At 41.9% G+C, this 139,555-nt stretch overlaps 7 protein-coding genes and 12 non-coding genes across 23 annotated transcripts; 5 read left to right on the plus strand and 14 right to left on the minus strand.

Annotated features, from left to right (window-relative positions):
* The first annotated feature begins 7,452 nt into the window (after positions 1–7,452).
* pdia3 (protein disulfide isomerase family A, member 3) lies at positions 7,453–14,795 on the plus strand. Its single transcript, XM_085778463.1, has 13 exons — positions 7,453–7,764; positions 8,914–8,992; positions 9,101–9,218; positions 9,360–9,467; positions 9,626–9,755; positions 9,874–9,990; positions 11,626–11,751; positions 11,852–12,034; positions 12,378–12,486; positions 12,737–12,865; positions 13,239–13,318; positions 14,035–14,092; positions 14,177–14,795. Exons 1-13 carry the CDS (start codon positions 7,631–7,633, stop codon positions 14,291–14,293), a joined length of 1,488 nt encoding a protein of 495 aa, XP_085634589.1. The 5' UTR covers positions 7,453–7,630; the 3' UTR covers positions 14,294–14,795.
* Positions 14,796–17,934: 3,139 nt separating this feature from the next.
* isg20 (interferon stimulated exonuclease gene) lies at positions 17,935–25,445 on the plus strand. Its single transcript, XM_085778464.1, has 4 exons — positions 17,935–18,013; positions 19,274–19,939; positions 22,020–22,220; positions 24,671–25,445. Exons 2-4 carry the CDS (start codon positions 19,304–19,306, stop codon positions 24,878–24,880), a joined length of 1,047 nt encoding a protein of 348 aa, XP_085634590.1. The 5' UTR covers positions 17,935–18,013; positions 19,274–19,303; the 3' UTR covers positions 24,881–25,445.
* Positions 25,446–30,009: 4,564 nt separating this feature from the next.
* On the plus strand, positions 30,010–37,542 carry rlbp1b (retinaldehyde binding protein 1b). The gene is made up of 8 exons (XM_085778465.1): positions 30,010–30,136; positions 32,282–32,321; positions 33,896–34,024; positions 34,743–34,947; positions 35,504–35,682; positions 35,896–36,054; positions 36,823–36,933; positions 37,311–37,542. Exons 2-8 carry the CDS (start codon positions 32,310–32,312, stop codon positions 37,437–37,439), a joined length of 924 nt encoding a protein of 307 aa, XP_085634591.1. The 5' UTR covers positions 30,010–30,136; positions 32,282–32,309; the 3' UTR covers positions 37,440–37,542.
* A 926-nt stretch (positions 37,543–38,468) lies between these two features.
* LOC146985472 (monoacylglycerol lipase ABHD2-like) lies at positions 38,469–58,612 on the minus strand. The gene is made up of 11 exons (XM_085778467.1): positions 58,514–58,612; positions 58,067–58,139; positions 57,164–57,397; positions 55,883–56,058; positions 54,801–54,968; positions 53,672–53,855; positions 53,303–53,395; positions 52,966–53,067; positions 52,802–52,871; positions 51,822–51,906; positions 38,469–40,641 (listed from the first exon to the last, which is right to left on the minus strand). The coding sequence occupies exons 3-11, from the start codon at positions 57,373–57,375 to the stop codon at positions 40,415–40,417; spliced, it is 1,317 nt and encodes a 438-aa protein (XP_085634593.1). The 5' UTR covers positions 57,376–57,397; positions 58,067–58,139; positions 58,514–58,612; the 3' UTR covers positions 38,469–40,414.
* Positions 41,576–41,647, minus strand: trnaa-ugc (transfer RNA alanine (anticodon UGC)). Its single transcript has one exon. It is a non-coding gene; the product is annotated as a tRNA-Ala (tRNA).
* Positions 42,369–42,440, minus strand: trnaa-ugc (transfer RNA alanine (anticodon UGC)). Its single transcript has one exon. It is a non-coding gene; the product is annotated as a tRNA-Ala (tRNA).
* Positions 43,021–43,092, minus strand: trnag-ucc (transfer RNA glycine (anticodon UCC)). Its single transcript has one exon. It is a non-coding gene; the product is annotated as a tRNA-Gly (tRNA).
* On the minus strand, positions 43,572–43,643 carry trnaa-ugc (transfer RNA alanine (anticodon UGC)). Its single transcript has one exon. It is a non-coding gene; the product is annotated as a tRNA-Ala (tRNA).
* trnag-ucc (transfer RNA glycine (anticodon UCC)) lies at positions 44,234–44,305 on the minus strand. The gene has a single exon. It is a non-coding gene; the product is annotated as a tRNA-Gly (tRNA).
* On the minus strand, positions 44,785–44,856 carry trnaa-ugc (transfer RNA alanine (anticodon UGC)). The gene has a single exon. It is a non-coding gene; the product is annotated as a tRNA-Ala (tRNA).
* On the minus strand, positions 45,445–45,516 carry trnag-ucc (transfer RNA glycine (anticodon UCC)). Its single transcript has one exon. It is a non-coding gene; the product is annotated as a tRNA-Gly (tRNA).
* On the minus strand, positions 45,972–46,043 carry trnaa-ugc (transfer RNA alanine (anticodon UGC)). The gene has a single exon. It is a non-coding gene; the product is annotated as a tRNA-Ala (tRNA).
* Positions 47,176–47,247, minus strand: trnaa-ugc (transfer RNA alanine (anticodon UGC)). The gene has a single exon. It is a non-coding gene; the product is annotated as a tRNA-Ala (tRNA).
* trnaa-ugc (transfer RNA alanine (anticodon UGC)) lies at positions 48,365–48,436 on the minus strand. The gene has a single exon. It is a non-coding gene; the product is annotated as a tRNA-Ala (tRNA).
* trnas-aga (transfer RNA serine (anticodon AGA)) lies at positions 48,840–48,921 on the minus strand. The gene has a single exon. It is a non-coding gene; the product is annotated as a tRNA-Ser (tRNA).
* On the minus strand, positions 49,698–49,769 carry trnaa-ugc (transfer RNA alanine (anticodon UGC)). Its single transcript has one exon. It is a non-coding gene; the product is annotated as a tRNA-Ala (tRNA).
* Positions 58,613–64,018: 5,406 nt separating the features above from the next.
* On the plus strand, positions 64,019–92,261 carry mfge8b (milk fat globule EGF and factor V/VIII domain containing b). Of its 4 annotated transcripts, none has more exons than XM_085778469.1 (11): positions 64,019–64,297; positions 74,710–74,832; positions 75,346–75,477; positions 76,224–76,256; positions 83,822–83,935; positions 84,600–84,781; positions 85,026–85,181; positions 85,815–85,959; positions 87,248–87,432; positions 87,524–87,679; positions 89,265–92,261. In XM_085778469.1, the coding sequence occupies exons 1-11, from the start codon at positions 64,228–64,230 to the stop codon at positions 89,406–89,408; spliced, it is 1,440 nt and encodes a 479-aa protein (XP_085634595.1). In that variant the 5' UTR covers positions 64,019–64,227; the 3' UTR covers positions 89,409–92,261. The 4 variants fall into 4 exon arrangements, with proteins under 4 accessions (XP_085634595.1, XP_085634594.1, XP_085634596.1 ...); XM_085778468.1 differs by having other exon boundaries at positions 64,090–64,297; positions 87,230–87,432; XM_085778470.1 differs by lacking the exon at positions 76,224–76,256 and having other exon boundaries at positions 64,090–64,297; positions 87,230–87,432.
* Positions 92,262–100,087: 7,826 nt separating this feature from the next.
* On the plus strand, positions 100,088–106,546 carry hapln3 (hyaluronan and proteoglycan link protein 3). Of its 2 annotated transcripts, none has more exons than XM_085778472.1 (4): positions 100,088–100,242; positions 102,816–103,211; positions 104,754–105,056; positions 105,756–106,546. In XM_085778472.1, the coding sequence occupies exons 1-4, from the start codon at positions 100,110–100,112 to the stop codon at positions 106,031–106,033; spliced, it is 1,110 nt and encodes a 369-aa protein (XP_085634598.1). In that variant the 5' UTR covers positions 100,088–100,109; the 3' UTR covers positions 106,034–106,546. The 2 variants fall into 2 exon arrangements, with proteins under 2 accessions (XP_085634598.1, XP_085634599.1); XM_085778473.1 differs by having other exon boundaries at positions 100,088–100,230.
* A 4,948-nt stretch (positions 106,547–111,494) lies between these two features.
* acanb (aggrecan b) lies at positions 111,495–129,536 on the minus strand. Its single transcript, XM_085778474.1, has 19 exons — positions 129,438–129,536; positions 124,481–124,559; positions 123,143–123,526; positions 122,586–122,760; positions 122,343–122,470; positions 121,937–122,230; positions 121,131–121,385; positions 120,463–120,637; positions 120,170–120,297; positions 119,268–119,561; positions 118,835–118,945; positions 118,586–118,693; positions 116,775–117,914; positions 116,562–116,675; positions 116,278–116,436; positions 115,108–115,190; positions 114,813–114,957; positions 114,480–114,662; positions 111,495–113,685 (listed from the first exon to the last, which is right to left on the minus strand). Exons 2-19 carry the CDS (start codon positions 124,551–124,553, stop codon positions 113,594–113,596), a joined length of 4,041 nt encoding a protein of 1,346 aa, XP_085634600.1. The 5' UTR covers positions 124,554–124,559; positions 129,438–129,536; the 3' UTR covers positions 111,495–113,593.
* Between the last annotated feature and the right edge of the window lie 10,019 nt (positions 129,537–139,555).

Here is a 139,555-nt window from a genome sequence, read left to right on the forward strand (position 1 = left end):
TTTAACTACCAGATTTTACCTGGAATTGAAAAAAAATATTTTGATTCTTCCAGATCTTAATAACTTGTTATGCCACATAAAAGATAATAACATAATAATATAACAATATCAAAATCTTATGATAGAGGAAAAATAGAGACACCAGATAAGCTACTCCTGCTAAATGCTAACTGGTGGAATTGAAATGTTTAAATCACATGTACAAAATGCATTTAAAGAGCTAGAGAAGAGTTTACTGAAGGGATTCCCCTTCAGCACCCGTTTTATCTTAGACTCTGTGTCTTCCCTTTGCTCAAACATCCAGGATCTTTGATATCTTAATTTATTATTCAAGGTCTGCACCAGTTAGTTACTAAGATTAGTTATTAAATTCTGGGTTTGTGGCTTATATTTCTGCTACACTTCCACACTTTTGTCAAAGATAGAGTCTCTTTTTGTTTCAGCTGAGATACTGGGGGGTATCCAATCAGCAGCCACCTTGAGATAGTAGATGTTAGAAGTGCTGTGTACTGCAAAACTATTTCTACACACACACAATCACAACCTGGCCATAGCTTCACTGACTGTCAGTCTGTCCTTTACCTGAGTGGCTACTCCAACTTTGTCTGGTCCCCAAATTCTATGTGGCTAATTCTGCCGTCTCCATGTGAGCTCCAAGTTTACAGTAAACGGTGGCTGGTCAGGAAGAAAGCTGCTCTGGTGTAGAGGATTAGCAGCTGACCAGTCAGCTGTGGATCTGCATGTCTGAGCCACAGAGATAAGGAGACTTTCTGAGGTGTTCCTGAGTGAAGTTTAGTAAGCAAGGTTTAGAGAAATGAAGAAGAGAATGTCTGTCATAGTGACACATTTTTTTCTTTTTGGATCTTAAGTCATGAGACAAACTGATTCCACAATAACCAGACAGACAGCCAGACTAGAAATCATCTGAACAAGTGAAGAGCAGTGTTGAGTACTGACACCTTATTTGTTTTATTCTATGCTCTTTAATTGATGACAATCTTTCATTATTATTCTATAAGGCTTGTCTTATTTTACAACTTTTTGTCAGGTATGGCAGGTATGACTGGATCCAAGAGCAGACACAGGCATGGAAACTGAAAAATATAATTTATTCAAATCACAGGGTGAAAAACAACTGGAAAGCAAAACTGAACAGGAACACAGGAACGCAGAGCACAAGCACAGAGGACGAACACAGACCATCCAACAAAGTGAAGTGAAGTCAACTTTATTGTCCCTCAAGGGGAAATGTGTTTTGGGCATAGTGCTACAGTCCATTGCTTCAAAGTGTTAAAAAGAAATTATCACATCCACACTGACACCAGACGCTGGTTTAAAAAGGTATGAAATAGTTTATAAGTTAAGACTGCACATTGCTCTATATTGCTCGACCTCTTTGTTCCACAGCTTATTGGAGGCTGGAACAAATGATAACTTAAAGCGTTTTGATCTGGTTTGTGGAATTCAAAATCTTCTCCCTGATGTGAGAAGTTTGTCTTCAGGGAACAGTGGATGTGTTGAGTCAGAGGAGTTTTCTGTGGCTTGTTTAACCGCCGCGTTGATGTGGAAACTCTATATGGACTCATCATTTTTCATGCCAATTAACTCCATTGCTGTCTGCTGACCAGCTTGTTCTTCAGCTGGATTGTGAGATTGCCAAACCAAGCAGTGATTCCACATCTGATGCCTTTAAGAATGGCTCTGTAACAGATCACCATGATCTGCTTGTTAGCATCATACATCCTCAATCGTCTTAAAAAGTTTAGTAGTTTGTTAGAGTGTCAGTTTGAGTTTTCCAGCAGAGCAGGTTGACCATATGGACCTCTAAATATTTATATACTGCCACCTGCAGACTCTGACCTTTAATGACCACTGGCTCATGTGTGGTCACCTGCCTTGGGTCAATTACCATTGCTTTTGTTTTTAACACATTTAAAATCAAATGATTTGTATCACACCATTTAACGAAGGTGTGATATCATCTTATCATGATGATATACTGGGGAGGACAGTGGTAAAACACTGACGTAAAATACACAAGGTGGTGCAATCCACACAGGTGAGACACAGGAGGTAATCACAGGAAGACAAGACAGGAACTTCAAAATAAAACAGGAACTAAACAGGGCGGCAAGACACAGACCATGACACTTTCATCTTTAGATTTTCAAATTTTCACCACTAGTCAGCAACCTTTCCCTCCCGGTACTACAAAGTTTACACAACAAACCTGATGAGGGCCCAAGGCCTAAAGGAAAATGAAACAAAAGAGGTTACATAGAGAGACAGACAAACTGTATTTTAGTATCATGTAGACATTCATGTTGTGGACAGGATGTATTATGACATATTCTATACAATGTCTTTAAAGGCCTACACCAACTGAGGCACTGTATGGCTGTGTGGATTCATACAAATGTAATGAAATATGTGTTTTGTGTTTTACAGTAACTTATGCAGAGGACTGTAGAGCAGGGGTAGAGCTGTTGTCAAAGAGCTCTCTCTGCTGTCATGGTGGGGTAACTGCAGCTTCAGCACTAGTCAAACAGGAACTGAATCACTGAGTTTGAAGATTGTTGACTTACTGTAATGTCCTCAATTATAAGAAAATAGTCTACAATAAGAGGCTGGATAGGCTTTTGCATGAAATGCAGACAAATGATCATCCATCTTTCAGGGTGGGGATTCTCAAAAGGACCCAAATGCAGACAGAACTCAAGAAACAGGTGGAAAAAACAGGATTTATTACTTACAGGGTAGAAACAAAAAGACACAATGGCAGAAACTCAAAGAACATGCTAAGGCAACTCCAAGCACAATACAGAGGATGAACACGGTACGAACACAGTACAGCGACAACAGACAACTGACAAAGGACAATGGGAAACACTGAAGTAAAATACACAGGGGACAAACAAGACACAGGGGGTGCAATCAACACAGGTGAGACACTGAACTTCAAAATAAAACAGGAACTCAACAGGGAGTGAAAGACACAAACCATGATGCAATCTGACCACATATTAGCTTTATTCAGTCAGATGATCTCTTTCAGATCTCTCAAAAGAAACTTAAAGTAGCACTATCGCAAATTCCAATACGTTGTTCGGCCACTAGATGTGGCCGGTGGTGCAGCGAATCAGATATAAACATCCTCGTCCTCTTTACATAGCGTGCCGTCAGAGAACTTCTAGGCTCTGGTGCCGTTAACAAAACATTACAAAAAGGAATTCTGCATTTGCTCCACAGGCACTACACCATTGGCTATATTTTGTGTACAGATAATTATGGCTCCCCTGGACCTATTTATTGTATATTTCAGTTTTCTAATTGCTTTTACTGCTGTATTTGTGATAGTGCTACTTTAAGCAAGAACCAGTCAGACAACCAGGCAGTACACAAGTTTAAAAAAAAAAAAAAAGGGCTAAATAGGCTAAGGCTGGACAGTATCATATAGTCATCATATTAGAGAATATTTAACAAAGAAGAAAAATACTTTTAAAAAAGAATTATGGGATTAGCTATATGAAATGAGAAGAACTAATGTCATCTACATAATCTCAGAGGAGGCCCCAAGGTGGAAATGTGTTACCTCACATTTCCTCTCCCACACTGTAAAATGAGTATGCCCCGTGTTCCCTCAAGTAACACCCACCAACACACTTAACCTGGAGGTGTCATTTAGGATTATGCACCACATGAGCACCATATAGTGGCACTAAAACCTCATTTTAATAATGCAGGAATGAAAAGTACTTCCACAGGGACAGTTTGTTTGCTTTCCAAAAACAGAGAACACACAAAATCAGGTTGTCAAGGGGTAAAGAAAATGAACAGATGAACATCAAAAAAAAAAAACCCAGACTCGCAGGTAATGCTACTTAATTTCTGAGAAAGGTTTGTTATCTCAGTAATGGTTTCAGTAGCCTTCACTAACTCTTGGGGGCTTTGGTTTTTCCACAACAGATACGTGGCACAAAGACGAGAGAGATATGGAGATCAACATGGTGATGAGGGTGTCTGACCTTTCCTCTGACATCTGAGCCAGTCTGTGCCTTAGTTTAAAAGCACAAGGGATTGAGACATAAAGACCGACAGTAAGAGCTGATTAAAGTGGCCACCGGTCATGCTGGCAGTTTTCCCTGAGAGGAATCTCAAAATAGGACCAGTGACAATGAAATGTGAATGGAGCTACTGTAGATTTGACCAGATGCAGACTGTGAGTGTCAGGGCTGCAGACTGGACAAGAACCAGTGCTGGCTGAGACAGAGAACCAACAAGAGCTGTGACAATTACTCTACATGTCTTTAATATGAAATAAATGCTGGTTCATTTTCAAGTACAAGTTCAAGTGTCATGTTTTGCATATACAAAAATATGCATACACAATTTATACACAGGTCAAAGGAAAACTTAAAAGTGATTCATAACTTTAAAATAGATAAATAAACACAAAAAACAAGAATAAGATAAGATCTAACTTTTGTGGATTTATGCAAAGCAAACCATTAGCTGATTAGTTGTGAAAACAATACTGTGGAAGTCCTATGTAAAAGATCATGTTTTATGACTTCACAAAGTTTTGCAATAAAATGTTGTTTACCTATTACTGCATGAGTAATAATTATCTAATAATACATAATAATATAACAGCCACATAACACTAGTACATATATTTAATTTCAGGGCTTCTACTGTACTTGTAGTTGTAGGTTTATTTGTGGTATTAGTATATTTATCAAAGTGAAAATTCTTGATTCTTCCTCTATTACTGGAACTTGGGGTGATTTTTATTGTTGATGAGAGAATTGAAGAAATGTTTTGATGGACATAGTTATAAGATGAAGACATATTAGATATTTAAATTCAGCCACACAGTTGGGACGTAGATTACTGCCCAACAACTCAACAATGAGCCCAAACATATGTGACCAGTTGTAGAGAATTGTCTTTGAGACATGAGCACAGAGTCCTGATCTCAACATCACATCGTCAGGATCACATGAACAGTCAGAAGACACAATGTGACAGACAAACAGCGGCATGTTCTGCATCATGCTTGGAACAACCATCTGCAAAGTAGCCGGAAAAACTGTGCACACACAAATGGTGCTGTTTTAAAGACAAATGGCTGACACATCAATTATAGAACTGTGCAGTTTACTTTGTACGGAATTTACCCCCCAAAACATTGAGAGAGGTCCTTTGCCTTAGAACATGTTTTTCTGTGCTTTTTGCACATTTAATAAATCATTTTGGTTTGTTGGTAGTATAAGATCAACTGGACTCCTGCATCTTAATTCTATTTTTATCAAACACAACAATGGAACTTTGTATGTAATTATCGATTTATACCTTTCTGTATTATCATTACTGCATGATGATTGAAAGCTTACTTGCCCTGAGGAGACATTAAAACTTTACAATGGTGGAGGAAGAACTCAGATCCTTAACTAAAGCATATATTCAAATATAATATTCAAAAACATTATAGAAATACACCAACCAGGATAAGTGCACTCAAAATTCTGCTTGAGCAAAAGAAGGAGGAGATCAAAATGTGCTGATATAAAAAGTAAAATTAGAAAATGCTTTTCGTCAAAGAAAAAGCATGTGATTGCTATTGCTGAAGAGGTGCTGAAAGGCTGAAGCTATAGAAAAGTAGAACTTGTAAGGCTGAAAGATTAATGGTTTTAAAAAGACTTAAAGCAGTAGAAATGTTAAAAAGCCAAAAGAAGTGGTGAAAATCCTGCATGTATAAGTGTAACAGCTGAAGGAGGCTACACTACAATCTTCATTATGTGAACAAACTGAAAGGTTTTTTAGGATAGTGTCCTACTGCTAGAGGTACAGGTGCAGTAGGAAACTGTGACAATGCAGCACAGACCAACGTCTCAATCAGAAACTGAGTACCACCTGGTACTCTGAGCAGAACAGATAAGGTCCAGTGGTTTTTGCTGGAGGAAATTTGAAAATGAGGAGTCTCCTTGAAACACATGGAGAGTGAGTTTACTGCATTGTTTCAGATTGCTATGTGTCAGAGATGCAGGAATGAAATAATGTAATAAATAAATATTACTGTAACATATCATATTTTACTGTGGGTACTTGACATAAATATCCTCATATATCCAGACATGTGGCTGGCTAGATAGATAGATAGATAGATAGATAGATAGATAGATAGATAGATAGATAGATAGATAGATAGATAGATAGATAGATAGATAGATAGGTAGGTAGGTAGGTAGGTAGGTAGGTAGGTAGGTAGGTAGGTAGGTAGGTAGGTAGGTAGGTAGGTAGGTAGGTAGGTAGGTAGGTAGGTAGGTAGATAGATAGATAGATAGATAGATAGATAGATAGATAGATAGATAGATAGATAGATAGATAGATAGATAGATAGATAGATAGATAGATAGATAGATAGATAGATAGATGGTGAGTAGGTCTTTTCCACTTAATTGACACACCTGCATTCAGGCAGGACCGTAGCCTATGTCCTCACCTGATCAGATTGTGTCAGCAAGTGGACATGAATGCTGCCTGTTGAATGAGCTGAATACATATCCTGAAAAAGCACAAAATATGAAGAACTAGTGAGCAAAAAAAACAACAACAATAGTGTGAAAGACTTCAGTATCTAATATCATTAATTACTGTATGCAGATACCTGTGCCACAGTGTTAGATTATGAAATCCAATAGATAATTTCTTTGTGCACAAGTTTTTTTATTGTGAAGTTGCAACCTTATCTTTCTTATTAAGATAAGATGACTCCATATAAATTCCACATGGCTTTACACAACTTAACCCAAATAGCTCTTATCAGCCACATAAGTTAAAATACCATGTTGCAGTGTTATTTTTGTATGTAAAATAAAGAGAGTAGTACTAACTTTACATGTCAAATAAATAAAGTAGCCATAGGCCTACAGGAATGTAGTGGAGCAGAGGAATAAAGGTGCATAAGTAGGTTGGGCCTCCTTCAAAACTGTACTGAAGTACAACTCCTGAGTACTCAGCGGTCAGTTTATTAGGTAGCCTACACCTGAGTGTACACACACCACTTCCCCACTTTCGTATTGTATGTGAGAAGTTCTGTTCTTGTCTGACAGTTTTCAACGCTACAAACCAATGGTGATGGCACTTCAGAGTGGATAACGTGTTTTAAAAAAGTGTAAATGAAGAGTAAAATCATTTGCAGATCATTAAAAACCTATGATAGCAATCAGATACGCACATAATCACTCTGTGAGAGTGCATGTTTGATTTTAGTCGACTGGTGATTGGTTCAGGGGCGATGAGGTTTAATTTCCCTGCTGCTGATTGGCTGAGCGGGGCAGAGCGACGCGGCGGACGGACCAATGGCGGGCTGCCACACTGTGGTAAGGAGCGGTCTCGGTGCCTGAACGTCTCCACAACCTCCTTTTCTTTCTCTTTCTGTTACCGACCAGTCTACTCCCGGCCCTGCCTGAGCCTGAGCGGACTGCAGCAGCCTGGGCTTTCACACCGCGAAGGAGAGCCGACGAAGCGGGGCTGCCTGCCACGGACACAGCTCGCTGGGTTTTTCTTTTGGTTTTGTTTAACAGCACGTTAAAGGAGGCTTTTAGCTAGCGTAGCGCCGCTCGACATGTTGAGGCTGCTCTTCTTGGCCGCCCTCGCCGGGTCCAGCCGGGCCAGTGATGTGCTGGAGTTCACGGATGACGATTTCGAGAACAAGATCGGAGACCACGACCTCGTCCTGGTGGAGTTTTTCGCCCCGTGGTGAGTCTTATTCACGCTTTGTGCAGCATCACGGAAGTATCTGCTAAAGTTGAACGAGCTAACTTGCTTCGTGGTTAACTTAACACTTCAACTAACGTTACATTCTCCTACACAACTTATAATACTGTGAATATTTGTCCGGTTTGCTTCCAACATCTTAATCCGTTATGCGAATTTAAATTGCATTTGACTCAGTCTATAATATTACCACAGTCGTTAAGTGTCAAATACTCTGGCTTATTGGCTAACGACCAGCGTTAGCCGGTTAGCTAACTTACAAGCGGAAAGATGCAAGCTAACTAGCGGTATAAGTAGACTTTGTAGTGGAGTAAGAATGAAGAGACTGGCACACTTTGACCATACTTTAATCTGTTAGGACATAACACAAGTCACACGCTGCTTATTTGTTGTTTTAAAGCTGCCCCGAAGCCTTTTCAATGAATACTACGTGCGAATCGGGGCTACTAGGAAGTTGGGAGGCGTGTCCTTTCGTTGTTGTAAGATTGTGATTGGCCAAGGAAGTTTTGGTGTCGACCGCCTATTGGTCCAGAGGAACTGTGACGTGTTCCCACTGTGCCAAACTTCAAACAGTTACAGATAGATGGAGTCGCATTTATTTAAAATCTTTATCATTTACACTTCTGATCTGAACTGGGACATTCTTCAGACAAAACTAATAAACCTTTTTGGCTTCATTATCTTTTTCATTTATGATTGCTGCTGCTGCTGCAATAGGCTACTAGAATTTCCCCATCATGGGACTCATAAAGGAATAGCTCATTTTATCTGTTTTTTTTGGCTTTCTCAGATTTTAGTCCACTGTTTTTTGGTGTTTGAACTTTTGGTGAGACAGATCAAGCAAAAGCAATTAGCTGTAATAAACTGTATACATAAAGTTAATAGTGATTTTTTTAAATATGTTTTATAAGTGGCATGTTAGCTTTAAGTAGTTGAAAAGTGACTTAAAGTATTTAATAGATACAAGTATGGCACACTGTTTACCACACATTTCCCAAAGCATAACCTGTATTGTATGAGATATTGAATTACCTACTGAAATCACTGGATCTCAGTCTGGATCTTTGCTGAGAGGAAACATGAGAACGGCGTATGTGTAACTTGACTGATCTATCTCCCCCTGTCCATTAGGTGTGGCCATTGTAAACGACTAGCACCCGAGTATGAGGCAGCCGCCACACGTCTGAAAGGCACCGTCTCCCTGGCCAAGGTATTGCATAATGCAGTTCATTTAACTTTAGCTGGTTTCCTGCACTCTGTACTCTGGTGCTCACACTGCACCGCCTCAGAAAGTGAATGATTTTCTTTGCCCTTCTAGGTGGACTGCACAGCCAACGGCAACATATGCAGCAAATACGGTGTCAGTGGATACCCGACCCTGAAGATCTTCAGGGACGGAGAAGAAACAGGCCCCTATGATGGTCCCAGAACTGCAGGTATTTGGATCTGATATGATTTGATTTGTGTATATATGGTGTCCATTTCTCACAGTTGCACAAGTACTTCATATATCTACTTTTTTTCTGTCAAATCATGGTCATCTTTTTATTTTTTCCATCTCCATCTTCTCTCTGTAGATGGGATTGTCGGCTTCCTGAAGAAGCAGGCTGGTCCAGCTTCTGTGCCGCTCAAGGCTGATGCAGACCTGGAGAAGTATATTGCAGACCAAGATGCAAGTGTTGTTGGTGAGTTTGAATTTGAACCATCCAGCTGGCAGTTTCTGTGTTGGCCCTTCACAGTAGATCTCAACTTGAACACAGTCTGGGTAGATTTTGACTGCAGCTGGTAAAATGGAAAGGTACGCGCATGCCGGTCTGATTGATCTTTCATCTTTCGTTGCCAGGGTTCTTTGCTGATGACAAGAGCACATCACAGGCAGAGTACTTGAAGGCAGCCAGCGCCTTGAGGGACAACTTCCGCTTTGCCCACACCAACTCCGAGGCTCTCCTTCAGAGCCACGGCATCGATGGAGAGTACGTAGCTCTTTCTGGTCCTCATCTAGAAATCACTCGTATCATGAGACAGTCGTGTTACTCGCAGTTCTGTTCCAGGGACTTGTAATTAACAGACTTTTCTTTCGTTGGTTCTCAGGGGAGTCGTCTTGTTCCGCCCACCACGCCTTAACAACAAATTTGAAGACAACTCTGTTAAATACACAGAAGACAAATACACCAGCAGCAAAATCAAGAAGTTCATTCAGGACAACATGTAAGTGTTGATTTTCTTCAGTTTCACATCCTGAAACATGTGTTCCTGTGATTCAGCAGCGATGACGGCTCCTTTCACTTACAAGCCACTCTATGTAATTGTAAAGCATGCAGTCATCCTGCATCGTAGTACCAGTACATATTTGCACACGTGGCTCAATGCCAACAGGACCTTGTTTAATTGGTGACTTGTGACATTGGTAACTCTGCAAACAGACTGCATCCTCCCTTCTGGCGGTACGGCCAAATAAAGCAGGAAAATGCATCTGCAGCAAAAGCTGTTTTTGAGTCGGAAACTCACAAATAGATGTAATATGCAGCCTGTGACAAAAAGAGATCATGAGCTGAAGCAGAGACACGGCTCTGTGTGTGACATCGGTATGATACATACTGATTCTGTGCAAATAAAACCATGGAGGATCTGACTGACTCCTGTGTAATACTGCACAGTCAAATGGATTATATGAAACAAATGGGAACTTATAATGAATCATTTCAGAGTGTAAAAAGTTGATCTGCTTGGCACAGTGTTAAACAAAGAGAAAGATTACAGTAGTTTTCTACCTGTCTCCTACATGTGCTTTACTTGTGTTCAAAGTAATGACGCAGCAGCCAGATGAGTTAAGCTTCCTTTAAAAAAACAATCAAAGCGAAATGCTCGTCTCCATGATGGAATGCCCCCATTTACTTGTTTTACTTTCACTTTGCACCAGCTCTGCCTCTTGTACAGGCCTAACTGCATGCCGCTGAAGTTGGCAAAATAACACTATGTTCTGGTTGTAGTTAAACCAGTTAGTTGTTATATAAAACAACAAGTAAAGAAACACAAATAAGGTTTAAGATTCAGCCCATGCATTCAAATGTGAAATAGAAATGGCATGTTCAAATGTACTTACCGGTAATTATGTAGTGAGTCCTGGACCCACAGAATTCCTATGCTCTTTAATTTTCTATTTTCTCTTATGTACTCAAGTAACAGATGATCTGTAAATTTAAGAGCAAACCCCAGACAATAAAGTAATCATGTTTCATCATTTATGTAATTTGGTTTAATGTAGTTCAGGCTGCAGCAAACACAACACACCTGAAGCTTCGACAGATGAGTTGGTCGGTCAGAAACCGCTCTGTACCTGACAGACTTTGACCCGATGTGTCCACAGTTTGCTCTTGATTCCTTCCTTACATGATAAAGACCCGATCACACTTTGACCATTTAGTTCTTTCTGTCATCATCTCTGGGAGCACAGAGTCACAGTGTGTGTGTCAGGTGTGTGAGAGGCTGCCCTGTCCCTCTGACACACCAGCTCAGATTGTGCAAGAGACGGTTTATTTAGTGATGACAAACAGGAAATCTGTCTCCCTGATTTCTTCAGGAAGAATCACTTGTTGGTATTTCAAAGCATTTTCAATTTTCTTTGTTTTTTAAAGTTTTATCCCTGGTTTTTGCTGGTGGTGACATTTGATCGTCCCTGGGACGCATAGTCAGTTGACTCCTCTTTTCAGTTTATAATGCATCAGATGCAGGATGAGGTAACTCTGCAGTAAATCATGTGTGTAGCTTCATTTCTCTAGTTGTCCAGCAAAGGGTTGTGCTTGTTGGTTGAACTGATCCATTCTGTCTTCTCTCTGAATCCAGCTTTGGCATGTGCCCCCACATGACGGATGACAACAAAGACCAGCTGAGGGGGAAGGACCTGATGGTGGCTTATTATGATGTCGACTACGACAAGAACCCCAAGGGCTCCAACTACTGGAGGAACAGGTAGCTTTCTGTAACTTCCTCAGCTTCATGCAGTGGCCGCTTTTGACTTTGAGTTGTACTTGTACTTGTTGCTAAAATGGACCAAACTGATATCTTCCAGGGTGATGAAGGTGGCAAAGAGCTTCCTGGATCAGGGCAAGAAGCTGAACTTTGCTGTGGCCAACAAGAACATGTTCAGCCACGACGTGTCTGAGTTTGGTCTGGACGGCAGCTCAGGAGAACTGCCCGTGGTGGCCATCCGCTCTGCCAAAGGAGACAAATTCGTCATGACTGAGGAGTTCTCGTAAGTCAAGATAACTCTCATTGATTGATGATGGAATACGCACCACACACATTATAATTATTATTTTTTATTAAACGTGTCTCTAACTGGCAAGTTCACTACACAACAAGGAGTTGCTGGTGTGTTATACTAGGGATGGTTTTCTAATATCAGTTGGGATTAGACCAGAACCTTTCCACTGGTTATAGATCATTCTTATTTATACGTTAGACTGTAGTCTCATAGCCAGGTCGGTGGAAGAGCTGATGTTACATCAACAGATCTATCAACACAGATTGCACTTGTGTTGAGTCTTCTTCCAAACACCCGGGGTCTCATTACCTGCCTCTTTATTTTCCAACAGTCGTGATGGAAAAGCTCTGGAGCGTTTCCTGCAGAGCTACTTTGATGGCAGTTTGAAGCGCTACCTCAAATCAGAGCCCATCCCACAGAACAACGACGGCCCTGTCAAGGTGAGACCAAAGATTCAGAAGGATTTGTTTGAACTTCCTGACACTGTCTTTCTTCAAAGGCCAGTGTGTTTCATGTATTTTAAGAATTGCATGATTCTGCTTCACCCTTATTGTACGGTTGACTTTCATCCAGGAGCAGAACTAGTGTCTGTTCAGAGCCTGTCAGACTTGTGTGTTGTAATAGTTGTGAATTAACACGTAGTAACATGAAATGCTGAGTAAAACTGTGTCATGTGCTGTGTGCCTTCAGGTTCTTGTGGCCGAGAACTTCGACTCCATCGTCAACGACGACAGCAAAGATGTGCTGATCGAGTTCTACGCTCCGTGGTGCGGACACTGCAAGACCCTGGAACCCAAATACACTGAGCTGGGAGAAAAGGTGAGGGAGTAGACTCCTAACTGATACTGCAAAACAGCAGCAGTTTATTACCCAGACCACAGAACAGATACGTGTCTGTACAGATAAGTTTACCTTGACAGCAACTTGAAAGGAACTGCACGTCGTCACTATTTTCTCCAAACCTGTAGATATTTCATGCTAGCGCTCTTATAGAGGCAGTAGTGTGCTGCTCGTCCTCCAACTAAAGCTTGTTTCAATTTTTGAGTCACTGATTTTAGGGCAATCGATGCATTAACTTGTCCAGAAACAAAAGAAAATGTTGTAATTGTCAGACTCGATTGAACTGAGTAAACAGTGTAGGAGGAACAAGAAGGGCACTACAATAAACAGTTTTTCTCTTCTGCTCAAACAGCTGGCCAGCGATCCCAACGTTGTCATTGCCAAGATGGATGCCACTGCCAACGATGTGCCATCTCCATATGAAGTCAGCGGGTGAGTCACAACTTCCTCAAATGTCATATTCAACTCTACCGCCGAAGCAAACTTTGACAAGTTCAGACACTCATTAAACCGAGTTATTAAATTGAGGTTTAACTGTGTATATGTAAGTATATCAGTTGTTCATTACTGTATGTGTGACCATGTCCTAGAGGAAATGTTTTATGGGGATTTCCTTTCTTTTACTTGCATGAAAACATGCATCCAAAAAAAAGAAAAATGTGTCACTCAGGGTTTCTTCACTTGGCAGAATCATAAGGGCAAAGTCATACTTTACATTTATGTGAAGGGTCTATGGACAAAATCTTGTTGTGATTCCCCGTTACTAAACTACAACTAAAGGAAAAAGTAGCCTAATGCATCTTAATCAAATTATCTATGTATCTATCTAAAGGATGGGTTTAGTTTTTCAAGTTGTGTGTAAATCTGTACTGAGCTACAGCTGGAAAAAGAGGAGGGAATTTAGCAGTAAGATCTAACTTTATTAGATTCCCACCCACTCATTTTTACACAGAGGGGATTGAGGAGTTTGTTCCATCACTGACATCCAAAGTTACTTATAATTAAATTAAAATTAAATCAAAAAACATTTCATTGCACCTGATAATTAAAACAGATTTGAGTGTCAACCTGTCCTTTTTTTATGTTATGTTTGGGAAGAAAAAGACTAATACATTACCATATTAATTTCTTCAATTTTTGCTTTTCAGATTCCCCACTCTTTACTTTTCCCCGGCTGGACACAAGATGAACCCAAAGAAATATGAGGTGAGTGTCACTCGGTGATCGTTAGAACAAGGTGACTTCACGTCTGTACTCTGCTGAATGTCCGTCTCACCGCTCTTATTCCAGGGAGGTCGTGAGGTGAGCGATTTCCTGTCCTACCTGAAGAGGGAGGCCTCCAACCCCTTGGTGATGCAGGACGAGCCCAAGAAGAAGAAGAAGAAGAAGGACGACACAGAGCTATAAAAAGCTCCAAACAAGAACTGAGCACCCACACACACGCACCCCACCATGACAGGATGAGGAGGGTTGGAGAAATCGTTGCAGAGAAAGATCTAAATTATATTCTACTCTCTTAGTGAACTACAGAATGCTCTGAAGCCAAGTCGAAAAGACGCGGCCCCCCCCTTTAGGTCCTCTGCTGCTCTGGGAAAACCATGGAAGGTGGAGAGGTGGTGGCCAGGGCCTGCCCAATGTTTAAAAACAAAAACAGATTTTTAGGGAAGAGGGGACAGCTCTTGAAAAATTGAGATTTTTATTTCCCGGTGGTCTGAATACTACACCTCAGGCTGATGCACTTTGGTTTGACACCAGTCTCCTATCATCTGTTGCTTTGGTTTTTGTTGTCGTCGTCTGTCGTCACAGGGGATATTGGTAATGGTGATTTTTTTTTTTTTTTTTTTGTAACATGTCTTTGTTTTTGTACATTTGGAAGGATTATGAAATAAAAAGGCCCACAAAACCAAAAGGAACTGTATGCTCTCATTCTTGAATGTACGTTTTGATACTGTTATGGCAGATGACAAGATAACTATGATATCTAACTAGGAAGTTAGTTAAAGCAGATATCATCGGCACGGCCGTTTCGGCTAATGCTGTGTTCAAGGCAGGCTTTTGAAACCGTAAGTTACAGCTTAGTTACTACGACTTGGTAGCGTTCCAGGTAACCCGTAGCTCGTGTTTTTACCGTCCTGTTGTCTGTGAAAGTTCCCTATAACGGCCACTCGTAACTTCCGACCCGTGAACTCGTACCAGATCGAACTGGTATGACTTCACAGGAAGGAAAAACACAAAGTACGAGTTTCCTTGAACGCACCATGAGTTAGCAGCCCCCGCCCTTGTCAGGCATCAATTGGTCCTCGTGCTACGTCACCACATTCACGCGCATCCCTTGGCTGCACACACAGCCCTTCATGCCGTTCTCTCCCCTCATTGGATAACACTTGTATCCCACAAGGAAAATTTTCTCCTCGGGTTACAGCAGAGCAGAGTGACGGAGAGACTCGTGTTTAGGCTGAAATACTTCATGTAAGTGATTGCTGACGGAAAATAGGACTATTTAGGACTTATATTAACAAAAACATTCCACTGATATCTGCTTTAAGCAGGAAAAAGCTTTTACATTTGAATGTTTTATTTAGCAGTTGAAAGTCAGAGGGCAGCACCCATTACTTTCAGTGTATCTGTCAGTCATGATTTTCTTCAAGATCTGATCCATCAGTGGTCTGCATGCACTCCTACAGTCAAAGGTGACGAACCAAACATCTTCAATATAACATCAACAGAAATGTTTTGGTTTTTTTTCTTTTTCAATTACAACATTTGTTAAGTAAGTTAACAAAAAGGACACCGAAAACAAAAGGCAATCAACAGGTCAATGCCTATGTTCCCACATTTCTAAGATTTTTCTCAAAATTAGTCCCTAACATGTGTCTAACCCTAACCGCCTGTGTTTAAATTGCACCAACCGACAGGAGGCTATACAATGCGAGGCCTCTGTGCTACTGGATATTGGATAAAAGGCTGGATATAATTGGCTACCAAATAGGGAGAAAAGGGATGAAATTTATTGCAAATTCATGAAAAGTGTTATTTGGGAGCATAGGGCCTAATTTGGAAAATAAATCCTGGATGTGGGGACATAGGAATGACCCCCAATGAACTATTTGTTCGCATGTTTCCTCACATTGATTTTCTACAATATAATAACCTTTAGGTTTACATTTCATTAACAAATGGAGCTATAGATAGACATGGCCATTTATTAGACTATGAATACAGTTAAAGCTCCATCAAATAAAATAGTTTCTTCCATAAGAGCCCACAGGTCCCCGGGCAGTGGTGTTACAGTGGGTTATCACAGAGGCGTTGCAACAGGGCAGGGGGCCCCCAGGGACAGCTGACATTGGTCAGTGACAACCTGATGTCACTGGCTGTGTACATCAAACGTTGTGCATAGTCAATCCAGTATCATATATAAAAATGCATTGCCGTTTCAAATTATTCTGGCTAGATCTGAAAAAAACAACAAGCAAGCAAGTGATAATGTACATTCACTGAGCGGACATTATTAAAGCAGAAGTAAGTGGTCCGGTCGTTTTCGCTAATGCTGCGTTCCAGGCAGGCTTTTGAAATCGTAAATTACAGCTTCAAGTCACAACTTACGACTTTGTAGCGTTTCAGGCAACCCACTCGTGTTTTTCCGACCTGTTTTACCTGTGAAAGTCACTATAACGGCCACTCGTAACTTCTGACCGGTGAACTCGTACCAGATCGAACTGGTACCACTTCACGGTCGGAAAAATACGAGTTTCCTTGAACGCACCATAACAGTCCTCGTCCCTACGTCGCCACATTCACGGCGTTCCTTGGCTGCACACACAGCCCTGCATGCCGTTCTCTCTCCTCATTGGATAAAAACTGTAGGATACGATAAATGTTTTCTCCTCGGCTCAGAGCAGAGCAGAGGGACTGACAGACCCGTGTTTCAGACCAAACACTCTATGTAAGTGATTGCTGTCGGAAGATATAACTATTTAAGACTTATATTAACACAAATATATCACTTACTTCTGCTTTAAAGTAAAATATATATTTCTTGCTAGAAATGTAATCAAAGGGCATTTTTATGCAGAAACTCAAAATATTGATTTTTACACTAAAAATTATAGAAATATTTGCTATGTTTATTGTTCTCATGGCCGGAAACTTGAGAGTTACGTGACTTGGACGCAAAACAATAGGAAATAAAATAGTCAGAAAAAATGTAACAGTCATACAATTTAAGAGCCGTAATTGTAAACCCTCTATGTTTTTGCACTGTGGAGTTTGGACCAACGTCGCCAAGGTACATTTTATATGAGACTGAGTTGGCATAGTATGCAGAACTGAAGCATCAATAATTTTTGGATTCATTAACAGTTAATGTTGGTGGTCCTGGGGGGCCTCCAAGTTACCTCTTGCCTGGGGCCTCCAGAGTGTCTAGAAACGCCCCTGGGTTATCATGTGACTCAAATGCTACTTTTTAACGATATATTGAAGTTTTTTTTTTTTAGAACTTTATTAAAAATTGTGCAAAACAATACAATTCAACACGACAACAAATATGATCGCCATGGGGTTACATGCATAAAGGCATTTTTTACAGATTGCATTATAAAAATATGTTGTAGAGAGCACATAGGTTCAAGGTCTTGATAGCTTTTGTGTTATTAGATTTTTCAATGGTTTTAATTTACTGCTTTATTTCGTTTTTAAATGTAAGAAAAAAAGGATTTTGATTTGTGTATCTACATTTATGAATGTGCCATTTTGATAAAAGGACAATTAGATTAATGATGTAGTATACTGTCTAACTTTGGTAAATGGAAAGACAGTGAAGCCAAACAGTACATTTTCAAAACAAAGGGGAAAATCTGGCTCAATAGAAAGAGAACTCAAATTACAGACATCTACCCAGAAACTGGTAGAAAAACAAATGAAAGACATCTTCAGGGGATACGATATATTGAAGTGTTTGTGATATTATCATGCAGCGTTTCGCGCCGAGCCTGCAGGCGGCGACATTGTGACGTGTCTGGCAGCTGTGCGCCTCGTGCTGGACGAAGAAGAGCAGCAGCCAATCAGAGGACGAGGACAGAAGTCTCGCCCAGGCATGTCCAGGCTGTACACGTGCCGCTCCGCAAGGTAACACGTTACTCTACCTTCTTTTTTATCGTCATGTGTTTGTTTTTTTTTCCAAATGTGTTTTCCTCTTTGTATTCTTGAATAACCTTTATACCTCCGCGTAACAACTTTGCTGGTGTTTAACGGCGTTTAGCGCCTCGTTTGACGTGGCTGTCTGCAGCTAACTTAGCTAAAACCACTGGAGTATCTGGCAGCTAAAGTTGGACCTAAATTGCACAGAACACAATGTACCGTATAAGTGTCAAACAGCTAAGTTACTCTTTCCTTACGACAGCTGGAGCAGACACTTTTACAACATTAGCTTCGACTGTACAGTAAGATGGTTATTTTATTTCCTATAGCAGGTGTTGAGTCGTGTGCACACTGCTCGGTGTGTTAACGACCATGTGAAAACGTGTCTGGTGATGAGCAGCGAGCTGATATTAAACAGTCTGAGTTTGGGACCGAGAAATAAAGAGAGAGAACTGTAATGATGCTCCACTTTATGTTAAACTATGATTCTGCTCAGCGACATAGTTAGCTGCAGATGTTTATCCTGGCTCCGAGGGTAACTTATTCACACTAGCTACAGTCAGAACAACGTGATCTAATGTTGCTGTCAATCACCGTCTCTGGGGTCAGTGCAGGTCCTGCTCGGTGTGAAATGATTTGAAGGTGTTGTATAAACACCGCAGTGAAGTTAGTTTTAAGTTGGATATTTGACAGACATTCGCTTCTTCTCAATACATTAAAAATTCATATAAAATATCACATGTGTTTAAATGCAATAACAACAGGTGTGTGTCATAGAGGAGGCTTAGCCCTACCATCCTGTGTTGATTTTGAGCCAACAGCTCACATGACCTGGGAGTTATTGAGCTCTAACGCTCATATTTACTGTATAAAATACATTAAAAATTCATATGAAATAGTAAATGTGTTTAAATGCAATAAAAAAAAGGTGTGTCAGGAGGCTTAGTCCTACCGTCCTGTGTTGATTTTGAGTCAACAGGTCACATAACCTGGGAGTTATTGAGCTCTAACACTCATATTTACTTTATAGAATATATAAAAAAATTCATGTGACCTGTTGGATCAAAATCAACAAAGGATGGTAGGGCTAAGCCTCCTCTATGAGACACACCTGTTTTTATTGCATTTAAACAAATGTAATATAATAATAATAACTTCACTGATGTTTTATTGGCCAAAAGCTTCAGAGTTAAAAGTACATAATTAAAGCTCTGATGATAACCTGGTTGTTTTGTGTTATTTCCATAGAAATGACGTGGCCGGTTTCGTTGATGGCTGATGGCAGAGGCGTCAAGGAAGAATAAAGCCTCTTCAAGGGGGCTCATCAACAACTACCAGTATTTGAGCAGAAAAGCCATGATGCTGTGCAACGTGGAGAGAGCTCAGAAGAAATCTCATCAGATGATGGTCGTTGCCAACATGAAGAGGAAAAGAACAGACAACCACTACAAACCACTGGATACAAATAAACTGCTCAAAAAGACAAAATTCAGTGATACTACACGGCGTGAAAGTCAAAGCGCTCTGAACTCTGACACATCTAAACCCGGTAACTCTGGGTTTGTGCCTAAATCCTCGGACCACCACAGCCTGGTCTCGGCCCTGAGGGACAGCTGGGAGGTGGACAGCGGCTTCTCCTCCGAGGCCAGTCCTCCCACCAGCGGGCGCAGCTCCCCCTGCCTCAGCATGAGCTCCACCACCGTGGTGGCGTTGGACTGTGAGATGGTGGGGACGGGGCCCGGCGGCCACTGCAGCGAGCTGGCCCGCTGCAGCATCGTGGATTACCATGGCAACGTCCTGTATGATAAATACGTCCAGCCGTGCCAGCCCGTCACGGCCTACCGGACCCGGTGGAGCGGCATCCGCAGGGATCACCTGCTTAACGCCACGCCGTTCAGCCAGGCCAGGGAGGAGGTGAGGACACCTGCTGTTTTACTTTTGTTTGTTTTTATTTTATTTTTCTATTTGTTTCTTTTATTTTTGTCACTCCCAGGGATGTCACGATTATAGATTTTCTTTGTACGATTACTGTCAGAGAAATAATCACGGTATTACGATTATCACGATTATTACGCATTAATTAATTTCACAACATATAAATGTGTAAAATCAAATACAGTTAAAATATAATTACATAATAATCACAAATATTTACACTAAATATTTTAAGTATCTACTATTCATATGTAACCAATTATTAATCCTCCAGGGGAAGTGTTTTAAATATTCAAATCATTAATTGTCATCTATACCAAATGTTTAAGTTTATTTTAATTGTTTGTTTTTTATCACAAATGAGACGCTAACATTTAAATTTCTACCATGTCACGTTAGGTAAATTGACCAGTATTTCTTACATTTACCTTAACTTTTGTGCACATCTGCCTCTGTGTTTCCAAAATAATCTTTTTTGGAAAGTGACGGTATTTAAGAATCTTTACGATTAATTAATTGTGGCGTTTAATACCGCGATTAATTGTGAAAACAAGTAATTGTGACATCCCTACATCATCACTCATGTTTCTCTACTTGGTTTAAATCCGTGCCGACAGTGCCTTAAATACATTTGTAGAGCACCTTGGTAGGGAAACACTAGTGCAGTTATTCAGTTGGCCAGTGGTGGCAGTGGTGCAGTGCATATGAAAGCCTGCAGATTCAGGTCAGAAGCTTCAGTTAATGTCCACAGCAACATCAGACTGAGATTAAAAAACATGATTTCTTGGTGTCAGCTGGGTTCAGTATCTCTGAACGTGCTGATCCTCAGGGATCTTCAGACACAACAGCCTTTGTAGTTTTTACCAAAAACAAAGAAAACATCCACTAAGCTCCAGCTCGGACAGAAACTCTGTGCTGATGAGAGAGGTGAGATTAGTTAGGGTTAGTATAGGGTTATCTCAAACAATTAGAATATAGTGAAACAGTTGTAACCTAATGATGTCACATGCTAATCAGCTGATTAACTCCAAACACCTGCAGAGGTTTCTGAGCCTTTAAACGGTTCTGCTCCACTGTCATGGAGAAGACTGCTGACTGCTGAGGTACCGTACTTTCCGGACTATAAGCCACTACTTTTTTCCCCGCCCCGGTGTCCCAGCTCTCGTCTCATATTACTATCTCATGTTACAACATGAAAACCTGCACCTTATATTCAAGTGTGGCCTATATACTATGTATTTTCCTTTAAAATTTAGCTGGCGCGTCTTATACTCAGGTGCGCTCTATAGTCCAGAAAGTACTGTAGCTGTGGGTTTTTTTGTAAATGTGCACTCCGAATGTGTAGGGGAGGCTCCGTAAAGGTAAAAAAAAAAAAAAGTGTTTGCATAGTTCCCCTTTAAATTGATGTCCTACTAAGTGAAACGGTCAGACGACACACAGACAGCTGTCTGTTGTTGAAGCAGCAGCTGTGACTGTGACAGAGAAGATGAAAACACCTGTCCTCCTCCATGCTCATGGTTCTGCAGGTTCAACAGGAATGTTTTGTTCTTTTTTTACTTGGTTGTTTTTCTCTTATTTACAGTAACTACATTCATGTCATTCATGAGCTCTGTTTAACGTCACTGCTCACACACATTGTCCTGCCACATGTAATGACAGATTTCAAACTTTTTGAGGCGCCGCTTCCACTTTTTACCAGTGTTTCAACAAAAAAAAAAGAAAAAGGCAAATTTAAGTAGATGAAAAATTAACTTGCACTGTCCCAAATTTTAGGGGCAAAATTCCCCCATGTAGAGTGAGTCTGGAGCCCTGTAATAACCAGAAGCCTTCTCATGCTTTGGAGTGACGGCCTTACCTCTGTGTAGATCTGATGCAACAGTGTGATCGGCCACTGTCGGGGTCTGACTTCTGCATTAATGACATAGTTTATAAGTTTATAAAATGTTCTATCAGTGTCCTTCAACTTGTAGACTCATGTTCATTGTCATCAGCACTACAGGTAATGATAATAATAATAATGTTTGTCCTCCTGTGTGTGTGTGTGGCTTCTCTTCTGTAGATCCTCGGTATACTTGAGGGCAAAGTGGTCGTGGGCCACTCCGTCTACAACGACTTTGAGGCGCTGGACATCGTCCCTCCAGGTCACATGGTCAGGGACACCTGCACCACTCGTCTCCTCAGCAGGCTGGCTGGTTTCCCTCGGGAGCGCTGCCCTTCACTCAGGATCTTGGCCAGTAAGCTGCTCAACAGGAGGATACAGGTGAGAATCATCACTGGACAACATATGGATTTATACTAATGTATTGTTTGTTTCAATATTGTTGAAAAGACATAAACTGTTGAACATTAATATTTCAGTTCTTGTTTACGCTTGAAGTGTTCATCAACCAAGGTGTGAATGTTTAATTCTAAACTTAATCACTTAGACCAGGCTGTTGCATGAAGGTTTCCAACCAAGCAGAAGCAGCAGCACACCAGACTTGACTCATTTAGAATAGAATAAAACTTAGCAAATAATTAAAATTAAAAAATCCTATGTGTCATTTAATCAGCTGATCTCAGTCTTCAGACAGTTGATTGGTCAAACTGTGTGCTCTTGGTTGGTTGAAACAAAAACCTGCATTCTCACGGCCGTTTGTTGAATAGTTTGGACACGCCTGACTTAGACATTGGTGTTGGTTCATCTTAATCCTGTAAAGGTTACATGCTGTCATTCCGACATGCGAACGTCCCACCATTTGCAGGCTTAATTACAAGGAAATATGCATTACTCAGGTGACTCCCTTCTTTAAGACATGCTGATAGAGGAATAACCACATGGTTGTGTGTAATTACGCAGCAGGGTGCGAGGGACTAGCCTGCCTGTCTAGCCTCTACCTGGTCTTTTTTACTAAACTTAACCAACTCCTTTCTTCATTGCCTAAACCCAACCAGTGCAAAATCTTTTGGGGAAAAAAATAGGCTATTAAAGGAATTGTCGGAAAGGCAGGATGTTTAAAAAAAGGAAAAAATACTGTCATTCTGACCATAGGAGGCAAAGATTGTCGGAATGATGGGACGTTTGATAGAAAATTTGCCATTTAGACCAGCCATTCTCAACCTTGGGGTCCCGACCCCAGTTGGGGTCGCGAGATGATTTCTGGGGGTCGCCAAATCATTTTGGAAAAATATAAATATGCAAAATTAATTAATTAATTAATGTAGCGTCCGACCGGACGTTAAAAGGACGACGAGCGACTCTCAAACATGCATTGTATTACTCAAAACCAGTTACTGTCGGCCGTAACTACACCAAAACAATAACAACGAACCTGTCCACTTGTCTCATGTCTGCCCTTCTCATTTCACACAGACACCGCTCTCTCTCTCCTGCCCCTCACCTCACCTCATCACCACATAGGGCCATGCGTTCACAGACAGTCTGAAATCGCAGAACTTAAACTTAATCATTAGGCTACTTAAACATTATAACAGTAAAGGTCGTTACAGAGAGTTGTTTTAGTTGTTTTTTTTTCGCTTCATTGTTTGTCCAAAATTCATTGTATCAAGCGGTATGGTTCTGGTCTGTGCGCGTGAGATTCTGGTAAAAACAGGTAATGGAGACACCTTAACTTTGAAAAAAAGTCTCAAATATCGCAAAAACATTTTTACGCTCTCATGAGGTGGTTTTCCAGACGTTATCGATATAAACGTGTATCGTAAAAGTACTATTGAAACACTTATTTACATTTACACGTCAGTTGAGTTGTGTGTGTCCAGCTGTGTTGACTGGAGGGGATAAATGAATGACATGTTTCTTGGCATGCATTGCTGACCTGGGCATTGTTTCTTAATAAATTAGAAACATTTTTCTTATCATTCCCCTTTTCCGTGCATGGTTGAAGGAGATTGGCTTGCATCCACGCTCCACTCGCTCCTGCGCCGACAGGTCCTCGCATGTCACATAAACCAGCCCAGGTGTGTGGACACCGCATCAACTCGCCACCCGCATCTATTTAAACTCCGTCACTTTGTTTTGTTCTTTTGCCCTGATGAAAACCTCCAGGTCGAAACATTGGCCATGGAGACAAAACTACAGCAGCCAATAGATTTTTTCAGCGCAGGGATCAAGAACTAAAAAGGCAAAAAAAAAAAAAAACCACCGCGGACAGCGCTGCGCTTTATCCATCATGCGTTCACACTGGCGTGTGTGTGTGTGTGTGTGTGTGCGCGTGTGTGTGTATTTGTGTGTGTGTGTGTGTGTGTGTGTGTGTGTGGCGGGGGGGGGGGGTCGCGGACAGAAGTGCATGTTAAATTGGGGGTCGCGACTCAAAAAGGTTGAGAACCACTGATTTAGACAATTAGAGGCCTATGTCGGACTGGTGGGATGTCGAAATGGCGGTTGCCCCCCTCCTGTAAATAATAGAGTATGTTTATGAAAGATGTGAAACTGCTGTGAGGATGTGGTGTCCCTCAGAGTGAGCCAGCTGAAACCATAATGTTTCCTCTAACATGAAGCCTCAGTAGAACAGAGAAAGTGTCAGTATTACCCAAACACAGATGTTACGTACAGAAGGAAGTTGAGATAGAAGATTGTCAAAAGTAACGCCATGTCATTCCTGAAGTGTCCACCAGGGGACAGTGACAGGTTTATGTGTAAAAAGTCCTGCTTCAGTTCAGTACCATTTCTTTATTAATGTGTTGTCTTTCTGTCTGTGCCGTTCTGCTCAGGTGGGGAAACGAGGTCACTGCTCGGTGGAAGACGCCCGCGCCGCCCTGGACCTCTACAAGCTGGTGGAGGGGGAGTGGGAGCGCGAGCTGCAGAACAAGCTGATGGACAACGGCGCTCCACACAAGCCCAGCTTCGCCTCCTCCAACCACTACATGCAGGACGAGTACTGGCCGGACAACGTCACGGTCGACAGCCAGCCAGAGTGTTGATGAGACGGTCAGACGACCATGGACATGTAGATTACTATCAATGATGAAAAATATCAGTATAGAATTCAAGGGGGGCTACAATTAACTTAAAAAATGTTCATTCTCTCATGAGAAGATTTACTGTTATCACTTTAGGGGAAATTAATTTACGACTTGAATGAAAACACTTGTTAACTTATTACTTGGTGGTGCTTTTCTGCTGTGGTACCAGGTTTTTGCTTGAAGAGTTGATGTTTATATCATGAAGATTTTAACACGTGTGCAGAGTAAGAAGTTGTCTGTCTCTCTGCTCCTACTTGAAAGGTTAAATGAAACTTAAGACTTATTCTAGGCCACAGACAGCCGTTTCACAAAACAGCTGTATTTTTCAGTTCAATGGGAAAACACATTGTAAAGAAAAAAACAGGGAACAAGTTGAAGCTGGTGCATTTTCATATTTAAAATGTTGCAGTTACCTCCATGTATGTGTGGCCTTGAGTAGTTTACTTACAATTGTTACAGTGTTATTCATTACCTCACTGTGAGCTGCTCCTAATAAATAAAATGGCATCATGTTAAAACCTTTTGACCTTGATTTGAGTGAGTGGAAATGTGACAGCACTAGGAATAGTGGACTGATCCCTGATCAGCTGGTGGTGATGGAGCCTGTGAACCTGTGCTAAAAGCTCAACATGTCTGCAATAGAAAAACTGCAGTGAAGTGTGTGTAAAACACTACAGGTCAAATGTTCCATTCACTCTATAAATTCACATTACTCAAAGGTTTAGTGTTTCTCAGATTAACAGTTTGAGATTGGAAACAATTTTGCTATCCTTTTTAAATTTAGAATAGAAATCTTGTATCTTATGTCTTTAAAAATCAAGAACAGACATGCACAAGAGCCAAAGATATTAGGATAAAATGCCTTTATTTGTCCAGGGCATCATTCTTAAAACACAGCTGAAACGCCCAGCAGTTTTAACCCACACTGGTCTTCTTCAGGGCATGGCAGGACAGAAGCTATATAGGTAACTTATATAGAAGTGCGTGAGCTGACTACATGTAAGGAAAACTACCTACAGTATATCCATCAATTTAAGAAAAGTAACCTAAGCTTGTAAATATAAACAACCCACAAATCTCAATCGCATAAATAGCAACACAATCACATAAATATCACTAATCTTCTTACAAATCCACATACAGATATTACAAAAACAGTTGAGTTTAAAGTCAGAATAAGTAGCTGAATCCATCACTGAACAGTGGTTAATGTGATGTAGTGCGTGGTAATTACTGAGGTCGCCCCACTTGATCCTCTGCCAGCGCGGCATTAAGAGCAGTGTCGTCAGCAGGAGGAGCATTAGTGGCTCTGCTGCTGCTGTTGGGAAATGTTTTGGTCAGATTTTGTCACAGCCACTGGATCAGCAGGTGAAATCATCGAATGGCACCGTTTATAAATAGGTTACAAAATCCACCAGTCCAGATGTGAGCAGGCTGTGTGTACTGTCACCACAGAGAAAGGATATTTAGTTATAAAGTTAATGGTTGTTTTACATTTTTTATACTGACTGATACATTTGTAAGTGTTGAGTAAAACAGTCGGCTGCAGGTGGAGCTGCACATTTTCTTCTCCTCCGTGGCTCCATAAATGGTTTTGTCCTTGTGCCTCAGCTTCTTTGTTTCTGAGCATACACACATCTAAAGCCTGAACTTGGCCCCCCAGCTCAGGCTGCAGCAGGGAGAGAACAGAGAGGAGCATTGTTTGCCCAAATCCATCTAATTTTGTTTCCCAAATCGCTTTCTTGAGCAGATTTAGCAGATTACTGGTCGGCTGCCTGCGCCTTCATCGTTGCATCAGGAGGAAAACGTGTGTTGGTGACGTTAGTGCTGCCGGGGTCAGAGTGAGACTCCTAAACATGATACAACACCACACAATAACCTGCTGCTGCTGGGGCAACGGGTGCACACAGCCACACCTCACATGAAGGATGGGACAGCAGCAGTCACTGTGGGCTCAGGAATTCTCATTATGTTAATTATCCTACAATAAAAGACAAATAATGACATTGATGAATCAGTCTGTGTTCAGAAAATAGTTTAAAAATAGTCCATCAAGGGGCGGTGTTTAGAGCAGCCGCCCCATGTGTTGAGGTTACAGTCCTCACTGCAGGCGGCCCCCAGTTCGAATCCTGCATTGAGTGGCCCTTTCCTGCATGTCATCCCCCCCTCTCTGCCTCCCTATTTTCCTGTAACATTTCCATATTTCGCACATTCTGTGACAAACTGTAAACTGTTGTCTTGTCTGTAACAACATCTATTGCACGTCTATCCGTCCTGGGTGAGGGATCCCTCCTCTGTTGCTCACCCTGAGGTTTCTCCGATTTTTCCCTGTTAAAAGGGTTTTCCATGGAGTCTTTCCTCAGTGGATGTGAGGGTCTAAGGACAGAGGATGTTGTTACGATGCCATGTAAAGGCCTTTGAGACAAACTGTTTGTAAAAACGGGCTATACAAATAAAATTGCCTTGCCTTGCCTTGCCTGTATCTCTCTTGACTGTGCTTTCCATTAAAGGCGAAAAAGGCCCCAAAATATACCTAAATATAAAAAAATAAAAATAGTCCATCATGGGGGGCAGTGGTGTGCACAGATTTTTTGAAGGGCAGGGGCGTAAAGGAAAAAAAAAGGGCACATACAGTGCATCCTTGCCACTGAAGAGGGCACTTTAGCACGTGTTTTGGCTTCTAAGAGGGCACTTTTGCTGTGTTTTTCAACAATTGGGCCACGAGGGGTGGGGGGGGTGGGTGGGGGGGGGCCGGGGGGGCGACCGCCACCCTTTCCCCCCATCTGTGCACACCACTGTGCGTCGTGGAGCAGACACCCCGTATAAAGAGTCCATTAAAGGCTTGAAAAGTCCATCATGTTCCTGGTCAATGAACCAACTAGTGCTAAAAAATTCCCTATAGGCTTCATGTTTGCAGACTCAGACATGCTGCTTTTAATAAATGTACATTCAACTTTCATAAAGTTTACATCTCCTTTCATCCCTGAACCCACCCCCCCCAGTTACATCGACCTATCAGGAGGCCTCATACTATACAGTTACCTTTTGTTTTGTAGGGCGTCTTCATCAATCTTCATGGAAGCATAACTTAACAACAAAATCAACTTGTAACAAATCAACTTGTAACAAATAAAAAGTAAGACGAATGTCATAAATGAGCTGAGAGATGAGATGTAATCAGAACCATATGATGCAACCTCATAAAGCAGTGGTGCTGGTTACTGTATGTCCATGGAAGTGCATATCCCTCAGCCCCGTTGTCTTTAATGTAAACACTGTATTTACTTTGATATTAAGTATTAACAAAAAACATTGTTTTAATATAGAGGGATTTCCCTGGAAATATGAACAGTTGATGGGTAAAATGAATGTGTGGAGGTTCAGATACAGAAGGGAAGCTCCCTGCTGAAGGCCGATTCCAGTGTTTACAACAGAAAGACAACAGCTGATCAAACTGACAAAATAATGTTTCACCCAACACCACAGCACTCTGACATGACAGTGACAGCGTCCTGTCCTCACTGTCCACTGGCTCTTCATTCATGTCATTCATTCAGGTCATTTGTGTTCATGCACACCTCTCTGTTGCCCCACTGAGATTAATCTTTTGTCAGCCTCACTCAGCTGTGATTGGATATGAAGACTGAGTACATGTGTGTGATGTGATGAAGGGCTTAACACATTATATAAACCTTTACATTTCTCTCAGCTCACGATGCTCACAGGACCCCCCCACCCACCTTACACACACACACACACACACACACACACACACACACACACACACACACACACACATCCTTGTAAATATATCTTTGTGAGGACATGTCATTGACATAATGTATTCCCTAGCCCGTTACCCTAACCTTTAACCATCCAAAACAAATGCCTAAACTTAACCATTACTCCTAACCTAATTTAAACCTAATTATAACCTAATATCTTAACTCAAACAGCCCTTGGAAAAAGTGAGCACCGGCCAAAATGTCCTCACTTCACAAAAATGTCCTCACTCTGTTGGTTAAAAACTCGTTCCAGTCCTCACAACGTAGCATGTACAAGAACACACACCTTACACACACACAGGTCCTCAGCGTAACTATTAAGGAGACTGGCACGTGCTCAGTGTGGTTATTCTCTGTGAGCTGAGATACAATGTGTATGTGAGAACTAATCTGATCACAGGGAATTGTGGATCATTTAGGGCCCATGTTTACTGATAGAAATGTAAGTCTAAATCCAAATCCTTGTAGTGACGCTGGTGGTTGTGGATTGTGTGTGTGTGTGTGTGTGTGTGTGTGTGTGTGTGTGTGTGTGTGTGTGTGTTTCCCCTCAGTCACGATGAAGGATTTTTTATTTTTTTTTCCAAACAAATTTCTGATGATTTGCTTCACATCCTAGGTCCTGAGCCAGTGGAGGCCAAACCTGCAGCCTCAGACTAACTGAACTGCACTTTCACACTTTAACAGAAGTGAGGTGACAGATCAACAATGTTTTTTATTTATTATAGTGTTTTAAAAATGCTGTCGGAAGATACAACTATTTAAGACTTATATTAACATAAACATTCCACTTACTTCTGCTTTAAGATTACAATTTAATGTACAAAAGCACAAGATAAATGAAGATAAAACATGAAAATAAAATGATTTCTATTTCTAGAAAGTCACACTCAAATAGAATTTTGCTGAAGGTCGACATCTGAATCAGACTTTCCCTGTTCATGCCTCTAAACATGTGAAGCAGACTAACTAACCATCCTCCTCTCTGTGTTCACGTGGCAGAAATCAAACGGTCACAATGGTCACTTTTCACTCCGTCCAAGTCTCCGTGGAATGTGATCAAATCCACACCACCACCACCTCCACCACCACGCTTTAAACCATCTTTCACCTAAAGTGCACACCCATCATTACATCATCCACAAATGAGCCCTGACCTCATGCGCCTCCATCATGGCAACACCTCCACTATGAGCCACAAACTGTCACCATCACTCCAACCCCCCTCTAACGCCCCCACCTCCCCACCTCCCCACCTCCCCGCTCTTCACACCCTCTCTGCCACTTTTATGCTGATTGAAAAGAAAAAAGAAATCTGTTGGGTGTAATCTGCTGTGACGACACTAATCCCAACACTACAAATCATAGGTCCGGTCCACCGAGCTCCACACAGACCCCACGACTCCCCGCAGCAACTTCACATCTGCCTCAGGTAAGAAGACTCGGCCTCGGTGATACTCTACTAGTTCAGGAGCAGTTTCACTCAGGGTTAAATTGTAATTTACAGAGGCACAAAACCAAAAAATGTGTGGACATTTGGCTGCTTTTTTTTGCGGTGTCTTGTGGTATCTGATGCTAAATGTAGTTCTGTGAAGACTTGGTTGATGCATCATGAGACTTAATGCTCGCAAAGTTGAGAATTGCAGTCCTGCTGTGGTCAGAAATGAAAAGTGCAAGTTGCTCTTGTGATCTGATCTGTCTGGACTGATGGAATTTCAGGAGATGTGAGGCAGCAAATTTCAAACAGCTGATTTGTCTGCACATCACAACCACAGTCACAGTGACTGACGAATATACCCAGAGCAAAATGATAAAGGAATCTGTGGGAAAGGACGCACAGAAGAATTCCACTTTTGAAATATTGTTGCAGGGAAAAGAAGTCGTCATGTTGGTTTTTGATATTTCATTATGTTTAGGACTGATGTATTTTGAATTAGGCTGTTCTCTCCGTCACTGAGCCACCTATCATTCCTTGATTATACTGTAGTTTGATCTGGTTTAGTATGGTGACGGTGGTCAGAAATACCCAACACAGGTCGTCAAAGTCTATTTTAACATTTTTAATTGTTTGTTTTGTCCAAACCCTAAAGATATTCAGCTTTCAGTCCTTGGACCCCGTCTGTTTAACCTGTATATGCTGTTTTTGGGTCAAATTCTACAGAACTCTAATGTCAACTATCATGACACCCAGATATATCTCACACTGTCTCCAGACGACTGCAGTCCAATAGAGTCACTATGTCACTGTTTAGAGCAAGTCGAAGATTGGATGAGCCAAAATTTCCTTCAGTTAAATCAAGAAAAAACTGAGGAGTCACTGTCTCTAGAAACTAAAGACCAAGTCCGAAACCTTGGCGTGCTGATAGACTCAGATCTGACCTTCAACAGCCAGATCAAATCAGTCACCAAATCAGCCTTTTATCAACTTAAGAACATATCCAGAATGAAGGGTTTCATGTCCCAAACTGATCAGGAGAAGCTGATTCATGCTTTTATCTCCAGTAGACTAGACTACTGTAACGGTCTTCTAACAGCTGCAGCTCATTCAGAACGCTGCAGCTCCAGTTTTAACCAGAACAAAGAGATCAGATCACATCACCCCGGTTCTTAAGACCTTACACTGGCTCCCAGTCAGCTACAGAATAGATTTTAAAGTTCTGCTCCTGGTTTACAAATCACTGAATGGTTTAGGTCCAGAATACATGAATGACATGTTAGTAGAGTCTAAACCCAGTCGAGCTCTGAGATCTACTGACTCAGGTCAGATAGTGGAGCTCAGAGTTCAGACCAGACATGATGAAGCAGCATTTAGCTGTGATGCTGCAACAACTGGAACAAACTACCAGCAGAACTGAGATCAGCCCCAACTGTAAGCACTTTTAAATCCAGGTTAAAAACATTTCTCTTTTCATGTGCTTATAGCTGAGAACTTAAAACTTATTTTCTTTTATTTTACTTTTATTTGCTCTTGCTTTTAACTCTGTTTTTAGTGTTTTCTTGTTTTTATTCTGTTTTATGCTTCTTTTTTTAATGTTTTGTCTTTATGTAAAGCACATTGAGTTGCCTTGGTATGAAATGCGCTATATAAATAAATGCCCTGTCTTGCCTTTCTATCACATCGCTGACAGATGAGAACCTGGAACAAGAATTTAATTTTTTTGTTTTTGCATGACAAACGATGATTCAATGATTCATTTTCTTATAGTTGACTGATTGATTAATGGATTATTATGGCAGCACTGGATTAACCACTGGACTGTGAACACACTTAAGGAATGTGTGATGTGATTAAATCAGACCATAATGTGTTTGTCCATAACACAGACTTTATTGACACTAAAGCATTTACAGTAACATGGACTGTGAGGATGCGCCTATGTTGATTATGAAACTAAGGAGCGTTGACCTTAAATCTCCTGATAAATTATCCAGGAATGCTAAATATAGCACAATGGAGGTGTCCTGTCAGAGCAGAGAGGGGGATGAAGGGGGATTAACCTGGACTACAATATGTCAATTGTTTGTTTTTTCCCCCTGAGAATCACATGGATCACTTATTGTGTTTTCTCCCTCACAGTACGAAGCCGATCTAAAGAGCAGAGGACATGGCTGTGGTTGTAAGTACCTGCACTTCTAACTAATCAATGATATTATTATTTTTTAGCTATTTATAATCTGTTTTTATTGTCGTAGTGTGTGTGACTGGTTCTATGTGAGCAGTTGACCACATTTGAATTTCCTTCGGGATTAATAAAGTTCATCTATCTATCTATCTATCTATCTATCTATCTATCTATCTATCTATCTATCTATCTATCTATCTATCTATCTATCTATCTATCTATCTATCTATCTATCTATCTATCTATCTATCTATCTATCTATACACAAGTGTTTTCGAGCTGAGCTTTAACAGTAGTGTTGAGGAGGGGGCTCAGGTTGAGTAACACTCTCACAAGACAAGCTCCTAGTTATGGATGCCGTCAACAGCTACTGTAGCTCTTAGCTGCTAATCTCTGATCCCTGCTTCAGGCCTGCTAGTCGTCCTTACCATGTATTTACAAGCTTTACTGGACTCATGTGAGAGAGATTAACCAAACACTGAGGCCTATTCATTCTGCTGGACGGGCACATAGTTTCATATGGATTAGACATGTTTAAAATTTCACACAGCACAACTGAGTCTTGTGAGAGAATTATACTGATACAGTGAGGCATTTAGTTTTTAACCAAATAGAAGAGAAAAACATTTTTTTTAATCTTACCGTCAACAGGAAGTGGTAGTTTTGACTTGCAGCCACAAATGAGTGTGTGTGTGTGTGTGTGTGTGTGTGTGTGTGTGTGTGTGTGTGTGTGTGTGTGTGTGTGTGTGTGTGTGTGTGTGTGTTTCTATGCTCCAGGAAGCTCTGATGGGCAGACATTAACATCCACTGTCACATCTTTAATCTGTCCATTTCACCACATCACACATCAGACTTTGGAGTGTCTCAGTAAAAAACAAGTCTAGTCAATAACATTAATGAGGGATCTGCTGCATTTCTGTGTTGTGTCCGGGGGTCAGTGTATCTTTTGGTCATTGGATTTTCTTTTGATGAATGGGAATTAACAAACAAAAAATGATTGGTTTATTGGATTTTCATTTTGAAATACAATACACAAAATAAAATTGAAACACAAAGCGTTCTTCTTTTTGAGTATCAAAGAACAAGCAACTAAAATTTAAAAACGGTTTGATTTTCATGTTCTATTTCTTTTTTTTTTCTGGGCAAATTGAATCGTAGGCAACTGGACTTGTATTTGTCCAGCTGCCTACGATTCAATTTGCCCAGAAAAGAACGATGACCTGGATGAACGAGAATATCCATAGACATGTTCTATTTCATATAACAAAAATAAAATCACTAGATGACAGAAACAAAAAAACAAAAGTTTTTTTTCTGACACTGGAAGTCGGTGTTTACAAGGAAAGCCTGCGGTGCTGAACGCTGTTGTTAGTGATGTTAATCACACCTGTGTGTTTCCAGTGGTTACTATCTGTAGTGTGAAGACAGTTTTCTGCACTGTATCAGTCATTGCAGCTTCACTTTAACCTTGTTTTAACTTAGCATCAATGGTTGCAATCTTAGAGAAAGACATAAATACTCATCATGGAGTGTTGTGCTGTATTAATTCATGATTTCTCTGTGTACAGAGTGGAACTTACCGTATGGTGTCGGAGGAGGAGCAGGCTCTCAGGGCTAAGCTGGAACGTCTCACCGTCAAGGACCACGGACCAGTGTTTGGAGCCTGTGCCAACCTGCCAGACCACACCAGGCAGAAGGTAGACAGACACACACAGACACATCACCATGCTGTATTCATTAGGACATTAACAATCAAACTTACCAGGTCTGATTGGAGCTCTACCTGTGACTCTTTGTCAGTGTAACCAGTTCACAGAGGTCAGGCAGTTTCTATCTTAACTCAGTTCAGCTTCAACACCAAAAGAATAACTGGAAATACCTGTGTGGGTTTGCAGTGTCTTCAACATGAATCACTGGTCATTATGGATGAAATCATGACTTTAAAGAATAAATATATTCAAATTGTAAATATGTTCACAATATTCTTCTTATTATTATTATTAGCTTGTAAGAGATGAAAGATAAACATTTAATTTTGCAAGATAATAGATAATTAGGAAATGCGGCTTGCAGGCTTAAGACCATTTGCAACATCTGCGCTTCTGCTGCAGTTGCATTTTTTGTGACAAATGCTTAGTTAAATGCCTTTTCTTGTAAGAAAAGAGAAAAAAAAACAGCAAAAAGTGTCACCTCAGTTTGGGAGAATAAGTTCTAACTTAGCAAACACAGAGTGTTATCTAGCCAACCACTTTATAGCCCTCTGTCTGCCAAAGTATTCACTGGCCAGACAAAGACAAATGTAGGTGGGGCAAATTTAAACTCACCAGAACAAGATGTGTCAGATGTGTCATAAAGATATCAATACAATACATATGTGCAATGTGAGCTGACTGTGTGGTCTGGCTCTCCCTGCAGGCCAAGGACGAGCTGAACGAGACAGATGAGAAGCGGGTGTCTGCAGTGAAGGAGCTGCGAGGAATGATCAAGGAGAAGGCGGATGCAGGTGATGATCTGGCCAAGGGGGTGCAGGACACCTTCGGAGAGAAACCAGACGGTCTGCTGGTCCGCTTCATCCGCGCCAGGAAGTACGACGTGCCCAGAGCCTTCGACCTCATGAAGGGTAGCTACGTCAGCGGTTATTCACACATGTTTTTCCACCTCAGCTGTAATTCTGATGGCAGCTGTGAGAAAATGTGAGCCTTCAGTATCTAGTTTTGAAAGAAGATGACTTGTCAAAATCGGTCCAGCTGTGGTGAGATTTCACACATGATTGACAGGTATACCAACAAAGGAACTGACTGTGCCAACTCTCCAACAATAGCTTATTTGCAAAGAAATGATACTAACAGGCTTTAAATGACATAAGCTTTGGGAGGCTTATGACATTATCTTTAAATGAGAGTTTTCATGCCAAAGACTGACAGTGATCCTGTGTTTAAAAACAGCATTAAGATCATCAAGAGACACTGAAATTTTGCCTGATTCAAGACTTTTACCACTTCCTGAGGAGAGTGATCCAACCTACCTGTAGGATAAACATTAAAATTCACCTTTTAGATTGTGAATTTAAGAATTGGTCATTTGATGAAATTTCATACAAGCAAGAGGGATTTCTATCAGATCAAAAATGGATGACAGGACCATGAAAATTCCTAAAAATCTGTGTTTGTGTCCAGGCTACGTCCGCTTCAGGAAGGATTACCCTGAACTGTTTGAGAATCTGACCCCCGAGGCCGTACGCAGCACCATCGAGGCCGGTTACCCCGGCATCCTGCAGAGCAGAGACAAATATGGCCGCGTGGTTCTGCTCTTCAACATCGAGAACTGGGACTACGAGGAGATCACCTTCGATGAGGTGAGAACTGCTGGGAGACCGTAAATCCATAACGCAGGAGAAAAATTACACCCCAGATGTTTTAATCTGTCACACAACCTTGATAAATCATTAGACATCTGAAAGCTGCAGGAGGTCCTTTTATTTTAAGGTTTATGCACGATGAGGTTGTGTGTGTGTGTGTGTGTGTGTGTGTGTGTGTGTGTGTGTGTGTGTGTGTGTGTGTGTGTTCAGATCCTGCGTGCCTACTGTGTGATCCTGGAGAAGCTGCTGGAGAATGAGGAGACTCAGATCAACGGCTTCTGCATCATTGAGAACTTCAAGGGCTTCACCATGCAGCAGGCGTCAGGAATCAAACCCACCGAGCTGAAGAAGATGGTGGACATGTTGCAGGTGCAGTGCACCCTGAACTAGTTGTTAACTACAACACAGTTTTGTTTTTGTCTTTTACAAAGTTTTCATCAGGTTTTCAGTGACTAAGGGTTTGAATTAGCTTGGCTGGATATAGCACAGGGTAAGTTGATTATTAAAGGTCCAGTGTGTACATTTGTCAAGGTTATTGGCAAAATCTGAATATACTACCAATGAATATATTTGTATAAGTGTACAATCGCTATAAAATAAAATCTGTTTTAGTTTTCATAGCCTTATAATTCTTCTTTTATAATGTATGTACATATAGCAAGGGTCTTGCTTCGAGAGTGTCGCCATCTTGCGCCGCCATGTTTGTACGGAATGGAAAATCCAGCCAACCAGAGAGCACGTTTCAAGAGTTTCACGTTCATAAATAAACAACATAATTATTTAATAGATAAATAATAGAATTGGAATAGATACATGTCACTGTTTCCCCCTCATTTTACACACTGGACCTTTAATGTTTTCCTTTTATTATTATTATTATAACAACATTTCTCAAAGAAGCTTAAAGGGTCATCCCTGGGGTCTGGCTACAGTTTGTAGGTCAAAGAGAGAGATGTTTGATGATCAGCAAAGTGAGAAAAACAAAACAAAAAACACTCTCTATCAACACCCAGGTACACTTAACCTTAAACTGTTCCACAAGACCTTCCACTGGAGAGAAATATTCTTTTCTTTTGGCAAGGTAAAGGTTTGTGTAAGTTGTATCTCCAAACTCTCTTCTTGTCTCCTCTCCACCAGGACTCATTCCCCGCCCGTTTCAAAGCAGTGCACTTTATCCACCAGCCCTGGTACTTCACCACCACCTACAACGTGGTCAAACCACTCATGAAGGGCAAGCTGCTAGAGAGAGTGAGTTTCACAAAGCTGATTCGTTCCTGAATGTTGCTTTTCAATATCAGATTTGAGATTTTACTCCAGTTTGTAGGTTCATTTTGCACTGTTTCTTTTAAGTAACATGCTGCTTTCAAATCTGTGACATTGTTTATTACGTTATCATTATTGCAGAAGTCTCACATGCTTGATATTAGTGTAGAATTAGATTGTGATGAGCAAGCAGACAGCAAGCAGGCTGCTGAGGCCAGGTTGAAATTGTATGTATTTATGAGTGTACCCCAGAGTATACTAGGTACCAACTGAAATTGCATTCCCACTCATTTACAAATTGAATTAATGGGTCGGTAATCCCCAGTCACAAAGGAGTCTAACAGCTGCTATCTTTGCCCTAGGTGTTTGTCCACGGAGATGAGCTGGACAACTACTACAAGGAGTTTGACGCTGACATCCTTCCATCTGAGTTTGATGGGAAAGGTGCTAAATATGACGGCAAGGCCGCAGCAGCCAAGCTGTTTGACTAAACACCCTCCACCCCTCTGCCAAACAGGCACAGAACCATTATATATTGCAAAACCCTATAGACTGTGGATACTCTAAGCCCAATCTGGCTGTGTGGGTGTAGAAGTTATGAATGGAAGCCATAGTGTGTGAAAAGTTCAAGTGATGTTGTTTTCCTGTGGTCCACACAAAGCACAATCAAAGAGGAACTGGAACCAGTGGATTTTCAGTTCTCTCTGCATTACAGTTTAAGACCATTAATCACTGGGTGCATGTATTTACAAAATAATTGACTGATTTCTGATAAAATAGTGCTTTTTTTTACTATGTCTATTTACATGTTACACCTTACCCTTATTTTTATTTTCAAATGTCACTGTTCATGGTTCACATCTTACTGTATTATTGTATGTAGCAGCTTCTTTTTGCTTAACAACAATTCTTTTATCCCTCGCTCAGTCTCACACACAAACAAAATAAGTGACTCATAAACATGCAAGAAGCTGCATTACTCTAACTTTGAACAAAAAAAATAAAGAAGGTGAAAATATGTGATAGATTACCTATTGCACAAATATTCAAAGTCTTCGCAAGCTGATTTTCATACCAGTCTCACATGAATGGAGGCTAATGGCTCCAATCAGTGCTCATCGACAAAAACTGCAAAAGCACCAGCATGATTCTATGACCAGTCAGACACATTCAATTATTTTGTGTTAATATCAAAAGCGTGAAATTGTCTGTCTCTCCTGAGTGACATTTGTGCTTTGTGTGAACCCAGTGCACCCACACAGCTTATTGTTACACTGGCAGGCCCCAGATTTCTGTGTCCACACTCTGGTCCCCGTCTCTATGTGAAGTACACAGCTGATATTCTGACAAGTGCCTGTCTCATGTTTTTTAGATTGTTCTTCAATATGAGTATTATGAAGTTTTACCCACTGTGCTACCTGGTGCACCAATAAGAATGTCACTAAATGTACAATAAACTGTATATAAATATAAGCTGCAGTCTTTGTTTTAATCTATTGAGTAGAAAACAGGAAAGCTTTTAAATATGTTTGAAAAATATTTATTAATGGGTGAGTTCAAATATGACAAAAACATATTATAAATGTTATGCCCATATATACAATATTGTCATAATGAACAATAGGAACTGTATAGACGGTAAAGTGCAGGCAAAACAGTTCGGTTCATATCTGTAGCAGTAGAGATGAAGTGCACATACACAGAGTCATGATGTGTTCAAAGGGCGGGTAGAGAACTGACGCTGTATTAAATATGATGGGCAAAATGTTGTTACTAAGAAGTCCATAGCATTTACATGTTAACACAACGTGTGACAGGATGTTACTCACAGGAAACTGATTGCTCTCGAATGGGTGTGCCATATCATAGGTACGTCTCAAAATTATAGTGAAAGTAAACCACAGGAAACAAATAGAATTCCTGCAGATAAAATTCACCTCTTACTGGCTCAATGTTTAAGACTTTTAGCAGTGCATTTCTCATGGAAATAAATTGTATCATTAGACAGTGTGAAGTGGAACATTTTGTGTGAAGTTTTTGGTATGCTTATCTTTACTCCCCCATTTTATGCTTTTATTGCATATAAACATTTATTACACGTGGCAAAGTCCACACAAGATGTAGTATTAACAAACTCAAAACAAAACAGCCCCAAAAATGTCTAATATGTGCCTTTAAAAGGATTGTGGTCAAATACAGCAGTCGTTAAAAAGAGAGCTGCTTTTTATTAAGGAGAAAAGTACTTCACTTAATTTGTTTGGAGTCATACACTGGATATGTCATTTATACACTGAATGATTAGGCCCCAGGGGGCACTCTCTTTCTGTTGTGATATCGTAAGCATCACGCTCCGTCCTGAACAGCAGTACATCCTGCCCTTGTCTCTATATGTGTCAAAGGACATTTTCTGTGGTAATAATCTATGGAAATTGGAGCATTTATGAAATTTCTTTCAATCTCTCTGTGGTAGGAAACATAATAATAATAATATAATAATAATAATAATAATAATAATAGCTGGTTCGATGGGGTAATTCATGGAATGGGACAAGCTGATCTTGGCAAATACAATGTTAAACTAGCTTTATAGTTTGTATGAGAAGCCCATATTTCCATTCATCAGCAAAGAACTCAATGTTATAAAAGCAATATTGAGTCAAACAAATTGTTTTAATGTTCATAACCCCTTAACCTCTTAAAAACCTGAATCCATGTGATTGTTTAATTTTGATGGTGAGCAGTATGGATGCTGGCTGGTGGTCCACCACACACAATGGAAACAAAGTGAAGAACTGGAGTGTTGTCAAAATGAGCAAAATAATGCAAATAAAGCATCAAAATAAACCAACCGTTTGACAGAGCAGTCAAGAGAACAACATAATTCTCTCAACAGAAACAAACAAGATCATATCAAAACACTTTTAACAGATTAAGGTAAATTCAAATCACAGTTTAAAAACAACAGGTATTATTTTAAGCCATAACAACAGCTGGAAATCACCACTGTAACCACAAATCATGTCATAACTGCTGGTCATGAGAGGCAGCTCAATGATTCATGTAGATTAAAGTCTGTTGCAGACTCATATCAAGGCACTTAATTAAATCTGGTCACAAACCTTTAAAGCTAATTATTAAAATATTTTTCTAACCTGTCTCTGAGCTGGCTGATGAACATTCAAGTATTAGTGTATCTGAGACCAACCAAGAGCTTTGTTGCTTTCAAGGTAAATTAAATGAAAATGGTAGGAAAAATTCAGCTTGAGATCATGTTACGCATAGATTTATTATGTCTGTAAATTAACTCACGATTTATAAAGTGGTTTCCTTCATTACCAGGAATTACTCATTAATGTAAGACCATTAGTACCAAAGCAGATATAAAGGACTGGGCCTGTGCATTTTTTTATTTTATTATTTTGGTCTTTACTAAAGTTTAGTCTCCATACTTTATACACAGTAAGTGTCACCCAGTAAGTTTGGCCCTTGTTCTCTGAAAGCAGATGTTTTTGTCCCAGAGGCTGCTCCTTTGACAGACCTGCCTGTTCTTCTCCCAGTGGCAGATGGCATCTGTGTACTCGACAATGACTTTGTCCATCCAGGTGAGAGGTTGAGGGAACAGCACGGCTCCCTCAAAGAAGCCCAGGTGGCCTCCATGTTGGGTCAGTGCAAATATCACATTGGGCATCTTCTCTACAAAGACACAGATAGAAGAACAAGTAAGGTGATTGACTCTTAAATTTTCTATTTAAGCAGACTGGCTGTAACAAGAACCGAAGGCCGGGGACATCTGAGTTTCCTGTGTAGTGGCTGTGTAACTATGATGATGTAAAGAACCAATCATCATAGCATAACAAGGCATTAGTTCAAATGTGTTCATATGCAGAGAAAAGGGGTTGTCACCAAACCAGTGTTTAAAAAAGAAATGAGAAGAAATAAGAAAGTCACTAGCAAAATCTTTGGCCAGAGGGCTTTGAATAGGTTACATGTGTGCAAGAAGACTCTACAGGAAAGTGTATTTCAGTAACTAGAGTGATCATTTCTATTAACCAGTCAAGATGTAGCATCTAGCCATTTCCTCTAACTTTGAGAAGATGGTAATTGATGAACATAAAAACCATAACTCTCTCTGCTTTACTACATGGTTTTTGGTTTGCTTGCTGAAATTAATCAAATCCGAAATTCACCAGGAAACTATATTTAAGAAATGATTATTAACATGGTAATCGTTCATTTTCACATTTCAGAGTAAATTTAGGGTAAGCACTTTTATAGTATTTACGAGTGAATGCAGACAAATTCTTAAAGCTCCTACAAGGAACTTTCAGTTTGTGTTGACTTTGGCAGTGCCTGTGGACAAAAGCAGTAGTGTTCTGCCGGAATGAAGACTGCATTTCCCATGAGCTTTAGCACGTATTGTCGTGAAGACGCTTATCTGGCTAGCAGGTCAGGGCTCCAGACTATACCTTTTTTGTGAGCAGTTTTAGGTAAATTACTTTGGAAATGCATTTGAAAAACCTGACTCTAGCAGGCTGACGTTATAGCTCAGGACAGGTGCTTGGTGGGTGAGAGGAGCGGAGAGACTCGGCTGCCTTGAGTATAAGCCAGCCGGTTTTCTTTGCCTAGTTGGAGATGCCAGGGATTGAACCCGGGGCCTCATACATGCAAAGCATGCGCTCTACCACTGAGCTACATCCCCTCTGTATGCTGAAGAGTTTTTGTCAGCACACGGGTTCCGTGGGGCTGCAATGGCTGAAATTGCGGTTTACCGAAAAGTGCTTGTAGATGCATTGTGGTACTTGCAGACTTAGATATTTCTGCGGTTTTATAGGCTAACAACAATCCACACACGGCAGTGTGGATTGAAAAATCTGGAGTACCAGTTCAAGCTGATTGAACCCGGGTCAACTGCTTGGAAGGCAGCTATGCTCACCACTATACCACCATCGCATGGAAGAAAGCAAAATTTCAAACTATTTTGGGTCGTGAGTCGGCATTTCAAGTCAGCGGAGGAGTTTTACTGGGAGACGAGCAAGTTTGACATGGAGGTGAGGTAGTAGCTGAGCGGTGCTGGGGTGCATCAAAACAGCTGTGCTTAGGTGCAACTCTATTGAGGGCAGCTTTTGTGCACATCAACACCACTACTGTTATGACAATTTAACGTTGCCTTCATTCATGTAGGATGTGCTTACAAACGGAGCCATTGGAATAACTATTGACTTTTTTCTGTGGGGCGGCAGCAGTGGAACTCAGTGTCTGTGCTTTTCTGTCTTTCTTGCCTCTTTGAAACTTACGTGCTTCAATTCCAGGAGGGACTGTGTGTCCTATGTTGCCCAATTGTGAGCATCCGTTTTCTAAGACCGAAAACAGACCCATGATGAAGATGCACAAGGACAAGTCATGGATTTTCTTTGCCTAGTTGGAGATGCCGGGGATTGAACCCGGGGCCTCATACATGCAAAGCATGCGCTCTACCACTGAGCTACATCCCCTCTGCATGCTGAGGAGTTTTTGTCAGCACACGGGTTCCGTGGGGCTGCAACGGCTGAAAATGCGGTTTACTGAAAAGTGCTTGTGGATGTATTGTGGTACTTGCAGACTGAGAGATTTCAGCAGTCTTATAGGCTAACCACAATCCACACACTGCAGCGTGGACTGAAAAATCTGGAGTACCAGTTCAAGCTGATTGTAAGAAGATAACAATTTGGGAGTGGCCTGTTTTGTTGGCCTCAGAAGCAATATCTCAGGATGTCAAATTTTCAGCTGACAAAGGGACATCCGCATAGCCAACGTCGCACCATTTGGAGGGCATGAAGACCCGGTTAGAGAGGTCCGCAATTTCAGAGGCCTCACAGAGAGTGTGCTCCTCCACCCTTGCATACGAATTTACCTCCCTTTGTTGGCAGGATTCAAACCTGCGCGGGGAGACCCCAGTGGATTTCTAGTCCATCGCCTTAACCACTCGGCCACAACAACTGCGCACAGCTGTCCTCCTGCCTTGGGAAACGTGCACAGCTTCATCAGGTGAAACGGTGCGAAAGGAAATCTAATCGTTTGACACTATAAAGCAGCTGCGATGGCCGGGAATCGAACCCGGGTCAACTGCTTGGAAGGCAGCTATGCTCACCACTATACCACCATCGCATGGAAGAAAGCTAAATTTCAAACTATTTTGGGTCGTGAGTCGGCATTTCAAGTCAGCGGAGGAGTTTTACTGGGAGACGAGCAAGTTTGACATGGAGGTGAGGTAGTAGCTGAGCGGTGCTGGCCCTGCTGGGGTGCATCAAAACAGCTGTGCTGAGGTGCAACTCTATTGAGGGCAGCTTTTGTGCACATCAGCACCACTACTGTTATGACAATTTAACGTTGCCTTCATTCATGTAGGATGTGCTTACAAACGGAGCCATTGGAATAACTATTGACTTTTTTCTGTGGGGCGGCAGCAGTGGAACTCAGTGTGTGTGCTTTTTTGTCTTTCTTGCCTCTTTGAAACTTACGTGCTTCAATTCCAGGAGGGACTGTGTGTCCTATGTTGCCCATTTGTGAGCGTCTGTTTTTTAAGACCGAAAACAGACCCATGATGAAGATGCACAAGGACAAGTCATGGGTTTTCTTTGCCTAGTTGGAGATGCCGGGGATTGAACCCGGGGCCTCATACATGCAAAGCATGCGCTCTACCACTGAGCTACATCCCCTCTGCATGCTGAAGAGTTTTTGTCAGCACACGGGTTCCGTGGGGCTGCAATGGCTGCAATGGCTGAAATTGCGGTTTACCGAAAAGTTCTTGTGGATGCATTGTGGTACTTGCAGACTGAGAGATTTCAGCAGTCTTATAGGCTAACCACAATCCACACACTGCAGCGTGGATTGAAAAATCTTGAGTACCAGTTCAAGCTGATTGTAAAAAGATAACAACTTGGGAGTGGCCTGTTTTGTTGGCCTCAGAAGCAATATCTCAGGGTGTCAAATTTTCAGCTGACAAAGGGACGTCCGCATAGCCAGTGTCGCACCATTTGGAGGGCATGAAGACCCAGTTAGAGAGGTCCACAATTACAGAGGCCTCACAGAGAGTGTGCTCCTCCACCCTTGCAGACGAAAATGACCTCCCGTTGTCGGCAGGATTCAAACCTGCGCGGGGAGACCTCAATGGATTTCTAGTCCATCGCCTTAACCACTCGGCCACAACAACTGCACACAGCTGTCCTCCTGCCTTGGGAAACGTGCACAGCTTCATCAGGTGAAGCGGTGCGAAAGGAAATCTAATCGTTTGACACTATAAAGCAGCTGCGATGGCCGGGAATCGAACCCGGGTCAACTGCTTGGAAGGCAGCTATGCTCACCACTATACCACCATCGCATGGAAGAAAGCTAAATTTCAAACTATTTTGGGTCGTGAGTCGGCATTTCAAGTCAGCGGAGGAGTTTTACTGGGAGACGAGCAAGTTTGACATGGAGGTGAGGTAGTAGCTGAGCGGTGCTGGCCCTGCTGGGGTGCATCAAAACAGCTGTGGTTAGGTGCAACTCTATTGAGGGCAGCTTTTGTGCACATCAACACCACTACTGTTATGACAATTTAACGTTGCCTTCATTCATGTAGGATGTGCTTACAAACGGAGCCATTGGAATAACTATTGACTTTTTTCTGTGGGGCGGCAGCAGTGGAACTCAGTGTCTGTGCTTTTCTGTCTTTCTTGCCTCTTTGAAACTTACGTGCTTCAATTCCAGGAGGGACTGTGTGTCCTATGTTGCCCATTTGTGAGCGTCTGTTTTTTAAGACCGAAAACAGACCCATGATGAAGATGCACAAGGACAAGTCATGGGTTTTCTTTGCCTAGTTGGAGATGCCGGGGATTGAACCCGGGGCCTCATACATGCAAAGCATGTGCTCTACCACTGAGCTACATCCCCTCTGCATGCTGAGGAGTTTTTGTCAGCACACGGGTTCCGTGGGGCTGCAACGGCTGAAATTGCGGTTTACCGAAAAGTGCTTGTGGATGCATTGTGGTACTTGCAGACTGAGAGATTTCAGCAGTCTTATAGGCTAACCACAATCCACACACTGCAGCGTGGATTGAAAAATCTTGAGTACCAGTTCAAGCTGATTGTAAAAAGATAACAACTTGGGAGTGGCCTGTTTTGTTGGCCTCAGAAGCAATATCTCAGGGTGTCAAATTTTCAGCTGACAAAGGGACATCCGCATAGCCAATGTCGCACCATTTGGAGGGCATGAAGAATGAAGTCCCCGTTAGAGAGGTCCACAATTTCAGAGGCCTCACAGAGAGTGTGCTCCTCCACCCTTGCAGACGAAAATGACCTCCCGTTGTCGGCAGGATTCAAACCTGCGCGGGGAGACCTCAATGGATTTCTAGTCCATCGCCTTAACCACTCGGCCACAACAACTGCACACAGCTGTCCTCCAGCCTTGGGAAATGTGCACAGCTTCATCAGGTGAAGCGGTGCGAAAGGAAATCTAACCGTTTGACACTATAAAGCAGCTGCGATGGCCGGGAATCGAACCCGGGTCAACTGCTTGGAAGGCAGCTATGCTCACCACTATACCACCATCGCATGGAAGAAAGCTAAATTTCAAACTATTTTGGGTCGTGACTCGGCATTTCAAGTCAGCGGAGGAGTCTTACTGGGAGACGAGCAAGTTTGACATGGAGGTGAGGTAGTAGCTGAGCGGTGTTGGCCCTGCTGGGGTGCATCAACACAGCTGTGCTGAGGTGCAACTCTATTGAGGGCAGCTTTTGTGCACATCAACACCACTACTGTTATGACAATTTAACGTTGCCTTCATTCATGTAGGATGTGCTTACAAACGGAGCCATTGGAATAACTATTGACTTTTCTCTGTGGGGCGGCAGCAGTGGAACTCAGTGTGTGTGCTTTTTTGTCTTTCTTGCCTCTTTATAACGTACGTGCGTTAATGTTGCCCAATTGTGAGCGTCCGTTTTCTAAGACCGAAAACAGACCCATGATGAAGACGCACAAGGACAAGTCATGGGTTTTCTTTGCCTAGTTGGAGATGCCGGGGATTGAACCCGGGGCCTCATACATGCAAAGCATGCGCTCTACCACTGAGCTACATCCCCTCTGTATGCTGAGGAGTTTTTGTCAGCACACGGGTTCCATGGGGCTGCAACGGCTGAAATTGCGGTTTACCGAAAAGTGCTTGTAGATGCATTGTGGTACTTGCAGACTTTGATATTTCTGCAGTCTTATAGGCTAACCACAATCCACACACTGCAGCGTGGATTGAAAAATCTGGAGTACCAGTTCAAGCTGATTGTAAGAAGATAACAACTTGGGAGTGGCCTGTTTTGTTGGCCTCAGAAGCAATATCTCAGGGTGTCAAATTTTCAGCTGACAAAGGGACGTCCGCATAGCCAGTGTCGCACCATTTGGAGGGCATGAAGACCCAGTTAGAGAGGTCCACAATTACAGAGGCCTCACAGAGAGTGTGCTCCTCCACCCTTGCAGACGAAAATGACCTCCCGTTGTCGGCAGGATTCAAACCTGCGCGGGGAGACCTCAATGGATTTCTAGTCCATCGCCTTAACCACTCGGCCACAACAACTGCACACAGCTGTCCTCCTGCCTTGGGAAACGTGCACAGCTTCATCAGGTGAAACGGTGCGAAAGGAAATCTAATCGTTTGACACTATAAAGCAGCTGCGATGGCCGGGAATCGAACCCGGGTCAACTGCTTGGAAGGCAGCTATGCTCACCACTATACCACCATCGCATGGAAGAAAGCTAAATTTCAAACTATTTTGGGTCGTGAGTCGGCATTTCAAGTCAGCGGAGGAGTTTTACTGGGAGACGAGCAAGTTTGACATGGAGGTGAGGTAGTAGCTGAGCGGTGCTGGCCCTGCTGGGGTGCATCAAAACAGCTGTGGTTAGGTGCAACTCTATTGAGGGCAGCTTTTGTGCACATCAACACCACTACTGTTATGACAATTTAACGTTGCCTTCATTCATGTAGGATGTGCTTACAAACGGAGCCATTGGAATAACTATTGACTTTTTTCTGTGGGGCGGCAGCAGTGGAACTCAGTGTCTGTGCTTTTCTGTCTTTCTTGCCTCTTTGAAACTTACGTGCTTCAATTCCAGGAGGGACTGTGTGTCCTATGTTGCCCATTTGTGAGCGTCTGTTTTTTAAGACCGAAAACAGACCCATGATGAAGATGCACAAGGACAAGTCATGGGTTTTCTTTGCCTAGTTGGAGATGCCGGGGATTGAACCCGGGGCCTCATACATGCAAAGCATGCGCTCTACCACTGAGCTACATCCCCTCTGCATGCTGAAGAGTTTTTGTCAGCACACGGGTTCCGTGGGGCTGCAATGGCTGAAATTGCGGTTTACCGAAAAGTTCTTGTGGATGCATTGTGGTACTTGCAGACTGAGAGATTTCAGCAGTCTTATAGGCTAACCACAATCCACACACTGCAGCGTGGATTGAAAAATCTTGAGTACCAGTTCAAGCTGATTGTAAAAAGATAACAACTTGGGAGTGGCCTGTTTTGTTGGCCTCAGAAGCAATACCTCAGGGTGTCAAATTTTCAGCTGACAAAGGGACGTCCGCATAGCCAGTGTCGCACCATTTGGAGGGCATGAAGAATGAAGTCCCCGTTAGAGAGGTCCACAATTTCAGAGGCCTCACAGAGAGTGTGCTCCTCCACCCTTGCAGACGAAAATGACCTCCCGTTGTCGGCAGGATTCAAACCTGCGCGGGGAGACCTCAATGGATTTCTAGTCCATCGCCTTAACCACTCGGCCACAACAACTGCACACAGCTGTCATCCAGCCTTGGGAAATGTGCACAGCTTCATCAGGTGAAGCGGTGCGAAAGGAAATCTAACCGTTTGACACTATAAAGCAGCTGCGATGGCCGGGAATCGAACCCGGGTCAACTGCTTGGAAGGCAGCTATGCTCACCACTATACCACCATCGCATGGAAGAAAGCTAAATTTCAAACTATTTTGGGTCGTGAGTCGGCATTTCAAGTCAGCGGAGGAGTTTTACTGGGAGACGAGCAAGTTTGACATGGAGGTGAGGTAGTAGCTGAGCGGTGCTGGGGTGCATCAAAACAGCTGTGCTGAGGTGCAACTCTATTGAGGGCAGCTTTTGTGCACATCAACACCACTACTGTTATGACAATTTAACGTTGCCTTCATTCATGTAGGATGTGCTTACAAACGGAGCCATTGGAATAACTATTGACTTTTTTCTGTGGGGCGGCAGCAGTGGAACTCAGTGTCTGTGCTTTTCTGTCTTTCTTGCCTCTCTGAAACTTACGTGCTTCAATTCCAGGAGGGACTGTGTGTCCTATGTTGCCCATTTGTGAGCGTCCGAAAACAGACCCATGATGAAGATGCACAAGGACAAGTCATGGGTTTTCTTTGCCTAGTTGGAGATGCCGGGGATTGAACCCGGGGCCTCATACATGCAAAGCATGCGCTCTACCACTGAGCTACATCCCCTCTGCATGCTGAGGAGTTTTTGTCAGCACACGGGTTCCGTGGGGCTGCAATGGCTGAAATTGCGGTTTACGGAAAAGTTCTTGTGGGTGCATTGTGGTACTTGCAGACTTTGATATTTCTGCAGTCTTATAGGCTAACCACAATCCACACACTGCAGTGTGGATTGAAAAATCTGGAGTACCAGTTCAAGCTGATTGTAAGAAGATAACAACTTGGGAGTGGCCTGTTTTGTTGGCCTCAGAAGCAATACCTCAGGGTGTCAAATTTTCATCTGACAAAGGGACATCCGCATAGCCAATGTCGCACCATTTGGAGGGCATGAAGACCCAGTTAGAGAGGTCCACAATTACAGAGGCCTCACAGAGAGTGTGCTCCTCCACCCTCGCAGACGAAAATTACCTCCCGTTGTTGGCAGGATTTGAACCTGCGCGGGGAGACCCCAATGGATTTCTAGTCCATCGCCTTAACCACTCGGCCACAACAACTGCACACAGCTGTCCTCCTGCCTTGGGAAACGTGCACAACTTCATCAGGTGAAGCAGTTCAAAAGGAAATCTAACCGTTTGACACTACACACTACAAAGGAGCTGCGATGGCCGGGAATCGAACCCGGGTCAACTGCTTGGAAGGCAGCTATGCTCACCACTATACCACCATCGCATGGAAGAGAGCAAAAATTTCAAACTATTTTGGGTCGTGAGTCGGCATTTCAAGTCAGCGGAGGAGTCTTACTGGGAGACGAGCAAGTTTGACATGGAGGTGAGGTAGTAGCTGAGCGGTGCTGGCCCTGCTGGGGTGCATCAAAACATCTGTGCTTAGGTGCAACTCTATTGAGGGCAGCTTTTGTGCACATCAGCACCACTACTGTTATGACAATTTAACGTTGCCTTCATTCATGTAGGATGTGCTTACAAACGGAGCCATTGGAATTACTATTGACTTTTCTCAGTGTGTGTGCTTTTCTGTCTTTCTTGCCTCTTTGAAACTTAACTTTTGTGCACATCAGCACCACTACTGTTATGACAATTTAATTTAATGGAGTCATTGGAATTACCATTGACATTTCTCTGTGCGGCGGCAGCAGTGGAACTCAGTGTCTGTGCTTTTTTGTCTTTCTTGCCTCTTTGAAACTTACGTGCTTCAATTGCAGGAGGGACTGTGTGTCCTATGTTGCCCAACTGTGAGCGTCCGTTTTCTAAGACCGAAAACAGACCCATGATGAAGACGCACAAGGACAAGTCATTGGTTTCCTTTGCCTAGTTGGAGATGCCGGGGATTGAACCCGGGGCCTCATACATGCAAAGCATGCGCTCTACCACTGAGCTACATCCCCTCTGCATGCTGAGGAGTTTTTGTCAGCACACGGGTTCCGTGGGGCTGCAACGGCTGAAATTGTGGTTTACCGACAAGTGCTTGTGGATGTATTGTGGTACTTGCAGACTGAGAGATTTCAGCAGTCTTATAGGCTAACCACAATCTACACACTGCACCCAAAACAGACCCATGATGAAGACGCACAAGGACAAGCCAAAGAAGTCGTTGAGCTTTCTAATCATCACTGCAGTGCCAGTGTGAATCCTTGGACTTGTGAGTTGCTTTGTTGAGTTACTTTTGTTATCCAATCCAAGCGATAAGTGAGTGTTTATATTACATTATATTATATTTAATTATTATTATTATTTTTATATTCTACATAATTATTATATTACATTATATATACACATTATACACAAAAGGGAAAAAACATTTAAGGCTTGCAGTAATTTTTTTTTAAATGCAGACATTGGCAGATAAGCCTTGACCATAGACTGTAAAAAGAATGGACGTAGCGTCCGTGACGTCACCCATTGGTTTTGGGGAGTCGTTTTTGTGACTCAAATATGGCGGCCTGAACAGCGCCATGTTGGATTGGCCGGCCGAGAACCCGCCCACTGGCCTCGAAGCAGCCTGTCTCCGCAGCTGCTCGGACCTGTCACTCAACGTTTCCGCGCCCTAATTGGTCAGAGTTTTAACCTTATAACAGTAAAACGGTAGAGTTAAAAAAAAATTCACCCCCCTCAGAGTGTGTGCGGGGGTAGAAACTATCGATTGAGACGAAAAAACGTTCTGACACCAGGCTTTTAACATGTTTACTGAGGATGTAAAGTCGGCGATTTTAACATGGGGCTCTATGGGGAATGCTCCCTTCTGACACCAGCCCCCAGAGGAATTCGAGGGGATTGCAGTTTTTTGAACGCGGAAGTGAGCTTCACTTCTCAGACCGACAACTGCCCCCTTGGCCTTGACGTTGGGAACAGGGCACTTACTGCCCTACTGCCATGTTGTCAAACATATCCCTTGTCCCACTTTTGGTTGATTGGGACCTGGTCACCCTAGGTTAGATGCAACTTTATTAAGAGCAACTTTTGTGCACATCAGCATGCTATATAGACCTGTTACATACTAGATATTATGCTGAGAAATTAGTGTATGTTGAGGTGAAGATGATTTCTCTGCAATTAACTTATGACATGGTTCAACTTAAGTTTACATTTACATTTGCATTTTCACTCCATTCACAAACAAGTTCAGTATTTCATTGGTCTAAGTTGCTACACAAACTCATTTTTACATGTAGTGCATGTGACCTGCTGAGGCAAGACAGAGAAGTGTGAACTGTGGGAAGCCTAGAGACAACCATACACACATGCATAAGCACACGCACACACACACACACACACACACACACACACACACACACACACACACACACACACACACACACACTGTTCTCTATATATAATCCAAGAGTCTAGGCGGATCACATGTCCCTGAAAAATTCAACAAGACTGTCTGGGCAGGGTGCTGTTGAGTAGGTAGCTTGGACAAGACTTTATCAACACTTAAGACTTTAGAGTCCAGCCCCAGAAGAAAAACACAACGGGTTCATTTTGTCCACACTTATTTGAGTTCATATCACTGTGGGGAAAATATTTTACTACTTTAGTCATCGCTCTCTAGGAAACACCCATAATGCACTAAGCCAATAGAGCATTACCTTACAGCAACAGTTAACTCTTAACATCCTGACATGATTACATGTGGTAATACTAATGTGGAATGTTTTCATTTTTTTCTGATTGGCTACAATTTGGATTTACTTTTGTTTTTTTTAATTTCCTGTTTGAAATAAAAAAAAATACTATTTACTGTTGTTGAGTTATGATAAACCTGCTTTGAGTCCAGTTTAACACTGCATGAACACATTTACATAAGACCACATCTGATAAGCTTTACATTGTGATCAATGATATGTATGATACCTACAGTGACTACCAAAAATACCACATTTCTTTCAATACTATTAATGGCCACTAGTATGTAAATATTGGCAAAAACCACAAACCTGCAAGTGTGCGAGGAATAGCCAGTAGTGACTGATGGACTAGCGGGTCGTCTGAGGAGTTAACCAGAAGAAGAGGCACAGTGACCTGAACAGGAAGCAACGGTATGTTTATAAGTCACTTTGTGAAGCCTGGCCACTCATTGATACTACTCAATACAGAAGTAGTTTTAGAAGATGGTGTTTTAGAAGAGGCTTAGTCAGTTCATAAGTTAGAGTTCTATAATAGCAGACATTTCAGCAGTATTTTTCAGTAGTAACAGTATTTTAAGTAGTAGTCGAAGTAGATCAGGTACATTAAGCAGTAGCAGTAGCAAAAAACATTTGTATAAATAAATCAAGTTTAACAATTAGATAGATAGCCTGGGTCTGCCTGTAAAGAAACACCAATTTATGGTTTGAGAGGTAATTATAGAAATACTAACTCTGCCAAGCAATCACTGTGCAGAAGTAATGAGCGAATGGAAAACACCATTAGAAAACTGCTACATCAGACAACTTACATAAGCATGATGTGTTAACTAATGACAGAGAACAAGAGAGGTGCTGGGATTTTTAAAGATTTGAACAGAGCCAGTTTAGCTTTTCTTCCTGTTGCCCTCTTTATGCTAAAATAAGCTAAGCCAACCATCTCCAAGTGCTAATGCAAAGACATGACAGTGATATTGATCTTGTCATTTAACTGTCAATAAACAAACCTAGTTGAGACTTAACAACCCACTGAATTAAAACAGAATAACAACCGAAGTATTTGAAACAGTTGGTAGTAAGAGTAGTGGTGTATTTGTGCAGAGATGTAAGATTAAGACATACTCTATAAGCAACAGCAGAAGCAGTGCGGTACTATTACGTAATACAAATGGTAATATTGGAAATGAGTACATACTGTAAGGCATGCCACAGCTCACAATAGTAACAGCGTAAGTAAAATTAGCCATACAACAAAATGTTGTAAATATCTACAGTACACTCCTGTCACTTACTTTGTGGATATAGTGCACACAGCTCTCCTTCTCATAGTACTCCTTCAGGGAGCTGTAGCCGTGGAATTTTCTGTAGCAGAAATCATGAGTTTACATCAGTGACTGGGATGAGTTGTAGACTTTTGAGCAGTCATGAGCAGTTTAATGAAAATCAATGTTTTCACCTCATAATGCTGTCATCGATCTGCATCAGAGACGTGGCTGCATACAGTCTGCTCATGTCTGAAGCTGTGATGTTGCTGGAGCTCATGCTCAGCAAACTACTCCTGTTAAACAGAACAATAAGGGTACTTAGAGAAATCAGGGTAGGAAGCTAAATCTTTGTTTTGCTGGTGATTCCTTTCACCAGTTTGACCCTGTTTATAAGGGAACACACTGGGATTCAGAAGTAAAAACACCTCATTATCATTTTTCAGAGCTTATGGTGTATGTGCCTCCTATGGAAGTTTCGCATGCCACAGAAATCCACTGCAAAAAATTAAGGTTGAGTAACAACTCCACCTGTGTGACAGGATGAGCTTCTTCATGTTGTCAGCCAGCACAAAGTTGTAGAGCCTCCGGCACTGGTCCCACTGAATGAATGTTTCCTGGGCCCTGAGCACACAAACAGAAGCCAATTTACACATAGAAAATACACTTTACCCCCTGAATACAAACCCACAGTCCCAGCATGCATTGGAAGCAACACGGCCCACAGACCAGTGGGTGTTAAGGGGTTAAAAATACTCTTTCTTTAAAAAAAAAAAGCTCCAAGACGACTAAACGATGACATAACCTATAATATCACTCACTGGGGTTGAAACTCTTGCGTCAATACAACTCATGTCCAAGCCTGTTTCTGTGTGTTTGTTCTTTCCTCGGTGTACATACCTGAGGGCGCTGTACCCTTGACAGACGCTGACACAACACAGCACTCGGTCCTGGTTTGACTGGTTTTCGCCCAGGAACTTACAGACCATGTTTCCCCCAAGGCTGAAGCCCACTACCACCAGCAGTGTTTCAGGGAAGGTCCGCTTGATGCAGCCCACCATGGCGGCAAACTCCCAGGTACAGCCTGAATGGAAGACAGACAGGTCTATAACTTTGTAATAGTGATAAATACTAACTTAGTAATTGAAGTAATTTTATAACTTTAATCATTTCACATCTCCAATTCTGTTTTTCAGGCACGAGATATGCAAAATACTTGCAAAATTCTTCAGCTTAGTTTAAGTTAAGTTTAAGTTTGACATTTTGATATTCAGAATTGGTGCTCTAACAGCAGTTTGGTTCAGGAATGTTTAGACCTGATTTGTTTCTTTATGTTTTATTCAACATCTTTTATTCACTTTATGAAATCTTCAGCTGATGAAATGTCTTCTGTCAGAATGAAAGTTTTTCAGATTTTTTTCCAGCTTATGGGGCTGAGATCATTTTACTGTATTTGCCCCGCCTAGCCAGACAGTCAAAATGAATCATAAGCTTGACTTCATGGTCACAAACCAAAAGCCACACCACATTTGGGATACTCTGATTCATACTCGACCTCTAGAAAACAAATAAAAACGATTACTCAGTCTTTGATCACTTGAGCAATCAAACCCTGTCTATCTGTTCTTGACCTTAAAATTTGTTAAGCTCAGATCAGCTCTAATCAACCTCTGACCTGCCTAGCCCTAATGTACAATAACGCACACATGGGTCAGCAAAGAAACCTCTTTCGGCAATTCTAAAGTGTAATCTTGAAACCAAAAGTGACTATTTACTGTTCACAATCCACTGTGGGGTTTTATTCTTTTAAAGGTCTGCTAAATCCGTTTTTCACTTTAGTGTATTTTACTATTCAATTGCTGTTACTTTTACTGTATAATCTTATTACTGTCTGTCATGTCTTAGTGAAAGCAGTGAGTAAATCAAATGTCTACATATTATCATTGTTATTATAACATTTTTAATACCGTAATAAAAACTAATTTAAAGAAGCTTCATAATCGATCATTATGAGGTGTTCCCTCTTTACCGTAGGTGAACATGCGTGGTGAGGTGAGCTCCATGTTGGGCAGGGCCCCCAGATGGTTGAGTACGGCGCAGCGGTAACCCTGCCGCTGGGAGTGATCCACAAAGGTGCGAATATAGTTCTTCTCGCTATGGTTACCAATCCCAGGGCAGATTACCATGGTAATGTCATCTGACAGAGACACAAGAGTGAGCACATTCACAAACATACAAAGTGGGGTCATGTGTCGGTGTAAAACAGGATGGTATTTGTGTGTGTGTGTGTGTGTGTGTGTGTGCGTGTGTCTGTGTCTGTGTGTCTGTGTGTGTGTTGATTTAATTGGTCGCAGAAATACATGGGATTTTCCCACAAGGTACTTCATTAGTGGTGTCTGTGCACATGTCTACTGCAGAATGAGTTGTCACTTGTTACTTTAAGCTAATATACACATGATCCAAACAGGAACGAACATAAAACCCGTGAGCAAAGACACAAAAGTGAAAACAGCCTAATTAAATAATGATCAGCTATGTCTTCATGAATAAATTAGCCTTAAAGGTCCAGTGTGTAATAATTGTCAAGGTTTATTGGCAAAATCTGAATATACTACCCATGAATATATTTGTATAAGTTTATAATCGCTATAAAATAAATTTTATTTGGTTTTCGTAGCCTTATAATTCTTCTTTTATATACCGGTATACATATAGCAAGGGTCTTGCTTTAGAGAGTGTCGTCATTTTGCACCACCATGTTGGAATGGAAAATCCAGCCAGCCAGAGAGCACGTTTCACGTTCATAAATAAACAACAGCATATCATAAAATGGTTTAGATCTTCACCTCATCACTTCATGCTCTTGAAATACCCCGAGTCCTCCCAGTCCTGGTAAACAAGTTTTTTTGTCCTCTGAGGCCACCGTCACTTTGCCGATGGGAGGGGTGAGTGCGAGTTAGTGAGCGCCGCAAACTAGAATCTGAACGCTAGATATCACGGTTTTACCCCCATTTTACACACTGGACCTTTAAACAATCAGTAGTTGTGAATCCTGAACATGCAGCCAGCTGCTCTGGTGCTTGACCAGTTGGACCAGTATTTGCCTCTGACCTCCTGTGCTGTGGTCTCCAAGTGCTTCAAAGAGGTCAAAGGTTGCTGTGGCTCCGTCCTGCATAGGGAGGAACTTGCGGACCCCGCACGGCGTAGGAGTGTTGACACGTCCCATCTTTCCATACAGGGCCGTCTGAAGATGACCACTCTTCCCCCACAGCAAAGGAGGAATGTATCTGAAGAGGGGAAACACGCTCTGTATTATATAACAAAGCTGTAAATTCTACCCTGAAGATGTTTCAGCTCAGTCTTAGCAAAGATCATCAGCCCACATGCACCATAGGCAAATCCACAGGCACGTCAGAAATGTCAAATGAATCTGAACTCTGAGTCTGAGAAGATTCGTCACCAAATCATGCTTTCTCCCATGAACCTGAGAGGTGATTACCAGATCTCTGTGGCTCACACCTTGTCTCTAAGGTTACATTAGCTACTGCTAGCACAACACACCAAAGTCCTAGACCAAACAGTTTTGATAAGGAAGAAAAAGACAATAGATTTCTTAAGGCAAAGGCAGTTCCTGGTCACTTTCAGCTGACAAGTTCAATCAGTCTTGTTTATTTCTTCATACATTATTAAGTGTTTCTTCTAGGGCTGTAATTAGCTATGTTTTTCATTATGGATTAACATGTAGATTATTTTCATGATTAATCAATTAATCCCTTTTGTCTATAGAATGTTAACAAATTGGGAAATGTGCCCACTATAATTTCTATATAGATCAACGATACAAAATGATGGTTTTCATTGTGAGCAAATGATTTAGGTATGGTTATGGAAAAGCAGCAAGTCATCACACCCAAGAAAGTTGGACCAGCAAATACATGAAAATGACTAAAATGATTCACTGATCATCAAACCTATTACCAGACTAATCAACCAGCTGACTGAGTACCCTCTCTGACTAACTGATTATTGCAGCTCTACGTGGAACAACAGGTGATGAGCTCCGAGTGTGTCCAAGTCAAGTCACATGTCCCCACTGTATAAATCTAAATACAAGTCAAACTCTCTCAGTTTGAATCACCAGGCTCATGTCTGATTCTCCAGATGAAGAGTGAGTTATTTATGACCACAGTCCTCCAGTGAACTTTGAGGAAATCTGTTGAGTTCAGTGAGCTATTTTCTCCATTATTTTTGTCAGATAGCAGTTAGTGAAAATCCAATTACTGATTATTTCACTCCAAAGCACTAAGAGCTCCTCAAAGTCACCAGTGTTTCAGTCCAAGCTGCATCTGAAGTCTTATAAGAAGTTCAAACCAGACACAGAGAGACACTCACTCTTTGGTCAGCAGTGGGCAGGACTTGAGCAGGAAGCAGTTGAGCGCTGTGTCTTGATAGGTGATGTCTGGTGGAGCCGTGGGACTCTTCAGGTTCAGACAGCGGACAATGATGTACAGGACTGTTGCCACTGCTGCCAGCTTCACACCGTCAAACATAGCAGGCAGCTCTGAGCCCAGGGTGTGCACGTCAGCGTCCTCAAGGGTGGCCATTGTAGAGATAGGAGGTGGCCCGCTGTGTCCACAGTGAGTTAGGAAATTATTAGAGTTACACAAGAAAGGAATTTACTGATGTAGAAATATTATTTAAACAGCACAATGGCTCTCTTATTAATATTTAATTTGGAGGTTTCAGCTCCTTAAATCTGTACTGCTTTTAATTAATTTACATTCATTTCTCTTTGGTAATCCATGTTGCAATAAACTGTTGATATTTGTAAAATGGGCAAGATAAGAGAAGGAATTCATGCTTTTATGTTTATGCCCATGTTTTAGGAATTTCTCTCGGCTGTAGCAACTGTTCACAACACTTGGAAATCCGACACTGCCTTACTCAGCATGTCCCAATTGAGAGCTGATAGTCCTGAAAATAATGTCTGTGGCCTGGTGTCGGAAGTGTAGGTTACTCCTCATGGTTGACAGACTGTGACACAATCTGTCAAACTTGACAAGCAATTTCTGGTATTCAGCAAACCATATCAAACAACTTCTCTTGTAGATTTAATTATCTATTTTTATTGTAAGAAAAGTAATGTCTTTGGGGAAAAAAAAGAATGCAACAGTTTTCCTGTTTGAGAATGTATGTACATTTTGAACACAAAAAAAGAAAAAAAAAATCAAACAACTTCTACTGATTTTACATAAACCAACAGACATGCCCCATTGATTTGACTGCTTTACCTACCTTGGTGTCTGACTTTAGGGACCCTGAAGTGTTCTTAGGCCCTCCCTTTATGAATGATGTCCACTCCTCAGTGCTGGAAAACAATGTTTAACAGCTTAAACTCAGGAATGTTATGTTAATGGAAAAAATGAACAAACTACACGCTAAATCAAGTCCATGATAAACATCATGACATTGGTTGTTAATCACATTGGCATGCGTTTATAATGCATGAACAACAGCAAAATGACTAAAACTAGAAAACTACGGCACAACAGGGTTGAGTCAGCAGCCTGCGGTGTTGGGTTAGCTAAATATGAGTCATGCTCTTAGTTTCTTGTTCCCCTTTTGTCATTCAGGTAAAACTGTTCCTGTATGAGAGCGAAGTGAAACTTTGGACTTGTTTACAACTTCACCAAAGTACAGGACATGTTTAAAACACTACAGAGATAAAGTATGAGTTCTTACCATGGTGTTGTTCGTGGTCAGTCCAGGTTCTGGTCGGGTCCACCCACTGTAAAGCTCCGTATGAACACCGTCTGTTTACAACACAGGAGCGGACTGACCAGCAGGGAATTCAAGCTGCATTCACGTACTCTGAAAAAGCTCCGACTAATGGAAATAGAAGTCGTCAAAACATCTAAAAAAAATAAATAAATAAAACTAGCTAATTGAACATGTAGAGTACATGATTTTACCCCTAATAGTTTCACATGCATAACATATAGACTGCGTTGTTTTATTCATTTATTTATTTTTGTGTAAATCAAACACCCGTTTTCTGAGGAAGTGCAGCTCGGCTACGCCTCCGTATGGACAACCGTCTTATCCGACAGCACCTGAAGGCAGCACTACAAACAGCGGTGTCGCGTACTTCCTACTTCTGGGAAACTAACAGTATAACAGTAATAAGGTAAGTGACAGCTGGAGCCTAATTTACAGAGCCAGGTGGGGTTTAATTAGACACTTCTATGTGCGTATTGAAAACCACAGTGGACAAACATTTTACTTAATCTTCATCTATTAGATCAATAACAGGAAAATAAGGGAGCCTGTAACCACCACCAAAGCTTTGGACTCTTGGAAAAAAAGTTTTACTGTAAATCTCAATGAGTTTTTTTTTTTGTTTTTTTTTACCTGGTTAAATAAAGGATATTGATTGATTGAAATGCGTGGTCTAATAATAAGATAACAGATATTCAGTTCTTATACAAACAGTACACAATCTAATTTCTTTACATGAAAGAATATTTATTATTCAAGTGTCATGCATCTTAAGGTGCCAAGCCCACAGTATGCCTACTTACATTCACTCTCAGAACAAGGGGGAAAAAAAAAAAAAAGACTGCAAGTCAATGCATGATGGAAGTACATATTTCAATCATTATAACATTTATAGAGGTGGGTTATGAACAAACTACCAGAAGGAGCCACAAAATGATAGAGATTCAACGCAGCATCAAAGAAACACAAAATTACCTCTAAGGGATACAAAAGTACCACAGAGAGCCACACACAGCATGACTCAAGTCAACTTTAAAGATGTACTAAACAACCAAAAAGACACAAGAATAACTGCAGTTAAAAATGACCACAGGAAGTTTCACCTTTGTTCATTGAATATTTTAACCACTAGAGGGCGCCATCCACTAGTGTGTGGTTGTAGATGTTCACTGAGAGCGACCTAATCATACCTGTTGTACTGGTTCCCATCATGCATAATCATTCTAAAACTGATTATAGGCTTATCATTACTTCAGAGACGTTACTTACACTAAAGTAAAATATGTAATTATTTTTATACGCTGGAAACATACAGACCCATCACATTGTTTTGTTGCAGTTTATTTTACAAATAAAGCCACAGACCATAGACACCCAAAATGCATTTAAAATGATGATGCGTAATTCCAATGAAAAGTGTCCACAATGATTTGTTGTTTGGTTTCATGGGAAATTTTGGCATCCAATCAGTCCAGGCATTACTGCTGAATACAAGTGTCAAAAGACGGTTTTATCTGACATGTGATTGTTTTCCTTCCCTGTGCAAGAAAACCACATAGCCTACCCATATATCTTTCACTTCTATATCACTGATGTATATAGCACCTTATATGAGACAGAAGTGAAAGATGCCTGGCGTCAATTCATATCAATTTAGTGTGGAAAACAGAAGTGAAAATTCACTGAAAAAAATTCCAGTAATTCATGACAAATTCCATCCGTTTTAAACTCACCACAGGTTCACAGGGTTTAAATTTACAGGATTATGCTACACTCTATATTGAGGATTAGGATCAAACAAGCTTCTGTCTCATTGAAGTGCCATCAAACCATCATATAGTGATGATTAACCTCCTCGTCTGGCTCAGACTCTGAGAAAGTCGGAGTCACGAGAAGAAGCTTTGATAGAAGGAGGAACATCAGAGGTTGATGCCATTGTGAAGTCTCACCACATATGACAGCTGTTTTTACGTCAACCAGCCCACAGTGCACATGACTGTCTGATCTGTACTGATGGCTTCATTACTGTATTACACAGTTTTTGCTTTCTGTTTGTAAAATTTGGGGATTTTCATGACACTCTGCTGAAGAAAAGAAAAAAAGAAAGGGATTAAGGATTAAATATACCCTCTGATGTTTTCTTCAACATTGAGGGAGCACTTGGGTTTGGTATCAAAAGAATGAGCCTTTAACAACAGGATGCCCAGATTTCTCCAATCCCGGTGTCCACTTCAACATTTTCAGAAATTTCTGGTAGCTGTTGTTAGTGTATTTTGTGTGGAGCGAATGATCCTATGATTGATATCTGATCCTGGATTACACAAGGAATAACAGAAAACACTGTGCAACAGCTCTGTTTTTACTGGACAGCTGACAACAGAGAAATCACAGGAAATGAGAGGAAAGAGGCGGGTTCAGATTAATGTGTGTATACGTTCCTTGGGTGAAAATAAACTGTGGGATCCTTCTGTTTCTCCCACTCTCTCTCCATGCACTTTGCATGTATCATCTGGTATTAATTAGCTGGTATCAAGAGGCTATTAAGGTTTTGTCATTTAGTAATTTTATTTAGGAGTCAGTGCCATTTAAGCACATTATGGATTGTATTAAAGGGCTTTTATAATTTGTGCGCCTTTACAAAATCGGGGTCTTTTAATGTAAGGTAGTTAGGTAGGCCTAAAAAGTTTCCCGCTATTACCTCAGTGTATCAGTTCTGTTGAATTTATTGAGTTATTTCATGAACCTTTAACCATCTGTCCATGAGCAGAAGAAGATTTTACTTTTACTCTTTTAAATTTACCAATATATCACTGGCTTGCCTTAATAGAAAATACCTCAGCCAACCTGCAGCAGAATGGAGAACAGGTATATTTTACTCCCTTACTTACAAAGAAAGATGCACTTTCACTTCTATTTCATTTGTGTGTTCCTCATTTTATCATGCAGGAAGGGAAGTCAGGGAGTCCTTCAGTTCCCACAGCTATATGTTCCCCCTCTGTTTGACCTACACTGCTCATCAAACTAATGAGTTAAGTAACTCCATAAGATACAGCTTTGATGTTAAAGGGTCATATGGAGGAAGGTCTTCTTTTCTTTGGTCCTGCGAGAGAAGAAGAAGAAGAAGAAGAGGAGCTTTCATTTCCACATTTTCAACAGTATTTGATCTAAAAGTGAGAAGAGGGCAATATACCAAGCATGATGGTACGATGAGTGGATCATCAAAGTACATCAGCCTTTCTCTTCTGTTTTTGAGCTAATCGCCAAGCATGAGATCATTTTAAGCTGCATTTAAATCAGCTGTTACTAGGTTACAGAAGGGTACATTTTACCATGCCAATCAAAGTGGGTAGACTTCATTTGCTGTTATAGAATGTGCTACACCTTGAACCACAAAGAAAGGCCAAAAAGATACTTCCCAGGCCATGACGTTGTTGTAAAATCCACAGCCCTATGACCATAATCATATTTAGCCTGTGTTTTTTGTCTTAGATCTGAAGCATGATAAACAAATGTTTAACAAAATGATATCCATCCATGCAAGAGAAAGAGGATGAAAGATGCAGAAGCTGAAAGGGTCTGACACTCTTGGACTTTGCTCAGTCACACCTATTAAAAACAATTATTCCCTTCACTCCCACTCCCTATAACAGAACAAAAATCAACTCTGACCCACTGCTGGATCTTGGCTCCAGAAACGCCCACAGATGAACCTTTCAGCTTTCCTCAGTGAGATACTTGGTCTTAATCTGCATTTCAGAGGGGGATTTCATGCATGGTACCATCATGGGAATTTTCCCAAGACTATTAAAGAATAGACCAACACAGCATCCACCATAGAGGCTCAGTTAAGAAATGGCAGGATGGATTGCACATACATCAATGTAAGCACTTTGTTTGATCCAATTAAAACATGTGAATTCAATATAAATTGACTGCTGTAGGCTACAGGAAAAAAGTAGTGTATATTGCCATCATAAATTAATAGTTAAACTTGTGTCTGTAAAACTGAGTGCAATTTCCGAAATGATTTATCCCTCATGAGATTTACATGAACACATCAGACAGAGGTTCCTGCATGGTGAGACTGGTGTGCAAACAGCTGAAGATGTTGGCATGTGTAACAATATCAAAACTTACAAATATTTTTGCGACACTGCCAGGAAGTTGTGTTGTGCTGTCTATTTTATTTCCTCTATCATTCCAATGGAACAAGGGCCACTGGTCTCCCCCTATAAAATACCCCAGAAAGAAACTACCAAAATGAGACACAAAACAATTACAAAGTCAGTAAGAGACACATAAAGATGCACAGAAAACTCCATTAAAGACCAGACATGACCACAGAGAGACACAAAAAGTCACACAAATACCAGATGGTGCAAAACAACCACGATCAGATGCAAAATTAGAAGACACAACCTGACCACAGCTGACATGAGTGTGTGATTTATAGTTGTTTTGTGTCTCTTCCTGTCTGGGGGCCTCTCACTGAAGGAAGTGTGAGGCGCCTTTAACACATCATGGGCCCATACATTGTGTCATGGGAACACATAAGGTATGGGTCACTGTTAAATGTGACACCAATAGTCAGGGCCGGCCCCTGGCATAAACACTCTATGCGGTTGTTTAGGGCCACAGCCGTTAGGTGGGGGGCCACATGATCAGAAAGGTACCGGGGTTCATTCAAGTCATTTAAACATCCTGAGGTCTGCACGCACGCTATGAGCTTTAGATGTCATTTGAAGTCAATATTCAGCTTCTTTTATCTCACATTTGAGACATTTGGTGAAAATAGAACGGCAGAATGACAACATTTATGCTCAAAAAGCAATCTTACAAAATTTCATTTTAGACTTGTTTTCTACACTTATCTATTGCTGTATTCATGTCCTATTTCAAGCACCAAAACAGTTCATTCTCATGACTGAAGGAGTGTTTTCACAAGGGATTTGACATTTTTCAAGTCTTTTTCAAAAAGACCTCAAATTTCCAGCATTTGGCCTAAATTATTTCTTTATACAGTGTTCTATGACAAATTGGCCTCAGTGTGCTTACAGTGGAGGTTCTAATATTTAGACATAAAACACTTGAGTATTGTTACATCTGCAAGTATCTTAAAAAGATACATTTAAGAAAATATGTAAAAGTCGAGAAAATGGCCTCAAACCTCAGAGGGCATAGACACGTCTGTATTCAGTTTTAACCAGTGATTTGGTGTTTGCGCTTAGAGTGCATGGCCACAAACAAAAATCTTGTTTAGGGGGCCACCAAAATCCTAGAGCCGGCCCTGCCAATAGCCAAAATTGCCTCTTGGGAATTTTACATTAAAATGTCTTTACCAGTATAACGTTTAATTAATTAAATGCAGCATATTAACTAGCTCCTTTTGTTTCCATGGTAATATATTGACCTCAGTGTGGGTTGTTTTCCCCTTTCATCCACAGCGGGACGCACGGGGGGCGTGGCTACAATTAAAATCCAGGCTGCGATTGGCTGGGAGCAGAGGCGCACGTGCTCCCGCTCTGCGCCCGCCGCCTGGGAGTTTAGAGCCGCACAACGAGCTCGAGCCTCGGTAGCAACAGCGTCCAGAGCGCCGCAGCAACCGTCCTCACAACTACAGTAAACCAACTACAGCTACTGAACTGAACTGAACTGCTGAGAGAGAGAAACCAGCAGCTATGAAGGAGCAGACGCGTTTTTTCCTTTGGCTGCAACTTTTCACAGCTTGTGCGGTGTTGGTGGTGAACGGTAAGTTAAGCTGCTGCGTCTTCGTGTTTGTTTACAGTTCAACCCGCCGCCCTTTAAGTTCCCCGGGGCCGTTGCCGTCTGAGTTGAGTTGAGTTGTGGTGGTTTAGCTATGAAGTGAGCCCCTCACTCACTCCTGTCTTCCCTCTTTTTCACTTGAAATGTATCTGTTCCGTTGTTTACTTTGCTCTGTGATGATTTCATCTCAGCCTGCTGCTGCTCCTCTCTGGCAGCGTCGGTCCATAGTAACGGAGCTGCTGACATTTCTATCTAGGTGCACAAGTTGAAGCGATCCTTGAGTTAAGTAGTGGACAGGACGTGTGGGAATGTGAGGACTGACAAGTGGACTGTTGCTTGGCTCTAAATCTGCAACATGTTTCATCTAGAGACAGAAATGAGGAGAGATATGAAGGTTAAGATGTGCGTGTTCTGTTGGCCACATGTTCTGTCAGAATCTAAGTGTTAGCCTACCTGAGGGCAGTTTTTATGCAGAGGCACGATAACAGGGACTTGGTTATTATTACTCATATGTTAACCTTATGGCCATTGGCGCTTGGCTTTGTTTGCATCTACATGCATCAAACACATTTAGGCCGCTGGACAAAGGATAAAGTGGCCTGATTTCCGCCTGCCTTCATTTCTGCTCGCAGACCTCAGGGGAAGGCATCTCATGTCACACAAATGTTTTCCGTGGTATGATGATGAATTTTCCAAATGTGAAAATACCCCTGTTCCACTCCTTGCACATTTACAAAGAGGAGAATTCATAACTTCAGTCGGTGCTATGTGAAAGACAGATGTGTATTTCATCATGAAATATTTGGACTTTTGACTCTTTTCAGTAGACAGTCGACCTTTGATATCCCCTCCCTGCTTCAGGGATCAATGCACTGCATTCTTTAGGCTTTAACATGTAGAGGCTGTTAGAAAAGTGTTGTTAACAACAGCAGTGGACCTGTGGTTAAAGTCATCTAGGTATTAATTCAAGTACTGAATCTGAATGCAGCTTCACATCTCAACGCTGCTCTCAATGTGTAGATCCAATATGATGGTAAATGCACTACAGGCTGCAGATGCAAGCATGTGACTATGGGCTGCAATCACAGATAATTTTCATCAGTGATTCATCTGCCAATTACTTTAATTAATCATTCAGTCTTTAGATTGCCAGGAAATAGTGGGAAAAGCCTGTTACATTTCCTAATGCCAAATACATTCACTTCATTTTCACAAGACAGAATTTCTTATTCATATTCATACATGGCAATTAACTAATTGATTAGTCAGATAATTGTTTCAGCTCTACATGTTACCTCTGGGTTTTTTAAAATATATAATAAGCAGTCTATACTTCCTTTGCGGGCAAAAATGATGAGTACTACTTTAAAACTGTTCCGCTCAACCTAAATTTCTAGTCTCGCCACATCCTTTTTTAAGACCTGCGTGACAAACAAACTGCTGCGTTTTCCTTCGTGCATCACATGCATAAATGTTTGATAGAGTCCTTTAAATATCTGTTTTGTTTGAATTGACACTGAAAACATTTGCAGCGCGAGGAGAAGCATAAATCCCAGCATGTTTACTCCCTGAGGCTCAGGGAGGGGACAGTCATGGAGAATAGGTGTGGTTGCCCTGACCACAACGTTGAGTCAGTTTTCCGGATGCACTCGCCAACACAGGCATGCCAGTGAACTTCCACCCACAACACAGCTCACTGAGACCTTTCAGCACAGTCAGGGAGTTTTTTTTATGGAGGGGGGGGGGGGGGGGGGGACTTGTTGCTGCTGTGTCATGCAATATGTCTACAGGACAGAATAAAAGCCAAAAGGAGGAGTTTTTGTTTAATACCCCTGTGTTTTACCTGATTCGGCTCACCTTAGCAGTTTGTAGCTCACTTGTCCTATCTGTTAGCGGCGGAGAGGAGAGAAGTGGAAAGTGGTGTTCTGTGTCAGGGCTGAGGCTGTCTTTACTCACAAGACCACTTAGGGCAGCTGAGTGAACCAGGGCTAAATATAGACAGATGCTGGGCCAATGGGATGGCAGGAGTGTGTGTGTGTATGTGTATAATTTGTGGATGTAGGCAGGTGCATAGGAACACTAAGGTTTGGTGCAAATTCACTAGTGGGAGTAAGATAGAGCTTAATTGCCAATATATCAAGCAGATATTGGACTGACTTAATCAGGAATTCAATTTCCTGATGATGTGCCTCCTCCACATTTCCACAGCAACGTCAGATCACGCAGTGGCTTTTGCATGTTTTAGTCAGGGTGTCTTTAGGGTGATTTGATGGGTGATTATACTGTGGGCAAATTTGTTCTTCTCACAGCAGGTCTTCAGACTAATGTGTTTCCCTTATCAACAGGTGCCGTCTGTGCTTAGCTGCAGAAATGTCAGTGATGTAGGTTTCAAAATCCACCCATTTACATTTGAACCCCGAAGAGGACGAGATTCTGGAAAACAGTGAATATAACAAATCTTGTGGGTTATGTAGGAAGACTGCTGCTCAACCCAGCTCAGGATTAGTAAGGCGCTTGAGAATGAGGAGGTCAAACAAAGGATTTCCGAACAATTGTGCAATTTTTCACTTTATTGCCAAGCATTCAGTCAATCAGACCTTCATCAGAGCCTGAAAGTACATGGGACAACAATGAACGGACGGGCTTAGATCAGGTGTTCTCACATGGGTCATTAGCAGGGTTGGGAGTAACGGCGTTATAATAAATAGACCTACTACTTTTTTCAGTAACGAGTAATCAAAAAAGTTACTTGACTCAAGAAGTACCACCAGAAAATAATGCACCTGTTTAAGTGTACGTTATATCATTTTCAGTTCATCAACTGGTCAGAATAAAGCTGTGTATCTGGAATTAACCAACGTGCTCAGTATTCCTCCACACAGGCAGGCTCTGTGAAGCGCTGTATCACTCCGCCTATCAGCTTTTTGGATCAGCAGCCTGTGTGGAGGAATAGTGAGTGAGTTGGTTAGCTCCAGATAAACGATGGTTAGGGAGAGAAGTCCAAGTAATTTCACATGTTTGAGCAATTAATTTTTAAAAAGTAACGCAATAGTTACATTTCCTGGTAATAAATTACATTGATCATGTAGTCATGTGAAAAAGAATTTCCCTAGAGGGACAATAAATGTCTTAAGTCTAACTCTGTAACTAACTCAGTTACTTTTTGGGGAAAGTAACTAGTAACTAACTAATTACTTTTTTTAAAGTAACGTTCCCAACACTGATCATTAGCGGTGGTACAGAGCACGCCCATGTAGTTTTAGCTTTGTAGTTCCAGATGCAAGGAAAACAAAATGAAAGCCTAAAAGGATAATAGGGAAAAATGGGGCGGGGGGGGGGGGGGGCGACGAATAATGTGTTGTGGGTTGAAAATGCTGGAATTAGATTAGATATAATTTATCGGTGTCAGATAATGTACTTAACCTATCAGAGTCCGACTTTAGCCTCACATGAACCAGATGGAAGAGTCTATCTAGACTAGAGCGCTATCACCCTGAGCTCTTGTGTGAGAAAGTTTTGTGAATGTGTGTGTGTGCTGTGCTGCTCTCACAATCTGCCGTGGTCCTCCCTTCAGGCGACTGTCTTCTTCAGCACTGATGACTTTATTATTGTTCTTCCCGCTGCGTCCCCCAGGACAGGACGGGCTCTTTTTCCTTCCATCTGAATTTTGAATAGCTTCCTTAATTAATGTTTCATTGCAATATGGAGTGCCTTCTAATTTGGGCTACTTTATTAGCGTCTCTCGCCCCACTTTCCAATCTGCCACGTTGAATATTTTACACGCTATCATGGGAGATTAACATTGTGCCAAGGACAAAATCATCATTACTTGAATCCAAGAACAAGATTGTTTACACAAGATTTTTGTGTTTATATAAACAGAAACAACTTGGTGACGGTGTTGACATGTAGCCGCGCAACTCCATTCAGTTCACACCGTGGTTGTGACGTGATACTGTACCAGGCTCTGTTGCAGTTACACCTCTTCTGAGTAATGCTTGTTGTTCTGCGGAGGGTGCATGACACTTGAGTGTATTTTTAGCAGCTGGTTATTGTTTTTTTCTTTTTTCTTCCAGCAGCAGCAGCAGCAGCAGATGGCTGTGCTGCTCTGGACCGGCACTTACAGATTACAGAAGGCTCACCTGCAGCTAGAGTCCTGCTGATCTTCATACCGCAAAAGATTTGGGTTATTTCAGGACACGAATAAGCCCAGCCTTGATAAACCTACTTCCTGTTACTCATGTCCAGGTCCCCTTGTGCTCACATCCAGTAGTCAGTTGCACAGTTTGGCAGGAGCAGGTCATCAAACTTGATAACCACTCCACAGGCCTCAAGCCTTTTTTATTATGCTTAGTAACCAGTTTTAAAAAAGGACAGTGTGTTCATGTGTGTGTGTGTGTGTGTGTCTGACCACATGGGTCTGACCAGTGGCTTGCCTTCTAGCCTATATTCTCCAGTGTGCCACTGTGTGCGTGACAGAAGAGAGGGATGTGTGTGTTCGCAGGCCTCAGGACACAGAACAGTGATGTAACCACACAGACACACACAGTATATTCACATCCATTCATATATTTCCTTTCCTGTGTGCTTCTACAGCCTCTACACACTCAGCAGGTTGAGTGAACATACAGGGAACAAACCGGACACATAGTTCTGTCTCCTAAGCTAGTTTCTTCAACTGTCTTAGTCGTTTATGTTCTAATGCTGCTGATCTCCATGTCATCTTTGATAAAAGTAATTGAGAGGTTTTTTTTGCCCATGTCCATGCGCTGTGTGTGTGTGTACTTCCCAGCCTTGCCACCGAATCCTCTCGAAAACGCAGCATCCCGGAGAAATGATTTAGTTTCAGATCAAACTGATTAGATTTCCCTGCTCACTCATGTCAAAGCAATTTTTCCCCCAAAGTGCTTTTTTATCTTTTTAAGCAGAAACTGTCTCTCTAATTCGGACCGCAGTGAGTGTCCTTGGACAGTCCACTCCCAGTTCTCGTGTCCTGAAATGCCTCCTCTCAACAAGCGGCCTTAAATGACTTCCTTAGAGAGGAGGCTTATTAAATGTTTTCTGCTTGTCCATTCAGCTGGGATCTAATAAGGTCAGAGGGCAAACGTGTTCACTCAGATCATCTCAGCAACAACAGGTTAACTTGTAAGACTCCTGTGAGACGTCCACAGGGAACATGTCGTGTTGCCGCCCGTCTGTTTCTAAGAAGTAAACACAGAATCAGCCCTCTGCATACACTTGTCAGTGGGTTGTTCTGTTGGTAGAGATGTGTGTACCTCAGACCTCTCTATGACGCAATGAGATAGAATATGTAGATTCAGTGACGCATGCCCTCCTATCTGAGGCTCTAGCACATCCACCCTCTTGTTGGTGGGACTGACTGGGGTCAGAATTGTTGTGTGTGCAGGCTTTAAAGGTATAATATGTAGGAATTCCCCCCATCTAGCGGTGCGGTTGCATATCGGAACATATTCTTGCATTCACGTGAAATGGGGCAGACATCAGACAGACAACAGACGCTGCATGTAACAGGATAAACAAGCGTCTATGTAAACAAGTGGTCCGCCAGCACGAAGCAAAACAATACAGGCGTGACAATATGTTGTCATGGTGATGTTGTATTGTTTACCTGACCCACGTTTTACCGTCTTTCTCTGGTGGAGTAAAATGACATCCGGTTGGTTTGCCGACGGCCGTCTGCCTGACTGCACCTGAATGCAACATCAGTGCCTCCGTCCTTCCTCACACTACACAGTGGTGACAGTTTTAACAGGCCGAGCCCACAGCTCCGCTGAGTTTCCATGGTTACCTACGGTCACGCTGCCACTCAACGTAAAAAATGGCGATGCAACATGGCCGCCTCGGTTCGGTGCGTCGCCCACTTACGTATTTGTAACAACTTGTAACAACTCATTCTAAGGTACGAGAAAGCTTTCATTTGTATGCGGATGTGATTCGACTTCAGTGAAATACGTATTTATGAAAGCAATATTTGATTTTTGCTAATAAAAAGCCAAATAAGTTACACACTGGGGCTTTAACTGCTCTGTCTTTTAGTCTGGTATTTGAACCTCATTCTTGAGTTTAAGCATCATGGGAAAGGCACAGACCATGACTCATAAGGAGCGAGAAAAACACAATGCTCTGTGGAAATGGCTGGTGAGGCCAAACATAACTCCACATACCTTCCTAATCTGTCACTGCGGTCAAAGTGGGGCACTGTGATGGATACTACATGGGGCATTGGTGTGTGATTTTTAAGTTGGGCGGACATATTTTTAAATAGATTGAACTGTGTTTGTATCATTGGATGATTTATGGCTTTAGAAGTTATTTGGATTTCAGAGAGGCAAAGTTAGTGTGTTTTTATATAATGAAAAAACGAATATAATGTAATAGGTCACATTTAATCAAGTTCAGGCGACATGCCAAGGTCTAAACAAAGTCAATACAGAGGCAGTGAGACCTCTGGACAAACAGCACTGAAGCGTTACGGCCACATTGATGCGTTTCTGGATCACTTATTCCTCACACAGGAAGCTGCATCCGCTTCAAGAGTTGGTTTAAATAACCAAAAGCATTTCTCCCATCTGTGGTTTCCAGCCGTCAGGATAGTTTGGGTTTTGTTGTCCAGGTTGTTAGATACACATCCCGTTAGATTTCCGCTGCTTCGGACGAATGGGTTTTTATGTGTGGTGCTCACAGCATGTAAAAGTGGCGTTTTAAGAATTCAACAGCAACATTTATGTTTCTCAATATGTTTTCATGGGGACTATCATGTGTTGAATGGAAAGTATATTCCAATGAAACGTGCACCAGAGATGGGGATTCTGGGAAGAAATGTCACTGTTGAATTTAGAGAGACACCACAAAGGAATTCATAGTATAGATGGACATCACATGTGGGCTGGATATAACTAAAGGTTTGTTCGGAAATACAAATGTCTTTTTGCCTCTTTTCCTTCTCGTATTTCTCGATAAACTAAACTGAAACTCCCGTCACACGTTTCCTCTGGAGCACACGTGCTGATGTGGAGCAGTATTTGCCTGTCAGCGGTTCATGTCGATAATGAAGAAGAAGAAGTCTCCGGTTTCCTCTGAAACAGCAGCACAGCTTACCGTTAATGTGGAGAAGAAACCACATAATGACTGTAGGTTTTCTTTAACTGGTGAAAGTCAATGTCAGTGTTAGTCTTAAGTGTGTGTCTCATGGCCTGACCTGATCAAACCATTATATTCTAATACACACACACTGTAGATGAGGACAACTCAAAAGGATTGTGCTGTGGTTTTTACTGACAGTCGCGTCTCTCCGGGGGTTTTCATTGAGGCTCTTGTGGTTTGAACGCTGACTCTTCTCTGACCACCTCGACTAATAGATCAATCATTTTATTTCCTCTTTAAACTCAGACAGTCTGACTGAGTTCCTCCTCAGTCAGGGCAGACCACAAGCAGTGCTGGCAAACAGATGGGTTTTTCTCCTCTTCCTCTATTTATCTGTATCTTCATTGTACATTCGTCATTTCAGTGAAGGTCATTTGTTCAACGGTTTATGAAGGAGGTTTCCTGAAGGGAGCAGCCTGCCAGTGGAGGAAAGGAGGTCGTGTTCCTTCCCGTAAGATAAACAGGCAGTAACTTTTGGATAAGGATGTGTTGGCGGTGCCCGGCATGCCTATCGCCTAACAAGCCCGTGAGATGTGAAAGCATTTGAAGGCTGTGACACTGGATGCAGCACTGATAACACTGGACGTCCATGGGAAGTAGCTACAGTTCAGAGGATAAACAATCTAAACAGGATGTTGGCAAAGAAGATCTCTGGCTTTCTGCTTCTCCCTCCCCCACAGTGGATAATTAACGGGGGCCTGATTTTTGTACGTTAGTGGTCAAAAATAGAAGTGCGGTCCACTAACTACATTTATTTGTAATATCATTTTTTAAATTCTTCATCTCTCTCAAGACCAATTAGTTTTCCACAATAATACACAGATTGGCCAGAGATCATACTGAATAAACCGCTCAGTGCTCAAATTCTTTATTGTTTTAAAGGGGACATATTATGGAAATATCACTTTTTGAAGGCTCTTTAAAGGTTGAATATGGAGAATTACCAGAATACCACCATCTATTGATATTTAACAAATAATAATAATAATTTAGATAAATGAAATGACCTGACTACCCCTGGTCACATGATCCACCCACTGTAGACGTGCCCCTGCCGCTGCGAGAAACGAAAACCCAACAGACACACTGTAACACGAGAATTATTGCTGATTGCATTTTCGCTGTAAAACGGGAGTGCTGCTGGTGTACAACTGGTGGCCCAGTTAGTAGGTTTTGCAGTGGTTTTGGTTTTCGTGCACAGTATTAGGTGTATGGTAAGATGACCTGACGAAGTAAACATCCTGTGCATGTGACGGCAACACACCTGTAGCCGCCAGCCGACCACACAGTGTGCTGCTCGAGGGGGGAAAGTATGTCAGGCTTCTTGTTTCTGTTTTTGTTTCTTCGGTCTACTAAGTCTACTAAATTCCAACTGTAATTTTCTCACCCTCTCAATACATCAAGACTTTTATACACACACACACACACATATATATTTTTTTACTCTGTCCCTCCGAGGGTCTCTTCACGTGCCTGCTCTGAAGTGCCATTTTCAGATGCATCCCTGTAGTCTCTCTCAGAACCATACCAACAACAGTACTAAATCAGCACTTTTCTTTACTGTGAAAGTCTAAAAAAACATTTATCTACTCCCATGGGTATGGTATCTCACTGCTGGTTATTTTTAGCCTGTTTAGCAGACACAGTGGCTCTTAAGCCACCAATTTCACACTTGGGGTCCAACCTCAACTCTCCTAATGATATGTATGAACTGGGAAATGCCCCCGTCTCCTCTGTTGTTAAAGGGTTCACCAGTATTGACCCCCTCCATATTGTAAGTGTCAAAATGAGTATATAAGGGTATACTTAAAAAGTTAAAGTGAGATGTATGGTTCAAACCATACCATGTATAGAATCTTAAGTAGCTATAATGATCATATAGTTTTGAATTTGTAGTATTTATAATTTTATTCGATGTTGCCATAGTTTCCAAAGTGAAAAGGAAAGCCAGTGCATGCCTCTGGATTCTGTTTTTGTTCTTCGTTGCTCACTGCCATGATTCCCCTCGTGCCCAGAGAGCTGCCAGATTGTCAGGCGCTGGCCGTCCGTCCAGTGGTGAGGCTTGTGGAAGCATCCAGTGTTTGTGTTGTGTTTACAGTGTAGTGATGGCTTACTCAGCTGTTCAGTCCATAACATCCAACCTGCTGCAAGCTGTTTACTCAGCAGCACAACAAGGGAATGGAAAACTTAATGAAGAAACAATACGTGGTTTTAGTGGATACGCTTTTAAAACATTTTTCATTCTTATTGAAAACCTTTAGATAATCAGTTTTAATGCTTAAAAAATGACTACACTAATCTGTTAAAACCACTTTCAAGCTACAATTGCTGCAGTATCTGATTGTCCTCTACCTGTCCTGAAATATGGGCCAGGGAATATCTGATGTTTGTTGATGAGAAGTGCTGAGCTATCAGACATTTATGAATGTGAAAGAAAGACTGCAAACCGCAGCTGAATCAAACAGGGTTCACATGCTCTTTCTTTTTTCCCCTACCCTATCTCTCTTTGCTCCTGTTATTTAATTTGCCACACTAGAAAACTCAATGGAAGTTGATAAAAAAATCAATCAAAAACAAATTTACTCTAGTTAAATTGAATAGTGTGAGAGATTCTTAGTTGTCGTGTCATCTTTGAAGACAGAAGTGGCTGGATTTCACGGTGTCGGAGACTTGGATCAGAGCCAGGGACGTGTTATATGAACAGAGCTGTGTTAATCACACACAGTCTCTTCTAATGTGGCTGTTTTTGATGAGGAAATATGTATAAGAGTTACATGGTGTATGGTGTATATATGAAAGAAGAAAAATTTAGCATATTTTGCACGGCAATATTGTATACGAACACCAAGTATGGTTCTGAACAGACTAAGAAGTTCATCCTATTAGAAAAACAGATGTTAACAAAGTTTTCATTTGGAGACATCATTTGCAGTTGAGAAAAGCCAATAAATTGCAATACAGCACAGCATATTATCGTAATATCGTAATATCGTAATGATATTGTATTGAGACACAAGTATTGTGATAATATTGTATTGTAGCGCCTCAGGGGATTCCCACCCCTATCTGAAAGTATGAAGTTCTATGTGAAAGCAACAAGTCTGAATTATCCCTCAAACGGCCGTTCATAGCCACTCACTCTCTCTGCCATGTTCCAGACAGTTGTTGAATTGTTTGTGGCTGACTGACGTGTCCTGTATCCCTCATCCTGTCATCCTCTCCTCTGCCTGCAGCTGATTACTGTGAGGTGAACGTGTGCAGTAACGGTGGAACCTGTGTGACTGGAGCCGGAGTCCCGTTCATCTGCATCTGCCCTGACGGCTTCGCTGGAGAAAACTGCACTGAGACTGAGACTGGTACGGCTAGAGGCGACATGAGTCTCAGATCTGAGTTATTTTATATCACTTTGTTGATCAGACAGTGGCAATGTACAGGTGTATCTCAATAAATTAGAATATCAATTCAGTTCAGTTCAAATATAGATTCATTACACACAGACTGAAATATTTCATGTCTTTATTTATTTTAATTGTAATGATTATGGATTACATTTAATGAAAACCCAATATTCAGTATCGCAAAACATAGAATATAGTGAAAAGGTTCATTATTGTAACCTAATGGTGTCGCAGTCTACACACTATAATGGGAAAGACGGCTGACCAGACAGGTGTATTCTCATTTATTGAGATGCACCGGCAGGTAATGCAATCACCTACGGGTGCTGATTTGTTAAAGCTCAAAAGTTAAATAGTCAGTTTAAATGAAAGCTAGTTAAACGTTAACAAATAAATATCTAGTCAGTGTTTTTCCTAAATATCAGTGGGTCACCCCTGTCTCTCCCATGTGTCTTTTTTATCCCCCTGAAGGGCCCTGCAATCCCAACCCATGCAAGAATGACGCAATCTGCGAGGTGACGGGCCACTCCCGCCGAGGAGATGTTTTCAGCGAGTACGTCTGCAAGTGTCAGCCAGGCTTTGATGGAGTCCACTGTCAGAACAGTAAGTCTCTGCCCCCTCTTCATTGGCCAGATAGGATTGCTGTGTGAGTTGTGTTTCAGTTAATATTTTGCTTCTGATCATTTATATCTGGATAAGTGTACCATGGACAGTCGTTCAGGTTTTCTGTGTATTCACACTTTGGCTGACTTTTCATAGGGTTTAAAGTGTTGAGGAAAAAAGAAACTTTTGACAACATTTGTATTTTTTTTTTAATCAAGTGAAATTGTTTGATTGTTTTTTGAGTTGGTACCTTTTGTCTTCAACATTAGAAGAAAACTCTGAACACAGTTTCAGCTATGGTACGTCTTTCCAACTTTTATCTTTAACAGTGCATCTAATCAAGTGACAGTGCTGCTGATAAACCAGCGTCATTCTTTCACCAAATACAGACACGCACTCCTAAAGTACAATTAAGTCCCAGTTTAAGTGTCCATCAGGAGACAGCTGCTGTGACTACTCACCACTAGACAGACAGCTGTCAGCCTTATGGGAGCTCCATTCACACGCCACTCAGACCAGGTTGGTTCAGTCAGGGTCAGCCCAGAGAGGGAAGCAACATGTGCTGCGCTCCTCCAACTGCCTCCAGCTGTGCAGGCAGGGACAGATGGCTACTGTTTGCCCAAGCAGGCAGATTAACAGTGACCAAGTGTGCACAAAGATCTGATCTGGCAGGAAACAACCGGGACTTTTTGGGAAAAGCCTAAGAGCATTGTGTGTTTGATCATATGTGCCTTTTTATCCTATAGGTGTCCAAGGGGCAGATTTAAGTTTGGAAACAGGTAACAGTAAAACTGTGGCTCGACAAGAGAGTGAATGAAGTGTGTGTGTGTTGTGCTATGTTCTCTTTTCCGTCTTGGATCCAGGTGCTCTCTGTTCCTTTGGCTGCATGTGGAGGCAGAGGAATTCAACACACACACACACACACACACACACACACACACAGAAAACTGCTGTGGTCAGCACTATCTCTCCTTGTTTCTGAGTCAAGGCCAGAAGCAAAGGCAGCACTGAGATCAGATCAGCTTTAGATCCGTTGCCTTTTTTTAAAAATCAGTTTAGCCACTCTGACAGAAGGATGTCCTTTCATACATAAAGACATGTTAAACTCCATCATACCTCCAATCTTAGTTGAACTCTACATGTGTCTCCTGGGCCAGTTTTTTCAAGTTGTTTCAAGTTTACATCTGATTCTCATTGGCCTCATGAAAGATACAGTTCAAGTTATCCTTTGAGTCAGAGCCCTCTGCAGCGCAGGCATTTAACTAATTAGATAACGCCTCAAGAATAATTAAGAGAGGAATTTATTTGACCGTGATATGAGAACCCCTCGGAGGACTCCCGTCAGGGAGGAGCCCTCCATTCACAGCTACTGATGACTGTGTTGTGACGGCTTAATTGTCACTAATTTGTGTGCGTGTGTGTGTGTGTGTGTGTGGGGGGGGGTCATGGCGGCCAGCTCCTGTGGTTTGTGTGAAACAGAGGATGAGATGGACTGTAGAAAAGCAGTGACTGTGGGGAACCTGTGGAGGCTGAACTACCGTCCTCACACTCACTTTTCATAGTGAGACAGATTTGATTTGAAGCGCTGGATTAAAAAGTTAATAGTCCTCTCACTGGTCAATTGTTAGGAAACATAGGAGCCTGTGATTAGAGGATGAACTGGTTTATGATCAGAAAACAACCAAGAGCACAGACAATTAGGTGTTGTGAAATTGGAGCCAGATGTAGAAATATATGTTGTCCCCACACAAACGACTGCATCCAGAAAAATAAAAATAGAAAATGCCACAGCAAACAAATGGTAGACTACGTGGGGACAGAATAGAGTTGAGAATAGCAGCTTACTCTCCTTTAAGATGTACTGTCAGATGTCAGGAAGAGGTCAAAACCCATGAACCGACATTTTAATCAATCTGTACTTTTATTTCATATGTTTTATATCATATTTCCACTGACTCAAAGGACTAAAATTCCTCTGAGGAGCAAAAGCCTCTCCACTGGCTTAAAATCTTCATCACGTGTTTGCCGCACATCCCACATAAACAACAGCCACTCGCAGCTCATGATCTCATATACAGACTGTTTAGCATACACATACACACATGGTTTGTCCCTCATGCCAGTGTAGCCAACAGAAAGTGGCGGTCCGTGCTGAGCGCTCGCAAACGTCAGCACCGCTACTGTTGCCGGGCGAAAAAGCGAACATGGAGGCGGAACAATGAAATAAGTCTGCCCTCCTTGACAATGTCACACTCAGTACTCAGGTCTGGCTGCAGCAGTTTCTAACTGTCCTGTCAAATTGGCCTAAAAGCCTTTTATAGGCTGCAGAGAAAGCGTGCGTATGTGGGAGGGGGAACCGGGGGTACAGAGATTCAGGGAAGAGAGCAGATGGACGGAAACAGTGAGGGAAGGTGTTTGTCTCATGCTTACAGTGTCTAAATCCCAGATTTTCATAACAGATTATGGCAGATATTTGCTTGGCCAGAGGGTGTGTGTATGAGTGTGCAGCTCTCTGTTGACTTCTCAGCTCCTCCCAGGATGTGGTAGCGTGGGCAGACTTGGCTCCGTGCCCCCTGTGGAGTACATATATACAAAAATCTGTAATTTACTGTATAGGTCTATAGACTGTTTGTCATTGCCCTGACTAGCCCTGACGTGCATTTCCTAGATTACTTCTGTTTGCCTTAAACATCTAACACCTGTCCATTAGGTCAGCTTACCTTGAGTCATGTTATCTTAAGAAACAGTAGCAGCTGTTGACTGTTGTGACTGGAGAGGCTGATCTTCACAGGTAAACAGCAACAGACTAGATTACTAAAGGCTGTAATCTCAGTGAACTGCACTGAACTCCATCACAGGGATATTTGATGATCCACTGGTGATCATAAAGATTTGCTAATAAGTCAATTTCTTGTAGAAATCCAAGTTTAAAGAGCCTGCTGAGTTTTAGCACTGCTACTGTACTAGAACATTATTATCTTAAAGGGATAGGTCAACATTTTGTTAAATTCTCCTATCACCATAATCCCTATAGTCATAGTTATAGGTTCATTACCTTTAATTATCGGTGCATGTTGTCACAACTGTCACAACTTGTCCACCAGAGCATTTTGGACTTAATGGATTGTGTATTTGACAAGTTTGATGAGGGACAGGGGACCTGTACCATTCACCATTGTGTTCACTGAGCCCTGCAGATCTCAAAACAACATGCACCAATAATTAAATGTAATGAACCTACTCCTATGACGATAGGGATTATGGCGATGGGAGAATTTGCCAGAATGTTGAACTATTTTTTAATTATTTAATTATTCAAAAATGAATGAAAATGAAGTAAATTAAGAAGGCTCTTTTAAAAAAAATCCTCGCTCTACAGTAGTATTTACTCCTTGCTCCTCTTCTTTTGGCCTCACTGGGAGTTGAGCACTGCAGTAACCACATTTATATAAATATCTAACCATGAAAAAGGGCAATTACAATTGTCTTAACAAAGATTCCCTTTTATTCATCCAAGTCATAGGGGTCAGTCATCCGTGTCAGTTAAACACTGGGTCCAATTAATGTCCATTTAAATGGTGAAAACAGCTTTCTTACTGCAGTAGTGAAATCATTAACATATTCAAATGCTCCAGATATCTCAACCTGAAGGACCACAGCTCTCATGTACCAGCGCACAGGATGTGATGTCATCACAGCTCAACCTATTCAGAGGGAGTGCTTAGAAACAGGGCTTTAAATAATATTCTCAGTAAATAGACTGTATGACATCAGACGCTTCAATTCAGAGCTACAGCAGAGTGGCACCCTGGCAGAGATCCGGCTTACAGCTATTCTGGGTCCTGCTGTGGTGCTCCCTGCTCTACTTCGAGTTCATTCCACAGTGCACAGCAAATTACACATCTGGAAACCTTTCAGTCTTTTTTTTCTCCATTTAATAATGCCATTGTGGCTTTTGTCCGCTGACCATTTTGCCTTTAGAGTGCCTCCTAGGCTGTTGTGCCATGGCAACTTTAGTGATAGTGATAATTAGTAATATGTAATTTTCTTGCTCCATGTTGTCATTAGTTAGAAAGAAAGTTGAGTCCAAAAGGTGGAAGGTTGATAAAATGTATTCTGTATTTATTTACTCTGTCCGTCCCATATTTATATGAAACTTCTTGTATAGCCTTTCTTAGTTTCACTCTTTAGTTCCCATTTTTTGACTTAAAGGGGAATTCTGGTGATCTTTGACCCCTAAATCGTTTTCCTGATGGTCACCCAGTGTTGGGGGGGAGCAAAAAATGCGACTAAAATCGCAGAAAAGACAGCGCTAGGGATAGCGACAACATTAACCTATGGGGGCAATTCTTTCAACCACAACAAACACAATCAAATATCTATGGTACATAACTGGAATCCTTATGACACACCACTGAACTCATATAGTGTACAGTATAAACCGTATAAACTTTGTGCCTAACTCTGCCTAACTCTGAAACGTCCTGGAAAGACATTACTATCCAATCACAGAGCGCCTGCTCTCCCCGCCACAGAGACAAACACTTTTTCCTTGTTGTGATAAACGGTCGGAGATATTCTGGACATTACCACTGCACTGCTCGACCATTTATTTGCCATTAATTGCCCCCATAGGTTAGCGTTGTTGTCGCTATCCCTAGCGCCGGGTAACCATGGTGTAACTCCGGTTTGCCTGCATCAATTTTATTCACGTTTTTTGCTCCCCCCAACACTGGGTGACCATCAGGACAACGATTTAGGGGTCAAAAATGGCCGGAATTCTCCTTTTAATAGAGAAATATCATTGTCCAACCATAAAAAACACACAAGATCTACTTTAAAAACCATTTTGTGTACCTTATGGGCCAAGGTGTCCCACTGTGAGGTTTGTAGAATAGAACATATTCTACCTCAGCAGGTTTGGGCCGACACACGCAGACTTGTACCTTCATTTAGGCCTGAATCCTGCTGGCTGCAGCACCGATTCTGGACTGAGATCGCTTTACTGATTGCCATACACACTGCCTAGTCGACCTTGGCTCTGCATCGATTAGGGTCTGGTTTCAAATAAGCTGCATGAGATTTGTATTGGCTTTTGCTTCACGCTGAGACAGATATTGACACTGTAAATATTGTGCTAGTGTGCTCTTTCTGTATAGTAGAGTTCACTGGACACAGGCCATGCACATGCTCTGATAAACAAAATCTATATACATATATACTGTATGCGAACAGCGTGCTGATAGCAGATACTGCTGCACATGCAACAGCTAATTAGATGTCTGTTGTTTCTCTATGTTGACATTTTATTTACGAGGTGTTTACACTGAATCATCTGTACGTCTGTCCTGGTTACAGCTGATCAGAGTGTTTATACACTTGAGGCATTCGGATCCTGAGCAGTAAACAAAGTGACGAGCCTCTGCAGCGTTGGTGCACCTGTTCCTCTCCCTGTCCCAGAGATGCTGCGTGTCCCCCTACCCCCTCAGATAAATGGATTAGAGCCTGACCTGAAACTGAGCAGACTGTATGGTCCTTCTGATGCCCAATCCTCTTACTTGAGAAAGGGCCACCAGCTGACGCACAACAGGACTTGACCAGAGTTTCCATCAGTCTGTTATTAATTACTCATTTAAGTCTATGAGTGATGCTGTCTAAAACGTGTGGTTGTGGCCTGTTGTGACATAGTTTATTATAGAGATGGAGCCATTTTGCCAAGTCAGCCTTTAAACTCACCTTGAAGTCTGGATTCAGGGATGGTTAATAAACTACTGCTACTACTACTGTCCATGTGCATCTTGCACTACCATTTGCACTACCACCACTGCTGTACATAGGTTGTTTTTATACATTATATTATGTTTTATCTCATTTTAGTTTTATTTATTATTTCATATTCTCTACTGTTTAATTTTAAGGGGAGAAAGAAACAACTTTTCAATTCTTCTGTGTGTCCTGGAAACAAGGAAAGATGGAGAATTGACAATAAAACATCTTGAATTATGAATCTTAACTCTGCCTACAAAGTTTTAGTCCTTCATACAGCAAATGAATGATATATCTCTTCTTAAAACAACTGTCTTTATTTCACTGTAAGAAGTAATTATGTGCAAAAACAACTTTTAATGTCACATCTTTATCCACCAGCAGGTCACTAAACACACATTTTAATACCAGCTAGTGTGATACTATATTCATTCTTTGTTGTCTGTTATATATTCAATGCCTGTTACCTGATTTGATTTTAATCCTTAAAAAGTTCGATTTAGGTGCAAATAGCTCTAAAACCAGGCTTTGACACATTGTCCTAGTAAAACCTGAAGATGTTCCAGTGAATGTATCAGATCTGGATACAGACCCAGGTAACTGCTGTCAAACGGTGCCACAGTAGTAAATTCACTGAGCTTATTTATTTACAACGTGTCGAGAGCTTGGTGTTGAAAATCTTCAGCTGCTGTTGCTGCTAGAAATAGTCTATTTTAGGTAATTTAGTGTGAGCTCCCAGAGCCAGATGTGTCACTACTGTGTGCGGACCTCATTATCCAGATTGTGTGGAAGCACATCTCAGAATTACTGTACTCCTCATGCGTCCGTGTGAAAATGGATGTTTAGACACAGAGCTATTTATAGAACGAGCATGTGGGTAGGGAGATAGTGCCATGTGTGTGTTTGTTGGGTAGAAAAAATCACATCGGCGTGTCCAAAGCTTCAAAGATGGACTGAAATTCCCCTTTTGCTATGCAGTCATCTGTATATCAAGCTAAACAGGAAAGTCGCTCCTGGGGTGTGTGTGTGTCTGTGTGTGTTCTTGGTGAATTTGTTCAGTGTAGGTTTAGTCACACTGACAGATGAAAAGCAGTTTTAGTTTATTCCTGTTTCTTTCTGCTGCCGGCTCCTCTCACACTGACTGAGCTGGACAGATAGTGTTGGGCGCCATCAAGAGGAAGTACAAAGAATTACAACAAGATTAAACAGGCATTAGACGTGCATGGTCCTTCATCATAACCAACTCATTGTTAAACTAACATGTATCATGACGACACATTTAAACACACTAAACACATTTACCACCTGGTATCCAGATCTTCTGTTCTGATGCTGTTGGGTCTTTGTCTCATTTTACTGTCTAATGTGAAGTAACAGTCTCCAGTCCTCTCTCTGCTGCAGGTCCAGTTGGCATGGCTTCAGCTAGGGATGCACCCATCTGATATCGGCCCAGGTGTTGACTAAATATCTAGATCAGGTCTCGGATAATGGGACTGATCCATCATGCCAATCTGTTCACTTCAATTCTATGTTTGTGACTCGTGCTACATCAGGTGTCGGCAGCAGGAGCAGCATGACGGTAGACAACCAACACAGAGCAATAAGGGTTTACAAAGTCAGGAAAGTAATGTTAAAGTCAAGCGATGCCTTCAATGTCTTCCACATGGCAAGGGATACAGCAGTGTTTCTCAACCTTGGGGTCGCAACCCTGTATGGGGTCGTCTGGAATTCAAATGGGGTTGCCTGAAATGTCTAGTAATTGATTTAAAAAATCCTGATAAAAATATTTTTTTAACTAATTATTATTCTTTTTAAAATTATGATTAAAAACAGCACACACAATCTTAAACAACTGTATTCTATAATTTCACTTTCTCAAATATCAATCAAGTTCAAATTAAATGCAGCAGATAAAAATATCTGAAGTGGCGCATCTTGATTGACGGCCGCGATCATGTGACTGCACAAGTGGCCGCTACTTAAGTTGTGATACTGTGATACTTTTCATCTTTCAAACATCACTCTGTCCAGTTTAAAATGCTGTGGTGACTCTTTATTCTAATTCATTGTTTGAGAGATTGTTTGTTCAGTATTAATTTTCAGCCTTGTAAATACATGCTTGCCTAACTGTACATGTATATCCTGATCAGGGAAAATAAAATGTCACATTATTCACTAATCTGGCTACTCTGTATTTGCAACACAGTGTAACAAACAACGAATTCTAGAAATCCTGAAATTTGTGATGTCAAAATGGGGTCACGAGCCAAAAAAGGTTGGGGACCACTGGTATACAGTTAATTAATTCAACAGTGGTATGGGATCGGTATCGAGTATTGGCTGATACACTTAACCCAGGTGTCGGTGCTGGCAATGGGACTGAAAAAGCTGGATCGGTGCATCCCTAGCTTCAACTAACCTCAGTGTGAAACACCTCAAGAAACCTCATTGTTTAGTTCTCAGGCATGACGTGTGATCCACACTCACACTTCTAACTGCAGTCTAACCTCCAGGACAGGCTGATTGACGTTGACCAGTGAGCTACAGGAAGTCATCATGTTGGTTTGTCTTTCTGCAGACGTCAACGACTGTGCCGGCCAGCCGTGTCAGAATGGGGGCACCTGCAGGGACCTGGATGGAGATTTCAAATGCAACTGCCCTTCCCCTTACGTGGGCAAACTCTGCCAACTGCGTAAGTGTACCGGGCCAGCACCCCACTGTAGCGTGCTCTCACACACGGGCCAGATAGCTAAAAACAACCATAATGGATCAGTTCGTCCTCTCGAGACTGGAGTTCTAAAGTACTTAATAGTGTATAGGGCTCCAACAATATGAGACTACTTTCTCCTTGGCTTGAATGGGAAATTAGATGTTTAAACCCCTCAGGAAAGTTTATTGAATAAATGAAGTGATGTGCTATTACCGGTGTCATACATAGTAATTGAAGGAAGACATTTAAGGTGATGGGTTTGGGAGAGCGGCCAAGCTGCTGTGTTTTAGGATGATCAATAAGCAGCGAGTGCCTGGGTCCAAATGAAGAATCAATACTTTATTCAATGAAGCTGATTCAGGGCTCTGCATTCATAATGACTTAATGGTTTACACAGCACAGTTTAGCAGGTTTAGCACAGACCGGAGATTTGAGCAAATGCACATTAGATGATGACTTTCTTTGTCTTGAGTATCAGTTCAGGATTTCATGATGTAGGTAACTATGTTTTTACATGTACATAAACCTACCATACAGGTACACAAACTCAGGTTTCTTGAAGGTTCTGATTTGCCTCACAGTCAGAGATCTCGTTCTAATTTTAAGAGTCTGTCTCCCCACCCTCTCAACCCCGTCTCCTCTGCAGGCTGTATTTCTCTGCTGGGTATGGAGGGAGGGGGCATCGCTGAGTCCCAGATCTCTGCCTCATCAGTCCGCTACAGCCTCCTGGGCCTGCAGCGCTGGGGCTCTGAGCTCTCCCGCCTTAACCACAAGGGACTGGTGAACGCCTGGAGTGCTGCTGCACATGACAGAAACCCATGGATAGAGGTGAGATCAGTGTTATATTAGATAAGTCCAACATGAATGAAGCCAATTGAAGCCGGGTTTACATTCAGTAGGTACATTTGGATCTTTTTACATTCTGCGTTTCATTTATTTTTTTTCTGTTTTGAAAACCTAACCAATTGTTATCTGCGTTGATTTAATATTTCAGTTGATCATTTGAATAGAAGATCTCTTTAAAAAGGAACTTAATGAACTAATGGATGTTATTTTTTTTCCACATCTCCAGATCAACATGCAGAGGAAAATGCGTTTCACAGGCATTGTGACTCAGGGTGCCAGCCGCATGGGAACAGCTGAGTTCATTAAGGCCTTCAAGGTGGCCTCCAGCCTGGACGGAAAGACCTACACCATGTACAGAACAGAGGGCCAGAGAAAGGACCAAGTGAGAGACACATCAGTTCACCGACTGCTGCACAACAGAGCACAGAACAGCCCACAGCCCTTCACATACTGAAATATGTGGCAGTCAAAACACATCCGTGTCAATTCAGAAACCACAACACCATACAGGTGCATCTCAATAAGTTAGAATATAATGGAAAATTAAATTTAGTTCAATTCAGATTCATTACACTGAATTATTTCATGTCTTTATTTCTTTACATTTAATGAAAACCCAAATTCTGAATCTCAAATAGTTAGAATATAGTGAAACGGTTCACTATTGTAACCTAATGATGTCACACTGGTCAGCTGATTAACTCCAAACACCTGCAAAGGTTTCCTGAACATTTAAATGGTCTCTTAGTCTGGTTCAGTAGCTCCACTATCACAGAGAAGACAGCTCCATCTGTTCTACTTTATTGAGATGCACCTGCATATTCAAATATAGAAATGAAAAGAGATAGATATGAACCACTAGAGGGAGCAGTGGATTTCTACACCACCAAACCCACAATAAGATTGTGTGAAATACATTCTTTTATTCTATGAGATAAACAGCCAAGGAAAAAAAAAATTAAATATATGTTTGATGTTGAACACAATCTCCCACTTACCACTTCTTCTCTTGTAGGTGTTCGTGGGAAACGTAGACAATGACGGCACCAAGACCAACCTGTTCGACCCTCCGATCATCGCCCAGTACATCCGCATCGTCCCTGTGGTGTGTCGCAAGGCCTGCACCCTGCGCATGGAGCTGGTGGGCTGCGAGCTAAACGGTATACTCAGGCAGAACATACTCAACCAGCATGCACATCCACAAACAGCTGGTGTTCAGTGCAGACATGTCCATTAGGTACTGATACAAGGTGGTATCACCATAAAACTAGAGCTACAAGAAGGGAAACAACATATTTTTTCCCTGCATTCACCTCATGTTTCCTCACTAATTGTTTTCAGTCCTTCACTCAGCGACTGATCACATTTCAAAGGATGTTACTCAGAGGATTTCACTACCCAGTAACTTTGAACACAGATGCAGAATGTGTCATGACTCAATTCCATGATGATCCCTCAGTCTCTCATCAGAACCATATGATCACATCTTGCTATAATGCAAACATGTCTACACAAATGCTAATGACTCTGAGGTTTTTTGTCGCCCAGCAGGCAAACAAAGTACTGGGTTCTTTTAAACAGTCTGTATTGTAACAAATGTCTGTTGATTTTGTTGGTATTTTTTACCATAAAGCCAGTGTGGCCTCGTTACACCGTTAAATGTCCATCTCTCTTGATGGTTGTCTCGTTTATCAGATCACTGTCTGTCTCTCTCTCACTGGCTTTGCTTCCCTGTTTGTGCATGGCTGTAAAATCTGCTATATTTGCAGCTTGTTGCAGCTTGTTCACCAGCATGAGAAACAACAGTCTGCTCAGAGAGAGAAGTACATTTGCTTTAATGCAAAAGTTTGTTTCTTGGAAGCCATAGGTCACTATTTCAAACTCACTCAACTCCATTGCATTGAGTGAATCAAGCGAAGTGTAAAATGACGTAATGAGAATGAGAGCAGATGTTGTAGAAACAGCGACTCCACACAGCAAAGTTTGCAGCTTTCACCCTCTGTTCCTGATCTGCATGCTCAGCTGCTTCATGGAGCCACACCCATTAAAAAGCCTTTTACAGCCTTTATAACCTAAACAGTAATCTCCACTTTCTACTTTCTGCTCCAGGGATTTAGTTTGTATTGAAAATACAGTATAACATGACATAGAGAGTATGAGAATAAAGGATCACAGCATATCAGTCACCGCATGTACTCATCTAAACCTAAAGCTGCATGTTTGTGGCTCTGCCGCTCTATCTGCTCATGTCGTCCTGCACCATCATCATCATCATCATCATCTCCGGGTGTCTGTCTGCTGCTTCACATCACTGGCTGGCCTGGGCCGCTTCCTGCCCATCCCCTGTCTATCATACTTTCTCTCTCTTTCTTCCCATTCGTCTTTTCTCTGTCTCTTCCTCTGTCCCTCTGCCTGGTCTCACCTCCACAGTGTATTCAAACACTTCAGGTTGTTCAGAGCCGATGGGCATGAAGTCCCGACTGGTGTCGGACCGCCAGATCGCGGCGTCCAGCACCTTCCGCACCTGGGGCATCGAGGCCTTTACCTGGCACCCTCACTACGCCCGGCTGGACAAACAGGGCAAGACCAACGCCTGGACCGCCGCCACCACCAACCGATCTGAGTGGCTTCAGGTAGGGGGGGGACAAGACAGAGCTTCATCATGCTGTTTTTGAGTTTCCCCGTCTCTGCTTTTGTACGATGAAGCTGTTTCTACGTCGTCAGGTGGACCTCCTGTCGCCCAAGAAGATCACAGGAATCATCACACAGGGGGCCAAAGACTTTGGCTCCATCCAGTTCGTCATGGCCTTCAAGGTAGCTCACAGTGATGATGGACAGACCTGGACCGTTGTGAAGGATGACACCACAAAGACGGACAAGGTCAGTTCAGTTCAGGCACAGGAAACATGGCCTTGCAAAAAAACTTAAAGGGATAGTTCAACATTTTGGCAAATTCACCCATTGCCATAATCCCTATAGTTTTAGGAGTAGGTTCATTACCTTTAATTATCGATGCAAACTGTTTTTAGATCAGCAGGGCAGAGGCGTGAGCTGCTCAGCTAACGCAACGGAGGCATAGGCTATGGTACTTTCTATTTTCCCTCATCAAACTCATCAAATACACAATCCAACAACTCCAAAACACTCTCGTAGACAAGTTGTGACCTGCACATTCACCACGCTATGAAATAATAAAGTATAATTGTGTAACATTACGACACATGAAGCAAATACTCAGAACTACTTGCGCTTTTGAAGTCACTCCGCCCAGCAGTCGTATCTGGAATATAGTTTCGGTTACACATTTGCCTCGAAAACAACTCTGTCTCGTAACGTTTCATTATTATCTCATAGCGTGGTGAATGTGCAGGTCACAACTTGTCCACCAGAGTGTTTTGGAGTTTTTGGATTGTGTATTTGATGAGTTTGATGAGGGAAAGGCAAAAATAGTCCAGGCCGTGCAGAGCTCACGTCTCTGCCCCACCGATCTAAAAACAGCTTGCACTGACAATTAGAGGTAATGAATCTACCCCTAAAACTATAGGGATTATGACAATAGGTGAATTTGCCAAAATGTTGAACTTTCCCTTTAAAGCATGAAACTGATTTAATCTCTGTGGAAATAACACAGATATAAAAGAGTATATAAAAGAGAATATACAAATAACAGAGTGGCTGCAAGGCATAAGAGACATGAGTTTCATGAGAGCATTTTAAACACATCTGATAGGAAAATGCAGAATGAGATCAGAGACATCGACTCTACTAGATAAAACATTGTAATAACAATGATTTTAGAATATTAAAATGTGGTATAAAGACTTTTCCGATGGTTGTTTGCTTCATGTCAAAGAGATGAAGTGACAGTGAAGCCTGTATGTGATCTTCTTGTCTACACACGTGGAACCAATCATGGTGTCACTGGGCCTGATTACTCTTCTGTGTGCATTCATTCAGAATGCATCCGAAAAACTCCCTGCCAGATGTTTGCATGAGCACAACCAAATGAAGTCATTAAATCAAGGATGTGCAACATTGATATTGTTTGTTGTGACTTGGTCAGGTCGAGTTTATGTCCTCAGTCTGTATTTTATCCAGTAATGTCAGCATTGTTAATGACGTTGTACTAATTGCTAAAACACTTTTTACATGTTTTTGTTTGTCTTTGTTAAGTCAGTTTCTGTTTTCAAACTTGAGAACATGTGGAAAAAAACTCCCACAAGAGTTTGCATCCTTATATATTAGTTCCAGAGAGTCTTTTTGTCAGTCATCTGACATGCAAAGGAGATAATTGCTGAGAATATCCACATTTTGCGGTCTGTATTTAGCTCGCACACCAGTTTGTTTTGTAGCCCGTGGACATACATACACGGCACGACAAGATGACGGAAAGAGCAAACTAGTAAACAAGCTGTCGAACGAGGAAGAGTTGAACCGTTTTGATTTTCCGCTCCTCTCTGTCCAGATCTTCCCGGGCAACAGCGACAACAACGTTCACAAAAAGAACATCTTTGAGCCGCCGTTCTACAGCCGATACGTCCGCGTCCTGCCGTGGGAGTGGCACGAGCGCATCACCCTGCGGATTGAGCTGCTGGGCTGTGACGAGTAGCACCACCGAGTCTCTGCCTCCCTCTCTAACCCCCGCCCCCACCACCCTTCCTTCCTCCCTCCCTGCCACCTTTTTCCCACCTCCCCCTTCTTCTCCCTCCTGAGCCACACCTGCACTGCCTTGCTCTCAGCCCTAGGGGGCAGCAAACACCAGAGTAGCGCCTCGCCACTCCAACCCACCCACCCCCCACCCCCACCCCGGCAGGTTGGAGGCGGGAGACGTTACCTCTAACCACTGTCACCAGATCGAGTAAAGCTCACGTGTGTCCCCTCTCTCCCTGAAGTGATCGCTCATCTTTTCCACCTGAACCGAACGTGTGATCGCTCGGAGAGGCCACACAGTATCTTCTCTGTAACCAAGCAGAGCTGGGATCAGATTTCTATTCCACCTACCAGCTAAATCAAAGATGGAATATCTCTCATCCTGTGTCAGAGGTCAGGGGTAACAATCCTGCTGCTGTATCAGTTGGTGCTCCCTGGACTCTGATCCCAGATCAGTTCTACCTGATAGTCGAATCTCCAAGACCCACGTCTGGTGATGTACATAAGCTCCACCCAACAGCTTGCACATGCCCTATAACCACACTCCTTGATCTCTCCACAGGACACATATATTATCTTTAGAGGAAACATTGATGCTTTTGGTTGATTATTTTTCTTGTTGAGACAGTTCTTGTGTTTGTTGAGAAAAAATAATAGACTAAAACTCTGAAGATGTCTCTGTGTGTGCTACAGTAATCCCAGTATTTCCCCCCAGTTCATGTTCTCTGTTTGAACTGCTTACGAGGGCACCGCTGAAGGTTAGTTGTATTAACTTTGGTAACACATGTGCTATATGTGTAGTAGCATAACACAAGCGCAAACATCCCACTATCTACAGATCCTTATTTGTACTGAAAACTGTGTTTGAAATTGACGTCCAGCTTGCGAAGTTACATGTAACTCATTTGGCTGCATTCGGCTAAATCAGGGTGAAGTTTTGTGCCAACAACACCCACGGGTTTCTGTTCCTGTGGGTTTACGTAGAAGAAGACAATATGTTGCACTGACACAGACCCACACAGGACAGGAGAGGAATCAGATGCATGAAACCTCCGTCACTGTGGGACACGATGCGGTCAATGAACCGTCAGTCAGGCCGTTTAGCAGCCAAACAGATGTGATCTCAGAGCCAGGGGAGACACCACCATTGACAGACAGGAGGTTGTAAACAAAGAACAAAAAGAGCTTGAGATCATTGTTGTGTGATAGAGAAAAGAGACATTTTATTGCTCTGGAGGAAATGAACAATAGCTGTCGGCTGAGATTTACACAGTCTGCTGCTGTTAGCCGCTCTTATTCATTCACTAGATTATCTCAACTTTGACTGTCATTTGAATTACTCCCCTGATCACAGTGTTTTGACACGTGATAGTTCCTTCAGTATTCATATGTTGGCTGCTGCAGGAGATGTGTGTCAAATTTCACCAAGTGGTTTATTTTAAAAATATATCAGCCTCATGGTCCGTTTCTAGTGGATCAGACACAGGCTTGTTTGAATGAATTGATTTTCTAAGGAAGCTCGTGTTGAGATTTTTTCTCTCCGTCTTAATTCTCAGAACAACTTCAGAGCTCAGCGATTAAAATCCATCTGTTCTTGCTGACAGGGTTCTTGAATTGACAGATAGCGATAACAACAGTGTAGAGACTGGCAGTTTAACATGAATGATGGGCATCTCAGGTCAAAGCAGATCTGCTCCTCATGTACAGCAAATGCTACTGAAATACTATCACTCACTCACTTATTCACTTGGTTGTGCTTCTAGATGTGTCCACCCACTTTCACTTTTTTTATGGCACTTTGATGTTTGTGTTTTGATATTTGATATTTGAAAAACCAAAAAAAAACAGTATTGCGTATTGAAGAGCAAACCTATTTGAACTTATTCATCGTTACATGTAGAGCAAAGAGAAGAATATACAGTAGACTCACAGTTTCTTTGTTAGACTAAACTGTGTGAGAGGTCAGGGGCAATCCCTTGCTTTGGTTTATCAGTGTTAATATGTGACATGCATATATACAGTACCTTTGTACTGGAATCTGTTCATATATAAGTAGATGTTAATGTTTGCTGCAGATGGTTTTCTTTAGGGTCCAACATTATGCCTCCAGTTGAAAGCTGCGACCCTGCTGATAAGCCTGTTAGAGAGAAACCAAATTAAAGCTGATTGTTACGGTTCCACTGGACACGTCACAAGACCTGCCGTATCATCTGCTTCTGCCGCCCCCGTCACAGTATTCTAAATCTTTCTGCCCCATGAATTATGAATTATGGGCTTGTGCAATATTATGCTGCGTTAGTTTTGATAACAATGAATATTCATTCAAGATCCTTAAAAATGCATGAGGGGATAGCAGTGCCACTGAGAGGCTGATGATGGACGTTGGTGTCAAACACTGTACAATATTAATTATTGTTGCAGACAATTCCAGAGGCAGTCACCCATGTTATCCATGTCTGCATGCATTTTATTGACCAGTTTAAGTTGAACCAATCTGAATTTTATTGATAGCATAGCTTAATTTTTTTTCTAGATGTTCATCAACCTTCAAACTATTGTAGATCTCCTGTTTCCCGCTGTTCAGCTTTTATACGATTGATCAAAAAGAACAAAACAAAAAAAAAATCTATGACATTGATGTGGTTTTATGGTATTATATGAGTTTGTTTCTTGCTATAATGACTGTTGACCTCATAGAATTTTGACTGGATTTGAAGCTTTTTTTTTTATTCCAGTATTGTGTTTCTAAGAGGATTCCCTTATGTTTGGCCTTTGTATCTTAAAATGAAAAATAAATAATTAAAACACAGAACAGACTTTTCTTTTTTGTCTGCATTTCTCTGTGTGTCGCTGGGTGGAATCTTGAGGGTATGTTATTAATCATAATGCTGAATTCATTGGGAGCTGTTTTCCATTTAAAAAGGTGGGAGATCAAAAGACCAGAAGCTCTGAGGGTCGTTTTCCCTGTTTAGCATTTAAACACCCCAGGGGCCTAATCTCTCTTTATACCACCACGCAATCTTCCCAAGGTATCTTCACCAGAGGACGCCTCGTCCTCTACTTGCTCTCATTGCAGTCTGTAGAGGTCACACTGAAGTGAGGAAATGCCTCCACAATTATATGAAAATACATAGTGACAGTGTGAAAGTTTAACTATTGTCTATCAGCGTATTGTTTGGTTGGATTATTGTTGAACACAAAGCATTTAAGACGTCACTTCAAGTGCTCACTTAGTAAATAGCAGCCAATTCTCATGTTGGACAACTGATATTATTAGTCTCCATAGTAAACCAGCTGTTTTTGGAGATGTTGGCAGTTGAAGCGACCTAATGACAGCTTTCTCCTGTGTCCCCTCATAAAAGTCTTCATGTCTTCTGAGCAGTGTGAGGAAGTCTATAGAGAGTCTCTACTAGAGACTGGACTGAACTGACTTAACCCCCCAAATATGGAAGCTGAATTTAACTGGTAAAATGTAGAGATTATTTAGATGCAAGGATGTCTTTGTTTTAGAGGCACGATCATTATCGGATTATCAATTATCAGATAGAAAGTAACTAATTACTTCTTACATCTTAAAGCAGATGTCCTCTCTTCATCCTGAACATGATGTTTAAAACTGAAATTAATGGATTTACATGTGAAAATGTCACCGCAGTCAAAATACAAACACAATTTCAAAAACAATATTGTGTCTTTGAAGTATTCACAACAAACGCTACTCAAATGAGTCGAATGAAAGTAAATGAATTGACAACTATTGTGAGAATTGATCTGATTTAAAGTCAAACTGCCATGCTGTGCTGGTTCAGTCCTCTGGGATGAAAGTGTTTCTTTGTTTTATATGATAACAAATTGAATCTCTTTGAATTACTGATGATCAATTGATCAAAACAAGTATTGTTTGAAGAATTCACATTGGGATTCTGGGAAATTGTTTAAGTATTTTTACTATGGTCAAGATGATGTCACCCAAACCAAGCCAACAACAGGGTCATTAAAAACAAAAACACGTGTAAATTGCATAATTCCTGCCAAAATTTGTCTTGGAAAACAGGAGGAATTTAATCCAACTGACAGCGGAGCCATCGGCTCTGTGCCGGGCTTCTCTCTGTTTGGTTTCCTGGTATGACAGCTGGCCAGGGGAGGATGAAGGATGGAGGCACCGGGCCAAAGCAGGCAGGAAGCTGGAGGCACAGAGACGGGTTCGAAGAGGAAGGATCCGCTCCTGAAAACAACTGCTATTTTAGATCAGGTATGCACAGACCACATCTCCAGGGACCTGATCTCAAAGAAACCAAGACCTGTTTATCTCTGCTCAGATAAAAGTTCTGAACCAGTCGGTTTGACACATGATGAGTGGCTTCTACAGGGTGATGTTCATAATCATTCTGCCTATTTGGCATTATGTCTGTTTTAATTGGGGCAGTGTGTTAGAAAAAGATGGGAAATTGTAGTGTTCATTTGTTATTACAGCTCATTTAAACTTGAATCTTTTAATCAGCCTGAAAAGTGTCACCCTGAGCCCAGCAGTTCACGCTGGTGTCAGTCTTTTATTGAAGTCTTCCTCTCTAATCAGTTCAGTCACATTGAAGCCACTCTCACACACACCTTCTGTGACTAACCATCCCTTTCTACGAGGCGTCTGCTAATGGCAGTGTGTGGCTGCACACACTGACATGATCAACTGCTCGGCTCTCGAGTCAAACCACGCAAACGTCAACACACTCATCTCTTCCTCTTTCATGTCGTCTTCTCTGGACTGCAGGGGAAAACGCTCTGCTCACCTTTCTGCTTCCTGAATGTTGCTGCGTTGCAGAAATTACACCCCTCCACCAACTACTGTCACCACACAGTTCACAGGGGCTGCTGGTATTTGGGGCCCCAGGCCAAAACCTTTCATCTGGGGCTTTGGGAAGAGCACAGATCTGGTCTCTTCAAACACAGTGGATAGATAATGGCTTAGAGACACACGGGGAGGGGAAGCGGCTGAGAGCCGGGGCTTCAGCTGCTGACACACACTGAGGGAGGTCTCAGGCTTTTAAAGCTTGATAACAAACGATACTGCCTCTTAACATTGAATTAAGTTTAATATAATGTAGGGATAAACACTGCTGTACTGAAATTCATGAAAATTAGATCGGTTGCAGACTAGGCAGCATTCTGTCTTGTAATAACTTTATAAAAACTTTTTTGAAGACAGCTGAAAATCTGTAGCCATAACATGATGAGCTCAGATCTCAGCTGTGAGGCTTCACTGGTGGTGTTTTTATTTCAGCCTGACTGACATATGTTCAGTTATTGGATGGTTGCTATGATATCTTGTGCATTCATGGCCCACAGAGGATAAACTGTCCTGGTGGAGGTCAGGGTTACAACGGATTTATAAGAAATTGGATGGTGTTCATGTTCTTGACTAAATTTATTTCAACTTTTGATGATCTGTTTGTTTGATTTGATTTTTTTCATATAACACCTCCATCAGGTCAGTGTTTAAATTTGTCCAATTCTTCAGTTCTCCAGTTGTTGTGAGTGTGTTACAAAGTTATTATCAGCCTCTCAAAGCCACTACTGTGACTTTTAGTAGGTTGGTGTTCTACACTTGAAAAAATAAATCCCAGGAGACGAAGCAATCCATTTTTTTTAACCCCATATGAATATTTTCAGTGCTAATGAAGACAGTGCAGGAAGGTTGTGAGGGCAAGGTAAGGCAGCTTTATTTGTATAGCCCATTTTTACAAACAGTTTTTTGAAAAACTTCCAAGACAATCCTTCTAACAGAGAAAAACCGGAGAAACCTCAGGGTGAGACACAGAGGAGGGATCCCTCAGACAGACGTTCAATAGATGTTGTATACAGACAAAAAAAAACAAACAGTTTATAACACAGAATATGGGAAAACATGAAAATGGTTAGAGCTGTTGAAGGCAGCTTCTGGGGGGCAGTGGGGAAGGAAGTGAGTGGAAGTGAAACGTTTACTGAAACAATAAGTCTATGATATTCAGTAACGGACAAGGAATAAAGATGCAAATATTAACCACCAAAACCTGAACCAGAGATGGGTCAATGATTAATTTTTAACCCCTTTTTGTGGAAAATACCGTATGTTTTTATTTTATGACCTTGTGCAGTGCATCATCTTCATCATCTGCATTTCTTCACCCTCTGAAGCTCCGTGTAGCACCAGTGGGTCCATCACAGTCAGGAAGGGAGGAGGAGAATGGGGACTGACATGAGGACTTCAGACTCGGCTGTTAGCAGTGATCAGGATCACGATCTGGGACTTCTGCCATTAGATCATTATCATTATTATATGTTTATTTTTGACATTATTGTGACATTGATGTGGACAGACTGTTTTCTTAGTTCACATAAACTCAAACTGAGGTTCAAATTCCTCTGTAACAGAAAGTCAGCTTTGATGAGGGTTTGTGCTTCTTCCGTCACACTAAGCCACTGCAGTGCATGGCTGTTTGCACGTTAGCTCTGGTCTGCTGGTCCATCCATCACATTAACCCACATGGTTCTTTTTTTTTTTTTTTTTTTTTTTTTTTTTTTTTTAAAGTATATTTTTTGGCTTTTCATGCCTTTATTCGATAGGACAGTTGAGAGTGTGACAGGAAATGGGAGGCAGAGATGGGGGGAATGACATGCAGGATAGGGCCGTCCGACGCGGGACTCGAACCGGGGCCGCCTGCAGCGAGGACTATAGCCTCAACACAACACATGGGGCGGGTGCTCTACCAACTGAGCTAAACACCGCCCCAACCCAGATGGTTCTTATCTAAACAGCTACTGGATGGATTGTCTACAGATATTTATGATCTCCAGGGGAATAAGAAAACTAACTCAAGTGATTCCCTTTCTTTTACTCTCTGGCACTATAGTGAATTGCTTTTTAGAGGTCATCAAAGACATCTAGTCTAGTGTAGGTATCGTAGTCCCCAGTGGATAAATCCCACAGACACTAGTGCCACCAGTGGGTCAAAGTTTACACCATATCAGCATTCACTTCAAATTTGACAGCTGTTTGACATTGACGGCTCCCAGATGATGGATCCTTCTGATTTCAGGGATCCTCTGACCTTCCTTTAGTGCTTTTACGTTAAATTAACTTTCACTGTTTGAAGTAAAATGTTATCATAACTATTGATCGGGCTGTTTGCACCCCTCAGGATGAACTGTCATCAGTGTGTTAGCATTAACACACGTGTTACATACATGTTGCTTAGCTCAGAGCTGTTGATTGACTACATCATTACACTGGAATAATATTTCAGAGTAGAAGATCAGCCTGTAGTCATGGTAATCTTTGATTTCACCACTGACAGCAATAAAATGAATACCTGAATTTCCTGATTATTATTCAGGGGTTGAGAGCAACTATTTCCCCAATTTTTCCCCAAACCCACCACCACCATAGCACCCGGTCCCCTCTTCTGAATCAGTGGTGGTCTTGGGTTTCTGCTAAGTCGGCTGGTTGTCAATCAAGCTGCTAGACAAATATCAGTGGCAGCAGAGGGGCTGGCCGCAGAGAAAAGCATTGCGTGCAGGATTCTGAGAGGTTTTGGACTCTCTAATTTGGGCTCCGTGGCAGTGTCCTGTCAGACAATAACATCCAGTCGAGCATTTAGAGGTTCACAATGTATCGGTGTCAGGAGGGCAGCTTCCATCTGCACTGGAATAGCCAGCCATCACTCAGATATTGGGGCGGTGGCACAGGAGCAGCAGATTTTCAGGGGTCCCAGTGGAAAAGTGGAATTGCTCTTGTTTTCCACCACAGCTGCTGTTTCTTCAGCTAGTGACTGAAATATGAGTTGGTGTGGCAATATTTGCTGTGTTACTTGAGGCCCTGGCAAAACAGGGGTTTGGATTATGCTCTGTCAGCCTCTACATACCAGCAGTAGCACAGAGGCTGGCAGCCCAAAACAACACTGCTTTAAAAAAAAAAAGAAAAAAGACAAGAGTTTTGCAAATAAATCACAAAATAATTAAATAAGTTATTTGGGCCAATAAAACATGCAGCTTCTCTTAGATACAGCTCCTCTAACACATGCATGGGATTGCATGTGTTAGATAAAATCTCTGCTCAAAGCTTAAAATGGCAAACACAAGTATTATAGTATATATTTACATTTTACAAGGTCAGGAGGTCAGAGTGAAGTCATCATCCAGACACAGGGCAGTAAAAAGGACCTGCATTGTTAACCGTTGGTGAGGATTTTTCCTCAGAATAGACACAAACCTTTTAAATTTGCCATATGAAAGAAAATGTTCCCATAAAACTAAAGCATGGTGAAGTTGTTTACTTACATTTAGGATCAGCAGCGTGTTGTAGGAGTATAGCTGCAGGCTCTATAATGCAGCCACATGTGCGTCTGCTCCAGCTGAAAGATGTTGACCAGATGTTTGGTGGCTGAGATGAGGTCACGCAGGGGAACAGAGGGCTGAACTGACCACCCATTCATTTTCAACAGGTTACATGTGTGTGTGTTAGATGGGCTGATGTGGCATTAGCTCAGGTCTATCATGTCTACACTGTTTGATTTTAGGTTGGAGAACAAGCAGTTTTCATTAAAGGGATATTTCAACATGTTGGCAAATTCACCCATTGCCATAATCCCTATAGTAATAGCAGTAGGTTCATTACCTTTAATTGTTGGTGCAAGCTGTTTTTAGATCAGCAGGGCAGAGATGTGAGCTGCTCAGTTAACACTATGGAGGCATGTGGTATTTCCGGCTTTCCCTCATCAAACTCATCAAATAGGCCTACACAATCCAACAACTCCAAAACACAAGTTGTGGCCTGCACATTCACAAAAAAAACAGGTCTTTTGGCTCCTCCTTCCCTTCCATCTATCTCCCACCTCCCCATTTGCATTTACTCCATATCCCACCTCAATACCTCCAGGTTACAGGTGATTACAAACAGCTGGGACTTCCTGCTCAGCCAACAACTCAGTGACGTTTGGGAAGTTTTGTGATTGCAGTGCATCTAGGGAAGAATCCCTCACCTTTCTCTTTGAAAGTAAAGCGTGGCTTACCATAAACAGTTTTGCAGTTTTCAGGAACATACTTATACTGTTATCATGAAAATCCAGAATCTTGATTTAATAATTAGAACATAATAGAATACACTCATTACATGTATGGGGCAGGTGGCTCGACTTACCCCAGAGCTATATTGACTTTATTATCCCCCACAGCTAAAATGGTGCACTTTCCCTTTCTCATAGCTTATATATACAGCATGTATAAAACAAATATATAATTATCTCTGTTGGTCGAGACTAAATTCACTTTTCAGAGCAAAAAATAATTTTTTGGACCATGTGGTTCTTATCGTCACAGACTCCATGAAATGATGCCTTTCTCCTAAATAGCCAACTTGGTCATGCTCAATTTTTCTTATGGTTTCCTAGCAACAAGGGGTACAACTTGCCCCTACGCTCAATTTACCCAAGTCCCCCCTATTGATAACTCTAATGTTATCCCTTATTGATAAAAGTGATGCTGTTCCAACCATCCCCGGTCTGTGCAGCTCATCTCTCTCCTCATACTGCTTCATGAACTGTGGAGCTTCCATTACTGGACTCTGTTGACTCATTTTACTTTTTAGTGCTGGATCTGATGGATCCTCCTCGGCTCGTGCATGGTCGCGTCATGTCGGGGTTCCGCTCTCTTCAGAAGGTGGTGGGTGGGAGTGTATTGTGTGTGTGTGGGGGGGATGCCTAGTCTCGTGAGTCGTGACGTCGCCACGCGCTGCCCTGAACGCGCGGTGCGGTGCGGTGCGGTGAGCGCAGACAGACAGACAGAGAGAGAGGATGAGGAGGAGATGAGGTGAAGACGCGCAGAGCGGAGAAGTGTTTATCCGTTTCATCACTTCAGCCTTTTGTTCCACCGAGGACGTCTGAGCTTCCCGCAGCAGGAGGAGCAGCAGGAGCAGGAGGAGGAGGAGGAGGCTCATCCAGAACCGGTGTCATCCAGGTAAAGAGAAAGCTGAAGGCTTCATCAAACTCTATAGATCAGCCTGAAACTGTCCCAGTCACCGGCTCAGTGACCGGGATGAGGCTCAGAGAGAGGAGGACGTTTCTGACCCAAGTTTCCAGTCAGTCTGACTCTGCTGCAGGCAGCCTGGGATGGACCGGCTCATCCGACTGCACAGTTTTAATAGACTGGATGAGGAAAGATGATTTTCATTCCAAAATGTAGTTAACAGGTCATTTAATGCGGTAAATTCATAATCACAGGTCTCCACAGAGCGTTTGTAATTAGCCTTAATAATCATAGTAAGTTATTAATAACTGGTCTGCTTTGTAATCAGAGCAGCACAGACACAGGACGGGTTTACTTTATTAGATCATTGTCACTTTCAACTTTATATTTGTTTTTGTTTTTTATCTTCTTGCTGTATGTTCTTCTCTGGATCTGGATTCTGTAATAAAGTCTATCTATCTATCTATCTATCTATCTATCTATCTATCTATCTATCTATCTATCTATCTATCTATCTATCTATCTATCTATCTATCTATCTATCTATCTATCTATCTATCTATATGCAGGCACTTCTGTGATTTCAGTGTCTGGTATTTATGACAGTTGTGAGAGGAGGGGGCTGAAAGGAGTTTTTCTTTTTTCTTCCCCTGCAGAGGACAGAGTGATGCTCAGTCTGCTGCGCCCCCTGCTGGCCGTCTGCCTGCACCTGCAGCTGGCCGGCGGTCAGGCCAGGTTCCCCGGGTACAACAACGGCTTTCACTACCAGGACATCAGCAACGGCCATGGTAACGGAGAGAGTAAGTCGACTCTCTCTTTTCTCTTCCATGTGAATGTGTGTGTGTGTGTGTGTATCTCTCTCTCTCTCTCTCTCTCTCTCTCTCTCTCTCTCTGTGTGTGTGTGTGTTTGGGGTGAGAGCTTCATGCATGTGTTGTGTTGTGTATATGATAACACAGCTGGCTGGAAGTCACCTGGATGGGCAGGAAGTCAGTTATAATTCATGGATTTCAGCCAGTCAACGGGTTCTAAACACAAACTCACCAGTGATTGATGTGGTTTCTTTTCCCATTGGCCCAGTGTGTCAGTGTGTGTGTGTGTGTGTGTGTGTGTGTGTGTGTGTGTGTGTGTGTGTGTGTGCAGTATGTTGCCCCAAGCCTAAAATATCAATTTGTCCAAACAGACTCTTTGAGGCTTTGTAGTCAGCTCAGGGATGTTTATGGAACTGCAAAACTCCAAAGTCTGTATTGTAAATAGTTAAGAAGGTGGCAGAGTTGACCTCAGAGGACTTTCACTCTGTGTTTGATTCTGAGTTTCATTCTAGTTGAAGTTCGTTCATATCAGAACAGTAGGCCTACTCATTATCATCATTATCAGTATGTAAAACTGACACATCTCATTAGAGCATTCATATTTAATTCACACAGAGTCACAGCTGAGGAATAAATGAGATCCTACTGTCATAGATAATAAACAAACCTTTTTCCGACCAGCTGATGCATTGTAAATCTTTACTTTAGATGGGACTCTTGAACTAGTATATTATTTTGAGACAGGACTTCTCGTAGGTGGTGAAAATATGTTGATTAATGGTCCCTCATTGACAACAGTGTACTGCCTGTGTCTCGGTGTAGCGCGATGCGCTGGTGTTTCTCAGTGGCGGGGGCAGAGACCTTTGTACTGCATCCAGTGTACTGAATGGGCATTTGTAGCTCATACAACCCCACTTCAAAAAGCTGAATTATCCCTTTAAAGCAGCCATCAGGTTATTTTTGATATTTTTTCAAAACTCTCATCAGTCTCTCATCAAATAATGTCTGTGAACAATCCTAAATGTATTAACATTCATTAGTAGCTACTGAAATGACCACACGGTCACTGTTTCATAGCAACAGGACAATCACAGATGGGCTTCTTTTAAATACCTGACGAGAAATATTGTTTGCACAGTTGCACTTCATCATGCAACATTTAAGGCCCTCACTGTGCATTGATAAGCTTTTGTTCCTGCTTCTTTGTTTTTGTTTCTGTGCCTAAAAAGCTTTTTGCTGGCGATGTTGTGCACAAAGAAGTCTGTCGTTGTTGAAAGTATTATTTTTTCCCTCAGATCTGTCTCACCCTTTGCAACAGTGAGATCTAATTTACTGTGACTCAGTAGTGAATTACATATGAATGCTTATGTTTGCATCCACTGAGCTCTGGCGGTTTTACATATTGATAACCCATGTAGCCTACTAATCAGCATGTAGAATGAGTAGGATTACTGTTCTGATATGAAGTAACTTACTTTCTACTGCATCTAGTGTACTTAATGGGCATTTGTGGCTCACACAACCCCACTTTAAAAAAAAAAAGCTGAACTATCCCTTTAATGTGATGAGCCATGTCCAATAACTCCACCTAGTTTGGAGCAATTCATTTCAATGTGCGATCCTGCTGACAAACAAACAAACAAAGGGCTAATTTGGATACAGTAACTAGTAGAGTCTACGTGTAGAAAAAGGAGAGACTAAAAACAGACCCATTTCTTCTGTGTGCTGAATATTCACTGTACAGTGGTGCAAATATTCAACTTCCTTTTCATACAGCACAGAATACACAGAGCGTTTTTGCCTCAGTCAACAATGTAAATAATCCCATATATGCTAAATACAGAGAGTACAGTTAAAGGGATAGTAGCTTTTTTTTTTAAGTGTGGTTGTATGATCTACAAATAGCCCCTAAGTACTTTAATTGCAGTAGAAGACTCTCTGCACTCCTCCCGTTACCAACGCCAGCCCATAATAGCCCTGCCCAGAGATTTACAACATACAGTGTTGTGAACAGACCCAAAGAAACGGCCTATTTTCGTGGCCTAAAAGAGGTTTTACCTGAAAAAAAAATACATAGTTCCATTGTTCGCTATAATATAATTTTTTCCAGCCCCTCAAAGTGCAGGAAAAACAGTTTTTATTTGGACCTAACCAACTGCTGATCGGCGGGCGCTAACCCTGGGCGGAGGGATACGTGAGTTGGTTAGGTCCAAATAAAAACTGTGTTTTTCCTGCACTTTGAGGGGCTGGAAAAAATTATATTATAGCGAACAATGGAACTGTGTATTTTTTTTCAGGTAAAACCTCTTTTAGGCCACGAAAATAGGCCGTTTCTTTGGGTCTGTTCACAACACTGTATGTTGTAAATCTCTGGGCAGGGCTATCATGGGCTGGTGTTGCTAACGGGAGGAGTGCAGAGAGTCTTCTACTGCAATTAAAGTACTTAGGGGCTATTTGTAGATCATACAACCCCACTTAAAAAAAAATGCTACTATCCCTTTAAGAGTCTCCAGACTAAAACATCAAGCTGTGTTACTGCTCCATGTGTTTATGCCTTTCCTAGTCTATTTCAACGGGGTCCGCCTCCACGTGGAGTCCCCTCAGCACTCGGTGTCGGCCACCAGGGGGAGCAGTGTGACTCTGCCCTGTCATTACCACTACGAGCCGGAGCTCAACACGCCACGCAGGACCCGGGTCAAGTGGTCCTGGTTGCCTGCCAACACCATCACTGCGCCTTCTTCTCCCGAAGCCTTCATGGAAACTGAGGTCATGGTCGCCATGGGCAACCGTCACCGCAGCTACGGCAGCTTCCGGGGCCGTGTCCGCCTGAGGCGCTCAGCACCAGGGGACATGTCTCTGGTGATCAATGAGCTGCAGCTCAACGACACAGGACGGTATCGCTGTGAGGTGATCGACGGCCTGGAGGACGAGAGTGTGACTGTGGATCTGGAGCTGCGAGGTGAGGAATAAGTCTGTGTGTGTGTGTGTGTGTGTGTGTGTGTGTGTGTGTGTGTGTGTGTGTCTGTGTGAGGTGGAGGTCAGAGGTGCCAGCTGAAGTCTTACTATATGTGTTACTATATTTTGGCAGTTTCCCTGACATACTGTGTGGGAAGTGCTGGATCAAGGTGGGATCATTTTTGGCACGGTGGCACATTTCTGTTACAGTGGGTGGACTCGCTGAAACAATCGATGCATCACTGACATTTAAACAACAAATTCCTTTCTCTAAAAAGATAATTTATTTTTAATATCTGCATTCTTCACACCCATGTTTCCTCACCAGTGGCCTACCACCTGTGAAATGCACAACATGCATGTGCATTGTTGTGCTCATACATGAAAACAAAACAAGTGCCCACTCGTAAAAATCATTGCTCTCTACTACTACGAAATTTCAACATTTTGGCAAATTTGCCCATTGCCATAATCCCAATAGTTTTAGATTTAGGTTCATTACCTTTAATTGTCGGTGCAAGGTGTTTTTAGATCGGCGGGGCAGAGACGTGAGCTCTGCACGGCGCGCAGTATTTTCGCCTTTCCCTCATCAAACTCATCAAATACACAATCCAACAACTCCAAAACGCTCTCGTGGACAAGTTGTGACCTGCACATTCGCCACGCTATGAAAGAATAACGTAATTATTTAACATATAACAACATATGAAGCAAATACTCAGAACTACCTTTTGAAATCACGCCCAGCAGCCATGTCTGAAATGTAGTTTCGGTTAAGCCTCGAAAACAACTACGTCTCGTAATGTTCCATTATTATTTTTTAGCGTGTTGAATGTGCAGGTCACAACTTGTACAAGAGAGCGTTTTGGAGTTGTTGGATTGTGTATTTGATGAGTTTGATGAGAGAAAGGCGGGAATTTCATATGCCTCCGCAGCGTTAGCTGAGCATCTTGTATCTCTATCCTACCAATCTAAAAACAGCTTGCAATTAAAGGTAACGAACCTACCCCTAAGACTATAGGGATTATGGCAATGGGTGAATTTACCAAAATGTTGAAATATCCCTTTAATCAAGTATCAGTGATCAGTGTGTGCAAAATGCTTGAACATTCACATTGTGTAGATTTTCATTTAATCACTTTTAGTTTATATTGAGCTTTTGTGTGAAATCTCATCATATAGAGCATTTACCAGCTGAGTGACGCATGTTTCCATCGGAGCAAATATTCAACCATCATTTATCTATGACAACATATCAGTTATAAACTGTGGTGATGAAAGGAGATGTTATGTCAATGATATGCTCAAACATGTTTAATGACGCAAGTAGCCAAAAAAAGAATCCCTGCCTTCCCTTATATTTACTTCCTGCAAACACTACTTCCACCATGTGCAAAACAAATGTGAAAAGTAGAAACAAACATTTGTTTTACCTTTCAGTATGTGGATAGAATCATCACTTGTCCGTTCGATTTTTCACATTCAGACTCGAGACTGAATATCAAATAAAACCAAGTGTAATAAATGACTGCTCATTCATGTGCAGGTGTGGTGTTCCCCTACTACTCTGGAGAAGGACGCTACCATTTTAACTTCTTTGGGGCCCAACAAGCCTGTCAGGATCAGGACGCCACCCTGGCTACGTTCGAGCAGCTGTTTGCAGCCTGGGAGGAGGGGCTGGACTGGTGTAACGCCGGCTGGTTGGCCGACGGCACAGTGCAGTATCCAATCACGGCGCCCCGTGCAGGCTGTGGGGGCGTGGATTTAGCGCCTGGTTTGCGTAGTTACGGGCAAAGACATCGCCTCCTCCACAGCTATGATGCTTTCTGCTTCTCCGCCTCTGTCAAGGGTCAGTATAAGAATGTGCGGACGTTTTAAAGGGATATTTCAACATTTTGGCAAATTCACCCATTGCCATAATCCCTAGAGTTTTAGGAGTAGGTTCATTACCTTTAATTGTCAGTTCAAGCTGTTTTTAGATCGGCGGGGGACAGACGTGAGCTCCGCAGGGCGTGCAGTATGTCCGCCTTTCCCTCATCAAACTCATCAAATACTAGGGGTGGGAGAAAAAATCGATTCACATAAATATCGCAGTACAGGTTTTGAAAAGGGTTTAGTTCACTTTGTAATGGAGTATGTTTCGAGGTAAATGCGTAGAAGAACTACATTCCAGAAAAGCATATCGTCCCAGCCCTATCAAATACACAATCCAACAACTCCGAAACACTCTCATGGACAAGCTGTGACCTGCACATTCACCATGCTTTGTGTTTTGGAGTTGTTGGATTGTGTATTTTTTTAGTTTGATGAGGGAAACGTGGAAATACCGTGCGCCTCCGTTGCGTTAGTTGAGCAGTTCACGTCTCTGCCCCGCCGATCTAAAAACAGCTTGCACTGGCAATTAAAGGTAATGAACCTACTCTAATACTACAGTGATTATGGCAATAGGCAAATTTTTGCCAAAATGTTGAAATATCCCTTTAAAGTGATAGCTGTATGACTGACCTGACCTGACAGTGTCTTTATCCATGACTCTCTCCTGTCTTAGGGACTGTCTACTTCCTGAAGCACCCAACCAAGCTCAACTTCACCGAGGCCGTCCAGGCTTGTGCCAGTGATGGAAGTCAGATAGCTAAAGTCGGCCAGCTGTACGCCGCCTGGAGGCTGATGGGGTTGGACCGCTGCGACGCCGGCTGGTTGGCTGATGGGAGCGTCCGTTATCCTATCACAAAAGCCCGGGCCAACTGTGGTCCGCCTGAACCGGGGGTGCGTAGTTTTGGGTTCCCCCCTCTCTCCCTAAAGTTTGGTGTCTACTGTTACCGTTAGATGCCGTGACTCAACGTGACTGAAAACCAACCTTTCTAACAGCACACTGGGCCACAGCTCTGCTCGGGAGGTTAGCGTTAGCTGCAACCTGGATGCAAATTAACTGTTAGCTAGTTTGTTCATTTCTGAGCTGTTGGATGAATCAATCTCCACCTCCGTAAGACTGTAACTCATGTCTCAGTATTGAACTGCACTACTGTTCAACAACTGTTTTTGCTCTACTACATGGCCAGAAGTATGTGGACAGAGCAAAAATGTCACTCATGTAACTGCATATATTTATCTCTTTTAAAAACCAGAGGGCATTGATAAACCGCTAAACAGCCTCCACACCTGTGGCACCTTGTTGTTGGCTGCTCCGGCCTGGCTCACAGCTCATCTCTAAAGGTGTTGATGAGGTTGAGGTCAGGGCTCTGTGCAGGCCATTCAAGTTCTTACACAAGAAAAATTGCAAAACCATTTGTATCTTATTCTGTGTAAGGGAGTATTGTCAGAAAGAACCTTCCCAAAGTGTTGCAAAACACAACGCACGCCACAGTCTAAAATAACTGTTTTTGGTTTACTATTAAAGTCACTCTAAATTTAACCATTTCAGACAAAACGTACATGTTAGTATATGGACAGTGATGTCCACACACTAGTGTGCTTCAGGGAGCCAGCCTGAAGGTTAGTATCACACTGGTTCTCTTGATAAAAAGTCAATGGTATTTTTTCTATTAGATTTTAGACTAAGACCCCCCCCCCCCCAAAAAAAAAAAGAAACAAAAGAAGAAGCTGTCTGACAAACAAAAGTTTGTAGCACTGGCCTCGAGCTTGTAACAAAATCAGGCATTTATTTCAGGCATCTAGTCAATCACATTCAAAAAACCCATTGACTTTAGCAACAAGGAAACCGGCCTACAAAAATGCAAACTTCTCCCCTGAGTTTTATTCATTCCTGCAGTACTCCATTGGCTGATATGTTACTTTGCAACCACAACAACTAAAGGCAAAGCAGAAATATTTTCCCATGAGATCTAATCAAACTCTTTTGACTTTTATTGGCTTTGATTTGATTTGATCACTGCCACCACTGACCTGCAGTAACAGATGATTCATTTTACACCTCATGAGGGTTTTCAGACAGGAAAATCCTCTCCATGCTCAAAATAATCCACTGCTATCTGGTCACACCGCAGTCCTTCCCCCCTCACCTGTATTTATTCAGACAAGTGGAGAATGTTTCTCTTGACTTTCTCGTCAGCTCTTTCTTGTTGGTCCATGATTGCACACTTACTAACTGTATTGTTTACTTCCACAACAGACTATTTCTGTCTTTCCAACACTGTGAAATATACTGTCTTTGGTCATCTCCTGAAATGTTTGTGTATACCATCTTATAAAGTGTAATGTATCTCTTCTTCATTTTTCTAAGGGTGAGTAATGGAGAGAGCAGAAGTTATGAGTGATTCTGAGTATTATTGTAATATTTAAACTATCTTGTTTACATCCATTGTGGAAGAAGAACCTGTTTTTCATTACACACATGTAGCTTTTTCATTATATATGTCCTGCATTTGTACTATTTTCTACAAATTAATAAAAACACTACTGTTTAAAGATGTTTTTTATCTGATTTACATTTTTTTTGGAAGTAATTAGGTGATTAAAAAAATGTCCAGTTTCCAAGTAAGTCCAAACAACTTCATGCAAATCCCGTGTGTATTTGTTTTGAATAACTTCACCGAACAGCTCAGAGTGACCATTATGCAACTGTTAGAGATCTCAATCTTGATATTATGATAATGATTAAGACATGTGCAGGATAAGATTAGAAGGTCTGTGGGACTCATTATCATGCAATGATGCAACACAGCTGGAAAGACCAGGAGAGCAGGTGGAGATTCAACCCGTACCAATGTGCACTATCCCATAGAGGTGAAATTTGTCATGCAGATGGCTGCCATGGCCTCTGAAACTGAGACTGAACTGCACGTCCCAGGAGGAAGATCCTCTCTTCCAATTTGCAATGCACTGTGCCAGACTTTCACTTTACAGGCATATTAGATGTTTCGTTTTCAAAATGTTCTCAGTAACTTGGTACACAACATGTTTGCATAACTTCACCCAATGGGCCTTTTAGTTTAGTACACAGGTAATACTGTTTGTATTGCCCCTGGAAGGCCATGAGCCTGCATCACTGCACAAACAATAGTTGGATGGGTGAGTATATCACATAACATCACAATCTGGACAGTGATCTTTAATAATGTGTTACAGGCTTTTCTGTGTTTCTATTTCTTTCTGTGTTAATGCAAAGTTTTCATCTACAAATCTACCAATGTGGAAGTGGAAGTGGAAAGTGGCACAGATATCCAAGTTGAGTTCAGGTTCCTCAGAGGCAGAACTTAAAGGAGAGGTGCCGTTTTTTACAACCTGGACCTAATTTCTGGCATAAAATACGGTTGTTTACTCACCCATATAACTTTGGTGTCAGTAGGAGTCCTTCAGATGATATTTAGATCCATTCAAGAGCCACATATATCCATATAGTGGGAGTGATGGAGCACTGAATTGCAGCCTCTAAATGAGGTATTATCTGCCACAAAACTCCTAATGACACCAAAGTTATATGGGTGAGTAAGAAATAAGACCCAAATTGTTAAAAAAAAAACAGCACTTCTTCTTAAACCTTAGGCCACGTTCAGACTACACGATTTTTTGTCTTTCACGATGGTTATCATGTCAGATTAGATGATCGCAGGGGCATAAATTCTTGCCGTGTCTTGGTCGGGAGACTGGCAACACCCCGACCAATCATCGATCACGACCCTGTGCGGGCCAATGCGTCAGAGCGCTCTGTCATCCTATTGGTCAACATCAAGGTTCACTAGGTGAATAGATAAAATTTGAAATTTGTCGGCCACAACTAAATCATGTGAAAATCCGCCTGAATTCATGTAGTCTGATCCTGCCTAGTTATTTAGTCTTTGCCCCTCGATGCAAGACTTTCCAGCAGTAACCTTTGTATTGCCAACCTCGTCTTGGACTTTCCTGCCTCGTCATGGCCTCAGTAATCACTCAGCCTTTTGCCCCCGACCATGAGTAGGCTACTGCCTCAGCGTTCCTGTGTGTGTGTGCCTGTTCCCTAGACTATTTGGTGTTCAGAAACCAGAAACCTTTTTGCTTTGCACTATATCTTTTTTGTGTCATTGTCGTGTGAGCTACTACACTAATATGAATTTCCCTCCTCGGGATGAATAAAGTATTCTCTACTCTCTACTCTACTCTACTCTATAGTCAGAAACTGTGAATTCCTGCCTGCTTGTCCTGCATTCCACTGAAGTCAACAATAAAAGTCATCTCTAATTTTACCTGCCTGAGATTAGGCTGATACACACACCCACAAGTTAAGAGAAACTGTATAAATCAACCCCCATGATGGACACAGGTTGAAGGTGTGGTTAGGCAAGGGGTGATGAAGACAAGGCAAGTTTATCTGTATGGCCCATTTTTACAGTTTGTCTCAAAGGGCTTTACACAGCATCATAACAACATCCTCTCTGACCTTAGACCCTCACATCCACTGAGGAGAAACTCCCAAGGAAAAAACAGGAGAAACCTCAGAGTTAGCAACAGAGGAGGGATGTCTCACCCAGGATGGACGTATGTGTAATAGATGTTGTGTACAGACAAGAAAACTGTTTATGACATGAGAAATGGGGATTGTTTAGTCAAGAGAAGCCTATGAAGGCAGCTTCTATAGTGAGCAGGCTGGGTCATAGTGAGAGCAGACCAGCTTAATGGAAATACTGGTTGGCATGGCAGGCTGGTTTATAAGCAGGGAGGGCAGGCTGGTTTGGGCTGCAGCAGAGGAAAGGAGGTGATGCAGGCGGCGGGTTGGTGCAGAAGCATGGAGCTCTGGAGACTGAGAAATCTGTGGAAAACACAGATTACAACAGCACTGGAAAAAACTGACTACACTTGAGTAGATATGCTCAGTTCATTTCCCACACATTGAACATGCTCTGAAGTCTGTGCTTTCAAACACAGCCTAGCTGGATTAACATTTTGTTTCATTTCATTTTATTTGAACAGTTGAGCAAATCATAGATCTGAGCACTGATTGGGAGAATTACAACTTTGCACTTCCCAAGTTTTTGGAAAGTGGAAATATTGACTTGATGTTGGCACTACTTTGAATTTAAAATTCTATTTCTACCTCAGTGGGTAAATGAGGCAGAAAGTCAGCACTAAAAACACAAAAAAAAAGAGAAAAGAACCAGAGATAGTTAAAGTAAAATGCAGGAGAGCCACATCTCATCAGACTTTGCGGCTGCGGCCGTTACTTCAACTTATTTTATGCCATTTTTGTTGTAGACGTTGTTGTTTGGTGATGTTTTTCTTCTTCTACTTCCATTTCGCCTTTGGATGCATGGTATCTAATTTGTGAATTAATTTCTTGTAACAAGGGGTAGACAATATGAGTTTGCTTCTTTCTGCCCCCTTTCATTCAAGAGTTACAGTATTGTCATTTTTTTATGAGTTTTATTTTTGTTTTTATGCTCGATAAATGAATGAAATAGATAAATAAACTAAACTAAACTTTGCGAAGATACTTACTGTGCATGGTGATGTGATGTGAGCTGGGCTGACAGAGCAGTCACACAACACCATCCCAAGGGTCATGGCGAAAACCTAATTATTGGAAACATGTTTAGGAACTTTAAATATTTTCTCTGATTTTTTTCTCAGAATACATTTCTTTAAAGCCGCTGCTGGATGTGCTCACAGGCTGCCACAGTGACACTCAGTGTTGGGTCAGGAATGCCGGGGCAGAGAGGTGAGATGGGTGAATGACCCATACAGAACAGCCACTGTATGTAAAGCGAACACACGCCGCTCTGTCTGGACATGATGCACTTTTAGATGAGTGGACTTGAACACGCTGCTACGCCCTCCTGCATCTGGGTGCAAACAGAGCTGCCAGTGATTATATGGCCAACAGCTTTTATAAACACATCCTATTTACACCTGCTGGCCAAACATGAGTACACAACACACACATACACATACACAGATTCACACATCAGATTCATGCAGAGGTATGTACAGTGTGACTGCACAAACACACCACATAGATGCATATAAACATGCAACCACATATTTGGGGCCACTCTCCCTGACACACACACCCATACACAAACACACACACACACACACAGCAGATCTGTTTGCAGCCACTGCAGTGATGAAGGTATTCGCTGTGGAGGCTCATGAAGGAGCTATTTAAGGTGTGTTTTTTCACAGTTGGGCTCCACAGGAAGGTAAAAACAAACTAAATGGCAGGTTTGTTCCTCTGACTCTGAGAGTTCACCTCAGATTTAACTGCAGCAGGTAAAGAAACTGAGAGAAGTGCAATTTTCATTGAATGCAAAGAGTCCCAGTGCAACAGAGTGTGAGTCAATAACTAGTCAAGACAGATGATTCCAAGATTTATTTGGTACAGCACAGTACAAGTTTACTGTATGTTCACATCAGGATTCGGGATCTGAACAAAGTCACACCAGACATGTCGTCTGTGTGCAGCGTTATATGGTTTGGTTTAAAGATATCTCAGATTGTTGAAGAAGCACCTGATCACAACCACTGATGGAGACCCTCACTGTTATAGAGCTTTCCCTTCAACTGCCCTCATGATCACTCAAATGTTGAGTGTCAAAAAACTACAGCAATTTGACTTTTAATTAATCTATTTACTTGTAAACATACAAATCTTTCAGCAATCTTTGTGATGCTCATTCATCGACTTTGATATCTTGTTGTATCTTTGCTGGATTGTGTGTGTGTCCGTGAAACGACCAGTGTTAGTTCTGCTACAAGTCTGATGATCTGCTGTGTTGAGGCTAATCTTGACCTTAAAGGGTCATGGTCGACATTTTATTACCTACTCCCCCTCCACTTCAACCCCTCCATTTCCTTCCCCATCATAAAAAAAAATCCACAGCCTTCACAGCTTCCTTTCCTTACAATCATGTTTTTTTTTTCTCAAATACATCTCTGTTGATAAGACCCTGTCACATGACACACAGCCTGAAACCTCCACAAAAAAGGCTGGAAAATAAAAATCCATTTGTCTCCTTGTACAGGCGACCGTTGCCCATTTTATAGGAAACTCAGAACTGCAACTTAACAGTTAATTAAAGTAACAAATAAACAAAACAGGTTGACGATGAATTAATTAAACAATTAGATTGTCTGCTAAGTTATTAACAGATCATGCCGTTCAGAGAATTGTGAGAATACCTTAGATGAGAAGTTCATCATTCCTCTCAGAAAAAAGCAGAATCCCACATGGGACAGTGCTGACAGATCACTGAGGAGTCACAAGTATAACCCCCACCTGGAAACTGGATGCGCATGATGATTGTTGCATCATTAAATGTTGTTGATGAGGTGGAGTTCTTCACCGCCCTGCAGGCCTCTCCTGGCCTGGTCAGTGTTATACTCTAGATCTCACTTACTAACTGTCAGCTGTAGAGGAGGATTTTTTTAATTCTTATTTTTATTCATTTATTTATTTATTATATTGTTTAAGGTGCACTGGATTCATATGATGAGCACAGATGTAACTAAAGACTCCCAAAAGTGCATGAGTGCTGACTATTTCAATCCAGGTTTGTTGCAGTGACTTTAAACACATCATGAACTTGGACTTCTATTCATCATCAAAGGGAACAGCACAATCGATTCAGTATATCTGACACTGTTGTGCTGCTGTTGCACAGTGGTTCTCAAACCTGACGGTTGTGACAAGTCTTTTCCTGGTAGATGGTTAAAAACCATTGATTTTCTTCTGCATTTTGCTCTGATTTGTGCTTTTATGCAACATCGAGTCACTTTAAGCCTAAAGGACTAAAAAGGATAATTCAAGTCAAACCCAACTTTACCACTCCCCATAGGTGAAAGTGGAAACATACTCATTGCTGTCATTTAAAGAGTCACAACCAAAAAGCTTGAGAATCATTGTCTTTGCTGATAATGCAAGTGTGTTTGTTCACCAGTCTAAAGCGCACAGTCTGAGACTGAATAAAAGAAATAAAAAATGCAATGAAACACGGATCTAGAAAAACATCCTAAAAAATAGCAAAAGTCTATGTACCAATGTGTTTGACTTCAGAGAATCCAGCTGCAATCGAAAACACTCTTCTTGGACTGTTTTGGACTTTGTGTGTCACTCTTATGTTGCTGTTTGACGGTTTTTAATTGACATTACTTTGTGTGCAGTGCTGGCAACTGACTGTAGAAAATGTCAACTTGTGCATGTGAGATAATTCTGGATCACAGCTATAAATTAGACGCTATAAATACATAGAAAACCTGCCTTCAGAAGGTGCAGAGTGTCACTCAAAGGTCCAAAACATCAGTCAGGTCCACTACCACTGTCTAAATGTGCTTTAGTATGTGTATATACATGAGAGGGAATGTTATCTTTTTGGTCGGGCATTTGCATTGGTGTCCATGCTTCTTTACAAGAGGGGTCCTTCTGTGGCTCTCTGTTGTATGTCCTTTCAGTCCTGCTCAGAGCAGCTTCCTCTGTTCCCGTTGGCTGCTCACCCCTTTATATCTTCTCCTGAGGGATCTTTTGTGTAGCCTGGTACTGTTGGCGCCGGCTGGAGGAGAAAAAGGTACGCATACTGATGATATCAGGTAAACACGAGTGGCCAACGGACTTACAAATCACCCTAAAGTGAGTGGTGTGGCTAAAGAGTTCATTTCAGGAGCTGCCACGGGCTCTTCATCAGTGAAGTGTCGAAATGTTAGCTCTGCAGTGGTCGTGTCCAATCTGAGGCTGATACACAAGGTATACAACCAGTATTTGTCTTGGTTTAAAGCACCAACACTAAAGTGTGTTGTAATTTGGCTCTGCTCTACATCTCTGATGTTTTGGCTGAATGACAGTAAAGATCATCTTCAATCTTGAACTGAGCTACAATGTCCAAGAGTCGAACTTTGTGCATTCCTGGAATGAGCAACACAGCTAAACGTGTGGGTAGTGCCTCCCAAAAAATGTGCCAAAATCCCCAAAACAGAACTTCTCATCATTGAAAGCGCTACCCAAACATTTAGCTTTGTTGCTCATTCCACGGATGCACGATCCCTACAAGTTGTGCCTCGTTGTAAATGTGACTAATCAGGCTTTCCAACTATTTCAAATACAACACCAATTGGTTTTATTAAAGGGGAGAAATGATTGGCTGAAAAAACGTTTACCAACTTTTTTTGAAGAGTGTCTTCTGGATTCCTCACAGTGTGAGTTTTACATTCAGAGTGATAGCACATACTTATACTGCAGTATTACTGAAGGTCTGAGGTCACTTCAGTTTTGGCTGTTTTTACTTTGGCCTACATACTGCTGTTTTGAGATACCGACATGATTACTAAATGGATTCCCTTGGAGGCTCACCTTCTGTACACTCCACTTGTGGCTCTCCCCACTGTCCATCTGGCATACAGCGTATGACGGGCAGATGGCGCTGTGCGTAGCCTGCGTCACATTGGTAGCGGACTATAGAGTTGACGGGGTAGAGCTCTCTGGTGTTGCCCATCGGCCGGCCATGTTCCACCTCTGGGGGGGCTCCGCATGTAACTGAAATGCCAAGTGATGGTTACAGAATTTGTCTTGATAGAGATTCATGTTTGTCCCATGAGCTCCTTACTTAGTTTCCACACTGGTTTGCTGTACAGTAAAGCTTTCAGTAATCCAACTGCACACACCCTCCGATTCCAATAAACCTACCTGGTCCGGTCTTACAGGTGAAGGGAAGGTGGTAGTTGCAGGGTACGTCATTCCACTGTCCACCCTCATGCCAGATCATCACCACACAGTCCTCCTCAGAGTCAAAGTAGTTATCTGGCTGGTTGGGCCTCCAGTTCTCAAAGGTCTGATGGGAGCATTACATATAATGACAATTATACATTTCAAGATTACAACAAAACTCAGCAGTAGATGCAGAGAAAAGCAGTGAACCTAAGACAGCAGGTTTAGTGCACAGCTGAGGAGATAATGGCCATCAGTCTCCAACTGAACTCACCAAAGGACTTCTGTCTGTCCAACGGAACTCATTCTGCACATCTTTGTCATTAAGTCCAATCCACTGGTAGTCCTGGCCATTGGCTGTAGTGCAGAGAGAAAGAGATCTTAGCTTTGAAACAGCTTAAACAAGGACAGGATCTTTAAACAACCTCCCACCCATAATCAGCCTTCAAGCTGAAAAATATTACCGTAATTGACTTTTTTTTAAATTAGCCTTTGGAACTGACAACTTTCTCAATATGTATGACATACAGTAACTGAAAAAAAAAATGATAAGAAGAAAAATGGACAAACTAACCAAGACACAATGTCTCATGTATCTGCAGACATGCACCATAGCAATGTCAAAAGTAATAGCCAGAAATTTAGTCAACTATTTGATGGATTTGCAACCTACAATCAATGTATTTATAAAAGGCGAATGTAGTGTTTTTGATATAATGGTAACATTAGTTTTCATGATCAAAATCAAACATCAATCATCTAAATCTTACAGAAGAAGAAACATCTTTACTCGACATTAGGCTTCTTTTCTCAAGCTAAACTCAGACAATAAGACGAACTGTCGCAGATACAGTTTGTCAGCAGGTGGGTGTGTAATCTTGGGTGGGTGTGGCTCTGTTCTAACGGTGAGAGTTGAGAGATGATGATGAACAGAATTTACAGAGGAGGGCCAGTCAGGAAGCATCATAGTGGTCTCATATTCAAATGAGCTATTTTTATGTAAGTTGGTGGAAGTGAGTGTAATTTGATAAGAGCTTTGGTTCTTCTTGCATTTTATAGATAAGAGGTTATAAAATGTCCTCTCAGCAGCAGCGATCCATCTGATTAATTTCTGTCCAAAAGCTGCTCTGTGATGTTACAGCTGTAGAATGTGAACGGCATAGCAAATAATGATTGTCTATTTATGACCCAATAGTTCAGTGGCCCACAGGGAATTTTCCTGAACCTCCCGATTGGCCACTCTGGGCCTGTCCTCATGGGCAGGAAAGGACTGATAATGATAATGACACATTTTACCATGCTCCCTGTACATAATAATAATGGTAACTGTAGCTTCAAAATACTAAAAAGAATTAAAACCTCTTCAGCTTTGAGATTTCCATCACAAGTACTAGAACAATATCAGGCATCAGTGCAGATCTCTAATTTTCCATTAGTTACTCACAGTTGACAAAGTTCTGCTCCTCCTGGGAGCTGATGCTGACCAGGTGAGCGTTGACCTCCTGACAGCGCTGCTCAGCGTCAGCCCAGGTGTATCTCTCCGCAAAGTGAAGGTAGCAGTTGCCCATGAACTCCAACCAGCCTTCACCGCAGCCCTGCACCGCTGCACAGCAAATATACACAACAAAGCACACACAGTTAGGTATATGGTACAATATCTGCAGTGTATCACCTGTCAACTCGTTTTGCAGTTACGTGTGCCAATGCCGTTGTAGTTGAGTGACTCACGTGTCAAGCAGTCTTCACCAGTGAAGCCGTTGGGGCACTGACACACGGCGAGCTCTCCCTGCACAGAGCAGGACCCAGAACCACAGGGGTTTGGACTACAAGGATCTGCAGAGACTAACAACAGAGAAACTTTAGTTTGAACAGGTCGTCCAGGTTATTATAAGTGCATGATGCAGTAGGATAATGGAGGAATAGAAAAATCAAACCACATACTCTCTGCTACGTCCGGCTCCTCCACGACAGCGGGGGTTGCTAAGGACATTGACGGTGTTGTGGTCGGGCTGCTGTAGGCCGTGTCCGGAGTCACCACGATGGTGTGACCTTCTTGTTCTTCCTCACCGAGTCCAAGACTCTTGATGTACTCTGAGTAAGTCATGGTAGATCCAGGTGGCAGGGCGACTGAGAGCCTCTCCACGGTGGCTTCTCCGCTGCCTGAGATGTGTAAGCTTTGCTCTAAGGTGCCGCTGAACTCACGGTGGAGCCCCGAGCCGCTTCCTGCCCCGCTGACCTCCACCACCCCACGGCCCTGCTGAGGGTGGGTCTCCTGGGACGGTACGGTCACCTCAATCATCTCCTCGTCTGTTACGAAGATGACATCGCCGCGTTGCTGGAAAGAGTCTCCGGAGGCAGAACCGCTGCCTGATACACCAGATGGGAAGCCGCTGGGGAAGCCGCTATGGAACCCTGATCCAAACGGACGATACCCAGACACCTCCTGCTCGCCGGACGGCTGCACCGTCAGGTCAAAGCCGCTCTGGTCGATAAAAGAGATGCCGGAAAATTCACCGGAGCCTGATCCTGATCCTGATCCAGACCCAGACATGTGTCCTGATGCACTTGATTCGATTGTCTCGATGCCTTCCTTGTCCAACAGCTGCTCGTGAGGTTCCCTGTGGGTTTTTGGCACCTCCACCATCTTCCCATCCACCATGATGATCATGAATTCTCCACTACCACTGATGTCTCCACTTCCACTTGCAAAACCCGATCCTGATGCTGATGCTGATCCTGATCCTGATACCCCAAAGCCAGAATGTCCTCCATGAATCTCCTCCCCGGACCCAGAAACACTACCCAGTTCTCCAGACCCAGAGATGTCGGCGCTGCCCCCTTCGGCCTCCTGGGGGGCTCCAGAGGCAGACCCCTCTCCTGAGAGGACGTCTGTGCGTCCACTGAAGGTGATCTCCTCCAGTCCTGAACCAGAGGCGTCTCCACTGGCACTGGAACCAGAGGCATCACCACTGGAGGTGCTAGACTCTCCTGACAAGTCCCCACTGGCTGAATGATCGGCTGAACCCGAGCCTGACACATCCACGGGGGCTGGTGTTGGAGTGGGTTGCACTGGGGGAAAGACTGAGAAGGTGAAAACATCAGACACTGAAATTTGTTCAGTCTTATTTAGCAAAATGAAATATTGTGTTTAGTTTGAGAGGAACCTTTGGCCCAACCTTTAAATTGATAGTTTATAGGTTGTAAATAGCTGGATTTATCAGTGTTAAAGGTAAAATAAGTAACTTTTCTGCATTAAAAGTCTAGAAATGACTAGCTTTACATGTGAGCTGTGTACTTGCATTATCCCAAATGTTTTTGGATAATTTTCAAACTATTAGTCTATGATTTGAAAGTAGGAATGGCCCATTTGTCCCCTTTGCATTTGAGTTTACTTTAATATCTGCCAAAATTGACTTTTTTTCCCCAGTTTAACCTTTAAAGTTTATAGCTATGAACAGGATGAATTTTAAATCAGAGAAATTAGCAAACATTAGGGGCAGCTTGGTCTTTGTTCCATCAAGTTTGTTACTAAGATGTTGATTAATTACTTTTTCTTTTTTAAAACAAATCAAGTGAAGCCTTTTATGGAAGCCAAGTGTGACTTGTACAATAATAACTTCAAGACTATGACATTAGAAAGTCTGATTAATAATATTATCATGGCCACTGGGCAAACACCCTTGCTGATGATTGTAAGATGTTAACAAGGAAAACAGACTAGGACAGTTTTCATTCAGACAGCTGTTTCTTACCAGGAGGAGGAACATGGTGAATTGTGATGGTTGTCTTGTTGATGAACTCCTCTATTTCAGTGATATTTACACTGGTCTCAGTTTCATTGTAGACAACAGTAGGTTGAACTGAAAACAAACAAAACGCAACATGTAATATTTAACAACTCACTGCTGGTTTCACACTCGTATATATATAGAACCAGGGGATATTACAGCTGGACATCCAAAATAATAACAAGACAGACAGATTCCACGCAGCTATCTTACCAGGGGGAACAACATGATCGATTGTCACTGTTGTCTTGTTGATAACGTCCACAGTCACTTCTGTCAGATCCACACTGGTTTCATTTTCAGAGTGGACAAGTGGGATTCCAGCTGAAAAAATCAATTGACAATTGACAAAATGACTGATTAGTTCAAACAGACTCTGATAATAACATGGCATTTCAAAATAGAGTTTTACATTTCATTACGTGCAGTTTTTGCTGACATTTGTCTGATGTATCTCAGCAGCCTTGTTTAACACTATGATTGTGGATAGTACTATTAAAGTTCATCTGTAATCTTTCCCCTAGCAGAAATACCTAATATTGTTGAGAATCTCTTGAATTGTATGTAACTGATTTAACTGTAGCTATACCTGAAAGTATGAAAAGCATTAAAGCCTTGAATGCACCTTAACTGAATAATGTCCTACCTTTGAAGCAGTATGCATCGTAGCGTGAGTGTTCGTCTGGGAATCCGGTCTGGTTGGGGAAGGCGTAGATGATGTGAACGCCCACCTGACCCCCTCCACAGTGAGACCTGGGGGTTGTGATGGGGTAGCGGACACTGCGGTCCGTCAGCCAGCCTGGACGGCACTTGTCAAATCCTTGGTTCCAGGCGGCATACAGCTGCCCAGTGGTGGCCAGGGTGGTGTTCAGTTTCTGACAGTGCTGCACAGCCTCCTCATAAGAGAAGCTGTCGTAGTCACTGGTGAAGAAGACCTCACCTGAGAACATACAGTACATGAGCATTCATAGAAGCTCAGAGCAGTACATATACAGTACTCATACAGCACATACACATCGATTGGTAACACTTCACTTGAATAGGTATTCATAAGATTGACATAAAACTGTCATAACCATGACATAACAGCTGTCATAAACATCAATGAATACTTATGACAGCTGTCGTTAAGTGTCATTCGGTAAGTTATGTCACTTTTGATGTAAAGTTGACATTGTTTGAGATGTCCTTGTTATGAGAACTTGACATAATTTTTAAAGTTTGTCCATTAGGTCTGCTATGACAGTTTAAATTGTCTTTATGTCAAGTTGTCAGAACAAAAACATCTCAAACAATGTCAACTTTGCATTAAAAGTGACATAACTTACCGAATGACACTTAACGACAGCTGTCATAAGTATTCATTGATGGTTATGACATGTCATGTCATTTATGTCATGGTTTATGTCATGGTTATGACAGCTGTTATGTCAATCTTATGAATACCTATTCAAGTAAAGTGTTACCCATCGATTTAAATGCAAGTTGACAGGACATATGAATTTAAAATCATGTTATTCAGGGTGTGAGAAGGTTCATGCTCCTCACCTTGCAGACGTTCCACATAACAGAATACATCATATTGTTCGCTGGCTGGCCTTAGGCCATAGGACCTGACTCCTGGAAGGTATGGCAGGTTACCTGCACAGTTATCTCTGGGTGACACAATTGGATACCTGATCATGAGAAAAGATGAAGATAAAGCACATTAAGGCTTAGATTTGCTGTACTGTATACCCCCTCAGGGACTATAGCTTTGATACGAAAAATGAAACCTTCTCCACCCAGTGTTCTAGATATTATTCGCTGCCATTTGTACATGTAGATGAGACTATCCTGACCTGACAGACTGGTCACGCAGCCACCCGGCGTCACATTGGTGCAGACCTTTCTCAAAGGCGGCCTGCAGCTGCTGGGGGCTGGCGATGACTGCCCCAATGCTTTGGCAAGCCTGCTGAGCCTCTACGAAGGTCAGGGTGTACCGGCCGGTGATGGGTCGGTAATGGAACACCAAACCTGGGAAAAGAGGGTGGGAAGGAAAAAGGTGTTTTTACAGTGATTTTTTTAAGCTAAACTTTATTGGTTCATTCTGATTTTGTTTCCTTCTTATGCCCTTTCCTGATGCAGATTGTGATATATTCAGTTTGAACACATTGAAGTCATTTATTTTCTGCCCAGTGGTAAAGCACCATCAGTATGGCCAAGGACAGTAAGAGTTAAACAAGCCATGAGCATGTGTGAGAGGACTTGTGGATGTGGTAGTATTCCAGCAATTTCAACTTCCTGATGCTGTTTTTTTCCCTTTTCAGTTAGGCTTTCTAAGCAGATTCCCAAAAGGCAGAAACCTGCAAAAGAATTAACTGTAGCTGCTTTACCAACACAGCCAGCTGGGCTTTTTGCAGTTCTGTCCTTTTACTGCACTGCACTAAAATTTGTTCTCAAAGTGTAAAAGAATTACACATCCCAAATGATTTTGTTTCAATCAAATATAAAATCCTCCACTTCTTACCTGTGGGAGCCATGGCAGCATCTATGCCTGTCAAATCAAGCCCAGGCTCTCGTACAACAGGAGTCACTTTAGTGTATGTGTCTGTCACGCTGGGTGGGACGGGCAGCGGGGAGAGGGTGGCCACCTCTCCACCCCTGATCTCTTCACCCCCGGGTGAGGCTGTGAGGCCTGGGAATGCCCCAGGGGCAGGCGTCATGCGGATGATGTCAGGGAAAGGGGTGGTTCTAGCAGGGACAACATCTTCATCCTCACCAGCTGAGGAAACCAGAGAGTATGAGTCACACATGTTACAGTCTTATTAGTCAGTACATCATCACTAAACAGCTGTTTTATAGATAGATAAGCTTTCTTGTCATTATAAACTATACAGTAAGTTAATTCATGAGTTTATCTAGCTGGATTTATTCTAATATATTATCACTAATCTTTATCTCTCTAATATATAGTCATATAAAGACATATACAAACACATACAAAGACAAACTGAAGATAACACCAACAGAGCAACAAATAAACTAAGTGGGTAAATACCCAAATAAATAATAATAAGCACCTTGTGGTTGTCAAACACCCTCATTCCTGTACATATTGAAAATAATTTCTTTGTACTTCTTTTTGAACTGGATTATGTTTGGACATTCAAACTGTTCCATAGTTTAATTCCACAGATAGGAAAACAAAAGCTCTGTCTTGTTGTGCGTATATTCTGGATTTTGAAATTAAATTTTCCCCTTAAGTTAAAACCCCCTTCCCTTTCAATGAATAATTTTCTAATCTTTTATCACAAACTCCAATGAAGGATTTACCTCGGAAGCAGATGGCATCATAGCGAGAGTCTGGGTAGGGGTATCCTGTCTGGTTGGTGTGCAGGTAGACGGTTCTCACTCCCAGAAGCCCTCCTCCACACTGAGGCCTGGCGATGTTAATAGGGTAGCGCACGCTCCTGTCCGCCAGCCAGCCGGCGTTACACACATCCATGCCGCCCTTCCAGGCCAGGTACAGCTCTCCAGTGGTAGCAAGCCGGGCGCCGAGTTTGGCGCACTGATCTCCAGCTTCATAGAAAGAAAACTTCTCCACAGACATGGAGTAGAAGACTCTGCCTGAGAGGAGGGGGGAGGGAGACGAAGACTTTTACACAACAGGAAACAGAGGTGTTGCAGTGTAAAGAGGTCATGTGGGTCAGGTAGCCTTTGCTGCTCCCCTCGGGTGTACCTGGCATTTTCTCAGCAAAACAGTAGACATCGTAGGTCTCGTTGACATCTCTCACTCCATAGGTTCTCACGCCTGGGAAGTTCTCTTTGTCGCCGTAGCAACGCTCACGGGGCTCATGGATGGGGTACCTTGAGAAGAAGGTGAAGGAGGTGAGTGTGAATTTCTTTGATGGAGTCCTGTCCACTATGACTCTATGTAAAGAAGCAGTTTGGAGGTTGAACATGGTGGATGGATGAACTCTACCTCACAGTTTGATCAGAGAGCCAACCAGCATCACACTGGTGGTATCCGTCGTCGTAGGCAGCCTGCAGCTGGGCTGGAGTGGCAATGGTGGCACTGTTCTGGATGCAAGCAGCCTTGGCCTTCTCAAATGTCAGGGTGTAGCGGGTGGAGATGGCTCGGTAGTGGAACACAATACCTGTGAGATACAGAGAAGCACAAGAGGATGTGATGAAGTAGCTTTCACTTTACCAAAATTCTCACAACTTTGCATTTTGTGGTTATGTTTTTAACTTCTAACCAAAAACAATCAGAAAGGTGAGAGGTTTAATTCTGCATCCAGTTGAGTGATTGGATGAACTTTCAGAAGATCCTGCTAGGAGTTTCCACCTCAATGACTGTGTTACAGTATATTATGGATTGGGCAGAACGTAGAAAACTCGTCATTGATTGGCATTGCTTTAATTAGGAAACAAATTGGAATTTTCTACAAGACATAGTTGAAAACATTCAAATGATAAAAACTTAGTTGTTTTATTTTGTAGTAAATGAAACTTGTCAGCAATAGTTCTGTGCCATACCCTGAACCTGGACCTCCACGGAGTCGTAGTTATCCTCAATGCCGTGCATCACCTCACAGCGGTAGGAGCCAGAATCTTTGGACCTCAGCTCAGTTATCTCCAAGGTGGCATCAGTGGGCACCAGGGGGTAGTTGACCATGGTCACTCTGTCCAAATACTCCGTCTCTACCTGAACCTTTCCTTCTGAGGCCACCAGGATGGTGGAGGCTTTCTCCTTGGTGACATAGGACCATTTGATGCGGTGGGAGAGCGGGGCAATCGTTGGGGCTCCGGGGTCATTGACGGTGTTGTCCTGGAAGTAACACGGTATCACTACCTTGCTTCCCAGGAGAGGACGGAGAGGCATCTCCATAGGGATGCTGACACGCAGTGTGCCATCCATGTCTGAGGACAAGACATTGATTTGTAAGAATTTGTAATTGTTAATGGAGATACAACATAATGTTTAGTACAGATATGCTGCTGTTATATTCTTCTGAGTTATTGGCTGTGACATGGCCAATAGAAGTGGAAATGGGCTTTTGCAGGACTTCATGGACTTTGTGATACTGCACTTATGGCAAAAGTACCAGACAAGGCAGGAGCAGTTAGTTACAGTAGTTAGTTCAAAACTGATTCTTAAATCTAAAGGTGAAAATCCAGGATGCCTGCCCAAGAAGATGAGGCCAGCACAACTCCTTCAAACCTATTTTTATACACTTGCTTTTAAGCCCCCCCTTTGTCCTTTTGTTGCTTTTCTTGTGTGTGTTTCTATTGTTTTTACATGGCTTAAGAATTGAGGCCTATGTAATATATTATCTATTATATTGTATCTTCAGTACCCTGCATTGCTGCTTGTTGAGGGGAAAATAACAAACTCTATAAGGCAAAAGCTAAGAATATTGAATTACTTTTAAACAGATAGTGGGTTACACCTGGCTGAAATTACAGGACTGATTGACATGAATGTGGTATAGGTTAAGATAAGTCTCTCATTATCTTCACGTAGTCACAGTTCCCAGATGTTTTGGAGACAGGTTTTTAATTTCCGCAAATGTAAGAGCCATAATGTGTGGAGGGCAATTAAGTTAGATATGTTCATAATTTATACTTTCAGTCTTTGAGTAGTAGTTTGGATGAGAGCTGCACCAGGGAGCACAAAGGTGTGATGGATGTAATTGAATTTTTTGAAAAGGATTACATCTCATTTTTCATTCCTGTGAGAACACCTACCGTTCCTACAGCTCATTAGTGGCTTTTGACACTTTAAAGGTAAACCACAACAACAATGAAGAAAAAACTTAGGTTAAGAAAAATCTCATGCAACGAGCGCTCATCATGTAATTTTGCAAAACTCACCATCATGATCGTCAAATGATATTGTTGCCGTGATGAAGGGCAAGGACACACACAGTAGAAGCAAGGGGGTCATCGTTACCTGGAAAATACACAACAATAGAAGTTGTCAAGTTTGATTTCCATCGTTAATGATAGAATAAACAGGCCAAGCTTGAAGCTACAGAAAGTTATTACTATAAGCTATTTATTATCAGTAGGCTAAACTGACCACAGTCATATATAAACAGTGGGTGTTAAATAACTAAAGTAAAACTGTACAAACTCTCTAACGTCTCTTTACTAGAAATGAACAGTGAAGTAAGTGTTAGAGTGAATGAGTGGTTTATTCATTGTAATTTCCTCCATCTCTGTATGCCACTGTGTTTTTTTCCAAACTCCTGTACACCTACATTCATATGCCATGTTATCCAGGATATACAGTGCATTTGCTCATTACGTCACTCTCTTTAGCCAAGTGGAAACAGAAACGTCATGAGCCCCTGCTATCATTTGGAAATACCATGCATGCTGACGGGGGAATGAAAGCCCCCTCTGTCTCTGAGCACAGGAAATGTCTTTGGTGCTAAAATAAGTTCAGGCACAGAATGGGAAAGGTATGATTCATTCATCTTAAATGCTTTTCCATTAAGAATATGAACTTTGGAGTGAGGCTCTTTTTCCCACAGCTTACTAACTGTACTTTAAGTGTTTTCTGTTTGTCTGTGTTTCTGCCTATTTGAGTGTGAACATGTGTGTCTTTGTCTCTTTGTCTATACAAAGTCCTTTATGTGAAGGGATATCGAATACATTTGTACAACTGTACAAATACGAATACATATATTTGTAATTATAATAGAGCATATATAAATCAATCAGGGCATATGATAGGGTAAAGAAGTGTGATGAAATTAAAATGTCTTTGCCCTTTTTGACATGTTAGCTGGGTACCTAAGGGACGTTGACTTGTCACCTGACACTTTTATTTGAGAGTTTTGACTTGATTTAGCTTTAGCCATAGTTGTGTTTAAAGACAAGAGGTTTTAAAGGTAAAGGTAAAGGTAAAGGTACTTTATTAGTCACATATACAGCTAGTACAGTGAAATTTTTTCTCTGCATTTAACCCATCCCTGAGGAGCAGTGGGCAGCCGCGGTGCAGCGCCCGGGGACCAACTCCAGATTATGAGCCAGTGCCTTTGGTCAGGGGCACTGACTGGAGGATTAACCTAGCCGACATGTTTTTAGGACTTTTTTAATGTTTTTTAATGTTCCTTTTGAGTAGCGCTATGTCTTCAGGGCAGATTGGAGGCAAAAGTGAGTCGCTAGAAAGAGATGAGACACCCCAGGTCACTTCAGCAGCAAAAGATGTGATGGAGCTGGAGACAGCTCCATCCTCTTCGTAAAGGAATGAAGTTTGATGCTGAATTGAAGTTTCCTCAGCTGTTAATGCTAACGTTAGCTATGTAGCAATAACAATTTAGTACTTTATCCGTAGTGTGGGCATTGTGCATTACTTTTCTTTTAGCAGCGTCATGAGGTCAAACTTGACATATTTTGTACAATACTTTAGTTGATTGCCAAATGCTAAATAATAATGCCAAATAATGATGCATGGATTAAATATTAATACCAAATACAAGTTAGTTAGGACAGGAGGAAGTAAGGTATTAACGTCATATATAATAGCTAAATGCTGCGATACTGTAGTTTCTCTTCACTATCATAACACAACTACATCATTTATGATCATCAACTGGCAGTTTCCATCCACACACATGTGTCTCAGTATCACAACTCCACATCAGTCAAACTCTGATTACCACATTGCTTCATTTCTCTCCACTTTTCACAGTTGTGATGCAGACCACTCAAACGTGCCAGTCTTCACTGAACATCCATTGTGCTGCGTTATAAGACTCCTGCTGTAGAAAAAAGCTCACGGTTCATTCCCCACAGCCACACAGAGACATTTACAGCCCATAAACCTGAAGCTCGTGGTCACCAGGTGTTTATACTGGCTGAACCAAGGTTGACAACTTGGTGGTAAAACACATCAATCACCTGATCAATCAATAAACCAAGCTACAGTATATGTATATACAGGAAGTGCAGTTGATTGTGCATTACAGATGACTGAGAAACTGATATTAAGAATATAAGCTGATATCAACTTGGATTTACACTATAGAAATGCATGATAACTATGTGTAGACTCATTCATGTCTGTGTGTATTACAAACTGTATGAGTGTGTGTCTGTGTATGAGTGTGTGGGCTGCAGGCATTCTCAGAGTTCCACACACAGTACAGTAGGACTAATATTTGCCCTGCTGTCTAAGATTTGCCTGAGAGTGACTGCTGGGCGGAAACACAAAATACCTCACACTATGTGTAGACAAATGGAGAAATCCACTCTGGAATAATCACACATTGTTATTCTCTTGTTATCAGTCTGTGATGCTCAGTCATGACAGGTTGCAACTCAGATATGTTTTGTTATTTTTAGTATTTTGGGAGAGATTCTTGACTTTTGGCCTTTCGGCTTTATCTATTTTATTGGGTTTATTCCCAGCTTTTTCCACCCGGGTGTTATAGACCACTTCCTTTTGGATGAATGTTTAAAGTTGGTGCAAAATGAATCCATCTCCATTAATGATCACCAGCTGGACAGTCGTGCTTTTGTTGACCTTCCCCGATTTAACGGTTCACCTGACCCCATCTCACACCACACCCAAACCACAATCATCATTGAAGTGGGTGTGGTCAGAGGAACAATTCAACCAGAGCCACTGTTTCTCAGCCTGCTAAGGTACTCATTCTGCAAAAAAAAGAGTGTTTTATTCACTTTTACCTGTGTAAATGTAAAGGTTATGCATATATCTGTGTTTTTCCATAGGCCTCTCAGAAATGGACAGACAGCAATAAAACTCTACTCAGACTCTCACAATACAGAAACACAGAAAATGCCAGCAAACCCCTTCCCCCTGTTCCTCTCAACCAAGCCAACCAAAACCTTCTCACTACTTTCTATCCAATTATTGAGCAGATCCCCGGCCTCACTTTAATGCATCATTTAAACTGTGGCCATTTCATAATGTGCACCAGCATTCGTGAGCAAGCCGCCACGCCAGGGCAGGTCAAGCCAATCAGCCCCCCCCCCTCTCCACAGTGTGCCCATTCAGTCGGTGGGATGGTCGCTGCTCCCCCGTTCAGCCGCTGTGGTATGTTCCGCTCCCAGCTGAGGTGGAGGGCAATAAGGCTAAGTCTGTTCCAGCAACGGACAGGCGCTGGGTCTTGGGGGGTGGGGGGTGGGGGTGGGGTGCAGCCCTGCCAAGGTAAACACACGGCTGGGCATCCAGGAGAGGCTCACCACCTTCACCCCCCCCCCTCCTCCCCCACCCACTCCACCCACTCTCCTCCAACCCTCCAGAGTCCCTCAGCAGCAGAACAGAGTGGACATTGATACGCACACACACCCAGAAACACAGACCCACACTCATAGATCACGATGGGGATGTGTGGGAGCGCACGTCCGATGCCCCCTGGTAAAGAAAGCGCGCGTGTGTGTGTACATATGTCAGTATTGACACACACTGTAAGGCCTGTGTTTGAGAACACACACAGACTCTTGTACAGTCGGGTGTGGATGGAGGGGGAAAACATATATTCATATTCACAGGTGCTTATAGGTGTATTAGTACATGTCCTCGTACTCAGCGGTGTCAGATCAGAGACAGATCATGTGCACATTAGTCACTTCAATGTGATTTTTCATGCGTTTTTTCATGTTTGACACCTGAGATAATTATAATTCACAACGTGCCCTCACACAGCCTAGTGTTACCATAGTAACGCAATGTCACTCACTTAACAGAAGTTTCCAATTGTTTTCCCAAAAATCAAACACTGCTTTGAGCTGTGCAGCTTCTCCACTCAGAATAAATGTGTTTCCTCTTCAACCATTTGCAACCTCCAAGAACTCAGGATGCAGCACCAACATGGACAATGTAGCTACATGTTAGAGCTTGTGAGAGAGGCCGGTCCATATGGTTCAATGCTGAGACTGTAGTGTGTAATGTGAAGTCACCTGTCAACAAGCGATGTTGCACATTTTAGCATTTTATTTCATGATGCCTGAGTTCTACATGTGTTGGTATGCCTACTACATTTTGCTACCATTTAAGGGGTTGTAGGATGAATGGGAACAGTCATGAGACAGTCATGAAAATATGAAAAACTAAAATATATAAGGTCACGTTTTTCAAATTTTACTTCATCCTTTTCCTTTTCTTTCTAATCACTGGATAATTCTGTTTTTGTCATGAGTACACATTGCTCTTGGTCAAATTGACCAATAAATAGGAAAAAAGCTCTGATTATTGAAAAAAGCTGGCAACATGCTCCTCAGTTACCTCATACAAACACACAATTCAGACACTGAGTAACTTTGATTTATCACTAATGTGACAGAGTTTCATACAGGCTACCCTCCATCCAGAGGAGCCATCCAGAATCCAAACTGACCGTACAGATATAAGATTTATTTCCACATTCAACAATTAATTCAAACAACTTCCTGCTCTTAAAACACCTATTTTAACCACATTTGAAAACAACATAGATATTGCCTATAATTTCCCCAATAAGGTTTTAAACTGCTGTGAAATTAAACCATCAAATCAAACTGAAAACAGAAGCTGATTCCTCTAACAACTCACTAAAAATCGTCTTAGGAAAGCTCAGGCACCGACCTCACAGACCTCAAGGAAATAGCTTATCATTCACCAGTTAACTTCCCATAGAACAGAACTGTTCGATATTGAAAAAGAAATTTCCACAAGTTACCTTTTGTTTTGACATCTGAGTACCTGAATCAATACCTGTCCCCAAGCAGAGGATGAAGAAGAATCAGAGTATCCTCTAAAACCCCATTCACAGTATTCCTTATTAGTGGCTCCGATGATGATGAGTGGAAAACGTACCGTTGATGCTCCAAAGCTCCCAGTGCCAGCGACTCCAGGGGCCTCTCACTCCTGCCTGTGTAGGAGAGCAGAAAGAAGCTTTATTCAAACTCCACCACATTTAGATGCTGGAAGGAGAGAGGGAGGGAAAGGAAGAGCAAGAGAGAGGGGGAGAGAGAGAGAGAGAGAGAGAGAGAGAGATGTGGTCCTGCCAGTTAGTGAGGTCATACCAACAGCCTTGAATATCAAAGCTGAAACACAGAATCAGACAAAACCTGGAGCTGAAGAAAGGATCAAATTATCACATTGTTTCTGCAGTTATCTGTCCAACTGGTTTGAATGGAGGTTGATTCTGCTGTTCACAGAGGATGTAAACTATACAAAATGTATCTGAGCACTCCACCAGAGCTTTAAGATCTGTCTCAAATGGAGATTGTAATATCCCTAAGCGTAGCTCCGCCTTTGCTCAATCTGCCTTTTCTTTTAAATCTGTCAAATCATGGAACAATCTTCCAACTAATCTGAAACTTTGTACAGACTTCAATGTTTTCTCCCGGGAAGTCAAACAATGGATCCTAAGAAATCAGTCATGTCAGCATTAATCATGAGCCTAAATTATTTTTAACCTTGGCAAAGTGCAAAGTATTTTAATAACTGTATGTTTCTTTCTGATATGAAATAGGCCTATGTCCTGAGTGTTTGTGATGTGTGAGAGGGTGTATATGCATATGTGTATGGATGTTTAGAACGCTATGTAAACTGATCATTCTTACCTTTCTATTGTTTTTACTTACCTGCCCAGGGACTACGGATGGAAAGTAGCTAGTAAGCTAAATCCGGTACAAGGCATCTCTTCTCATCTCGAGACTAATGTTATTTTGTACATTGTCCCTGATACAAATAAACTTATTAAACTAAAAATACTGTTCCAAAAGTTTCATGAGGAGATTTGTTCCAAATAAGCAAATTATTTTATATTAAATATCAGTAAAACTGTTCACTTCCTGTTTGATGACTCATTCGGGGGATAAACTTTATGTTACTGTGGAGGTGTTTGCCCCAAACACATCCACACACAGGAGGGACTGAGGTGATTCATCAGCACACTCATTACTACCGCTGCTAATGGGATAGGTGTTGTTAAGGAGAAAGTGATTTCCAGAATGGCTAACTCACTGGTCTCTGATTGTATCATTTTTCTGCCTCTGCCTCCAACAACAGCCCCATCCGGAGGCATATTGTACTTACAGTCGGTTGTCCATCAATCAGTTGTTCCGTCGGTTCTGTTTCTCCTCCTGGCCTTGTGAATGTAATATCTATGGATATCTGAGGAATCCCTACACATTTGGTGCAAATAGTACTGAGACCCAAGGAGGAAGTGATTAGAGTTTGGTGGTCAGAAGTCATTGGTCATGGTCATTGGTCGGTGAGACCATACAAAACTCTTCACACAGCAATTACAACACAACTTTACACAAATGGTGAATATGTTTATGTGTATAAACAGGAATAGGATCTGCATAAAGCTAAATCTGGTGCAACCATCTTTTCATTTGTTGCAAATGGTTAATGTTATTGCACATTGTCCCTTGATAAATTAAAGCAGAAGTAAGCGATCTGGTCGTTTTGGCTAACTTCCTGTCAGCAGATGGAGTTAGCAGTCCCCGCCCTCGTCCCTACGTCACCACATTCAGGCGCATCCCTTGGCTGCACACACAGAGAGGACTGCCCCTTTATGCCGTTCTCTCTCCTCATTGGATAAAGGTTGTAGGATACAAGGAAAGTTTTCTCCTCGGCTTACAGCAGGGCAGAGTGACTGACAGACCCGTGTTTCAGACCAAACACTCTATAGAAGTGATTGCTGTCGGAAGATATAACTATTTAAAAGACTTATATTAACACAAATATTCCGCTTACTTCTGCTTTAAATAAACTAAACTAAACCAAATTATGGCTTTGGTAATGGGAATACCACTTAATGAGATTCAGATCAGCTTTGTGTTTAGTGATAACAAGCTAATGTTCTAAATGTCAGTGCTATATAAAATGTAAGTATATGCTTGAGTAAAAATTTCATCCTAAACAACAGCATCTTGACATAATCATGGCAAGCATGACTGCTGTACAAGTGCTAACGGGGCAGTAGACAATTTGTATATTAATCCTTGTCTTTCTACAATCTACAGTGTGTTACTGGTGCTAGTGAGTTTATATTTCAGATCGTGCTGCCTGAGAGCAGAGAGGAAATTCATTTGGATTAGTTCCTTGTCTCCTCCCTCAGTGCATGTGAGATTTTGTAATTCATGTACCGTGCGGGATAAGAATGTGTCCTGATGTACAAAAATAATAGAGGAGACAAAGATGAAGAACTTTTAGTAATGCTGTCTGCCTCTACCTCCTCTGCTTGTGTGGCTGCGGTGCAACACATCCTGCTTGTTGCTTGGCTAATCTGCATCAGTTCCACTGAAAACAAGGTGTAGGTGGCAAAATAAATGGGTTTGATTGGCTGATTCTGGGCACAGTCTCCCTGTTCAGCTGATTATGATGAATAAATATAAATAATCTTGCATCCTCTGCTGTGATAGCGAAATGACATTACAGGCATGCACTCCTAGAACAAAAGCAGTTTTCCATCTTTGATGTCCCACTCTATCATGCTCATATCTTTATATCACTGTCACAAGACATGAGCCGCTGTATATAAAAGTGATTTAATGCCAAATAAAATAAGCAAAAAACAACTGCAAATCTGTTGGAGAGCTTGAAATGTGTTTTGACTGCCGAATGAATATGAAGACATGTTCGTAATTGTGTGAGTAGGTGTGTGTGTGTGTGTATGTGTGTTGTGTTCGCAAAACAGCTGATTAAAAGGCCAAAATCATGAGCTATGTTTGTGTGAACACATGTTGCCATTTAAACATCCATATATACTCCCACATGTGTCTGCGCTTGTGTCTACGTGCATTCAGTTTAAAGTTAAACAGCTAATGTTGGCCTGAGGTTGAGGAGAGGCGCGCCTCCTGTTCGTCTACAACCAAACTCTATTCAGAGGTGTAAATACTGGCTGTGTGCTCCGTGCACTCGCTGACGCACACTTGCCATCTACATCTTCAAAGGGAAATGTATTAAGAGTTGATTTACTCTAATTCTGTGCTTATTTGCCAACTCGCTGTTTATTCAGCAGCTGCACACGGATGAAATAGAAACATCAGGTTTACTCACCATCATTCATGTCAATCAGCTGTTGCTGGGTAACATATCTGAAAGAGCGGCACAGACGCCGGGAACATTTTTATTCCACGCCGCCTCCAAACATCTATTTTATAGGTTTATGCTGCAGCTTTTTTTACACAGGGAAAGTTTGCGTGGTGACACATGCCCTTTTTCATCGACAATCTCTTGCACATTCAGACTTATGTGACCTCGACAACCACAGATTTCTAATGTTGGCTTCATAGCAGAGCTCCGCTGGAAAGCTTGAGCAGCAGTTGCTGGAGGGGAAGAAGTGTTTCTCAGTGGGTCTAGGGATTCCAAATGGTGCTCTGCATGTTATAAGAGAGCTTCTCAAATCTTTAGACCCAAAACTGTGTAGTTTGTTAAAGAGAAGACTTCTCTCTGTGCTCTGTATGAGAGAACGATGACTAATGAGTTTGTGCCAAAAAATTCCATTAATGACCACAGCAGTGACTGTGCTGTGAGCTCAGACTGACTTTGTCTCTGTCAAGGTGAAGACAGCCAAGACCAGTGATGAGCCAATCCCTCCATCAGCTCCCTGACAGGAAAACTGAAAGTCAGTCAAAGGAAAATGCTCCTTCCGCAATACGATGGCCTTTTTTTTTCCACTGTACTAAATATTGACGTTTTTCTGACACAAGGAAAGTTATTCATCTTTACAAAAACTGATTCACACTCTAGGTCACAGATGTTTCAGCTTACTGTAACATCAACTACATACAATTACTGTAAAAGACCCCTCAGTTGTTGGTTTGGACAATGTTCTCTTTTTTTGCAGGTACGTAGCATCACTAGTGGGACTTCTCACCATGCAGGAAGTCCAAACAAACTGTGTGCAGTTGTATATTTTTGCCTGAGAATAGGGTTATAAGAGCATGTCTGGGAAGCTGTTGCTCAGGCACCAATAATATTCAGTACAGACGGTCACAAGTCACTGCTTTTATTATGACAGGACTGTAGACAGAGACAGGAGAGTTAGTATGACAAAGTCTAGTTGATACAAGTTCAGGTGAGCCATTGGGGGTGCACCTGTCCTCCTCTTTTGCGCCTCAATCGACACCTTATTCACCGTATTCACAGGTGATAGGCCCTTATAGATGTTTGTGAGCCCTTTCCTTTAACTTGCAACACCAGAATGGAATTCTTTCTTCATACAGACAAAAACGGTAACACTTTATGATAAGTACACGCTATTAAGCATTAGTAACGCATTAAATACTGAATTTATCATTCATAACGCATGAATACTCATTGGTATGTAGTTTATAAACATAGTTTATAAAATATTCACTTTTACACATCATTGATAAGCACCAACTGTTTTTATAAACTACATACTAATGAGTATTAATGTGTTATAAATGAAGAATTCAGTATTTATTAATGCTTAACTACTGTAATGCTTAATAGTGTGTAGGCTATACTTGTGCCTAAGTGTTACCCACAAAAACTAAAGCACAGACTATATCACTCCTGGGTAATTGATCCTTCTGTTACTTCAGCAACAAAATCTGACCACAAAACGTAAAAATGAATCTTACTCCACTGAGCTTAAATAACTGAGCCACTCTTTTTTCTGTCAGTGGCAGCAGTAAAAAAAACAAACAAACAAACAAAAAACAGTGTGTTATAATGTCACTGGTTTGAAATTGCACTGAGGTTGTAAAAAGTGGGTATACTGGCTTTCTGTATTGTGCAAAACCATATTTTAGGGCACACAAGGAGCCTCCAGACGCAGATGGTCATGTGTTTTCTCAGTCTGGGTCGTAAAGACATATAAAGTAGAGCCACGCTCAACTCACAAAATCAATAAATTAGAGCTTTAATTGGTTGTGATATGTTATTACTCACCAATTCAGTGCTAGTTTGACCATGAATAAACATTTTGTTTCCCCTAAAGAAATTATAATTCAGGTTCATTTGTTTTACGAGTTAAATTGAGTTAAACCACGTTCACCTCTGTTCTTTATTCTTCGTCTTTGTCGACACACCCAAACCTTTGCTTGTAGTCCCTGGTTTCAGCTCATTAACAGTCTCTGAGAGTACAGACTTGACTTGCAACTAGGAGCGTTACACAGTGCAGGGTCTGCCTGAAAGACCTCTCACAGTGGACGATGGAGCTTAACACAGAGACACTTGTTTTCTCTCTTCCCCGACTGAAATTATACAAATATGAGCAGCCACATGCTGGAAACAAGCTGGAATATTGCTGACACAGGGAGTCGGACAGCATCAACTTAACCAGACTGAGGCTTTTTCTTGAGGGTGACAAATTTCAAGCTTAGAAAAAGTGCTGAGATTTGACTTTCGGTTGATGGGTTGAGTTTCTGTCACATGCACACACGCACACACATACACACACATAACAGACAGACATTTTGCTATTGCTACATAGTCAACATAAGCATTAAAGGGATAGTTCAACAATTTGGCAAATTGGCATTGCCATACTCCCTATAGTTTTAGGAGTGGTTCGTTACCTTTAATTGTCGGTGCCAGCCGTTTTTAGAACGGCAGAGCCGAGCCATGAGCTGCTCAGAGCTACGCTACGGAGGCTAATGCAGAGACTTCTTGCTGAAAAACTGCCCCTGACAGGAACGCGCATTTCCCTCTAAAACAACTCTGTCTCGTAGCATTCAGTTATTATCTCATAGCGTGGTGAATGTGCAGGTCACAACTTGTCCACCAGAGTTTTGGAGTTGTTGGATTGTGTATTTGATGAGTTTGATGAGGGAAACAAAGAAATTCCATTAGCCTCCGTAGAGTAGCTCTGAGCAGCTCAGCTCACGGCTCTGCTCTGTCGTTCTAAAAACAGCTTGCACCGACAATTAACCTACTCCTAAGACTATAGAGAGATTTGCCAAAATGTTGAACTATCTCTTTAACACTTATATTTAAATGTTTTAACTGGGCAAAAATGAGCTTCAGTATCTTTTGTGTGCAGTGTTCATGAGGTTATAAAAAAGTCCTCTAGGAAGGGTTGTGTCCTGACACCAGCCTGGATGCTACAGTGACTCTATATGGGAAAGTGATTGGATGGATGGACCACAGTGGGGCCGGCTGGTAGGTACAGTATGCTAACTTTAATGAAGTGTGCTATGTACAGTACAGCCTTACAGAGTTTCCAGTGCTGAGTCTTTGTATGTATGTATACAGCCAGTACTCCTGCATGAATAACTGCATGTACTCATGTATTGTATTCAACCACCTCATTTGCATTTGAAAATATTTCATGCATGTACATGTTAGTAGGTCATTGTGTACATCAAAGCACAGAGATAAAACACCTCCACGGCTTAGAGGATAAGCCCTGTTTAGACCGTCAACTGGATCAGTCCACAGATAAAAACTAGTAGCAAGAGAGGAAACACAGACAGACTCAGATGAGCTCTGAGCTGTCTGTTCTGGGCCAGTGTGTCTCCCTGATGCTTATTAAAGGACTACTCACATGGAAATCAATAGACATCAGACAGCATTAAGTACAGTTTATATCACATCACATCTCTGGGGTCCAGCAACAGGTTGGAGAAATGTGAGCATATTCTAATTCCAGGATTTCTTAAAATGTGCCTGAAATAGATGTTCTCACTGGAGCTTTTTGTAGCTGCTGTGACATGTTGGGTATGATTGTAAGTTTTCTTATGAGTGAAATACCTTTTAGACGGCTACATGTTTATTACCTCTAAAAATAAATTCAAATGCTTCTTTCACTGAATGAGGATGCGTTCCATGCAGAACACTAAGTGCTGTTCAGTTTTCCCTGTTACACACAAATTCCCATCCTCTAGGCAAACATAGAGGATGGAAGATCAAGGTGTGTTGCCTGCAAAGGCCATAAAAATGTGGTCAGTTTGTATGCACATAAGACCAGTCACTGACCCCATGCAATTAAATTAGTATGAAGACATCTGCGTTTGTTCATTTTTGGTCGTTGGCCAGTAGAGGGCAGTACCTCTGAGAGGAGAGCAGGTATTCTGTGCACGCATTAGTCTGGAATTAGAATAATATCAGACATGATGTTATCACAGGACGCTGTTATAATCCTGCTGCAACCTAATACGTATGTAGAAATACAGTCTAAGGTTTTTCTTTCTCTCTACGCTGGATGGTTGTTAATATGGGTGTGTGTGTGTGTGTGTGTGTGTGTGTGTGTGTGTGTGTGTGTGTGTGTGTGTGTGTGTTCCCTGTCATAAGGCCTTCTTTCAACCAGTCCTGGCGGAGCATCTCTTCCTGCTGTCCATTAAGGAAAGGAGAGAGAGAGAGAGAGAGTGTGTGTGTGTGTGTGTGTGTGTGTGTGTGTGTGTGTGTGTGTGTGTGTGTGTGTGTGTGTGTGTGTGTGTGTGTGTTGACACAGCCTCTTGCAGTCTATCAAGTGGGAGGGCTGCATTTTTTCTTTACAGCGTCTCCATAGAAGTGAATAGCTGCTTTATAGCTATCAGGGCCCACTCACTAAATATAAATGTATATGTATATGTGTGGATGTTTGAGCCACACTGACGCTACTAGAGTACTAGAGTAAGGCCATTAGTGCAAATTGTCTTTTCATCAATCTGTGATTGTCTTTACTGGGATGTTGATGTTTATTCAGTGGGTTAGAGTGAAGGGTTCGGAGGAGATGCTGTATGTCTGTGGCTTACGTGGATACAGAAGAAATACAGACGAACATAACACAACTTTAGATAGAATATGTTGAGAAAACATTTACAGTGCTTATGGCTTATGGCAAATGACATGGAGAATTAAATCTGAGGCTGCTACAAGAACAGGATATTACTTCTACACTGGACTTTACTGTATGTGAAAAGTCAAGTCTCATTCTCATTTCAGCCACAAGACATGGAAATGATGGGTTTGATCCCTGGTCACTGAGACATTTCTGACTCACAACTTTGCAGTGTTAAGCTTCATGAAAGTGGGACAGGTGTCCAATAGATACGTGATACTAACAGTCATATACATTTCCATTATTGTTTTCCTGATTGTTGCTATGTTCGCCGGTGGATCTGGAGTTCCATTACACTGAATTAACTACTATACCTTTAATTCAGGTACATTTATTTTTTTTACTTTTGATTGGTTGGCAGTTCTACAGAGAATTATTCAACCTTTACTTAGAATTGAGTGTTTTTATTTCATACTCTCCAAACATTCGCTACACTGTAAAATGCTGTATTATGATTAATTCAAATTTGGTGCCTGACATGACTGATATAATATAATAATATGATGTATTAACATGTGTCGCATTTTTGTGCATTATGTATTTGAGCTGGAGCAACTTTTAACAATTTTATAATCTGTTCTGTGGTTTAATCAACGACACTTCCACATTTTATAGTCCTTTTTTTTATATATATATGTGTAGTGGTGTAAAAAGTACTATATTTGGTGAAGTACTGAGGCTAGTAAAAAAGAAAATGAATGTAGCCTACGCACATTACAGTTACAACTACCTCAATATGGTATTTGAATACTTTTCTTCCGTAAATGTTCTTATATTCTAGGTATTTGTATTTTGTGTACTGTAAAAAAGCACTGCATAAAGAATTTTGTGTTCAATCTTATTATTAATAAAATTATTGCTGCTTGCTGTGGCGGATGGCAGACAATACTAAAGTGTAATTGTCCTGCTTCACTGTCATCACTGCAGCTATTTTAAACCTCAACCATTAGAAAAATGTGATCCACAGTCACCATGACCTAGAAGTGCAGCCCTGTAGGAAGAGTAATCTCAGTTTTAAGAAATGTAGCAGAGTTTACCTCACAATCAAACAAATATATTAAATCTGTGACAGAAAGACACTTGGCGAACCCGTTCACCTCATTATCCATCATCAGTAACTCTACACTTTGTAGAAATGCAAAAAGGAAAACGTTTGTTTTTTTTTAGTCTTTTTATTTGGATAAGGAAATAAACTGGTCACAGTGGAGACATTTTAACTACCTCCTCTCTATAGATATCTACAGTGATTTGTATGTTGACTTATATGTCTAATGTTGCAGCACTGTACACGTTTGACAGACCATCTTACCCCTGTTTCCTCTCCATGTCTGTCTCAGAATAAGATGAATTTGTCTAACAGTGGATAAGGACTTGTTTGTAGGCAGGTTATAGAAATCCAAAATGGCCATAACTGAAAGTGTGCCCATTGAATATGAAGACAGCACGCTTCAGAGAACGTTTAGGTTTTTTTTTTTTTTTTTAAATGCATTACATAATTTCAAGTGTTTTTTTTAAAAAAGGGGTTCTTGGATGCTGGATAGGTGGTGAGAGAGAGAAGATGAGGAGAAGGAGGGGAGGAGGTGGTTACTGGTTTTTAATGAACACTACTTTCTTATACTGCAGCACAGACAGGTCTCTCATGCCCTGCTGCATGATGGGACAGAGCGCCAGACTCACATCAGCCACACAGCAACCAGGGCCAGTCTGATGCTGGGAACAGCTCAATGAGAGGCAGAGCGAACTGTGGGATTATGGAAATCTATGTAAGGCTTGTTTCATACGACTGCGTGTGGTTTCTGAGAGGCAGAGAGGCTGATGAATACGTTCACCTGATGAAATAGAAAGGTTTTGTGTCGTTTGTATTTTCTTCAAATGACAACTTGATATGTCCCCTATACTGTGTATTCAGTTTACAGTAACTACAATCAGAGAGAGGCCTTATCTCCTCTTGCCTCTAGCACTACTTGATCTTCTTTTCACTCACATATCCACTGTCAGTAATAGAAGCCTTTGCAGCTTTGGATATATTGAGAGTGTGTGGGAATGCTACAGGTTTTTTTTGTCACACCCAAGGGAATGATCATAAAAATATAACTGAACCCACGGTGACCAGAATTTATATCACGACATTGCTTGTTTTCATGGTCATCTTAAATTATCCAGATGAAACATCCATAAGCAA

The sequence above is a fragment of the Trachurus japonicus genome, chromosome 6 (genome assembly GCF_045865225.1).
Source record: "Trachurus japonicus isolate A0001 chromosome 6, Traja_1.0".
In the NCBI taxonomy this organism is placed as follows: domain Eukaryota; kingdom Metazoa; phylum Chordata; class Actinopteri; order Carangiformes; family Carangidae; genus Trachurus; species Trachurus japonicus.

Excerpts from the sequence above, each read along its gene's own strand:
- pdia3 (XM_085778463.1), top strand. The coding sequence starts at position 7,631 with ATGTTGAGGCTGCTCTTCTTGGCCGCCCTCGCCGGGTCCAGCCGGGCC. Across the intron at positions 9,468-9,625 it reads CCAAGATGCAAGTGTTGTTG|GGTTCTTTGCTGATGACAAG; the intron begins GTGAGTTTGAAT and ends TTTCGTTGCCAG. Across the intron at positions 11,752-11,851 it reads TCCAACTACTGGAGGAACAG|GGTGATGAAGGTGGCAAAGA; the intron begins GTAGCTTTCTGT and ends GATATCTTCCAG.
- isg20 (XM_085778464.1), top strand. The coding sequence starts at position 19,304 with ATGGCAGAGGCGTCAAGGAAGAATAAAGCCTCTTCAAGGGGGCTCATC. Across the intron at positions 19,940-22,019 it reads TCAGCCAGGCCAGGGAGGAG|ATCCTCGGTATACTTGAGGG; the intron begins GTGAGGACACCT and ends TCTCTTCTGTAG. Across the intron at positions 22,221-24,670 it reads TGCTCAACAGGAGGATACAG|GTGGGGAAACGAGGTCACTG; the intron begins GTGAGAATCATC and ends CGTTCTGCTCAG.
- rlbp1b (XM_085778465.1), top strand. Across the intron at positions 34,025-34,742 it reads CAGACCACACCAGGCAGAAG|GCCAAGGACGAGCTGAACGA; the intron begins GTAGACAGACAC and ends CTCTCCCTGCAG. Across the intron at positions 36,934-37,310 it reads AGGGCAAGCTGCTAGAGAGA|GTGTTTGTCCACGGAGATGA; the intron begins GTGAGTTTCACA and ends TCTTTGCCCTAG.
- LOC146985472 (XM_085778467.1), bottom strand. The coding sequence starts at position 57,375 with ATGGCCACCCTTGAGGACGCTGACGTGCACACCCTGGGCTCAGAGCTG. Across the intron at positions 54,969-55,882 it reads TGGAGACCACAGCACAGGAG|ATGACATTACCATGGTAATC; the intron begins GTCAGAGGCAAA and ends TGTCTCTGTCAG. Across the intron at positions 53,068-53,302 it reads AAGCTCATCCTGTCACACAG|GAGTAGTTTGCTGAGCATGA; the intron begins GTGGAGTTGTTA and ends TCTGTTTAACAG.
- mfge8b (XM_085778468.1), top strand. The coding sequence starts at position 64,228 with ATGAAGGAGCAGACGCGTTTTTTCCTTTGGCTGCAACTTTTCACAGCT. Across the intron at positions 64,298-74,709 it reads TGCGGTGTTGGTGGTGAACG|CTGATTACTGTGAGGTGAAC; the intron begins GTAAGTTAAGCT and ends CTCTGCCTGCAG. Across the intron at positions 83,936-84,599 it reads GGGCAAACTCTGCCAACTGC|GCTGTATTTCTCTGCTGGGT; the intron begins GTAAGTGTACCG and ends TCTCCTCTGCAG.
- hapln3 (XM_085778472.1), top strand. The coding sequence starts at position 100,110 with ATGCTCAGTCTGCTGCGCCCCCTGCTGGCCGTCTGCCTGCACCTGCAG. Across the intron at positions 100,243-102,815 it reads CGGCCATGGTAACGGAGAGA|TCTATTTCAACGGGGTCCGC; the intron begins GTAAGTCGACTC and ends TGCCTTTCCTAG. Across the intron at positions 105,057-105,755 it reads CTTCTCCGCCTCTGTCAAGG|GGACTGTCTACTTCCTGAAG; the intron begins GTCAGTATAAGA and ends CTCCTGTCTTAG.
- acanb (XM_085778474.1), bottom strand. The coding sequence starts at position 124,553 with ATGACCCCCTTGCTTCTACTGTGTGTGTCCTTGCCCTTCATCACGGCA. Across the intron at positions 120,638-121,130 it reads TGCTGCCATGGCTCCCACAG|GTTTGGTGTTCCATTACCGA; the intron begins GTAAGAAGTGGA and ends CTCTTTTCCCAG. Across the intron at positions 116,437-116,561 it reads TGGTGAAGACTGCTTGACAC|CGGTGCAGGGCTGCGGTGAA; the intron begins GTGAGTCACTCA and ends TTTGCTGTGCAG.